The 129,292-nt window shown below is 43.3% G+C and overlaps 4 protein-coding genes across 15 annotated transcripts; 2 read left to right on the top strand and 2 right to left on the bottom strand.

Moving 5' to 3' along the window:
• Nucleotides 1-3,552: 3,552 nt before the first annotated feature.
• On the top strand, nucleotides 3,553-9,310 carry GCM2 (glial cells missing transcription factor 2; the record flags this gene model as incomplete). Its single annotated transcript, XM_079982811.1, has 5 exons — nucleotides 3,553-3,639; nucleotides 4,547-4,799; nucleotides 6,331-6,443; nucleotides 7,614-7,739; nucleotides 8,429-9,310. 5 exons carry the CDS (start codon nucleotides 3,553-3,555, stop codon nucleotides 9,308-9,310), a joined length of 1,461 nt encoding a protein of 486 aa, XP_079838937.1.
• Nucleotides 9,311-16,371: 7,061 nt separating this feature from the next.
• Nucleotides 16,372-50,257, top strand: MAK (male germ cell associated kinase). 8 transcript variants are annotated; one of them, XM_079984977.1, is made up of 15 exons: nucleotides 16,372-16,642; nucleotides 21,618-21,926; nucleotides 22,561-22,615; nucleotides 22,700-22,821; nucleotides 24,360-24,439; nucleotides 27,155-27,287; nucleotides 27,462-27,633; nucleotides 28,241-28,408; nucleotides 29,678-30,010; nucleotides 30,453-30,643; nucleotides 31,807-31,934; nucleotides 32,201-32,329; nucleotides 33,897-33,971; nucleotides 44,753-44,875; nucleotides 46,225-46,317. In XM_079984977.1, exons 2-15 carry the CDS (start codon nucleotides 21,826-21,828, stop codon nucleotides 46,314-46,316), a joined length of 1,902 nt encoding a protein of 633 aa, XP_079841103.1. In that variant the 5' UTR covers nucleotides 16,372-16,642; nucleotides 21,618-21,825; the 3' UTR covers nucleotide 46,317. The 8 variants fall into 8 exon arrangements, with proteins under 8 accessions (XP_079841103.1, XP_079841106.1, XP_079841105.1 ...); XM_079984981.1 differs by lacking the exons at nucleotides 44,753-44,875; nucleotides 46,225-46,317 and adding exons at nucleotides 36,170-36,234; nucleotides 36,368-36,551 and having other exon boundaries at nucleotides 16,374-16,642; XM_079984976.1 differs by lacking the exon at nucleotides 46,225-46,317 and adding an exon at nucleotides 49,914-50,257 and having other exon boundaries at nucleotides 16,375-16,642; nucleotides 33,900-33,971.
• A 3,438-nt stretch (nucleotides 50,258-53,695) lies between these two features.
• On the bottom strand, nucleotides 53,696-60,506 carry LOC307220926 (transmembrane protein 14C-like). Its single transcript, XM_079985123.1, has 6 exons — nucleotides 60,380-60,506; nucleotides 57,900-58,020; nucleotides 57,088-57,164; nucleotides 55,981-56,082; nucleotides 54,531-54,618; nucleotides 53,696-54,341 (listed from the first exon to the last, which is right to left on the bottom strand). The coding sequence occupies exons 3-6, from the start codon at nucleotides 57,161-57,163 to the stop codon at nucleotides 54,284-54,286; spliced, it is 324 nt and encodes a 107-aa protein (XP_079841249.1). The 5' UTR covers nucleotide 57,164; nucleotides 57,900-58,020; nucleotides 60,380-60,506; the 3' UTR covers nucleotides 53,696-54,283.
• Nucleotides 60,507-68,444: 7,938 nt separating this feature from the next.
• GCNT2 (glucosaminyl (N-acetyl) transferase 2 (I blood group)) lies at nucleotides 68,445-125,955 on the bottom strand. 5 transcript variants are annotated; one of them, XM_079985040.1, is made up of 5 exons: nucleotides 115,141-115,201; nucleotides 100,468-100,601; nucleotides 97,409-98,347; nucleotides 72,615-72,707; nucleotides 68,445-70,292 (listed from the first exon to the last, which is right to left on the bottom strand). In XM_079985040.1, exons 2-5 carry the CDS (start codon nucleotides 100,484-100,486, stop codon nucleotides 70,102-70,104), a joined length of 1,242 nt encoding a protein of 413 aa, XP_079841166.1. In that variant the 5' UTR covers nucleotides 100,487-100,601; nucleotides 115,141-115,201; the 3' UTR covers nucleotides 68,445-70,101. The 5 variants fall into 5 exon arrangements, with proteins under 5 accessions (XP_079841166.1, XP_079841167.1, XP_079841168.1 ...); XM_079985041.1 differs by lacking the exons at nucleotides 100,468-100,601; nucleotides 115,141-115,201 and adding an exon at nucleotides 125,863-125,955; XM_079985042.1 differs by lacking the exon at nucleotides 100,468-100,601 and having other exon boundaries at nucleotides 115,141-115,225.
• Nucleotides 125,956-129,292: the final 3,337 nt, after the last annotated feature.

Genomic DNA, 129,292 nt, shown 5'->3' with positions numbered 1-129,292 from the left:
GGATAAGTAATATTTTATGATTAAGCTTCAATAAGAGTATGTTAAACCCCAAAATTTGAGACATTAAATACTGGAAAAATTATATTATATGAATTACATTAAGTTAATAATTTGCTGGTAAAATTTATGTTTAGAAAGCAGGAACAAGAGATGTGAGGAAGTCCAAAGTTGAGAATGAAATGTGGATAATGGAAAATATTATGTTATTATGTATGTTTTTTATTGGTTATGCAAAATTTAATAAATATTATTATATATAAAAAAATGTAATTGTCAATATGGTTCTCGTTCCAGTAATCCGCAAATAAAATAACTGGCATTTTATTGTTTTTATTGGAGAACAAAAATCTATAAAGTTTCGCGTCATATATTTGCCAAACGGTCGAGGGGTGGCGATTTCTTTTATTATTGGCCACAACAAAATACAGTAGATCCTAGCAGTTCATAATTTTAGAACAAACTCTGTCGCAACTATTACACAGAGTTTATTTAGAATGCTTGTTTCGGGAACAAAAATCAAATATATATATAAAAGGCAGAATATACCCCGTGATATATTTTATCTTTTCCCAAGAGGTTTGTGCTAGGCAGAACCAAGTCCGCTGATTGTACGCAGCTGCGTCGTCTGCTTTTGAGAATGCACGGTAGCGGAATCCTGCCCGCGTCCCGCCCCCGCCCCCGCCCCCCCCCGAAGTAGATCCAATTTTCTTCATTGGGACTCACTCCCTAGCAAGTGTGTTTAGGGATCGAGACTGCGGCGGAATAAATGCGTTATTAATTTCAGCCCTGCAGATTTGCTAAAATACCCCAGAAGCTTGTAAAGTTTTTAGGGTATTTTAGCAAATCTGGAGGGCTGAAATTAATAACGCCTACGTTACCTGCCACGTAAGTGTGCATCGGATACGATCGCAGCCAGTGCCCTGCACAATGCTGAGCATCAAACGCTGACTTTATTTAACGTTACAGATAGGTAGCCGTGTTGGTCTGCCATAGTCAAAACAAAATAAAAAAATTCCTTCCAGTAGCACCTTAAAGACCAACTAAGTTAGTTCTTGGTATGAGCTTTCGTGTGCATGCACACTTTAACGTGTCTCCTCAAAGGTAAGACCCACTGAGTTCTATGAGATTTACTCCCAGGTAAATGTGTATTGGATCGTCGTTTTACGTGCCAGAGAGCTGGCTTAAATGTCTTCAGTATGGTATCGGCGAATAAAACCCAAAATCGAAAGTAAAAAAAAGAGAAGGCAGGAAAGTATTCAGTGTGCTCAGGAGTCTAGGCTTTTGTATCTTAGAACAGAGCAGAGATTTGTTTAATTAACTCAAAGATGTGTTAGCTGCCTATCGGTTTAAAAACTGTGAACCAACTAACATCATAGGAAAAATGCAAAATCGTTATGAAACAATACTTTTCGTTGTCAGCGTGCGGAAATGGCTCCCCCCTCTCTCCCTGCCTGCCGCCATCGGTGTGATGGAATTTTGTCACATTGCAGAATTAACATTAGAAGATTAAAGAGAGCTTGCCTGGAGTCGTTGCAAAGGATATCAAACAACAACTTTGCAGAACCTTCCGGTTTTCCACACATGGTGTATGGTCTAATTCATGTTCAAATCCAGGCTGCAGTCCTTTCTCCACTTACCTGACTGGGAGTAAGTCCCATGGAATTCAATAGGACTTACTTCTAAGCAGACATGGTTCGGATTGCACTTGGTCGCTTCCAACTCCAGCTGCCTTCGTTGTAGTTGTTAAGCTCCTTTGTATCTAACCATTTCAGGGACAGTGAATAATAGAATTGTAGAGTTGGAAGGGACCTCAAGGAAGGGACCTCATCTGGGCCAACTCCCTGCAATGCAGGAATCTCAGCTAAAGAATCCCAGACGGAAGGCCAGCCAACCTCGGTTTAAAAACCTCCAATTAATATTTCCTGTAGTTCAGCTTTTGCTCAACCTGGTGCCCTTCAGATGTTTTGGACCGCAACTCCCATCAGCATCCAAAACATCTGGCGTTCTAGTCCAAAACATCTGGAGGGCGCCAGGTTGGCAAGCCTAAGCACTACTTAGATAACTATACACCCTCTTCGAGTCGAGCGCGCAGCTGGGTTAAAATCCACTCAGCGCTGGAAATCCATTCAGAAGTCCTGAATGTTTGTTTAATTAATTTTTGTGTGTGCGGGGCGGAGAATACTGGATTCCTGCGCCTTCAGCTCCGGGGCTGAAGGAGGAGGAGGAGTCGCCCTCCCCCACGTGCTTTTAACACCTCGGAGGACAGCTATGTGGGAGGGTGAAGGTCGGGGACAAAAAAGATCCCCTTCCCGGAGTGAGCAGCAGATCAGAAGCGGAGCTCGAGAGGGTAAGGGCAACAGCGGGCTCATTTCAGCACCACAAGAGACGGACAGCGGCCAAACGCAAAGGCAAGGCGAGGACGCCGCTGCTTAAGGCAGGTTGTGCAACACCCTTGATTCCCTCTCCTTTCCTGTCCTGTCTCTCATCCTCACCTTCATCCCTTTCAGTTTGTTCTCTTTTGCCATCACTGTAGAGCAGCCTTTCTCAACCTGTGGGTCCCCATATGTTGTTGGACTACAACTCCCATCACCCCTAGCTAGCAAGGTCAGAGCTCAGGGATGATGGAAGTTGTAGTCCATCAACATCTGGGGACCCACAGGTTGAGAACCGCTGCGTAGAGACATGGGCACCTTACAAAGGGAGGTGCTGGGGTATTTGTTTATGTCTGCCTTTCCTCCAAGGAGCCCAGGGCTGCTCCCATGATTTGTCACACCAGCTGCAAATAGCAGTCCTGTGAGGTAGGCCAGTCTGATAAATAGAAACTGGCCCAGGGGCACTCAAAGAGCTTCGTGGCTGAGTAGGGATTTGGAGACTGCAGCCCTTTAACCCCCATTCCACAGCAGCTGCTGAGGACTGTTGGGCCATGGGTGAGAATGGTGAACTGGGAGCAGAAATCATCTATATCAACTCCCACATCAACCATGAGCACACTGCCTGGCCTTAGGAACTGCATGATTCTCTTATATTCCCCTCCCCTCCTCTTAGCTGGGGCATGAGGATCACCTTACTCCATAGATGCCTGCTCAACCACTTGGATATGTGGGACATTTTTCAAGTGCTGCATAATGTTCATTCCTCACTTGCAAGGATTTCCATCGTTCAGTTTGGCAGCACCCCCCCCCCCATTGTCCTTAGACAAGCACCTTCTCTACCACTGCTAAACTCTTCTTTATTTAAGCAAGTCTACCCAGATGTCTAAATATGATGTGTATTTTAATAGGATGTTTTAGTTTGTAGTGGGTTTTTTTAACTGCTGGTTTTATTTTGAAAAAAGAAGGCTAATTTTAACATCTGCCTTTAATGCACATTTTATATGTTAGGTAAACAGCTTAGAGGTTTTGACGATTAAGCAAAATAAATTTTGTTAAATAAAAAATAAAGTAAATATAAAGTAATTCTGGCCTTCTTTACAGCTTAAGGTTAACCTTTATCTTCAGATTAATCTTTACCTTTTGCTGTATCTTTTTTTTGTTATATTATTCACCTAGATCCATGGTTAACATGTCAAAGGACTCAGACTACACCTGCTCCTATGGGATGAAGTTAACCTGGGATATCAATGATCCCAAGTTACCACAGGTACAGTTCAAGGAGGGAGGTTTGGAAGAAACCTACTCGAATGAATTTGTGGGCTAGTTTTCTAAGGCTGCAAAACACACTTGAAAGTCAGCCTTACTGAGCTCACTGGGGCTTTTTCTTGAGTTGGTGTGTATAGGATGGCCCTGTACATGCCAACAAAGCACACCCCCAACTACACTGTATCTATGTAGGATGCTCCTGCAACAGCAAACAAGCAATAATGGTATGATGGCTGATCTATAGGCAATTGCTAGGAGTGGTGCAGAGGTGTTTCTGTTCTTGTTCTCCCTCTTACTTTGTAGATCCAGCTGGATATTTGCTCCAGAAGAAGAGAAGAGGAGCAAAGCACCCCTGAAAATTAAAAACAGGAGAGGACTACAAAATGATATTGTATATGTGTGTGCTTGTGACAGTAGAGTTATATTACCTGCTCATTTCTATTTAAAATATTCTCCACCGAAGCACATTTTTTTTTGGGGGGGGGGGGAAATACATAGCCTGAATAATAAAGCCCATAGAGGAGAATTGCATTGTTCATCACCAATAAAGTCACAATGAAACTGCATTAACTGCTTGAGCCTGTGACATTTGCACAATTACAAGCCCACAATTATAAATCTAACTGATTTCAATGGAATGTGCAGACTTGCAGCATTAATCTGGGATCTAAGTGTGGAGCTGAACTGGACACGGTTTTGGGAAGTTGCTGTCATGGTTGATCTTCACATGTGCATTTGAGCCTCTGCTTGCATTATTTTGTTAATACATTGTGTGTGTGTGTGTGTGTGTGTGTGTGTGTGTGTGTAAAAATGATAAAGGCCCAGACTGGTTTTCACCTTAATGAGAAGCTTTGCTAATATAGCCTCCATCCGTTCCTCTTTCTCTCATCCCTTTGCCGCTGATGCAGGAGCCCAAGCACTTTGATTCCTTCCAGGAGTGGCCTGATGGCTATTTGCGGCTCATCTACTCCAACGAGGATAAAAACGCACAGCGCCACCTCAGCGGGTGGGCCATGCGCAACACCAACAACCACAACTGCCAGATCCTCAAGAAGTCCTGCCTTGGTGTAGTGGCATGTGCCGGGGACTGCACCCTGTTGGATGGGACCAAGCTGCAGCTCCGGCCTGCCATATGCGACAAGGCTCGCCAAAAGCAGCAAAGTGAGAGAATTGTGATGGGGGAAGCCACCCAAAGACTGTTGCATCTTGCTCTGATTTGGGAGCCATAGGGGACCTTTGTGGAGTTTACAGCAGAGAGTTCAGTCAAATGGCATCCTCAGGGAGGTACACCTGGCATCCATGCTATAACATTATCGATGCCGGGTTAAAGTCTTCTTATTTGCAGAGGCATTTTAGATGGTGGCATTTTTAGCTGGTTGGACGGCTTCATTCCTCTTAATTTTATTGTGCTGGTTTTTGTTACAACATTTCTGCCATTTTAAATTTCTTTGTGTATCGCTTTGGAATCTGTTTTTGGATGAAAGGTGGTTTATGTAAAAAGTCAAGGAAAATCTGTCCAGGAGATTTCAAGCCTCAACACAGCTCTGTTAAATATTTTCTCAGTGTTTTTAAAAGTACAGTCGTGCGTTGGAAGTCGACCGGAATCCATTCTGGAAGTCCATTCGACTTCCAAAAAGTTTGGAAGCCAAAGCACAGCTTCTGATTTGCTGCAGGAAGCTCCTGCAACCAATCAGAAACCCCGTAAGCCCCGTCGGATGTCCAGCTTCCCAAAAAAGTTCAAAAACCGGAACACTCACTTCCGGTTTTCGATCATTCAGGAGCCAAAACATTTGGCAACTAAGCTGTTGGACATCCAAGGTGCAACTGTAGAGTCCTCTTAGAGAATATTGTTTTGGCACTCATGGGATGATGTTTTGAAGTGATCCTGTAACTGCAAACCATTTTTCTATTTAAAAATTACCCTGGAATTTCCATCACTTTCCAAGGAATGTATCTGAGAAATCCAAGGAAGACCCAACAGTAATCTTGAATCTGTGAGTAACAACCAACAGGAATCAAATATCTGCTTTCAATACCATCCCTACAAAAACTGCAGGCATAACTGTTCCAGGTGTAACTTTTCTTTCTGCATTGTACTTATAGGATCACTTTTGTCTCATGGATGTCAAAAATCATGTTGTAAGCATCCTGCAAATGCCAAAGATATCTGAGCCAGCTCTAGGAGTCCTACCTTTCATTCTGGCAACTGTGAGCACTCGCAATTAATAGGGTTTCAAACATCTTTAAACCAAAGTCCCCGTTGTTGTTATTATACACCACCCTACTAATGTATTTCTGTGCAAAGTAAATTTACGATCTTGTCATTCCACCCTGCCTGTAGGACTTCCCCTTCTGGGTTGTTGGGGGAAAGTAGACAAAATTGCTGGAGTGGCAAGTGTTGACACACAAACCAATGGAAAGCTCCTGGAATGCTACAGAGGGGAAGAGTTGGTGGTGGGTTCAGTTTTGGAGAGTACATAAAATGTGGAAGGCTATCAGATTCATAAATTATTTTAAGTTACAAGCAACATCAGTTCTGAAGAGGTTTGTACTTAGAGGTTCTAAGTTAATAATTCCACCATTTATCAAATCTGCTTCAAAAATAATTCTGCCTGGAGATTTTACTACAGAATGATTGAATCTGACTTGCCTTCTGTTCATCACTTTAACCTATTATCCCTCTGTCTCACAGAAAAACTTTGTCCAAACTGCAATTCAGCTCTTGAATTAATTCCTTGCCGGGGGCACAGCGGCTACCCAGTAACTAACTTCTGGAGACATGAAGGCAAGGCAATATTTTTCCAGGTAAAATATAAATAGTGCTTTTGGATTTTGAGCAGCTTGTGTTTTTTCCCTCTTCAGTGATTTGGAATTTGTGGATGGAAAATCCATGATCATATTTGTCCACCACATGGAAGAAATTCAAACTGGAATTGCTTGTGATAATCACCTGTACTCACCCTTTTCAATTTTTTAGTGCTTTTGAATGAAATTAATCATGTTGCACTAACTGAGGGTCTGCAGCAATAGCCTGGCATTGATAAGATGGCAGGCCGTGTAACTTCTGGGTCTTTGATATATTGAATATTGACATAATTCCAAAGCCATTGATTTAGAGTCCAAAAACCTGGTGGCCGGAATCCAATTAATTATTTGAACAATTTACGCCCCAAGGACTTTGAAGCTAAATTGTAGCCCCAAGGTTTCATGGCAACCTTTTTATGAAATGGAAGGACATTTCAAAGAGTTTGTCATCATATGGCACGATGGGTATGCCTCAACCCTTTGGCATGTCCAAAGCAGCTCTCTGGATCTTTTCCTATGTTTGATCCAGCATTCACTACTTATTTCATTTGTTTATTCATTCTCAATATTTATAGACTACTTTTTACCATGAATGGTCTCAAAGCAGTTTACAAATCAATCAATAGAAGAATGCACTAATCAAATAATTTGGTGTTTAAATCAATAGAAGCCATATAGGCCTAATACAACTTACTTAAAATGCCTGCTGGGATGCAAAGCTCTTCCTCAGGTACCTGCGGCTCAACAGAGGGGTGTCTGATCTCAGCTTGGTACTACAGAGTTAGACCTGAATGCACAAGTCCTGGTGAAAATAAGCTGTCCATCTGAGCCAGGGGAGACTACCAACACTCACTTTAATCAGTTTCTCTGGTTCGTTTCAATGAGGCTTGCACAACAAAAGTTGACTTCATTTCTTATAAATGATACAAACTTCAATCCACAGACGTTAGCAAAACTCAAGATAGATTAAAAAAGCAATTTCTTGTTACAAGGTCAGACTTATAAATCTTCCTGACCATGGCTTTCGACAGAAGAAAATGACCTTCATACCATATTAAACTGGTTATAAGATCACTCCAAATTAACTAGTTTGTGGATGGGTTGAAATGTCTCTATGCTCGTATGTTTCCTGTAACTAAGAACATTGTTCACGTGTCTGTATTTCTCCAGGCCAAGGGAATACATGACCACCCTAGACCAGAGAGTAAATCAGAAACAGAGATCAGAAGAAGTGCCCTTAAAAAGCACACACCACCTTCTCATTCATCTCAGAAAAAAAGGCTTCTGGATTTTCAGGTAACTATAAGGTTGCAGAACCACAGAGAGCTTTGTGGCACCTTAAAGACTAACAAATTTATCCAGGTATAAGCGTTTGTGAGTTGCAGTGCGTGGGGATAGACAGGCAGCTACCTAGCCACTATGTCCATCTGCTTCACTCCTCACCTTTGGCAAAGCAGGGAAGTGGTGTGTGTGTGTGTGTCCAGTGCTAGCAAGAGCAGCAATATCTGTTGTAGGGGCTGGAGAGTTGTCTAATTTGTGGGGGGTGAGGAGCAACGCTAGTGTGGAGGCAGTGATGCTGGAACATCACATAATAATTTATGAAGTAGGAGGTGCAGATAGCCCACTTCAAAATCAGTACAATTTCACTTTAATCCCATCAGTGGGTTGCTGCTGCATACACCCACAGCAAAAGACCTATCTGGAAATGCCCTAAGCTTGAAATAAACCAATAAATAAACCCATAAAATTAAAATTATCCAACAAATGTTTATGGTGATTCCAAGATGTGTACAGAACATCAGCACTAGATCCAGGTGTTTCTGATGTCAAATAGCCATTTGAAGCCATCTCTGATGCTTCATTTGAAAAACCTGAGCAAAATTAATTTGAACCACAACTGGCAACAACTGAAATAGCCATTCGCCATATTTCATTAGTGCATGCAGCCATTTCTCCTGAAGTCTTTTTATTTATCTTCTCATCAGACAGGAATGTGTTTTGAGAACAGCAGTCACTTTCATTATATTCATCATCGGGGATGTGAAGAAGGATCAGAAAAAATCAACATAATTACAGATACCGGCTTGCCACTCCTAGCTCAGCCTCACCATTTATTTCAAAATATAGAACCTTACAACATTACCTACGATGCAGCCAGCTTTCAAGAGGATGTGTTATCACCACTTCAGAAGCGTCCGAGCCCCAAAATCTATACATCTAAACCAACTTGTGGCTATGAATGCTCATTTCCTGGTTACATCAATTCCAGTCTGTATACATTTCACAAAGATCCAATGGATATTCCAGGGGATGCTGACTATGTTGTGTTGAATGGGCTTCAGTACCATGTAAATTCACTAAATGCCCATGAAAAGAACTTTGATGGCACCCATAAACATCATGGACTAAAACAAGCCATAGCTGAAACTAACTACGGAGAAAGGTTTGGCGATGAATCGAGTCAAGTCAATGTTAATCATCCCCATTACTGTGAAGAATATGCTTGCAGATATAGCAGTCATTCCTCTTTGGAAGGCCCGCCTTTGAAAACTGTTATAACCACAACTACCAAGATGTCCCTTGAAGCCTACAAGCCTCCTGTGAAGTACGATGACAGTTTATATGATCCAAAAGATCTTATGAGTTGTTCCTTGGCAGAAAGCATTTCAGGGAATGTCTGTCGAGAGATAAGCCTTCAAGACGACTGGGGAATGGGCAAACCAAATGAGATTGGTGAGCATTTTCTGACAATTGATAAGGAGGAGCATATAGCATCAGTGAATAAATGCCAGGATAGTACTGATGCAGGAAAAGTTTATACTGGATATGAAGGACAAACATTCCAATTTGAGAATACTGAATACTAAGCCTCATGTGTGGCAAGATTTGTGTACACACACACAGAGAGAGAGAGAGAGAGAGAGAGAGAAGATAAGGATTTATTTATTTTTAACCAATAGATTATAAAATATTTTGTGGGAAATCTGTTGGTTTTGGGAGATCTGATCAACACTGTGGCTCATGTTATTCATTCTAAACATAACATTAAAGTCACAATGTAGAAACCACACAGCAGTTAAGTCATGGCTAGGTTAAAGGGTGATGCAATGTCAGTCATACCAGAGGTCCACTGAAATCTGAAAATGACTTCGTTGGATATCATCTAAAGATTTGGAAGAATTTAAGCTGTTGGCATATACAATACATACAGTGCCAGAATTATATAGGCTCAAAATGCTGTTGTAAACTTTGATATTTTAATCAAAATCACTCCATTGTGAGTATTGTGAGTGCAGATCACTGAGAACATCAGCTGTGCATGCTCAGTGGAAACACATGGATACTGCATGAGTGAACAGTGAACCTCTATTCTTTTTAATCTGTCATGCACACGATAAATTATCAGTATGTGTGTGCCCTTTGTAATGATATTATTTCACATTAGCTCCTTGTGTGGTTATGGTTAGGTTTTAAGGATGGGGAACCTATATGGCTCTTCAGATGTTGCTGGACTTTAAATTCCATCATCCCCAACCAGCAGGGACAATGGTCTGTGTTTATGGGAGACAAAGTCCAACAAAATCTGGAGGACCACATGCTCCACAACCCTGTTGAAAGCACCTATTCAGTCTTTATGGCAGCATAAAATGCTATCAAAATGTGACTCTTTAAAGGCTGAAAAACCATCAACCAACAAGTAATAAACAAAATCACCTTCAAAAAATCAATTTATTAAGCTATTATGTCAAACATTAATTTGAAGACATAAGATGGAAATCAAACAATTTTATTTTATTTAGTTATTGCATTTTTATACAGCCCTTCATCCCAATACATGATGATATTTTATGAACTTGAATCAGTTTTATTTAAGTTTTTTTTATCATTTCCAACCCTACAATTTTCTGATTCTAAGCACACATCACTATAATTTTCATGGAACAGAATTTGTGTTCCTGGAGGGCTGAATTTCACTGCAGCAACAATTATTCCAATCAGTTTCGTCAATGAAAGCTACAAAACGAAACCAACTTAAGGAACAGCCCTCATTCACTGCATGGGCCAGAAAGCTCAGTTGGGTAGAGTGTGGTGCTTATAATGCCATGGCTGCAGGTTTAATCCCTTATAGGAAAGCTGCGTGTTCCCACATTGCACAGGGCTGGACTCAGGGTCTCTTCAAACTTTACAATTCTATGATTCGATAATTAAGCAGAATGGAGAAAGGAAGCATGCAAGGCTTGTAATATCCATTTCAATAGCCTGTGGTCCTCCAGATGTTGCTGTACTCTCCCGTCAGCCCCAGCCAATATGGCCAGTGATCTGGGATTACAGGAGTTATAGTCCAACAACATGCAGAGTCTCATAGGTTCCCCAGCACTTTTTAAAAGCACCTTTTCATGAATCAATAAAACAGAAACAGTGATAGTGGATTAGCTCACATGACCATATTTCTCATAAGGAAGCTTGGTTGCAGGAAAACCATTCTTCTTGATCCATACACTACTCATGAATGGGAAGCCAGTTTAGCAGGTGAGATCAAAACAGTAAAATGAATTTGGGCTCATATTTGTGCATCATGAAGTATGGCACAGACAGAGTCTTTCTTTACAGAGTACTTGAAAATATTTGCCTGTTGCTCCTCTATGGTTGTCATTTCCCTACAACAAATACCTTTTACAAGATCTACTGATCCAGAGTGGTTAGCATCTCGGTAGCAAGTCAGACTTGGACTGGAGAGACTGGGGCTCAAAGCCCCACTTGCCATAAAGCTCATTGGGCCTGTTACACCATCCCTGAGCCTATATCACAGGGGCAATTGTAAGGATAACATGGGATTGCACTCATGCACGTGCCACCCTGAGGTCACTGCAGGAAAGGTTGGAATAGAAATGTGAGAAAAATAATACAGTATATTGATCTCATCCGTACCACATTCACCACAGACAGATTCTCAGAGCAGCCTTTGTCCTTCACGTATTCATTGAGAGCTTGTTTTCCTTGCTGTTTATTTCCCCTTCTAATTAATACAGCTAATTGCATTATCAGAATCATTCAGTAGCAGCTGCTATGTAGTTAAGAGGCTCCTAAAATAAAATTTAACATCTTCAATTGTGTCTCGTTTTTATGTGGTAGCCCAAATCAGTTTGAAACAGTTTTTAAAGGACACGGTTTAGTGCTATGGAAGTGGGCACTGGAATGTGGCCTAATGTCCCTTGCTTTGTGGAATCTGCACTGCTATTGCAACCGTTATTTCTCAGCTAGAAGCAATCGTGAAGACAGTAAAGAACTTGGCCTGTGTTGACCATGACATTGCTAGTCCTCCCCAACACTTGCATGTGGCCCTCAGAAGGTTACCCCGAAGGGGAAGTGGCCCTCAGCCTAAAGAAGGCCCCTTCCCTTACCCTTGAGCTAAGAGTGCTAGACTAGGGGAGACCCAGGTTCAAATTCTCCCTCGGACATCAAAGTTCACAAGGCGACCTTGGGCTAGTCACACAGTCTAGCCAATTTGTCATGAGGCTGAAGGGAAGGGGGCAAAATCACATGCAGCTCCTGGAGTTCCTTAGAGGAAATGTAGGATGCGGAATAAATTCAAACTAAACAACATATTTTATTTATTAACTTGGTTGGGGAATATGCCTGAAGTCCATTTCAAAAAGTTATATTCAGTTAAAATAGGAGCCAACTTGGGTGCACCATAACGTGAACACGGCGAAGTGTAAAATGAGTCAGGGAGCAGGTGCGTTTGGATGTTGTCGTTTCCAGCTTCTTTTGTAAAAATGCAAACTGTGTTGCTCTTCATGGATCTTTTAGCTCTTGCCTATTATCTTTCATTTCATTTCCTGGTTCACAGCAAGAGCAAGGCACGCTGCTGCTGTTATGTCTGTGGGGCAAAATGACGTGCAAACTGATCGGCACATGTTGATGCTTTGGGAAACACTGGCAGGTTGTTCTTCTAACGTCAAACTGACCTATTATCTATGAAACCTAAGAACTGCTATCAAAGAACAACATCAAAAAGCAACTGTGTGATAGATAACCCATGAAGAGCAACACAGGCATGTGCAGTAAACATCATCACACAAGCTCAAACACACCAACATCATATTTATTTATTCTTAATGCTAAGCTTGCTAAAGAACTACTGCCCAATGCCTTTGCTACTTAAAGATTAAGCATCAATAATAATTCTTCTTGTCAGAGGCTGACTACTATAGATATGATGGTGGAATACATGATATCGTTAAGTGCATTTAGTATCTTTGAAACTAAGGCATATGGTTGATAGAAATGTATTTATAATTACTGCTGCTGCTTGAAGGGTTCAAAAAGTAGGAGAGAGCCATACAAGTATTTCTTTCACTGTTGTCACTTGCAAGCTGTGACTGGCCAGTGTTTCCCTGTATCATCAGATGTCCTATGTTTCAGTTTTTCCTATTCAGAAGTGCTTTCAAATATGAAAAATGTGACATGTGATGTGGCACAACAAAATGCAAAAAAGGGAAAAGATGCAATAGAAACATGAGAAATGTGAATTTAATTTTAATCTACAATGAGACTGCCTATAGAGATGTTAGTAAAGTTCTGACAAAAAAGAGGTATTAGTTAAAATGTGGTATGTGTGTGAGAGGGGTGGGGGAGAGAGAGGATGGTGGTGGAAGGGAAGGAAAGACCTTTAAAGCTGAAATTCTACACCCACTGAAAATAATGGTTCTTGTCTTGAGTAGCCATATACAGTGGTACCTCGGGTTAAGTACTTAATTCGTTCCGGAGGTCTGTTCTTAACCTGAAAGTGTTCTTAACCTGAAGCAGCACTTTAGCTAATGGGGCCTCCTGCTGCCGCCGCACCACCTGAGCACGATTTCTGTTCTCATCCTGAAGCAAAGTTCTTAACCTGAAGCACTGTTTCTGGGTTAGCGGAGTCTGTAACCTGAAGCGTATGTAACCTGAGGTACCACTGTATTAGGATTGTGCCATAAAAAGGTTACATAGTAGTGACCTCCAAGGGACACAAGCCTGGGCAGTGTGTATGGAGGTACCCAGGCTGCCCAGATGACAAGACTCCCCTTCTCTCAGCCTCACTTATATGGTCAAAAGGAAAGGAGAGCAATACTTTTGGCACCAGTTTGGCCGTGGCAGTTACTGGAAGGAGGCGTACAAGGTGACATCCAACTGTCTTAGGGACTCCACTCAAGATTTGTTTACTCCTTAGCCTTTTCTTCTTCCTGCAAAGGTGAGGCATAAATGCAAAAATGCATAGTTATAAATGCAATAAAGCAAAACATAAGGTGAAACTACACTAGCAGTACTGAATCTGTAGCACAATACAGTTACCTTGAGAAGGTATTGAAGCATAAACACTGAGCCAGCTCTTGGTATCAAATGACTGGACCTATCTAATAATCTGGCTGCAGGGTAAGATAAGACTTTGAAAATGCTTGTTTGCTAGGAATTCTTATCTTGTTGATGTATAGAGCAGTACGTAAAGCTTGCTGTTTTTATCCAGAGATATAAAGCAGTCTGATTTCTGATTGAAATCTTCGTGTATGGTGTTAGTGCTATTTAACCGGCAATGTGTTTATAGCCATTTGAACTCCAAATAGCTAATTTTTAAACTTTTCCTCCTTGTTTAAATTGCTCATTAAACCAGGAATTAAGTGTTACCACATTTAATGTAAACAATAGCAGTAGGGCTCCATGCCTAATTTGCTTTATGGCACTAGTTTTAAGACTTCTTTTGAACATCTTTTCAACGGCAAGATCTATTGTTTTCAACAGTTTATCCTCTGGATTCCAGAAAACTGACTCTGTTACCCTGACTTTCCAGTTGACTTGCTGTAGAATCAATTTGTCTGTCAACATAAGCCTATATCTGCAGCAAAGAAGCTGATCAGGTTTACAGTTGAATGCAAAAAGAAAAGTAAGTCAAGTGATTTTTCACTTCTAATCTGCTGTACAGAGAGGACGCAGGGGTGGCTTCGCTTCGGCCAATGCACGTTACCTGCTTTGTTTTCCCACCCCTGCAGCCCCCCCCCCCAAATTCCTAAACTGTACAAGAAAGCTGCCATCTGCGCAAGCACAACCAACAGCTTGCGTTTTTAAATCAGATGGAAGCTAGTTGGAGGGGAAATGCACCAATAAACGGTTTGTGGCTAATACCGTGTGCACTTGGCTTCAGGTACTCAGAAGTTGGAGTGCACTTGAGCCAGAGCAAAAGAGTAATGTGTACAAGCCTCACACGTCATCCATATAAATACACAGAGTAGCAGTAGACACATCCTTTTGGAATGAAAGTTGAGTCCTGCCGGATCAGGCCAACAGCCAACCTGGTCCATCTTCCTGTCCTCAGTGATCAACCAGATGCCTGTGGGGAAACCACAAACAGCACATGTGCGCTGCAAGAAAGCCCTCCTCACCTGTGGTTTCCAGACCCTCCAAGTGTCCCTATTTTCCAGGGGCAGACCCGGATTTACAGAAGCTGCCCAGGTTTCTGATTTGGTCTCAGAATGTCCCGCTTTTCCTTAAGATGTCCCTATTTTCATCGGAGAAATGTTGCAGGGCATGGTAGGACATCCTTATTTTCACTGGAGAAATGAGTTAACCGACCCTTCAAGCCATCTGAAGGCAGCTCTGTACTGTATAAAGAAGTCTTTTTTTTAAAAAAAAAGTTTTTAGTTTTATGTTTTTATATATGTTGGAAGCTATCCAGAGTGGCAGGGGCAATCTAGTCAAATGGACGGGGTATTCTTATTCTTATTATTACAGTCAAACCTCGGTTGTTGAACGTAATCCATTCTGGAAGGCAGTTTGACTTGCAAAATGTTTGACAACTGAAAACTGAAAGTGGAAGCCTCAATACGGAAGCTGCATAGCACGTTCGGCTTCCGAAAATCGTTTGAAAACCCGAGCAGTTACTTCCATGTTTTCAGAGTTCAGGAGCCAAAACATGCCAAAATGGAGGCGTTTGGGAACCAAGGTTTGACTGTATTATGAAATAGGACGTCCCTATTTTCATCAGAAAAATGTTGGAGGGTATGCGTTTCCAACAACTGACATTCAGAAGCATTGCTGCCTCCCAGGGTGAGGGTCCAGAGAACAGCCATCGTGGCTATCGGAGGGGGACACTAAACAGTGTAGGGCATAGGGGGTGTCATTTTAGGGGTGAAACTTATTTTTTGCACATTTCTTTAGCAAGGGGTTTCTGGGTGTGAGGAATTCAAATCTGCTACGATGTTACTTTAGCAACGGGACATTTTGCTTGGTAAATCTACGTTTGATTTTTTTTAAAAGCACATAAATTGCTCTTGGAAAACCAAATAATTTTAATTTCATTTTCTGAAAATGTCAGGTAATGCTAACTAATAATAAAAATCAAATCAAATCAAAATATAATAAAACTGCAAGTACTTGGCAATCATTTCTATGCAACGTTACACACATTTTACTTAGCAAGAAAAACTAGATCGTATTAACTTAGTCCAAATGTGTTTTCAATTCCCAAGTTCATATTACTGTACAACTTTTTAACACTCCTCATTTTTTGGAATTCGAAAGATGAAATATCTAGCACGACGCTCCTGCGCAAGCGCTCAAAGAACCGCCCCCTCGATTCTACAAGCAGGTGCGCGCACACTTTCTCTCTTCTTGAAGAGGCCACTTTTTTTTTTTATTTAATTCGCCGGCGCGTGCGCGCATAATCAACAAGTCGAACGCGCCCGCGCGACCTTCTCGCCTTTCTACGGCTCAGAGGCTTAAGTGGGAAGCGTCATCGCCGCCGCCGCCGCTGCCACGCGCGCGCAGCTTGCGTCCGCCCCGCCCTCCCGAGTTGCTGGGCCGGCCGTTCTCGAACCGTCACTCAAGTCAGCGCCCAGCCAATCAGGATCAACGACGCGAAGCTCGAGCGCCACCCCGCTACCACCTTTCGTTCCTACGGCCCTCCTCCTCCTCAACTGCTCTTAGGCCCGCCCGCTCCGCCTGCGTGCCTCGAGAGGTGGCGCCGGCGATTCGTGTTGCCTAGGAAACGGGTCGCCGCCGCCGCCGCCGCTTGCTGCTTGACGCTGCCGGCTCTAGACCCCTGGCCGGGTTTAGAGTCGAGGGAGCTGCTGGTGGTTCGGAGGTTGGGATGAGGCGGCCAAGGGAAGAAGGAGGAGGACCCGGAGGGGGCGGCCCCGGAGCCTCCGCAGGCAGCCAGCAGCTCAGCGGTGAGTGAGGCGAAAGGCGGCGGCGGAGGCAGGGAGGGATTAAGGAGGGTGACGAGGCGGGCAGGCAAAGAAAAAAAGCCTTTAACACACACCCCCCCCGCTCTTATTCTGGCCCCGTTTGAAGCATTGCAGGGGGTTGGTCTAGATGACCCCGGTGACCCCCTTCCAACTCTACGATTCCATGATTCTTGTGACTTGGGATTTTACTTCCCAGGCTCCCGTTAACTTGGGGCGGGACTTCAGAGTTTCAGGCGCGATCTAGCCAAAGCTATAAGGGCCTTTAAAATCGCGTCGATTTCAGTGGGAAGCAGCTTAAAATGGGATCTCAAGCATAGGGGCGACTTTGCGCTTTTCGTTTATGTATCTCACTTTTTCCTCCCAGGGGCTCGCATCACTTATTTTATCCACGCAGGGAGGAGTGGGTAAGCCTGAAAGGAGGTGGGCAACCCACTGAGTTTCATAGCTGTATGCGGGTTTGAATCTGGGCCTCCTCCCAGGATCCAATATTACTTTCTTCCACTGTGTTACAGTGGCTCTTAACAGTACTTAATTTGGGTACTTAATGAGACGTGGGTTGATATTTCCAAGAATGACAATCGGAAACGTGCACTACCCAGAAGGAGATCTGATGGATGTAATGGGGAGTTGTAAGATGTAGAATTGTATTGTAGAGTTGGAAGAGAGCATGAGCAACCCCCTGCGATGCAGGAATCTTTCACCCAACATGGGGCTTGAACCCACATCCCTGAGATTAAGAGTCTCATGCTCTATGGACTGAGCTATCCCAACTCAACTATGTATTTCTTTAAAATCTCTGGCTTCCCTATCTACTGGTAAGATTGAAGGGCCACAAGAAGGAAACAAGGTCAGAAGGGGACCATGGTCGGGAAAAGGTTGGGAAACACTGCTCTACAGTATGTCATCAACCCCCACCCCCTCCGGAAAAAAAAGAAACACCTGTGCAGGTTTTGCTTGACCAATCACAGCTGTCACCTTCCTCATACAAAATTACGGTGGATATTTTCTATTCACTTGTGATAACAGGATTGTTGCAAAGTTAGATAGAACTATTGGTGGGAGGCTATGGGCTGAAATTCCATGGCGGGAGGATTGGTTTTGCCTTCAAGAAGCTGATCAAAACAAAGATCAACCACAATCTGCCAAAACTCATTTATAAGCTTTTTCATATGGGAAAATAAATATTTTTAAATTGCTATGAGCTGGAGATTCAGAAATCTAAAATTTCCAATTAGCCTAAGATAATTTTGAACTGTGGCTGCAACCCTAAATATATGTTGAGCTCAATCTGAAGCAGAGAAATTTTACATTGATTCCAATAGGTAGGCTTAATGCTGCACTTGATAGTACTGTATTTTTTTAATGTTACCTCCACTGAAATCACTTATAAACATTTTCAAGTAGATACAATTAAGAGCAGATTATAATAAAGTGGGTGAAATTATTGAATGCATATTGTTTCTAGGTGTGCTGAACAAAACGTAGAAGGGTAGGGACAGCGTCTTCTCTTAACTATGGGGATGATGACAGATATACAAATGCCAAGAAGAGAAGAGTTCAAATAGTGTTCTTTATTCACAGAATGAAGGGTGCAGTTTCCACTTGAATAAAAATATGTGAAACTACCTTGTTTACCACCTTGACTACCACTTGTCACTCTTTAGCAACAGCAGCAGTTTGTCCTGTAAAAGTAAACATGGAAAGGAAACTAAAGCAAAATGAAATCTCTTCAAATATGAGTATGCATTAATTGCCCCTGCCATGCATTTAAACACCATCTGTTTCCTATTTCCATTGGAGCAAGAGTTTTGCCAGTAGCAGCTACCTTTCTGAATTTTCTGTCAATTTTTGTTATTGCATTTGAAACAAAATAATAATGAACTGTACAGTCACTGCTAGCTCTCATGAAGCCAGTGACAAAATTGTTTGCAAGGTGAGCCTGATCTGGATTTTTATTGCTTAGCATTCATGAGGTTTATCTTTTATCTTTATCTGTGACAAGTTTTCTGGAAGGTGATCAGTGTGACCTGCTTTTCGATTAAAAAAATGTGAAGCAATATTCTAAATAAGACACTAATGTCAACTGATATTTTCTTGTTTCTTTATTTCCAGTGCAGGGACCCAATGGTGGAAATGTTCACTATCAGCACTACTATGTTTCTGCTTTCCCCTAGCCCCTTTGTGACGCTGCTGTTGAGTGCAACAGGCTTGCTTTGAGCACAGAAGGGATTTTCCTTCCCACAGCACAAGATCTAAGATTGTTTATGTAATTCTGCACAGTAGCACACCTGTGGTTTTCATTAAAAGTATGGTAGAGTTGAATGTCTTTGCCATACTTGGCTGCTGGGGTAGGCAACTTGTGACCCTCAACCTAATTTCATGGGTCTTCTGCAACCAGTTCATGCCCTCTACAAGTGTTGATGAAGAGTACGCTGTCATTGTCCCAATTAGTGCCTCTTCATTTGCTCAGTCAAGCAAATGAAGTCTAAAGATCCTGAAGTTCCAACTATTTGGGCAAAATCCACATCCTTTCTCATTCTCCCATTTTGCCAATGCTCCTGTTGTTCTTTTCTAAGCTTTCCTATATATGATGTCGTCACAAAGCCCTAAAATAACAATAGGCTTTTGGATCTGGCTGTCATGCCCTGATTTTAAACAGTGAATCTTACTGAAAATAATGGCATTTTGTTGTGTGCTAGTATGTTACATAGTCCTATATTCCCTGACCTGAGGGTGAGCCGCATTGAACTTAGTGGGGTTTATTTCTTATGTAGACAAGTATAGGATTTCAGTAGCAGATTGACAAGCCAATGTCCCTTAGTAGTTCTCTTGGTTCAGAATAATCACTTCAGCAAGTAACTGGAAAGGTGATATAAGCATCTTCTGTTGTTGCTGCTAATGACTTTTAATTACCTGAAGGATGGCACATTTCCACAGATGAATTTTTAGAATGTGTGTGTTTTACTGGCAGTGAGTGTGGTTAGTCAACACTGATTACTTAGGCTTTAGTTCTGCCAGTTGTACTATTTTATTTTTAGAATAGCAGTTTACAGGCAGTGTCATCAACTTTGATGTACTTTTTGCCCACTAAATGTGGCTTCTGTTTTTGAAAAGTTTCTCTAGGAAACAAATGTATGTGCATCAGAGCTTCTGCAGGCTCTCTTTCAGTTGTGATGCTTTCTCTATAAGGTTACGCCTTAACATAAAGATGGCATTTCTGGTAACTATCTTTTTACTGAAATTTGTCTTGAAAGGATGGCAAGTAGTCAATCACTGAATTACTTTGATTCATACATAGCTAGCTATTGCTTTCTGCAATTTTTCTGATCCTGCTAGGCGCCTTTGCATTATGGCAACTTGACCTTTTTCTGTCCTCTGCTTTAATCCTCCCTTGATCCTCCTTGAGGAGATTATTGGCAGCATGTCTTGAACAATGAGGAACAATCTGTTGTTTACAATAGCATTTTTTCTCCATCTCCCTTGGGAAACTCCCAGGGGAATGTGATATACACTTGTCTCCAAGTTCTGCGTAAGAGTCAGAAGTACGCTGTGGGGCCTGCATATAAGGCTCTGTGTGCCTGATCAAATTGTCCTTAAGAATAATGATTTTAAAAATTGTATTAAGAAGTGGGTGGAATGTGCAATCAACAGAAGGACTTCATTTGCTTATTCCTGCACCACCATCCTATTCTCTCCTTACATAATTCCTCTGAAAGCTGTTATGCAATTAAATCATACCAACAGCTGTAAAATGTCCTTCATTTCCATCCTCTAAAACTCGGCTACCCTTTTAATTCCATTTTGACACAATTGTCTCCTTTGTAGCCTTCAAATATAGCTAGGTGACAGCTTCATAGGCTTCCGGTTTTTCACTATATTATTATTATTATTATTATTATTATTATTATTATTATTATTATTTATCAGACAACTATGTGTAAATATCCATTTGGGGGGTTCTATATTTGCTTCATCTGTTTCAGCACCACCAGAGAATCTCTTTTCATACAAGCAGTAGCCTGGTCACTGAAGATCCTCTTGTGTGCTTTCGGAATTTTTCTTCACTGCATTGTTTGGAGAATTCCCTGTAAAAGCATTCACTGTAGCATATGTGCTGCTATAGCAACTCAGTTTGGGAACTACTCTGACATGCCTAATAGAATCGTGTTTGGGAGCTTTCTTTACCTCCACGAGAGCTAGAAACCTGTATTTAATAATGAAATTGTAGAGTATTAGAATTGTAGCTGGTGTTGTGGCAGTCTAGAAATGAAAACTTTGATCACTTTGGTGACATCCTGCACAGTCCTATGGCAGAATTAAGTAAATGATGATGATAGTAAGTTCCACAAAGTTAAGTAGTGTTTACTTTCTAGTAAGTGGGTTTAGGTATGGTCTAAAGCAGTGTTTCCCAACCTTGGGCTTCCAGCTGTTTTTGAACTACAATTCCCATCATCCCTGACCACTGGTCTTGCTAGCTAGGGATGATGGGAGTTGTAGTCCAAAAACAGCTGGAGGCCCAAGGTTGGGAAACACTGGTCTAAAGCAGCAATCCTATACACACTTACCTGGGAGTAAGTTCCATTAAACTCAGTAGGACTTAGAGGACTTAGTTGTGAGTAAACATGAATAGGATTGCCCTGCTAATATCTCAACCTATATGTTGGCTTAAAATAATATGTTGTATAATTAATTAGCAATCATGATTATTAATAGTCAGAACCTGCAGTGTCATTTCACTTGATTCTACTGCAGTATTAGCCCTTCTTGCTCTCTTTTTTTTATTCTAGAGGGAATTTTCCCACTTTGCAGGAAAGCTAGTCTGGCATTCTGCTTGGATTTAGCTCAAATCTACTTTGCATGTTTACTTTTTAAATATAAAATGTTTTAGTTTGCTTGTTGCATGATAGTAACATGCTTTCCCACAGAATACTTAAACAAACTATCTGTTTCTATTAAGGACTCTTATAAGAATGGCAGCATTATTCCCTTCACTACGACGTTATTTCCGGATAGTGTGGTTATAATACTGGAAAAGAAGACTGATGACTTAAGCAAGTACTATGACAGATTACTCGCCCATGTAACAGCAACATTCTCAAAAGTCCCTGCTTGAAAAAGAAGCAGTTTTAGCATTTTAAAGGATTTGGCTAACCCGTTTTTACAAAATGAATCGCTACACAACCATGAAGCAACTTGGGGATGGAACATATGGCAGTGTACTGATGGGGAAGAGCAATGAATCAGGGGAGCTTGTGGCCATCAAAAGGTACGTGCCATTAAATCTTCATGCATGACAGTGCAATGTTACACATGTCTACTCAGAAGTAGGCCCCATTGAGGTCAGTGGGAATTAGTTCCAAGTAGGAAGGAGTCTGCATATGATGTTGGTTGCTGTTAGTGAAACATTGACAAAATATAAATAACAACAAATATGTAAATGACTGAAGCCTCATTCTGGATGCTCTTTAAGCAGTAGTAGAAATCACATGTAATTACCTCCCCCCCCTTGTTGGCTTGTGCTCTGTGAGCCACCTCATTTTTCTCCCACTTTGCCTTCTGAGATGGCTTTTTACCTTTTGCTGGGCTGCTGCTTCTGGCTAGCTGAACTGCAGCATTGGGACCCTTTCTGCGCTGCTTTATTTTAAGTTATGCTGATTGGAATAAGCCGTTAATGGAATGTACCCTGCTCATTCATTTCTTACCTTTTTCAAATTCTGTTCAGTAGCTTGCATTGAAATTGCTGCCAAGACTTTTTAATTTGTTCTGATATTAAATAGAGCAGGTTGTAACTTCTGAATCAGGAAATAATATTTCAGTTCTCTGTATAATCTACTTTCTATCTTCTTTGCGTGTTTCACTTTTTACCTAATAAGCATGGGTTCCTATGACTTTTATTTCAGAATGAAAAGAAAGTTCTACTCTTGGGATGAATGTATGAATCTTAGAGAAGTCAAGGTAATGCTCATATTTACTAAATAACTTTAGGCCTGTGTTGGAACCAATGACATCATCATAATTAGTTTCTCTGATGTATTGCAGTCTCTGAAAAAACTTAATCATGCCAATGTGATAAAGCTGAAAGAAGTTATTCGAGAAAATGACCATCTTTATTTCGTGTTTGAATATATGAAGGAAAATCTCTATCAGCTAATGAAAGACAGGTATGTCCACTTTTAAAACTTTGCTTAGATCTGGTACCCACTGCTCATTGGGTACAACATCCTGTTTGCTTTTTCCCCTAGAACTCTGTTCACAGTTCTCAGTACAGCACAGAAAGGTGATTATTACAATATCATAGGGAAAATGTTCATGTTTCAGGTATCTTAAGCAGGCCAATTTTCCTCTGAGAAGAGCCTTTTTGTTACTCAATTTTAATTGGATGCTTTTCAATTTGTCTTGGAAGGGAGCCTTGTTTATTTGGCACAACAGAAACCGAGAACTTTGTATGTTATCTTTTTGACATCCTTGGCATCCTATCTGTATGTCAGTCTGAAACAAGTTTCTCTTGCAATTTCTGATGGACAAAGAAAACTAATCAGAAGATTTACTTGGTTAGCCAGAAAGTGTTATTTAAGAGTTGTACTCAACATTGCAGTAAGAGAACGTTTTTTCAGCCCAAGGATTTCTCCTTGCACAATAGAATGTTCTGCCCCCTCCTCCTCTTATGTGCCCCCTAAATCTGTTCTGGGGGTTCCTGAACCCTCCAGAGAAGATTTTGGAACAGAGTGGGGTGTGCATGGGGGAGGGAGAAGTCCCATAGTGCTAATCCATGCACTAGTGCACATATTTAATTGAATACTATTATTAGTCAGCAACATGTTGGGGATTATCTAAACCTTGTGTTGCTTTTGTTGAGTTGCATGTCATAAATTGCCATCAAGAAGTCCAGATTAATCAGTTCACCTTTTTATTGCTTTAGCTGGTGTAATATAGATTCTGTTATACTATTTACTATTTATTTAAAGCCATGTTTTGTATTCAGTTGTGCCCTGTGGTCAATATTAAATTAAATGAAATTGAATTTTTAACCCAGCAGCTTTCAAATGAAGTGGTCATCAAAGCCATAGGATCACTTGGGAGGACCAGCAGAGCGGCAAGGTTGCAACTTTCTGCCCTGCTCATCAGACCCATCTGCCAGACATCCATCCATGTGTTTGAAGAGTGCATAAAACACAGTGCGCATAGGTACAAATTGCATGATTTCCAAATTGTTCATGGATATTGACTGCACTGTTCAAGCCTACACATACTGCTTTTTATGCACATTTGCTCTATTCAGATGTTAGTGCATATATGTGGATGTCTGGCAGAAGTGGTATACCTGGACATACCTGGGAGGCGGGATGTAAGCTTGCTCTCATATCACCCCTAGAGAAGATCAGTGAGAAGATTGCTAGAGTTCAGAATTGTTTACATGTAGGAAGAGTTGCAGAAAAGTTTAGAATAATTGTGAACATCGATCATTGCGATTTGATATTTATATTGTTGGGCATCCTTAGAAAAGTTGCAGTGTGAATTCACCGGAAGAAGTAAATGAAAACTGAATACCATTCTGGATGGTTAAATCAAGGCTGTATCGGTTGATTTACTGTATTTATATAAGACTGCCACATTTTAAAATGAGATTTTCTGCTTCATAAGCACAAAAAACTTTAATGTTGCAAAAATCTGCTGACATTGTCAATTTGTTTCCTTTCAGAAATAAGTTGTTCCCTGAGTCTGTCATCAGGAACATTATGTACCAGATATTACAAGGGTTAGCTTTCATCCATAAACACGGTAAGACACTTCACTATCCTTTCTTTATCTGAGTAAAGTAAATGTACAGTGATAAGCATTTGTAACTTGGGGGGAAATGCTTCATGATTTGTTAAAGATTGGTGTATATTACAGTGGTGCCTCGCAAGACGAAATTAATTCGTTCCGCAAGTTTTTTCGTCTTGCGAGTTTTTCGTCTTGCGAAGCACGGTTTCCCATAGAAATGCATTGAAAATCAATCAATGCGTTCCTATGGAAACCGCCTTCAGTCCAGGTCCGGGGACAGTCTGTCCCCCGACCTCTTCTGAAGGCTGGGGGGGGGGGGCAAGGGCTTTTCTTCCCACCCCCAGCATTTTAAAAAACCCCGGGACAGCAGAGGACTTCTCCGCTGTCCCGGGGTTTTTTAAAATACTGGCGGGCGGCAGCGCTGCCGCCCACCAGCATTTTAAGATCGCCCCGGACAGCGGACTTCTCCGCTGTCCCGGGGCGATTTTAAAGCCCCCGGGAAGGCAGGCGGGGGGGAGCAAAGACTTTCGCCCCCCGCCAGCCTTCAGAAGAGGTCCTGGACCTCTTCTGAAGGCCGGCGGGGGGGCAAAAGTCTTTGCTCCCCCCCTGCCTGCCTTCCCGGGAGAGCGGAGAAATGCAGCGCTTTCTCCGCTATCCCGGACGGCTTTTGAAGGCAGGGAAAAGCCGTCCGGGAAAGCGGAGAAAGGCGCTGCGTTTCTCCGCTCTCCCGGGAAGGCAGGCAGGGGGGAGCAAAGACTTTTGCCCCCCGCCGGCCTTCAGAAGAGGTCCTCTTCTGAAGGCCGGTGGGGGGCAAAAGTCTTTGCTCCCCCCCCCCGCCTGCCTTCAAAAGCCGTCCGGGATAGCGGGAAGCGCTTCCCTGCTATCCCGGACCGCTTTTAAAATGCTGGCGGTGGGGAGCAAAGCCTTTCAGCCCCCGCCGGCCTTCCTGGACCTCTTCTGAAGGCCGGAGGGGGGGGAAAGGCTTTGGTCACCACCGCCAGCATTTAAAAGAGGTCCCCGGAGATTTCCCTATGGGCTTTCTTCTTGCGAAGCAAGCCCATAGGGAAATTCGTCTTGCGAAGCGCCTCAAAAAACGGAAAACCCTTTCGTCTAGCGGGTTTTTCGTCTTGCGAGGCATTCGTCTTGCGGGGCACCAATGTATTACTGTTATGCAGTGTCAGTGGATCAAATGGAGAAGGAACCTTCTGATTGATACATAATTCAGACAGTCCTCTGAAACAAAGCTACAGCTGTGTATTTGTCACTACACGATAGTTGGCAATTCCCCACCCACCCAAAGAGTGTTATGTTTAAATCCTTTGTTCTATCTTCAGTTTTCAAGGCAATATTAATTTTACCTCAAGTTGAATCCATCCAACCATTGGACCTCAAGCAGAAGGCCCTGTAGCAATAAAAATAAATATCTAGGCCTGCTCCATGGGTTAGGCCAGTGATGTACTGAGACGGACGCATGGTTGTCATGGTGACTATGAAGCTCCAAGCCAGCCCCAGGACTTCATGGCCACAGTGAAGCTGTTTAGTAGTGGGATCGATGGTACACTAATAAGATCCCTGTTCTGTCACAGGGAAGAAAGTATCAAATCAGGTGCCCAGGTGCACTGGCTTCCCTGAAAGAAAGATTGCAATTTTTTTGGCTGATGCCCCCTTCCAACCCACCAGCCTGTGCTGGTTCTGTACAAAATGCTCAGGTAGACAGAGCTGGTTCAAAGTAGATCCACCCAGGTTTTCTGAATGCATTGCAAGTTAACCCCTTCATCCAAAATGAAATCATGGATGGTGGTAATTTTATTATTGCCTGATGCGTTCATCGGCAGCACCACTTGGGGAGCAGTGGGAGGCAAATTGACATAGTCATTCAAACTGTGATGGTTGAGAGATGGTCCAGATGCAGTCACTTCTCAGCTGGCCTGACCATGCTCCAAACGATATCCCAGGTGCTCTGACTATGCCCCCAAAGCACATACTCCTAAGCACATGATTCAAGTTGACTTTATATTTGGATTCTGCATGGTCTTTGGATAAGCTTGACCCAGTAACAAAGTGCATGTATTTAAAAAGGAGGGCTGGGGAACCTATGGTCCCTAGGATGCTGCTGAACTCTATCAGCTTCAGCTACCCATGGACATTGGTCAGGGACGATGGGTGTTGTAGTCTAGCAACATCTGACAGGTAACAGGTTTCCCATCCCTGCGTTGAAGCAATCTGAACCATTAAAAACTTTATACCAATGTATGATCCAACACAATGTTAACACTGAGTAGTACATATGAGTAGGTAAAAATACGGTTCAATACCTTAAAATAGTAGGAAGCAGTAAAGTGCAAGTATCACAGATAGATTTGCTCTGGCAGTTAAAATGCAGGTGCCACAGGCAGATCTTTCAACACCCCACCACCACCATTTTTGGGACTGCAGGATTTTGCCCTAGTTTGTTTAAAAGCAGGTGGTTCATCATTCTTTAATTAGAATTCTTTAATTAGTTGCCATAATTACTAAATGCCAGCTGCTACAGGTCAGAATGTTCTCTGTATTTAATTTGATAAACAGATTTTTTTTAAAAAAGAAATGGTAAACTAGTTTAGAATTAATTCAAGTTCCATATTTCAGGTAGTTGTTTGATACTGTGGTTGGTCTGTCTGTCTGTCTGTCTGTCTGTCCGTTTGTTTGTTTGTTTGTTTATTATTTCTTTGTCCGTATTCACATTTACAGGATTTTTCCACCGGGATATGAAACCTGAAAACCTTCTCTGTATGGGTCCTGAACTTGTTAAAATAGCTGACTTTGGACTGGCTAGAGAACTTAGATCTCAGCCTCCATATACAGATTATGTTTCTACCAGATGGTAAGTATGGCTGCATTTGTAACCCCACTTTATCTGGGAGTAAACCCCACTGAATTCAACATCACTTGCTTCTGAATAGACATGGTTCGGACTGTGTTGTTATTCAGCATGACCTTCACTTACCTTTTGCATCTCTGCATGAATGTATTCAATTATTTCTCTTCACCATCACAGGTACCGTGCACCTGAGGTTTTACTGCGATCCTCTGTTTATAGTTCTCCTATCGACATATGGGCTGTTGGCAGCATAATGGCTGAACTATACACACTAAGACCACTTTTTCCAGGAACAAGTGAAGTTGACGAAATCTTCAAAATTTGCCAGGTGTTAGGCACTCCAAAGAAGGTAAGCTACTTTGAGAATATGTAATGGCTTGGATGCTAAGTTAAATTAAGCAAGTTCACAAACAGAAAGTTTGTCATCTCTTCTCTGCCCCCACACCTCTCAGGAGGCTCCTGAGCAATGTGAAATAGGGGCGGTGATTTATTATTCCTATTTTTTAACAGTGGTACACTGCTGAAAGGCAGAAAGCCGGGTAACCAGGAGTGTTTTTGTGTAGATGGAATGTGAGCTCCATCTACTTTTGTACTGAAAACAAATTTCTTGGTTCATAATTCTCTAATTTTAAATGTACAGGCAACTCCCCATTTGTGTGTGATCAGCACACATGTCACCACTGACACATGTGCTGTTTTGGCACCACAAGGGGACACAAACTGTGCCTCGGAACACCCACCCACCCTGCGTAAATGGGGAGTTGCCTGTATGTCTTTTACACTAGGCTCCCATTGGTGGATCTCAGATTTCTAATAAAAAAGAAAGTAGATCCCACAAGCCTGAAATCTGCCCACTCCTGGTCTAGAAGAGTTCATCCCCCGCCCCAAGTTTTTTAAAAAATGAAACATCTTCTTATCTGATGTTTCATGACTGCTGTTGTATGCCTTTTTCTCAGAATGATTGGCCAGAAGGATACCAACTTGCCACTGCAATGAATTTTCGCTTCCCTCAATGTGTCTCCCTAAACTTAAAGACTCTCATTCCAAATGCCAGTAATGAGGCAATACAGCTTATGTGTGACATGCTGAACTGGGATCCAAAGAAACGACCTACAGCAAGCCAGGTATGTCATATGCAAAATAGTTTTAAAAAATTATCATGAGTAGTTGGACCACTGCTCCTATCAGCACCAGCTGGCATGGCCAGTAGTTAGGGACTGTGGGAAATAAAGTCAGCAACATCTAATTCCCTATCACAGTTTAAAGTTTAAAGAAAGTAGCACTCCAATAGAAAGTTTGGGGCTTCTAAATTCATTTTTGAAAGTCATGTTACAAACTCTTTCCTTCTATGGAAATCAGATAGTCACCAGTAGGGAGCAGGTCATTCTTAGTGGTGGCTCCATCTTTCTGGACTGATACCATCCAAGAGGCATCTTCATATCCTTCCTTGCTGGCCTTCAAGTAAGATTTAACCTGTAGATCAAAAGGAAAGAGGGGGAGCAATTGACCTCAGGTGGTTGCTCAGTGCTATACCTGGCTTTGGTGTTTTATTCAGTATTGGGTTGGTTTTGCTTCCTATTTTTATGGCATTGTGAACAGTAAAAGTGGGAATAAAACAAAGTTGATAAAATCCATAAAAGGTTCTTTCAAGCGTACAAAGCACATCTCATATGTTACCTTAATAATACCACCCCTGTGAGGTATACCAGTAATGCTATTCCCATGTTGTAAAGGAATTGAGAAATTGTTGCTTTCCCAGGGCCTGTTGAACTTAAGGTTAATATGACATTTGAACTGGGAATGTCCTGCCTGACTGCTACACCAGTTTCTCCGTTTTAAAAGGTAAAGGTAAAGGTACCCCTGCCCGTACAGGCCAGTCTTGACAGACTCTGGGGTTGTGCGCCCATCTCACTTAAGAGGCCAGGGGCCAGCGCTGTCCGGAGACACTTCCGGGTCACGTGGCCAGCGTGACATCGCTGCTCTGGCCAGAGCCAGAGCCAGAGCCGCACACGGAAACGCCGTTTACCTTCCCGCTGGTAAGCGGTCCCTATTTATCTACTTGCACCCGGAGGTGCTTTCGAACTGCTAGGTTGGCAGGCGCTGGGACCGAGCAGCGGGAGCGCACCCCGCCGCAGGGATTCGAACCGCCGACCTTTCGATCGGCAAGCCCTAGGCGCTGAGGCTTTAACCCACAGCGCCACCTGCGTCCTTCTCCGTTTTACATGCAGTTAAAATTCCTCCTTGGCTGTTCTGTCCTGTGCATGATATTGTCCATGCCACAAAACTTGCTTCTATAAGATTTTGCTTAAGGAGAACTGTTTTATCAGCCGTATGCTAGAATGATTGTAGCCATTTACCTGCATTCTAGTTATCAGCATTCTCTCTTTCTTCAGGCATTGAAGTATCCTTACTTTCAAGTGGGCCAAGTTTTAGGACCACCTCCACAATATTTGGATCAGAAACAGTCTCATCCCAAATCAATTCAAGCAGCAGATCCAAAGCTGTCTCTATCCAAGCTGGACCCTGTATCAAAATTAGAACCCGTATCTAAGCCAGAATCTCAGTCTTCACCAGATGCGCTTGATAAGTTTCAGCTGCAGTGTGTATCAAAGAATAGCCAGCAGCCCCTCCAGGCAATTCAGTTGCCACAGAATGCAGCCAATCATCAACCATCAAAGCAGCAGCAGCAATCATTCCTTCCAGCCATCAATAAAAATTCAACACCGGTAAGTTGCTGTCAAGTGGCTATTTACCTATGAACAAGTCAAAAGTACTAAGTAATTACTCTGAAGTCCTGTTTTACATTCGTATTAATTCAATAGGGTTGCATAATCTGCAGCATTCTGTGTAAATTTTGACTTGGTGTTTTATTCTGAAATCCATTCTTTACAAAGCCACTTTCCACTTGTACCCATACCACTCCTTTCCCTCAAGCAACCTACTATAGATTTCTCTGATATCTTTTGTTTTTCTCTCCATGGTGCTTACTTCTTTCCTTACCCTGTAGCATGTACACTCTCTGCATACCAGATTTATTCTAGTTTTGCAGTCAGAACTCCTACAAACCAAGAAATACTTCCAACCAGTTTCCAGTTTAGGATAGTCATGTACAGGTAGCAAGATGTTTCAGAAATAATATAGCCTTTTTTGTGTGTGTAATTGAAACAGAAGCAGATAGCCATAGGACCATCAAATGGCGCAGTAGGCCTGAAAAACTGTCGACGCCGATGGGGGCAGACTATGTTACAGGCGATGGATAGCTGGGACAATTTGGATGACTCCGAATTTGGGATTTCGTATTCTAAGAAGCCTAGCATCACCATGTTAAGTGAAAAGAAAACAAAGGAATCTCTTTTTAGGTGAGGCATTATATTTTGTCCTGTTTTCCCTCCTAGTTTATAATTGGTATGTGTGGGAGCAGGGAAGCAATCTGCAATACTTGCTGTCTGAAGACCAAAAACAGGATGAGTTGTTTCTCTAGAGCAGCCTTTCTCAACCTGTGGGTCCCCAGATGTTCTTGAACTACAACTCCCATCACCCCTAGCTAGCAAGGCCAGAGCTCAGGAATGATGGGAGTTGTAGTCCAACAACATCTGGGGACCCACAGGTTGAGAACCGCTCCTCTAGAGCTTTTGGCCCAGTGGGCCTGATACTTATTCCCCACCCACCCCCACAGGCGAACATTGACAGAGATGGGCTTGTTAATCACTTAACTTGTTAATCATCTGATGTCATGTTGACATCAGGTAACTCATAGGTGGGCAGTCCCATCCACCTTTCAATGTTGACCCACAGGGTGGGCGAGGCAGCACCCAGCATGCTTGAACCCTCTACCCCTTAGCTGATGTCACCCAGCTGGTGGACAGGTGGTTGTAGCTTGGGGAATATGTCCCATTGGGCTAACCTGAGACCACCCCCACCCCCCAGAGCTTTACCACCCCAAGTCTGGAGAGTCTCCTATACAAAAACAGCAAAATACACAAAGGCAGGCTGGACCTATCCACACACATTGCAATCATTGCCTGTGGGGTTAGTGTGGAATTATGGTCAGTGTATCTTTGCATCACAATGAGGGTTGTTTTTTCCCAGAAGTGCTTCATTTTTTAACTGTTCCCACACAGCTTCCTGACATTCTTGCCTAAACTTTTTCAGTACAGTGGTACCTCTGGTTACGTACTTAATTCATTCCGGAGGTCTGTTCTTAACCTGAAACTGTTCTTAACCTGAAACACCACTTTCGCTAATGGGGCCTCCTGCTGCTGCCACACCACTGCGGCACGATTTCTGTTCTCATCCTGAAGCAAAGTTCTTAACCTGAGGTACTATTTCTGGGTTAGTGGAGTCTGTAACCTGAAGTGTATGTAACCTGAGGTACCACTGTATAGGCTCTGCATGGAATCTGCATTCTAGGTCTGCTTCAACTCTGCACTGAATGTGAAAATGCAGCATCCCTAAGATGCTGGAAAACACTGTTGTTTTGGATCAAGAGTTAATTTGTGTCATGGGTTATCTTCACTTTCAGTGTTCCTGGGTGTATGTCCCCCAGATCTGGACAATCAGGAGAAAACAAAGTTCTGAAGAGAAATGACTCTGGAATATCAACGACTTCAGCAAAACAGTACTACTTAAAACAGTCAAGATACCTACCTGGTAAGGAGGCAGTTCTTTAATGCTTTTGATTACATTGGTTGGGTGGTGGAGGTTTTTTGTGCCTTTTCTTCTGTTAGTATACATAGGTCAGAGGAATAAGTGGGCAAAAAGAGGGGGGAATCCAGGAGCTAGAACAAACTTTATTTCAAGAGTCACAGTTTTCAGTGAAAGGTGTTGAAAAGCACATTGTGACTTCAGCGCTCTTGATAGGCTATGCCCTGAATTGGCAACTATATACTAACCGTTATCATTATTATTTTTCTAAGGTGTAAACCCTAAGAATGTCTCCTCAGGAGCAGCCGGTAAAGAAGGGTCCCATGGTAACTGGAATAATTCCTTGTTTTCAAAACCGATGGCACCAATTGGAGGACTGTCTTTCAGCAGAGTCAATGCAGGTAATTAATGTAATGGATAGTTAAAAATCTCTGTGTACCCCCCTGTCTGATGTATTTGATAGATTTTGTAAAATTTATTTACTATGTTATTTTTGTGGTGGTTTTCAGGCAGCGTGTTTTCAGTGTTCTATTTTTAATTCCGCTATCAATGTGCACAGCAGCAAGTATGCAGCCTGAGACGGTCATTGTCCATTTGTATCATCATTGCACCACATAGTGCTGAACATGGCTATGTCAAATGCCTCTTGTCGGAATGTGTTTTGTGGTATTCATCAGCGTCCAGATGCATGTGTGTCTATGAGGGGTTCTCAGTCGAGGAAGGGAATTGGGACATGTATAGGGCAAGTATATGCTAAGTATAATGCTGAAACACAGCCAGGGAGGTTTTCATATTTACCTTGTGCCAATTTACAAGTAAATTGACCTCCATCATTCTTCTGTTAGTTTCAAACAATATTAAAGAAGATCTTTTCAAAAGAAAGCAAATTACTTCAAAATTAAAACTGTAGATCTGACTAATCTCAAAACATTTTAAGTTATTGAAAGCAGCATAACCTAAGTTCTAGTCTATTTCCATGTAGACAACGTTTTTCAGGTTGAGCTTTTTTTTTTAAACAGCAATGATTACAGTTCCATGGCAGCTTATTTCAAACCCTTGCATAATACCCTAAATATCAAGATAATCAGAAATCTCAAATAAGACTGCTTCTTTTGTGTTACAATGACATTGTGTATATTGTGAAATTGGAGGGTCCGGGTTTTCTGGTAAGTAATGTTCTGTTCTTTTCTTCAGACCACTCACTTTATCCGTTTACAGCACATGGAATAAACTCGTATTGCTATGGCCCTATGTGGTGCTAGATTTGCTTTATTTTTCTGGGTTTGTATTAAACCTTTGCATGATCATACAGGGCAGACAAAAATATATATGAAAATATTATAAATATCCTGTCTGGGCTTTAGAGGCAGGTAAATCAGCTTTACTCAGTGTCTTCTTTAACCTATTTGAAGTACTCTTCCGTTAGCAAATAATAGTAATTACTTTTACTGTATTGATGATTATTAGCTGACTGCACATACGAAGGCTGCAGTCCTATGCACACTTATATGAGAATTGGTCTATGGGGCTTAATTCTGAGGAGACATGTATAGGATTGTCCTGTAACCTTTTCGTACAAGAAAAATACACTATGCATTTAAATACAGATTTGTTAGAATTCTGTAGTATTCTCTTTCTAGGATTAATAAAGGTAATTCGGTATTTCAGTATCCTATTCCTTCATTATTCTTATGATCATAACCAATCTCAATTACCTTTTGCTTTGCTTGTTTGATTCTTGGTAATAAATATTCACTGGTCTAGCTCCTGTTTTAGAGATGAATCTTTCAACATTTACGAAACTGATACGGCATCCTAGAGGCTCACTCACACATGCTATATTCCAGATTGCTTTTTTTTTATTTTTGTGTGTGTCTTCCATTAGTTTCATCCATTCATTCTGTTTGCCTAAGGTATTTATTTTCATCCTTTTCTTTTCCTCCATCTGTTTTACTGCCTCCTCTGAAGAAGAAAACTTAATTAAACCAATTGAAAAACTGTCATGCAAAGAAAGAGTGAATGAAAAATTAGAGGACCCAAAAGGTAATTCCTGGCAATTACGTTTGGCAGTGCTTAATCTTTTGCAGGTTTTGGGGTTTTTTTCATATTCAAATCATATTTATTTATTTGCTTTTGAAAAAGCATTAATTGTATCATTTGAGCCGTAGTATTTTAGTTTGACATATGTCATGGCTTTAGCTCAGCATCTCCAATGTGCACAGAGAATCTTGTGTGTGCGGAAGCTTCCTTGTTCACTTTTATGATCAAAGAGATCACAAGAGGCTCTTGGATTTGGAAGAATCCACAGGGCCATCTAGTCAAACATGTTTGCCAAAAAATGAATCAACCGCCATCAATCCATCCAGTCTCTGAACTACTGTGTGTCACAGGCACAGAGAAGATTCTTCAAGGCTAACTAGGTCCAGATAATTCAGGGAAGCAATCTAAGCCAGTCTTGTTGGGCAGCAATAGGAGGTACTTGCACATATTTAGATTATTCCAAGGATATGGAAGACAAGTAGGACCTTTTGAACACTGAGTAGAATCAGGATTTGTTCACTGTCATGAAGGGTGTGTCTTTTCCCTCAGCTGAAAAGGGAGTTATACTTAGAAAAATCTTTATGGAGCAATCCTGTGTGTGTACAATAGGGCATACACTCAGGTACATACACACAGAATTGCTGCCTTACAGTGAAATCATATACATGTATATTTAGAAGTAAATGTAGTTTACCCCTGGTAAATGTGTATAGAATTAGAGATGGTAGTCATGGAGCATAAACAATATTTTCCAAAGTGAACTTTGTCCCCTTTTACTTTGCATCAAGCATTATAGATCAATTACAAACTATAACTGTTGGGATTAGGTTTTTAAAGACCTAAGAAACCGTACATATCTTGTGTGACTCTCCAACACATTTGAGCAAGGGTCTCCGGAGTTATTTGAAAAAGTTTTAATTTACTTCTACTTGCTTTCTCCTTGTTTGTTTGTTATTTACAATGGACTTAGTGTTTTGAAAACTAGGAGTAATGATGCTGATATTGTTTATGTCTCTTTTTATTGTGTTTCTTTCTGTATCCTATTGTGTTTTGTTGTATAAACAAGATGAAAATATGCAAAAGAAAATGCCAATAATAATTTCCTGGGACTAGGGCTGCATTCCAGTGAATATTTGTGACTGAGATGGTGATTCTTTTGTTGAATTTGCAAAGGGTGCAATCCACTACAAATGCATGGGAAATGTGCAAAAGTTTCCTGATTGTGTAAACAGACTCGCTTAAGTATGAGAGGCTTGAAGGAGTCCTCTAATTTCCTGTTGGTTTGTTTAAATTTGCTAGGCACAAATGGGTGCGTAACTTTATGCCATTCATTTTAATACAGTGGTACCTTGGTTAAGAACTTAAATCGTTTTGGAGGTCCGTTCTTAACCTGAAACTGTTCTTAACCCGGGGTACCACTTTAGCTAATGGGGCCTCATGCCGCCGGAGCATGATTTCTGTTCTCATCCTGTTCTCATCCTGAAGCAAACCCGAGGTACTATTTCTGGGTTAGCGGAGTCTGTAACCTGAAGCGTCTGTAACCCGAGGTACCACTGTAATGTGGCAGAGCTGTCTGAATCATGCTTTTAGTGGCATGCTATGTTTCTTTCTGTAGGTTTTCCCATGCCAGAAGGTTGGGGCTGAGGTACTGAAGCACTTACTTTGAGTAGAGAGATTTGTATGTGGATACAAACGTAATAATTACAAAGTGTAGCATACCTGATTCTGGTTCCCATCAGGTTTCCAGTTCCATCACTTTAGTGTGTAATCAGCTGGTGGGTTTCTCTGGCATACTGTGTATCTTTTCAAACATCTGAATGGTTCCAACTGCTGCTTCAAATGATGATTGCTCTTTTTTTCATGAGGGAGGATTTTAAGCAGAGGCTGGATGGCCATCTGTAATGGATGCTTTAGCTGAGATGACCCTCAGGGTCCCTTAAATGTAAAGGGACCCCTGACCATTAGGTCCAGTCATGGCCAACTCTGGGGTTGCGGCGCTCATCTCGCTTTATTGGCCAAGGGAGCCGGCATACAGCTTCCAGGTCATGTGGCCAGCATGACAAGGTTCCTTCCAACTCTACAATTCTGTGATTCTCAGAATATTGCGTAATTTACAGTAGTACGGCTTGCATCCCACTCTGGATCATACCATTGCAGAGAGTACACAGTTCCCTCTGTATCCACTTCCAAACCATCTGTAGGCCTGGGAGGCCATATAAGCATGAGGATGAACACAACCATCTGTGAATGACAGTCCTTGGGAGAGGTAAGGATTCCCCTTTCCTAATCTTTCCGTATTTGTAGGCTTGGATTTAATATTTTCTAATTTTCTTCTTCTTGTTGCAGCTTTTCCTCTTACCTTCACTGACAGTCTTTTTCTCTTTTGTATTTCTAACTAGATTCCAGAGATGGAGGTATTCCATGTTTCATGCATTTCCACATGGGTTGCAAAAGGTTAAGCTGCTTTCTTTTGAACTCTCTGCTTTGCCTTCTGCAGTAAGGATTCAAAGGAGCCAATTGTGATGGGGAACACAATTGAGGTTACCTTAAAAAAAAGTTTCCTAAATAAAACTGGTAAAACAATTTTTCTTGGGTTTTGGTTAATTAGCCATCCTCTTCTCTTTCCCCCCTTCCCAACACTTAGATCTGCAGGGCAACCCGGCAGGCTGTCCACATGTCCCCACTTTCAATTATACCTAATGAAGCGCATATGTTTAAGAATGCAAATCTGCATGCAGTCAATGTTCTGTTGAAAACTTATGCCTTTGATTATAACTCCCTCACCCCAACACAGCCAGGAACACACAGAGCAGAGCTTGTTTTCTTCGGCTCTGGAGGGTAGGACCTGAACCAGTGGCTTCAAGTTACAAGAAAGGAGATTCCAACTAAAGGTCAGAAAGAACTTTCAGACAGAGCTGTTTGACAGTGGAACGGACCCCCACAAGGTGGTGGACGCTCCTTCCTTTGAGGTTTTTAAGCAGTGGTTGGTTGGCCATCTGACAGATATAAGCAGCAATAAAGAATATTGATATAAATTTAGATAAAGCTGATGGACACCCATATTTTCATTGCTTTGATACATTCTGTCAATATTAGCTCATTATTTTCTAGTTACAAAAGAATGCCCAATACTGGAAACAACCCATAGAAATCTGGGTAAATAATATTTGGTAAAAGGCGAAAGATTTATACGATCTGAGGTGAAACCAGAGTAATATTTGGAATGTAGCTCTAACGGGACACCTTACTCGCCATAGAAGGGTAATTAAAGGCACTTCAAAGATAGACACTTGGTGAGACTTGGCTTCCATTCTTTTCCTTTATAAATGAGACAAAATATACTTTTATTCCACCCACAAGAGGAGGGATACTTGAATTGACAGCGCCCAAGGGGACTTCCGGTCAGCGACATCGCTCAATGGCGGGTTTCCCTCGGAGCTCTTGAGGGAAATCTGCTCCGCGGGTTCGGGTCCCGCAGCTACGGCGAAGCGGGGACCCTAAAAAATCACAGGCACGAAGCCTGTGAACCGGAGACTCGGTGGGCACCTTTTGCGCCCCCCTGAAGCCGTGAAAAAGCCTTTTTAAAGGCTTCGGAACGGTAGCGGGTGTGTGGCATGGAGCTGAGAGTCGTTTGTACCCAGCCTGCGGAGTGAAGCCCCGTCGTCATTGACGGAGAGCGCTGACTTCTTCCTGTGATTTGGAACAAAAAGAAACTACTATCCGTGAGTAGGATAAAGATTTAAGGAATAATTGGGACTTAATTTAACGAATTTGGATACCGAGACGGAAAAGTTTTAAAAGGAAGTCTGCCTTTCCGCTCTGCAGCAAGATCAAAGTAAAGAACTGTTAAGCTTTAACTTTGAAGTTTCCTCTTTGATTAAGCCACTCATCGCACAAAAAACTGGGACCTTCTCCCTGCAGGCAGGAGTGGGGGGAAGAAATTGTGCTTAAATTGTCTAAATCCGCCTGCCTTGAAAGAAGGGATTAAAGTTTTACCGCTGTTCCCCGACCCTGGAACGGACTGCCGGAGAAGGGAAGCCGGTTGATGACTGCTAATGTGTTAAAGATACAAAGTTACTTTAAATTACCTTTATAAGATACACTTTCCCTGGAATTATTTGGACTTTAGACTTTGTTTCAATCTGTTGGAGACTGATATTGTGGCTTTTAGTGAAACTTTGAGTGCTTTGGGAATACTTTTCAGTACTTTGGGAATATTTTACACGAAAGAACCTCTTCATTTTAAACTGTAAAGAGAATACCAGCCAGATCGCCCTCTGGAGGAGACTTGATTAACTTCAGCATTAAAGTGGATTTAGTCAGCTGCTGTGAAAAGGGAAATATGAGCATGGGAATGACCTTGACTGTAAGATAGTGGGATGGCAAGTGACCAAGACAAAGGAGAGTCACAGGAAAAAACCTTGAGATCTGGTAAACAATATAGAATTGACTCTTTTATGAAAAGAAGGGCTTCTACATCTGGAGCCTCGGGAGCAGCTGCCATCCCACAAGAAAAGACAAAAGTCATGACTGAGGAGGCATTTTCGAAAGTGCTTGCAAAAATTAATGAGTCTTTGGACCAACTAAAAAAGCAAGGTGTAGAATTAAAAAAGCAAGGTGCTGAAACTAGCAAACAAGTTGCTGAAACAAATAAAACTGTAGCAGAGATCTCAGGAAAAATTGATGCAAACACCAAAAGTATAATTGAACTTGGAAATAAAGTGAATTCTAACACAGAATATATTGGAAAATTACTAGAGGAATCATCCACCATTTGTAAGATAGCAGAGGAGGCTAGAGAAATTGCAACTGCAACTGACGAAAGGTTCCCACTGATCTTCAAGAAGTTGGAGGACCATGATTTGGCACTCTCGATGATTGAGATGCAGAGGAAGGAGAGGAATTTAAGGATCAGGGCAATACCCGAGAGTGAAGGAGACAACCTGGTGGATTATCTAACAAAAAAGTTTTCGGAGTTTTGGCAAAAGGATTTGGAGAAGGAAGAATTTAAGATAGAGAGTGCATTTAGACTTGGCACACGGCAGAAAAGGAATAAAGCAAGAGATTGTCTGATAACGTTAAGATCAAAAGAAGAGAGGGATAAAATTTTGGATCTGCACTATCAAAGAAGTTTGCAAATTGAAAATTCCTCTGTGGAAATTTTTAAAGATATTCCAAAACAGATTTTGGAAGCAAGAAATCAGTACAAAAATTTGGTGGTGCTACTGAAAAGGAATAATATACCATTTAGGTGGGAATATCCTCAAGGTTTATCCTTTAAATACAAGGGAAATAAAAGGAGAATAAAGACGGTGGAAGATAAAGACAAGTTCTTACATCAACACGAAGAGGATCTCTGCAAGGGGGCGAAATCGGGACAAGATCATCCAGGAGGAGGAATTTTGGACAAAGACAATTTACCACACAGTTTGAAACCACCAACAGAAGAAGAAGAACTACTCGGAGCAGTAGGAGGAGAAGACAAATAGAATGACTATGGCTCTGCAGCTTCTAAGTTGGAATTGTAACGGTCTAAACATTCCCCGAAAGAGAAAAAGTGTTTTTCACATATTAAAAAAAGAGCAATTGGACTTGATTTGTTTACAAGAGACCCATGTGATGAGGTCACATAGGAAATTACTTATTAATAAAAGATTGGGACAAGAATTTATTTCATCAGACAAAGTCAAAAAAAGAGGAGTGGTGATATATGCAAAGGAAAAACTGCAACCGAAATTAATATTTAAAGATGAACAAGGAAGATATTTGGCAATTGAAATTCAAGTTCAAGGAGAGAAATTTTTGATTGTGGGAATTTATGCACCAAATGAGGGGAAAGTTGAATTCTTTAAGAAGCTACATGAGATATTGATGGACTATATGGACATAAATTTAATATTGATGGGAGATATGAATGGAGTAGTATCAACTAATATGGACAAATCCCAAAGATAGGTAGTCACAAAAGATGGAAGACTTCCAAAAATCTTTTTTGAAATGACTGACAATATGGATTTGGTTGATATTTGGAGAGCAAAACACCCACTTGAAAGAGAGGGAACCTTTTACTCCGAAGCCAAAATGACATGGACTAGAATTGACCAAATTTGGATCACTGGAGGAATGGCACCCAAGATAAAAAAAATTGAAATCTGCCCAAAAACATGCTCCGACCATAATGCGGTAAAGATGGTGATGGACTTTACAACAACTGGTACCTTTAGATGGAGGATGAATGACACATTATTTAGAGATGAAGTATGTAAAAAGGCCCAGAAAATTTTAAAAGACTATTTTGAAATTAATATGAGAACTAAGGTAGGAAAAAGAATAATCTGGGACGCAAGTAAAGCAGTGATGAGAGGATTCTTGATACAACAGAATACAATTAAAAAGAAAAGCCAGAATTACAAGAAAGAAAATTTTTTGGAAAAGATAAAAGAGGGGGAAAGAAAATTGAGATCAAGTCCAAAATCGCAGGACATTTTGAAAGAAATTAAATTATATCAGACACAATATATGGAGCTGACGAATCAAGAAATAGAATGGAAAATTAAGCAAATGAGACAAAAGACCTTTGAATCAGCTGATAAATGTGGTAAACTGCTGGCTTGGCAAATAAAAAAGAGACAAAAATTGAATACTGTTACAAATTTAGAAGTGGATGGAAAGAACATTTACAAACCAATAGAAACTAGAGACTGCTTCCAGAGATATTTTAGACAACTCTATACACAAGGGCCTCAGAAAGATACCGACATAGAACAGTTCTTGGAAAAAAATGGATTGAGAAAGATCTCACAGGAAAGTAAAAGAATTTTGAATCAGAAAATAACAGACCAAGAAATAGAAGGTGCCATTCAGAATATGGCATTGGGCAAGTCTCCAGGACCGGACGGACTGACTTCTAAATACTATAAGGTGTTGAAAGAGTGGCTGATACAGCCTCTGAAAGAAGTTTGCAACAAAATTTTGGAGGGAAAGAGGGCACCAGATACGTGGAAAGAGGCTTTTATCACACTTATACCGAAGACTGAGACAGAAAAGACTCAACTTAAAAACTACCGTCCTATCTCCTTATTAAATGTGGATTACAAAATTTTTGCTGACATTTTAGCGAAAAGGTTGAAAGTTGTTTTGATGGAGGAGATACATAGGGACCAAGCAGGCTTTCTCCCGAGAAGACACTTATCAGACAATGTAAGGAACTTAGTTGATATTTTGGAACAGTTGGAAGTGAATATTAACACTAAAGCAGTTCTGATATTTGTGGACGCTGAGAAAGCCTTTGATAATATTTCTTGGAGCTTTATGATGAAAAATCTTCAGGGGATGGGGGTAGGCCAAGGGTTTGAAAATGGTATAGGTGCGATATACTCTGAACAAAAGGCAAAATTAATTGTAAATAATGTAGTTACAGAAGAATTTATTATAGAAAAAGAGACACGTCAGGGATGCCCAATCTCTCCATTATTGTTTATATCGGTCCTGGAGGTTTTGCTGAATATGATTAGAAAGGACCAGTTGGTTAAAGGAATACAGGTCGGAGCGAAACAATATAAATTGAGAGCATTTGCAGATGATCTGGTACTTACATTACAAGAGCCTGAATCCAGTACTAAAAGAGTTTTAGAATTAATTCAAGAATTTGGTCAAGTGGCAGGATTTAAACTAAATAAGTCTAAAACGAAGGTTTTGGAGAAAAATTTAACAACATTGGAAAAAGAAATGTTTCAGAATGAGACAGGGTTAACGGTGGTTAAGAAAGTGAAATATTTGGGGATAAACATGACATCTAAAAATCTGTATTTATTTATAGATAATTATGAGAAAACTTGGACGGAAGTAAAAAAAGATTTAGAAATTTGGTCAAATATGAAGCTTTCCTTGTTGGGTCGAATTGCAGTTATAAAAATGAATGCATTGCCTAGAATGTTGTTCTTGTTCCAAACATTACAAATATTGGATAAGATGGATTGTTTCAAGAAGTGGCAGAAAGATATCTCCAAATTTGTCTGGCAGGGCAAGAAGCCTAGAATAAAATTTAAGATATTAACTGATGCGAAAGAAAGGGGCGGATTTGCCCTGCCAGACCTTAAACTGTACTATGAATCAGCAGCTTTCTGTTGGTTGAAAGATTGGCTACTTCTTGAGAATACTGATATATTGGACTTAGAAGGTTTTAATAATTTTTTTGGGTGGCATGCATACTTGTGGTATGACAAGGTTAAAGTTCACAAGGGTTTCAAAAATCATATTGTCAGGAAAGCATTATACAATGTCTGGATTAGATATAAAGATTTGCTGGAAAGTAAAACTCTGAGGTGGTTGTCGCCAATGGAGGCTAAAGCCGTCAAAAAACTTAATATGGAGGTTAATTGGCCGAGATATTGGGAAATTTTGGAGCAAGAGGGGGACAGATTGAAATTGAAAAGTTTTGAGACGCTAAAAGGGAAGGTAAGAGATTGGCTTCATTATTATCAGATAATGGAAGTTTTCAAAACAGACAGGAAAATTGGCTTCCAGGTGGAAAAATCAAAATTAGAAACTGAATTGCTAGAGCCCAGTACTAAGAATTTGTCAAGAATGTATAACCTGCTGTTGAAATGGAACACACAAGATGAAACGGTCAAATCGGTAATGATTAAATGGGCACAGGATATCGGTCATAACATTATGTTTGTTGACTGGGAAAAGTTATGGACCACTGGGATGAAATTTACGGCATGTAATGCCTTGAGAGAAAATATTATGAAAATGATTTATAGGTGGTACATGACCCCAGTCAAACTTGCAAAAATCTATCATTTGCCCGATAATAAATGTTGGAAATGTAAGGAAACGGAAGGAACGTTTTATCATCTTTGGTGGACGTGCCCAAGGATTAAGGTCTTCTGGGAAAAGATTTATAATGAACTGAAAAAGGTACTTAAGTACACTTTTCCTAAGAAACCAGAGGCCTTTCTCCTGGGCATAGTCGGCCAATTGGTGTTAAAGAAAGATAGAACATTTTTTATGTATGCTACAACAGCAGCAAGAATACTCATCGCGAAGTACTGGAAGACACAGGAGTTACCCACCATGGAAGAATGGCAGATGAAGGTGATTGACTACATGAGTCTGGCAGGGATGACGAGCAGAATCCGAGACCAGGGAAGAGAAATGGCGGAAGAGGATTGGAAAAAATTTAAGGACTATTTAAAGAAATATGCAAAAATTAGTGAATGTTAGGTTGATGCCGGATGAGAAAATAGGGGTTGATAGCGGTAATGGATAAGTGAAAAGAAAATGAATGTTATTAAAATTAAATTGAAATAAGGGGGGGATTTGCTAAAAAATCACTGACATGAGAATGCAGAAAAGGGAAGGTATGAGGAAGTCGGGAAAGTAAGGTATAAGAAATTAAGATCTGAAATTATATGTGTTTTATGTTTTATTGTTTTGTACTTGTGTTTTGTTTGTGTTGAAAATTTTGTGGAAACTTTAATAAAAATTAATTTAAAAAAAATAAATAAAGAATTGACAGTGCCCAAGTAAACGTATTGCTTGTGCACTGTGTACTGCATATGAAACTGAATAAGAATGTACCTCTGTATAAGTTACTGTATTTAAATGTGGTTCTTGTATTTACATGAAAACCAATAAAAATCATTTGGATTTTTTTTTTTAAAAAGTGTATAAAATGCTTGACAATTTCTTCGGGGCAGTGCCTTTGGGTTTTGACCTAGGGGTAAAGACCTGCTGCAGCAGAATTAAATAAATAAATGGACGCCTTGCTGGTTATCATTGTTCTTGCCTGTTTATTTAAGATAACTAAAGTCCTACCTAGGACAAGCTACATTTCCATGATATTAGCCAATAGTGTTGTGCTTAACGACTTCCACCCAGTATTTTATTTCTCTGGCTTTCTTCAGGTGCATTTGACCCCTAATACTGGATTGGAAAATTCAACTTTTCTATCAGTGGAGGGTTAATGATAATTCATTCTGAGACAGCATAGATAAATCGGTTCCTCTGGTGCAGATACTATTGTTTCAGAGAGGTCTTGGATGCATACATGGGGCTAGAGAATGACAGTAAAACCAACCGTGTGCATTAATCTCCCTGAAAACGTCTCTGATCAAGAGTACAGTGTTTGGGCAAGATGCACCACTAGAAGTGTGATGCTGGCATTAGGACTCCAGTGGGCTTCATTGGAGACTGAATTTCTTAGAACCAAGACTGTACAGTGGAACCTTAGTTCTCAAACGGCTTAGTTCACGAACAAATCGGCTCCCAAATGCCAAAAACCCGGAAGTACCATAAGTGTTCCAGTTTTGGAACGTTTTTCGGAAGCTGATCGTCCAATGCAGTGCCGCTTGCCTCAAAACTATAGATAGTACTATTTCTTGTCAGTATGATTGTATTTTTAGTTGTATGCACACTGACACTGAAGAATGAACCAGTAAGACCTGGAGAGAAGAAAGCTGGACTTGGTGCACTCACTGATCATTGGGGTTTTTGTGTTGAACAACTTTCTGTCACAGCATTTCTACTGTCTTGTGGTTTGCCTGCACTTTATATAAGACGTAATGCTTGCATCTAATTCTGCTGATAATTCTTTGTACCAGTCTATCTGGGGATGCTTATGACACACAGGAAACTTATCCCTTTCATCTAAGTTTCTAGGCAAGAAGAATATACTAACTTGTATAAAATTACGAACAGTGAACACATTTTTGAATACCTCTAAATGACTAGTACAGTCCTAAAATGATCCTTCAGATCTTTGTTCCTTTCCACAGGAAATCCTGGCTTTGTAGGAGCTGCTTACAATACCACTGGATATATTCCTTCCTTTCACAAAAAGGAGGTTGGTTCAGCTGGTCAAAGGATACAACTAGCACCTCTTGGTCCATCAGCGACTGGTAAGATTGCATTATTGTCTTATCTATAGTGAAACAAACCATCACGTGTTTCTGAAGTCTCTATCTCTTGGGCTTTCTGTAAGGATCTGGGCCAGATCACTATGGCTGTCCTTAAGTTTTTTCTCAAGACTAGACCCATTGAAATTAATGAACACGACTATGCTCCATTAATTTCAGTAGGTCTATTCTGAGTAACACTTAATTAAATACCACCCATAATGTATCATGTCTGAAACATTAGACTGGTCTTGCAAAGGTTTTAATTTTGAGTGTGTGATGAGGTGTGTTTTTGTTTTTTAGTTGTCTTGATTTTATAATTTTATATCTTATTTTGTATCTAAATTGTTTTCTTTGTTGTAAGACACAAATATAACTTTGTTACTGAGTAACGTAAACACCACCCATAACTAACTGAACTGAACTACAGTGATAAAACTGTTCTCAAGCATAAGTTTGCCCATTTTCATATTAAAACTTCACTTCAGCTTGGCATATTTAGTTTTGATTCCTATTGGCAATTATTTAAAGTTCACATCTATCTCATTATGTAGGAGCTAGCAAAAAAAAAAAAAAAAAAAAAGCTTTCTAGTTGTTATTATAGGGTATTGCACCACAAATGACATTTATCTTGTTAACAGTAAATTCCACAACTGCCACTGAGCATTAACATTGGCTTTCTGTTTAAAAATGTGTTTGTTTTTTTGTACAGCAGTTAAAGATTTGGCTCCATATTAAAGTGTGGCTAATAATGTATTACTTTATGGTCTGTGATAAGTCATGCACACCTGAAACCCCTTTGCCATAGAACCATTGATTAATTGGAGAGTATTTTTTAAAGCACCATAAAAGCAAGAATCAGAAGTTCACGAAGTTCCTTGATTAAGTGCCCAGTAATAGATGTGCAGACTACAGCACTTAAGACGAAATGAAACTTCACCCTGGGTTTGCCAAGTCTTCAGCCAGACCCTTTAGCTGTTGATTTTTAAAAGCAGGGTGAAATGCAGGGAATTGGCAGGTGAAACTTTTCATGGTGTGGAGATAAAATGCATCCTTTGCCAATTGCCGTTGATCAAATCACAACCTATAGTGGTGAATTGAACAGTTGGCAACCTGTTACTTCACCTTCCAGGACCGCTTGGCCACTATACCTTTTTAAAGTAATGAATATTCTATAGATACCAGACACACATTTTATGTTATACTCTTCAGAATTACATTCATGATGCCGGTGTATTTTTATTTTGACAAGGGCTTAAGTTTACAAAGGAGTAAGCTGGGAATACTTGGTGCTCCCATGTTTCGGAAGGTGATCTAGAACTGTGTGTGTTTTACTGACTCGCTATTTGCAGGTGGCTCGTTATCTCCACCTGGATATAAGGGCTGTGGAAGTGGCTTTTTAGAGAGAGAAAGCGGACCCAGGGTGTGGGCAGAGCAGTCTTGAGGTAGGAAACTTAGGTACTGCCATAGTGGGTGAAAAGGTTCCACTTCCTTATTCTGCTTGGGCCTTGATAGTTGCAACAAGGAAAAAAAACACCATTTAAAGCCACAAACATCAAAGGTAGAGTGAGAGATGGGTATCCCAACTCGCTACAGATCTAGTGTGTGAGTCACATCGATTTCTGTAGCCCCTATTCCACAAAACGTGCTGTCTGGCTAGTGCCATATCTAGTCATCTTTTAACTGTCTCCACATAATGGATTTGTCTCTAGTCATTTACATACATGGACTAGAAGTTGTTGGAGAAAACTATTCCTTGACTCCGCAACCTTTAGGAATGCAGTTACCAGTGGGAATCCTTGCCCCATAACTAGGGTTGCTGGTTTCCCTCCTGCCCACCAGCTTTTTTTTTCCTGAAAGAGAGATCAGTTCTATAATGGCTCCCTGGTGTTCAGAAATACCAACAGCTACAGTTTCCCCATTAAATCATCATGGTATGGAAAACATGGCGCCCTGAATTTCTGCCCATCGTGCAGCTATTAATTGAACAGAAACTCTGTCAGGAAAAAGCTGGAGATCTTTTTCTGTAACACCCAGAGGGAAAGACTTAACTATTCTATTGTATTCTAGCTTTCTCCTCCCACTTTGTACAGCAAACATGTGTTTTTTTTCTTGTCATGTTCTCACCTTTTTCTCACTTCATTTATTTTGCCTGTCAGAGCTTCCTACTATCTGTGACACAAAGAAAGGTAAAGTTAGGAAGCTGTGTGATAAATAAATTATTTTGAACTGATGGTGATATAATGAGGAGCATGAATAAAGCAGTGTATCCAGCATACCCTATTGATAAAAGTTTATGGGTTTGAATCTCCTGGCTCATGGAAAGCACTTCTGGGCAAATGCTGGCTGAAATGTGCAGAGTGGATCACCTTCATTATATGCAGTTGCACGGGTGCCAACTTGAAAATGATATTGAAGGGCCTGGGTAAGCCCCTCCCTGCATAATTGACAAAAGACAAAAGATTCAACACACACCATTTGAATGGCAATGCCCATCAACTTGGGGGGGCCTGGGCCCCGTAATTTTTTATTTTTTTTTATAATAATATTTATTAAATTTTTGTATAACCAATAAAAAACATACATAATAACAAAATATTTTCCATTATCCACATTTCATTCTCAACTTTGGACTTCCTCACATCTCTTGTTCCTGCTTTCTAAACAGATTTTACCAGCAAATTATTAACTTAATTTAATTCATATAATATAATTTTCCAATATTTAATGTCTCAAATTTTGGGATTTAACATACTCTTATTGAAGCTTAATCATAAAATATTACTTATCCAAAATTTATCTTTTCATCTACCAATTAAATTTAAATTTATATTCTTTATAACTAGTTTGTTGGAGCCGTGTTTTTGCTAATCTTACATCTTTCTTAAGGGCCCCGCAAATATTTGGGGGGGGGGGGGCAAAGGGACATCCCCTCATGGCTCCTATGTGCAGTTGTCTTTCAGTGCCACAAGTGATGAGTGCAAATTGCCACAGAACTTACTTTATTCTTTCACAAGATTTGTATACCACTTGATTATAATCAGTGCTTTTTTCTAGAAAGATAGGTGTCGGTCCGCACCATGAAGTTGTTACAGTAAGTGCCACACTTTGTAACAACAACAAAAAGAGGTGCCGTACTGCGAGTTCCCCCCTGGGGGGGAAGCACTGATTATAATAAAACCTCAAATGCACTTGCTGAATCTGAGCATATCTCTGGCAACATCGCTTTTCTCTCCTATCCCTGGAGTCCCTGCCAATGATAAACTGAGACTTTTCTAATCTTTTGGAGTTGAGTGCCAATGTTTGCACTTCTTAATGAATAAGCAAACAAAGCAATGCTTACCTACCTCAAGCTGAAAGACATCTGAAGGCAGCCCTGTTTAGGGAAGCTTTTAATATCTAAGGACCATTGTATTTTAATATTTTGTTGGAAGCTGCCCAGAGTAGCTGGGGAAACCCAGCCAGATGGGCGGGGTATAAATAATAAATTATTATTATTATCATTATTATGCTGGTCTGTGTGGGTGATATTCAGAAGAACAGGGTGGCAGTTCTCTGCAGTGCAAGTGAATTCAGTCTGGAGTTCTCTATCTTCTGGGAGGCTTTGGTTTAGGGAGGTCCAGAGATTGCTTACCTTGCTCCATGGTTGGGTACCATTCTCAGCAATATCACCTCTCCTGTCTGATATAAATGAGGGTTGCCTAGGGCTGTGCATCTAGTTTTTATTTTATTTCATGCAGTGCTGAACTTCTTTAGGCGGGAAAGGTTAGGCATCATTCCCATACACACTTACTTGGAAGTAATCTCAATTGAATGCAGTTGGACTTGAATAGATCAAACTTCTTGGATAGAGTAAAGAATGGAGAAGCTAAGGAAAACAAGTTTAATAGCCACAGTGAAGAAAACACTCATTAAGATTTTGAGAAGTGCTTTTGTTAGTCCAGTTGGTATGTTTGAAGCATGATTTAAAGTTAGCTTAGAAATGAATCCTATATCTGCATTTATATGTTTTGGTTGTGTGGACAGGTATATGCTTGTTTAATAAGGCGGGTGGGGTAATATGACAGTTTAAAAACTTGTATATGGCAATATTTAGTAAGTTGATGCTATTAAAGGTTTGTTTCCATAGCATTTGAATGAGTTGTGTATGTTTATTCATGCTCTTTATAGATATGTTTTGTAGGTTCATAGGTATTTAGGTGCTTGTGAGTGATAGCAAAAAGTAAATATGTTCTATAATTTAAGGTATTGCTGGATGACAAGGTCCAGAGACATTCCCATTGGTAGCAGTTACGATACAGGCCAGTGTTTGAAATTTGCCAGGTGCCAGGTGCATTTTGCATCTGGCTATTGGCCACTTGCAACCAAGTGAAGATGCCTGGGTGCCAGGATGGTGCCTTATGTCTCCGCCATCTGGAGGTGCATGCCTGGGGATCCTTGGATCTTGACTGTTTTCACACACTAGCAACACATCCTATAGAATTCTATCCATTATATTTTATCTGCACAATCAAAATGAATTTCAGGAACCAAAAAGTTGTATTGAAATATGTGACTTTCAAGCTGTCTGCCTCCAAAAGGGCAACTAGGCATTCTGTTTTGGCAACTGTAACCCTGGTTTAAGGAGCCATTTGGCACCTAGCTTATATATATCTGAGTTTCTAGCACTGATACAGCCAGCCAAACTATCCAAGGATGAAATAGCTTACCTTGAGGCTGCTTTGTTGTCTGTCCTTGTACTGCTGTAGAACTCTGTGGTTTTGGCATAGGTGATTAGTTGTGTGGCTTTGGTAGTGACATATATGCCATTACATCAGCAGAAAGTGAAAATAAACACCTTTCTTTCCCTTCTCTGCTCGTTACCAATGTGTGCTATTACAGCTAGAGTATATTTTCCCCCTTTTGTGTGAATAGTAATATTCAGTATCGTGTACTATAAACTTATTAAAATAAAAAACCAATTACTCTGTTTAACAGAGAGAGAAGTAAAGTTTTACCCACTAGATTCTGGCTTATATTGACTTTTGTGTTTTTTATTCAGAATATGCAGAATATGCTTGGAAAACGAAAGCTGCTCGTTCTCAGTTACCAGGGCCGACATACAACCCAGCAGCGAAAGGCATGAACATTTTAACTCGCCCACCTCCAGTGCAACCCATCCATGGAAGGACCGACTGGGTGGCCAAATATGGCGGGCATCGATAGGAGGGCTTGCTCCCACTATGTATGCTTTACTGTGACTGTTATACACTTCCCTTCATTTACTTCCGGGACGCTTTAAAGCACGTTTCTACTAATAGAATATCAATTCTGGAAAGAACCGAGAGCCTGTATTTTATTACCTCTAGGGGGGAAAAATAATAATAAATACATTTTACTTAGAAAGCGTTCTTCAAAATAGTGTCTCTAAGGTAGGGTTGTTGTTGTTGTTAAATTTTGTTTACATTACAAAGTATTCTATAAAGTATATTGCCAAAACTAATGAGTATTTCAACTCTTTCTAGGTAAGTTTTTATTGGATCCCTCTGATGTTTCCTTTTAAAAATGTTTTTAAATGACATAAAATAGCAAATGCACATGCTTGCCATTGAGCAACTGTGAGTCATTTCTATGCGGAGAACAGCAGATCTGCAAAATGTAGGGTAAAGGGTGACTTTCAAACAGATGTTGCTTCCAGAACATTTACAGATAAAATCAGATTTGAACAATGAAAGTCATAATGGTTGCTGGAGAAGAATCTTCTATTGCATTGTCTAGCTAGCATCAAAGGGTCCAGAACCATTTGACTTTGTTTTGGGTTGCTCTATGTCCTTAACTACCTTTTTGTTTGCAGAGAGTGAATCCATACATCAGGGGTGAGGAAGCTGCAGCCTTTGAGATGTTGCTGGACTCGCAACTTCCATCATCCTGGCCAACAACATCTAGAGGGCCACAGATTTCCCACCTCGGCCATCCGTAGTCAGCGAGCCCACTAAAATAAGTGTTTTACAAAGGTGACACATCCCCAAGAGCCCATTTCAAGTTGTATTACACAGGCATGGGACCCCTCCTTGCATGTGGATCCTGCAGAAGTATTGTGAAGGCTGTAAACCTTGTAAACTATTTAACTAGTGACCAATGTATACAGCTTGTCTCTGGGTCTGACTTACAAGTGAGTAGGGAAGAGATTCATCTGTACAGCATTTTTGCTTTAATCCCCAGACAGTTATGTGCAAAAGTGTACTGGATACATGTATGTGGTGGTTGTTACCTTTGCATGACACTGCAATGAAAGAAGCCTTTCATTGCACAAAGGATGTGTGAACAGGAGCACTGGAACCCTAAGGAGCCAAGGCAGGAAATAGATGGGTATTTTAATTGTAATTACTGACTGAAGACCTTTAATCTTTGTGCTCTGCAAGCAACTTTTATCCCCCACCTTTATGGAACCAGAGTTCTGGTGTTTTGTCACAAAATGTCTGCAGGAAGTCTAGGCCCACTGGGGATTTTTGTGGGGGGTTTTTTTTAACTCTTCACTAATTTTGTTGAATCAGACATTTTGGTTAGTCCCACTTGTAGTGCCTTCGCCTGGTAACCAAAGCTGAACAACTATAGAATTTCCTACCGGTTCCTGAAGCGTGTTTATCATTGAAACCTCATACTTGTAGCATAGAGTTAGCTGCATTATCTGGCCAGGGACACATTATGACCTCCTTTTCCCCTTTTGGATGCCATAAAGTACACAGTGGCCCCAAACCTATGTGCTATTTCAGTATATTTCTGTTTTTAGTAGATTTGCTAATATACTAGACAACAGAGATCCAAACTGTGGAGAGATATATAAGGTCTGCTGCTTTAACTGCTAAATGTTATTACATGTAATGTTGTATTAAACCTGACAATCCAAAGTTTAAAAAGTAGCATGTATTGTACTGTATATTTTTAACTTGTAAAATGTTAGAGTTATTTGCAGGCTAACATGTATTTTTATGTGTTTTTTAATGTACAGTTCTGTTGTAGAGTATTTATTGGTTGATTTGAGGCTTGAATTAGGATTTAAGCTATAACTCACTTGAACACATTTTCATAAGTTGAATAGTTTACTGATGTGTTAAGTGTGTTTTAACATGAAAACCTTGAATTAACTAGTAGCAAAAAGGGGCAAGTGATTATATTAATTCAGTAGTTTACCTAAGCTGCTGCTATGCAGGCAATATTATGTTCCTATGCAGAGTTGCAGGAACATCAGACTAATACCGTACTAGTTCCCTCGTGTTAAGTGGGGTTTCAGTCTCTCCAGGTTTACGCAGTTTCACTGAAATGCTATATTGTAGGTATCCATCTACAGGTTTGTATGTTAGTAAAAAGCAAGGAACTTGCCTTTCTGACTGGGGTGTTTTCAGATGAAAATCATTTTCTTTTATAATAAAGTTAACTTCTCAGATACACAAGACTATAATAGTCTTCCATTAGAACACACACACACGAGAGTCTTAACTTTAGGCCGAAGCTATACATTTACAGAGAACCTGTTCCATCCCTGTAATGAACTATTCTGTTTTGTACCTAGACATAATTCTTATGTATGTTGTCCCCCTAGGTAGGCCTAGGATGAAAACATGAAATTGACCTCAACCCACAGGGTAAATGATGTTATGGAGAGAGGGGGCATTGTGGCAGTGTCCTTTAGAACGTGTGATTTCATGCTTAGTTTCTGGGAAATGGTACAGCAGGGGTGTCAACTTGAATAAAATATTGTGGGGGCCCAGGTAAGCCCCACATAATTGATCACATGACACAATGCACACACACCATGTGAATGGCAAAGCCCATCAGCTTTGGGGAATGTCCCCCTCAAATATTTTTTTTGTGGGGGCCAAAGCCCCCACAGCCCCTAGGAGTTGGCTCCTATGCTAACAGGGGTGCATGACTTCAAAGTTGAGATGTTGGTTGCGGCAGGAAATTTTGAAAACTTAGAAAGTGTCATTGTGATAACTTAATGTCTGGACTGCTTGTGTTTATGGTGTGATTAAAATTGCCTGAATCAGACAAAGGAAGAAGCAGCTCTCCTGCTACTTCAGCAGCAAGGGGTCATGTATTCATGAAGCCATTTAGGACTGTACTTTATCTGCTTTTAGGGTCTTTCTGGACCATTATAAAAACAATGCCCTGCCCCGCTCTGCTTCAGTGGCTGCAATGCAGTGCTATCCTCATGCAGTATTGGGGGGAATGTATTCATTCCATTCAGCTGCTATGGATATATCACAGCACCCACATATTCACTGGATCAGTACCATAATCTCTTTAAAGGCAATTAAAGGTAAAGGTAAAGGTACCCCTGCCCGTACGGGCCAGTCTTGACAGACTCTGGGGTTGTGCGCCCATCTCACTTAAGAGGCCAGGGGCCAGCGCTGTCCGGAGACACTTCCGGGTCACGTGGCCAGCGTGACATCGCTGCTCTGGCGAGCCAGAGTCGCACACGGAAACGCCGTGTACCTTCCCGCTGGTAAGCGGTCCCTATTTATCTACTTGCACCTGGAGGTGCTTTCGAACTGCTAGGTTGGCAGGCGCTGGGACCGAGCAGCGGGAGCGCACCCCGCCGCAGGGATTCGAACCGCCGACCTTTCGATCGGCAAGTCCTAGGCGCTGAGGCTTTAACCCACAGCGCCACCTGTGTCCCGTTTTTTAAAGGCAATTAACCATCAACAATATCTGTGTAAGCATTTAGTATCTTTGCCTGAATAGTATATTTTCAGGTACTGCTGACCAAGGGAAGCCAGCAAGTAAAACGCACCCATACACACAGAGATGCACAAAACAAAATCTGCCTTCCACCCTGAAAGGTACTTAGAACTAATTGTTTTTTATTATTGGATAAATGGTTTATTTACTACTATCTTTAAAAAAAAACAAAACTCAACAGATTTAGCAAACTTTCACCTGATTTTTAAAATATATATTATTTGTAGACACTTAAACAAAATTAGTCACCTTGATGGTAGCCCTGTAAGTACAGATATAAATTTATACTAAGAAGTCCCTCTATGCAGCATCGAAAATTTCAGTTTTTCAAGACAGAGAAGTGAAATATGATACAAGTTAAGGAAATATTTATGATAGATAACACAGCAGCAGCAGTGGTTATCACTGCCACTTTTTCCCCATTCACAATCTTCAAGTACACAGGGCTATGGGAAGAAATGTGTACATTTTTTAATTAAAAAAGTGTGATGTGGAAGCTGTAATTTTGTAGCTATGACACTTTAGAATTGTGCAAAAGGAGCCAATAGAGATAATATGCTGGTCTGCTTCTGTAGTTAAGTATCTTCTCCAGATGCTAGCAATATTTTTAAAAGTCAAAAACTTCAGCTGTTTTTATGTGGCTTGAAAGTTGTCTTCAGGTACTTTATTTGCTTTTTATCTGTTGCATGCTTATGGCTGGAGGGGTTTTTCCATCAGCTGTAGTCCAAGTTTTCCCACCATCAACAGACTGTTTAAATTCAAACACAAACCAACATTTCAGTAAACAGCACAGTACCATAATCTAAATGTTTCACTGTAGTTTACGATAATGACGAGTTATGACTGTGTTAACTATATCTTACAGGCACCCACATTCCATTAAACCAAATAATAGTTCATGGCAGGAAAGATGGAGAAGGAAAATGGAATTTTGTACCTGGCACCAGCAATTAACCCTGCAGGCATGAATTTCCTGGAGTTATAGAACCTCATTCCCATCACACCGGTTAAGGTTCCAGAAGCAACTAATGGGGGGAAATCACAAGAATTGAGGAGGATACATTAGTCCACATTACCTGTAAAGCTTAATGCAAGCCAAAGCTTCATTCAAGTGTTACATTTACATCCTGCATTTTGTTCAGTGGAGCTGAAGGCTGGATGCATAAGGTTCCCAGGTGCTTCCCCCATGCAGACCTAGACCTTTCTAGCCTCTGCCAAATTGTTGCGTCCTGTGCCTTAAGACAAGGGGTGTCCTCTGAGCACACCCAGCTCCAGTGAAGACAAGCGTTGGAAAGTTTAGTTCTTTATTGGCAACTATTACATCAGCTCCTAAAGTGCAGTAATTATACGCACTGCTCCTGCTAAATAGCTAGCCGGGCATCTCCCTCTTTAGACTTGTGCTGCAACCTGGGCCGTTGGAGCAACAGCATGACGCCGCCCCTTCCAGCTTAGTTAATCCCCCTCATCTGATGTAGTGCATGTAAGAAGTTGCCAACTGGCAACTTCTGCACAGCAGCTCCAGCTGCTGCTGCCACTTTAAGCCCCTCTTTGTCCTTGGAGATGGCACAACTCTTTCTCTGCCTGCTTTCCTCCTCCCTCTGACCACCTGGACGACTACTCTTCTCCCAGCCCTGCCTCATGGGTGTCACAGAACCTGACAAATCCCCTTTCCACTGTCCACCCCTTGGACTCCTGCCTGGATCCAGTGGTGGCCAGCCCTCTGCAGGACACTTTAAAAGAGGGTGGGACTGCCAACCTAGGAATCACTTGATACCATAAGACAGGGGTCAGCAACCTTTTCAGGAGGGGGCCAGTCCACTGTCCCTCAGACCTTGTGGGGGGCCGAACTAATTTTTTTTTTTAAAGAACGAATTCCTATGCCCCACAAATAACCTAAAGATGCATTTTAAATAAAAGGACACATTCTACTCATGTAAAAACGCTCTGATTCCCAGACTGCCTGCAGGCCAGATTGAGAAGGCGATTGGACCAGATCTGGCCCCTGGGCCTTAGTTTGCCTACGCATGCCATAAGACATGGTCACGTTTAGACCACAGCCCGAGCCTGCATAAGGAACTTTATAATTCCTTACATCAAACCCCCCAAATTCTGCAGTTTCTGGTTCCACGTTGTGTTTCATTGCTAGAATTTGAATGTAGGCTGCCACTATTATAAAAATGGAGAAAGGACATCAGGCAGCAGTGGTACATGGGGGGAGGCTTGCTGGGCATGCCACATCCCATTTCCTTTGCAGCAAATGGGAATTTTGCAAGTGACAATGGCTGACCGTGAGTTTATGATTTGGGAAGGAAGAGATTGCAGAAGGAGGAATCGCATTGGGTGGGATGTTGTTGTTTTGGTCAAATAAATCTAAATAAAATACTTACTCAGAGAAAGCCAAACATTCTTGGGATCCTGAGACTGCTGGTAAGCACCCACGCCTGCTAAACCACCAAACAAGAGACCAGCAGCGAGAGAAGGAACGCTACCTAGAGTACAAGTACAAGAGGATTGTGGAAGGCCAATGAGTAGTATTGGCCTTAGCAGCAAAACTCCCTTGTTTTTCTTTAGCATTGAAAGGCTTACTAAAGTGAGGGAGGACACAAATGCAAATGAACAGGGGCTGGCCCTTCAGTTTCTGTTTGAATTTTTTACTTCACTGCATGTCACAACAGACAAAATAATAGTACTGTTAAAACTGGAATCCTAAAAGAGAATAAAAACAGCACATAATAAATTAATTTAAAGTGGATCAAGTAGCAACAGGCCCCTTTTCCAGACAAGCTAGCCAACAGCAATTAAAACTCATCTAGCCCCTGAAAGGCTCCTGGAACAGAAAAAATAATTTGTCAAAGAAGAACAGAGGCGGCCTAATGAGGTCCTCTGGGAAGCGAGTTCCATTATTAAATCTACAAACTAGTATTTCTTTTTGAGAAAGGACAATGAAAGGACATTACATCTTGTGGGTGCTGAGTCCATAGTTAATCTTATTTGGAAAAACTCTTAACGAACCGTTAACCAAATGGTCCCAGGGAAGAAAACACATTCTTAATTTTTTAAAGTACAATTAAAAAACACATTACATGCTCATGCTGCTTTTAAAATAATAATTGAAATCATGATTTTAATGTGCTGTGTGAATAAATGATTTTGTCTGCCCTGAATCTCTCAACAGTTGGTGATAATGGGAATGAAGTGAGTTCTGAGTTTTGTGATTTATTTATTTGCTCCCGCAACAAATCAATGTGGACTACGAATCATGGAAGAAAGCAAACTGCAGCATGTTATATTCCAAAATGCTGGCATTGCTATATTGCTGATATCTATCCCTGAATGTTTGTCACAATGAGGACCACGTGCCTTTATTGCCATATACTAAGTGCGTACTAAAAATTATTGTACCAGCAAAGGCTACAAAGCACAAATATCCATGTCACAATGCTGAATGAAGGATGGAGAAAACAGAAAAAGGGTCTGACTTCTTAATACTATACCTGCTTTTGCATAGCCAATTACTCCACCTGAAGCAACCAGTGCTGCGTAACCGTAGCCAAGCCAGTCCGTACTCATTCTGGAACATAAAGATGAAAATGCAATGTTCAAATATTTCTAGCTGAGCTGATGGTGAAGAATGTCATGGCTATTAAAAATGGAGGCTGCAATGCCTAATTCATTCATCAAAACTTACTAAATACATTATATCCGAGCTTTCACACAAAGTAAAAAACGCTTTCGGAGTGGAACATAATGGAATGTTAGCACCCATTTCTGTGTTCATTGCTTCCAGGGAACAAAAGATGCTTGCAACCCCCACTAGCCCAGAAAATCTCAGGCATAAAGTGATGAAATGTGGGGCAGAATACCAGCATGCATTTCTCCCCCACCGTCTTCATGGGGGAATCATAGAGGAACAGAAACATGTATGTGCGGAAAGAGTGGGGGAGTAGTCACACTGCCCAATGACGTTTGTTGTTGTGTCACGCCATGCCGACTTGCGAATGAAATTTAATGTGACCTGCCAGTATGTTGATCCAAAAGCCACAGTTCCAGAATGCAACAGGTACCATGAATGATATATTAGCAAATGAGACAGAAGTGCTAGCCTTATAATCAGGAAAACCAACACAAGATTTCCCAGGTCTAAATGCACTGTAAACATACCCTAATTTAGCATGCATTAGGGTATTGCATGCACAGTCACACAAGAGGCGAGCTTAGGGGCTACAGACCCGTCTTCTTGCAAGGGACAGTGGAAGGTAACTCAGAACAAAAATGACCTCTCTCCTCCCTCTGGCTTTCATCTCACCTGTTTGTTTGCTAGGGGCACGCAGTTCCACTTCCCAAGGTCACGTGGTTCTTTTACAGCAATACGTCCTTATCTTAAAGCTTCTCTCTCCTTTCTTGGAGGTGATGTTGTGCAGAGGAGGCTGAAGGGGGGGGGGGCAAGGGCAACAGGATAAAAAGGTACACATTCCATGCCCTGAAATGTTTGCATATACCTGTTTTACACTTGGATTTCACTTGCAAATTTAAGAACTACCAAGTATCACCATGACATGTCAACAAGGCATGTCAACAAGGCCAGTGCAGTGCAAACATGGCAGCAGGAGCATTGGCTTGGCTCCACCGGTGCATTTGCACTGCACTGATCTCACCACCATCGCTGCTCCTCTCCTCTCCCCCTTTTTGTCCAGGTATGCAGCCAGAGAGAGGTCAGGTAAGTGTTGCATCCCTACCATGCCATTCCCTTTGGTGATGCCTAAATCAGTGAATTGGAGGGTGCCTGGTGGCCTGCTTAGTTCAATTCAGAGGGCTTCCTAGCCTCTGCTTCAAGACCTCCAGGAAGGGAGACTCCACCATTACCTCTTTGCAGTCAGTTCCATTGTAAGACAGGTCTTACCATGTTAGGGAAAGTGACCTTCCCAACACAACACTTTGACACAGCAGAACGCAAATTTGTTGAGGCGAGAGCTCTGCTTCGATGTCCTTGGAAGAAGGTGGGTGGGAATGAAACGGTACCAATGAATGAGTCCCACCACAGGGGAAGTGAAGGTCATGAAACAACAGTAGCTTATCTACCCCTGACTACAGTTCATAAATCTGCAGGTGAAATCCGAGTGCAAAAAAGGACACATCCATCTACAGTGGTACCTTGGGTTACATATGCTTCAGGTTACATATGATTCAGGTTACAGACTCCGCTAACCCGGAAATAGTACCTCGGGTTAAGAACTTTGCTTCAGGAGAAGAACAGAAATCGTGCTCCGGCGGCGCGGCAGCAGCAGAAGGCCCCATTAGCTAAAGTGGTGCTTCAGGTTAAGAACAGTTTCAGGTTAAGAACGGACCTCCGGAACGAATTAAGTACTTAACCCGAGGTACCACTGTATTTTAAATTAAAATTTTATGTCAGGGGAAAGGCACCAGAGGGGACCACCACACAGCAAGAAAGGAGCTAATAATCAGAGTTGGAAGAGACCCCGAGGGTCATCTAATCTAACCCCCTGCAATGCCCAATTTGGGGCTCAAACCCACGATCCTGAGATTTCATGCTTTGCAGACTGAGCTATCTCCTTAATTCATTCTGGGTGGAGTGACCATTCTTCTTGTTGCTCTCTAGAATCCCTGCAGTCGCATTTAAAATCTATGAAGTCTACTCCGGTTCTGGTGATGAGCATGACTGTTCTGTGTTAAGTAATCCAGAAAAAGGCACTCTTGCTTCAGAATGCAAAAAGAACCAGTGGCTTCAAGTTTACAAGAAGAGAGATTCTGACTAAACATCAGGAAAAACTTTCTGACAACAAGAGCTGTTTGACAGTGGAACAGACACCCTCGGGAGGTGGTGGACTCTCCTTCCTTGGAGGTTTTTAAGCAGAGGTTGGGTGGCCATCTTGTCATGGATCCTTTAGCTGAGAATCCTACATTGCCGGGGGCTGGACTAGATGACCCTTGGGGTCCCACTACAATTCTATGATTCTAAGCGCTTTTGTGGGTCAGAACCAGCAAACAGGTGCAAGGACCTCAGCAAAACAGCTGGCATTAGGTAAACCACCAGAACAGGCCTTGAAACAAGTTGTGGCAGGGGGGAAGCTAACCCCTTCCACACCCTGCTGTGCCTGTTGAACATCCACCTGCTGTGCCGCTGTTCAGGGGCTCCGAGTCTCCACCAGCATCTAGAACAGGCATAGGCAAACTCGGCCCTCCAGATGTTTTAGGACTACAACTCCCATCATCCCTAGCTAACGGGACCAGTGGTCAGGGGTGATGGGAGTTGTAGTTCTAAAACATCTGGAGGACCGAGTTTGCCTGATCTGGAGTCTAAAACAATGTAGCACCCAGTAAGGAAACAGTATTCGGGAGAGAGAGCAACTGTATCCCGGCGGCGGCAGAACTGTAACTCACGGCCTTTAGATGGGCTAATAATGAACAGGCCGGGCAATGGGCGGAGACCGGCTGAGTCTAGCAGGCGGCACAACCTTCGCGATAACCGGGTGCTTCCTGCAAGCGAGGGCAGCGTGCCCGATGCAGCAAGGTGCCCCGATGAACCTGAAAAGTAGGGAATCTCTTTCCCCCATATAGGAAGCAAATCCACCACTTGGGCTTGATCGCCCCACATTTGTACCAACCAGGCAGCCATAGACCATTGCAATGGGGCGGAATGTGGGCGGAATCCATAGTTCCTACTCCTCCAACCCCAAATTGTAACTCAGAGGGAAGATGCAGCAAAGGCAAAGGATTCCCCCCCCCCCCTGCTGCAACGGAGCGCCCAGCGCAGCGCCCCGGACTGACCTTCTTCCTCCAAGGGCGCACAGCGTGAGGATTGCCTGGGACGCTCCCCCTCCCCCACGGACGCCGAGCTACTCGGTCTCCCAGAGTTCCCTCCGCTGCGGGAGCGCGCAAGCGTGGACAACCAGCAGCACGCCCGAAGTTTCCGTGCTCGAGAGCGAGGGACGAGCGGCACTTTGCCAGGAGTTCACGAGCCCAGCGCTGTCAGTGCGGCGATTCTCTTGCTTAGCTGCCGTCCCCTGTTGTTGTTTTTTGGAGAGGTGCGTGCGTAACCCCATGAGCATAAGAAGCTGTTTTATACCGAATCCTGGTTCAGATTTGATTCCTGCATTGCAGGGGTTGGACTAGATGACCCTCGGGCTCCCTTCCAGCTCTACAATTCTATGAATCAGACGTTTGGTCCACCTAGTTCAGTACTGTCTACACTGAGCGGCAGTGGCTCGCCAGGTGTGTGTGTGTTGTTGCTTTTTTTTGGGGGGGGGGCAAAATTATTAAGATATATTTTTTTTAGTTTTGCCCAAAGTTATTGAACTTTTTGGGTTGTTGGTTGTGTTTTTTTTTCAAAATCTCCAAAAATAAAATAAAATTGAAGTTTTTAAGCTATTCTTAAATAAATTCTGCAAAATCTACACTTCCAACATGGGCTGCAATGCTTCCAGATTTTCCCAGACTTTTCTGTTTGTTTGTTTTTAAAGTGATTTCTGCCCAGACACTGTTTGTGATGGCCAAATCCCAGTTATGGCAGCCCTATACCTAGTCCTGGGATGTTCTGCATGCAAGGCAGATTACCTACTACTGAGCTATGGCCCTTTCCCATAGGGATGGTATTCAACTATGTCCAAGCAGATGTGCTTGAGGATGAGAGGTGATGGCTCTTTTATATATATATAATTAATTTATAATATAGGAAGCAAACATGCAATCAATTACAATTCCTATTACCAGGAAAAAAGTTATATCTGAGGCCTGATCTTGTGAAACAACCACTAATAATATACAACAGCACTTGTTTGGGGGTTTGTGCAGGCCATCAAAATGTGCTTGTCTAATTCTCTGAGAGAGAGAACTGGCATTGCAGGTCCAGGATACTTTATGGTGAAGTTTGAAATCATTTTAGCAAACGCCCCCACCGTGCACAGTCACCTGCAACTCATTGGCCAATAGGAAGGGCTTTTGAAGCTGGGTTTCATTCTTTCTTTACCTTTGCACACACCATCTGCAGAGACTGCTTTGAATACCAGGGTTTGGTTCTCTATAAATTTCAGTGAAATGTTAAGAGTGTTTCAGATCATATGCAAAGAGCATGCTTTTCACCACAGCCACCTCTAATGAACTGGCGTTTATCTTCTTGGGTTTTAATGGCATTGGAAGGCCAAGGGATGAAGCTTCTCAATTCAAAAGCAATTTCAGTCTCGCCCCACTTATCTTGTTTCCACAAAACAAATTACAACTGCAAACTGAGGACCTTTAACTAAATGCAACTATATATGCATGCGTGGGAATCTCAAACTCTCCTCATAAACTCAGAGCCATGAAAAAACAATCCTTTGTTTGCAGATTATAAAAGGATAGGAGGAAATTGCTTTTCAGTGCCAGAATAAGCTCCTCTGCCTTTAACTCCTTAATATCAAATAATTATTTGAGTAGAGCAAGCTAGAATATTTGGGGTTTTTGAGAGCACAGTCCTAAACTTACCTTTTTAGAAGTAAGCCCCCAATGTGTTCCATGGGACTTGGGCCTAAGTAACTGTATAGAATTGCCACCTAAGACCTGGTTGGCACATAACACTTAGCCAAACCATGACTTAGCATGAACCAGCAAATGTGTGCACTCCCAGAGAGATCACAGCACTCCTCCAGAGATCCTTCTGTTGCCCTGCTATGCAGTAGTAAGCCATGGTTTAGCTTAAAGATGTGAAGGCCTGGGGTGGGGGCGGGGGACAGATTTTAAAAAGAAAAAAACCTCTGGTTTTGTTGCTTTCTGCAAAATCAATGTAGGTGGAAGCAGATGTCAATGAGAGATTGAAGTTATGGCACATCATTGAATGTACAATCCCAGGGACACAGGTGGTGCTGTGGTCTAAACCACCAAGCCTCTTGGGCTTGCCAATTGGAAGGTTGGTTGTTCGAATTCCCATGACGGGGTGAGCTCCTATTGCTTTGTTCCAGCTCCTGCCAACCTAGCAGTTCGAAGGCACACCAGTGCAAATAGATAAATAGGTACCGCTGCGGCGGGAAGGTAACAGCATTTTCATGCACTCTGGTTTCCGTCACGGTGTTTTGTTGCACCAGTAGCATCTTAGTCCTGCTGGCCACGTGACCCGGAAAGCTGTCTGTGGACAAATGCTGGCTCCCTCGGCCTGAAAGTGAGATGAGCACTGCAACCCTATAGTCACCTTTGACTGGACTTAACCATCTAGGAGTCCTTTTCCTTTTACCTTTTTACCTAAGTGTACAATGTCTAAAGGCATTCAATGGAACCTTAACTAACATATTTGCCTTCAGGTGGGTGTAGCTTGAGCATGAGTTATTTATTATCTTGTGAAATATTATACAGGGCACTTATTACTCATGTATGTTCTACAACATAATCAAAATAAAGGCACACCCACCGTTACAAAAACAATGCCTGAAACTTGTAGCTATGGCACTTACAAGTCAAAGAAAAAAAACAGTTCAATGTGCACACATACTTGGTTGGGAAAGTATCTCAATTCCAGAATGTAGTCATCATGGAAGGCTACCATTCAGCAACATGGGAGTTATCTTGGGGTGTCTCACAGGGTTCAATCTTATCCCCCTGTGCCATTTCTCATCTATATCAGTGGTTCCCAATTAGCTAATTACTGAGGACCCCCTATTTTTCAAAAGCCAAGCCACGGACCCCCTACTTTTGAAAATTTTGATAACTCTATGGCAATTACCTCTACAAAGCAATTTTTTGAACAAAATGTGGGGTAGCCCCTAATAAGCAAAGGATTTTAAGTATGCTAAAAACGAACAAAAAGACCATAAAATTTGTGATATTACCATGAAAAAATGACAAAAAATAGGGGTGGGAGGCAAGGGGTGGGGCCGTGGACCCCTAATTGGGAACCACTTATCTATACGAAGCCTCCAGGAGCTGATGGCACCCTGCTCTTTCTCTGTTCCATCTGAATAAGGAGAGGTGGTTGAGGTGTTAGTTAGATCCATGCATGGAGGCAGTGATGGATTGGATGCAGATCCCTTTTGGATGGAGATGATCTGGCCACTGTACTCCATGCTCCAGTTACTTCTAGGTTAGATTATTACTACAACACGCTGTAAAGGGGGCTGCCCTTGAAGATGACTTGGAGACATCAGTTGGTTCAGAAATGCAGCAGCCAAATTAACAGCTAGGGTTCCATTTAGATCTCGTATCACCACTGTTTTAAAACAGCTGCATCGGTTGTCGGTTTGTTCCTGGGCCCGGTTCAAGGTGCTTAAGTTGGTGTTTAAAGCCCTAAATGAATTGGGCCTCAAATATATAGAAGACTGCCTCTTTCCCTACAGCATCCCTCTAGGATGCTGAGACAGGCAAAGGCAGCCCTCTTGGTACTTCCTCCATCCTCAGAGGCTCAGGGTGCTGGTGGCAGCCGCTTGGCAGAAGGCATTCTCGGTGGCAGCTATCACAGAAACACACCCAGGACTCCAAAGCAAAGTGGATCTTTTGTGCTCTGAGGAATCCTTTGGGGCTTCATGGTGTTAGATGGAGAATAAACAAAGGGGCAACGTATTTCGCAGGTGTTGAAAAGATACGGCAGCTCTGCTAGCATAGTTTGAAACATTGTTCACAGGAAAGTTTCACAAAGGTTTTTGCTTTTTGAAAGAGGGCAACCCTAGCTTTTCAAGCAAAGTATCGTAGCCATACAACCTGCAGCTTGTAATAGTGCACGGGCGTTTTGCTTGCAGTCAGCATCTACTTTACCTGTTGTGCCTCTTTGCAGAAAAGATTGGGTGCAAGCTGCATGAAATACCATTAAGGTCGGTGGAGGTTACGATGCTCAGCACCTTTTCAACTGGCTTTTGTCACAGTGGGTTGTTTTGCAGCAGTTATCAGATTTCACAAGATAAATGTCATACCCCGCCTGTCAGCTCTGTGTCCCCATACTTCCTCCAAGATTCCAGGCTGCTGTAAAGGGATACATCACCTTTATATTCACAACAACACTGTGAGGTGGATTAGGCTGAGAAACAGTGACTGCCTCGAGGTTCCCCAGTAAGCCTTTGTGGATAGGGATAGAGCTACCACTAGGCAGAGTGAGGCAAGAGAAAGAGTAGAAAGGCAGCAAATGGATAGTTTTGATTTATGACTATTTTTGCTGCCAGGAAGAGGCATTTGTGTGATTTTCTGCCTTCAAGTTCCAAAGTAACTTGACTAGTCTTATGAGGGGGAGGGGGTACCCTGTCTTGCTGTCTCAGTAAGCAAAATTTCTTGAGTCAGTCCAGTTTGTGGCTCAGTGGGGATCTCCCCAACCCAATCCTTTCACTACCACATTGTCATGAGAGATGAAATGCCTCCTTTGCTTATTTCTATGGCTCAAGCTGTTGTTAGGCACAGCTACTGAGGTAGAATTAGTAGCAGCCCTACTGTTAGCAGCCCTAATCATATATGTGTGAAAGTGTGTGTTGTGTGTACTGTGTGTGGACACTGGTGGGCTGGTTGGATGCAAAGGCATGGTGGGAGGAACCAGGTTGGGAAACCAACCAAGGGAAGAAGGCTTAGAGTCTGGGGAGTGGGATGTGACAACGATGAGTAGTCAGAGAGAGAAGACTGGAAAGAGTAGGTGTCGGAAGCGGAAGGGCTTGGTGAGCTGTGAGAGTCTGTGGCAGAAAGTCAAGAATCAGAAGCTGAAGCTGGCAACTGGGATGAGGAAGGTCAAGAGACAGAGATGAGTCAGGCTGGTGGAGAGTCACAGGTGTCTCCGCTTCCTGACTCCTGCCCATCTCCCAGAATCAGGAGAGGCATGAAAAGGACGAAGAGATTGGCGGCACGCAGGCACAGTCTCCTGGAGAGGAGGTAACATAGACAGCTATGGGGAGGCAGGGACCTTAGTCTTAGCAACTGATTTCATGGAGTAAGATCCACAGGGAATGAACTGCTGTGCTCATTATACCTGACCTTCAGCCAAGTCTGTGGAGATCATGTTTTTGTTAATAAAGAGTTACGTCCAACATTGAATGGTATGATTTTACTCACCGGCACACTCTGGGACAACAGTGCACACAATAATCTGAAGTGGCTTTCCAACAGCTACTTAAGTGGTGGCATGAAATTAACCCTGGTCACATCCAGACCATGCATTGAAAACACAATGTTTTCCCCCAAAGAATCCTGGGAAATGTAGTTTGTTAAGGGTGCTAGGGATGGTAGCTCTGTGAGGGGTAAACTACAGGTCCCTGGATTCTTTGGAGATAGCCTTGTGCTTTAAATGTACGGAGCTGATTTGATCAGTGTATTATTTTAAAGGGAGGGTGTTGTATGAAGCTGTTTTTAATATTATTATTACAAATGAACTCTTCACAAAGTTCAGAACTGTGTCAGGAAAAGGTCAGGGAACTATATAAATATATAAATGCAACTGGATAAATGTAAATGACAACAATAATTTATTATTTATACCCCGCTCATCTGGCTTGGTTTCCTCAGCCACTCTGGGCGGCTTCCAGCAAAACATTAAAATACAATAAATGCAACTGAACAAACATGTAATTAAAGGATTTAAAAGAGTGCAGGGAAGGAAGTTCATGTTTCTTCTAGTAATCCGTTATCATGGAATGCATCTGAATAACTTGTTTTATTAATTTCCATTGCACAAACACACACACAGGTCCCTAGAATGAAGTATACGAAACAGAGGAAAGATTGGTTGTAGAATGATGCCTACCCACTCTGCCTGTATGTATTTGTACCGATTATAGTGATATGTGTGAAGAAAGAGGTCGTTTTAACAGTTCTGAACTGACCATGTAATTCCCCCACCCCACCCCATGAATTCTCATTGCCTGTTTAGGTTGCGATCCTAAGGAAAGGCACCTGTAGCCTTTGCAGGTAGAAGATCAGCCTTGCTGAAGTCAGCGGGACTCCAAAGCTGCAATCCTGAACACACCAACTTGGAAGTAATTTCCATTGAGCAAAGTGCGGCTGGCTCTTGAGTAACCTTCACAGATTCAAGCTGCAATCCTAACCCTGCTCACTAGGAAGAAAGCTTTGCTGAACTGAGAGGGTTTGTAATTCTAACTAAACAGGTTTTATGATTTAGCTGTGCATTGTTATTTTTTCATTTAATTTCCTGCTCACTCACCCAAAAGGCTCATAAAGCAGCTTAGAAATGCCAGTAATAAGACATGCCCTTAAAAACTGTTGATGGAAACTCATGAACTTTTTGCTGTTCAAAAGACAAACGATGCAAAACAATATTGGTGTCTCTGTTTTACACTTCCTTGTTATCAGATATCGTTTTTGCCTAGACAGTACTTATAGGAGCAAACAAGCCAGTGTGGAAAAGACGCAGTTGATAATCCTTTTTGGTTTTTTTAATGGTGAACAACTGCTTGACTTCCAGTTGCAGCTTTGATTTTAATGGGTCTGCTGTGCCTTTTAACAACAGCTTGATGCACACAAATTAGGCAGCAGAATCTGTTTCCACTACTTTTAATTTTATTTTAAGCATGCTATGAAAAGATTCGCCTCTACATATCTGACCTTGAGAAAGTAGCTGCAATGCGTACATCCTCAAGAATGGGGGGGTTGGTTGGTCAAAGGTCAGTTCTGGTTCATATCTTTCTCTGTACCTTTTATTTAAAAGGATGACAGGAACACCTGGGAGTATCTCATTTGTATAATGTGCATTTCAACATTCATTCTATAGCCTAGCAACACTGCTTAGTGTTGAAACTTCTTATCTGTTGCAGAGCTTTGCAAGCCAATGAACTAAGGACTTGGCTGTGGACTAACAGAGAAAGGACTTTGAAGCAAAGAACCCTCTCTGGGCTCAGAAAGAGAAGACTACTTGTAACAACTGCTCCTGATGGGGTTATGCTCCCTTGGAAGGAGCAGGCACATAGCTTGGGACTACTTCTGGAACCTCTGCTTGAAGCTCAGGTGGCCTCAGTGGCCACCAGCTTCATCTAGTGGCCCAGCTGCATCCCTATCTTGACAAATAGCCTAACTACTGTTTGTCTATGCACTGATAACCTTGCAAGTATGTTGGTGATAACCTAGTAAAGACAACTCTACTAAATGGCTGTTTTCTGTGACTGAGATTCCACAAGGTACACCCAACATTCCTGATATGCAGCACTTAGCAAACAGCCTGGTCTGCTATTTGTTTGTTTGATCCAGCCCCGAGGGCGGTTCCCTCATTGCGAGAAGTGAGGTGACAGGGAGCCAGGCAGAGTGCCTTCTCGGTAGTGGCGCCTGTGGAACACCCTCCCATCAGATGTCAAGGAAATAAACAACTATCAGACATCTGAAGGCAGCCCTGTTTAGGGAAGTTTTAAATATTTAATGCTGTATTGTTTTTTAACACTCGACTGGGAGCAGCCCAGAGTGACTGGGGAAACTCAGCCAGATGGGCAGGGTATAAATAATAAATTATTATTATTATATGTTTATTAAATTTCTATACAGCCCTTCCTCTGAGGATCGTAACCTCCATGGTAGCCATTTTGTGACAGGCACCCACAGCAGCCAGTCTTTCTCAGCATTCCAAATATGCCCATTGTTCCCAAAGTGTTGACAACCCATCCTACCTCATGTTGTTTTTAAAATATTCAAAATAATCAGAAGATTAGAACCTTTGGATTTTCTGGCATCCACACACTTTCTGTTTGTAGCCCCTATGGCATGGTCAATACCATGCAAATGGTGAATTCCTTGTCCTCAAAGTTGTTACTACAGCTGGCCCAAGCTTCTGCCACCAATTCATACAGTGGTCTGCATTTTAAAGCAATTTGGTAGAAATTAGCAGGTAACACTTTTCATAGCATGGAGACACTGAGTTATACCTGCAACTTGTCACTTTGGTGAGGGTTGCTTTTAAAAATTAACAAGAAACCAATCAACTTTATTATTATTATTTTTTTACAGTGAGTAGCCTCCAATCCTTGGTATGTGCAAATGTGCTTCCTTAGTAGGAAAACATACGATTCAGTTAAAAATGCAGCAGTCAATGGATCATATCTGAGACAGGTTATGTTTCACAGCAAGAGCTTAACTAAAATTGTATCACAAGTTGAAGGGCTGTTTTCAAAGTGGATATTTTATTAACAAATCCATCAACCCCAAATGTTAGCACACCTTTTTCAAGCATTCAGAAAAGCTGGTGGACATTGGGATGGATAAAACATTTTGTGCAAGATTCCAACCACCACTCCCTTCTGCATTTTTATGGGGAGAAGTTTGGAATCATGCACAAAATGTGTGTGTGTGTGTGTGTGATCTTATAATCTTAACATCTGGAGAGAGAAATGTCTCTGGGCTATTTAGCTTTCTCCCCAATGCTTTTAAGCACTTCTTAATCACCTTTTCTGTCTTCTCTCTAAATCCCAGAAGTTGGGAGATTTAGATTGTGGGCAGAAATGTTTTCAGAAGTGGAAATGACTTCTGCTTAACCAGAGGTGAAACTAGACTTTATTTCACCCGAGTCAAAGTCCCAGTTTGCATCCCACCTCCCATGTGCATTTGTGTACACACACACACAGGCTGGGATTCTCAATGGTGCCCCCTGGAGGCTTCACCTGGGACAAAAAAAACCTGGCTAGATACAGCTCTGGCTTAACTTTATCAGAATGTGTGCAGTAGTGCTTAGGCTCATTTCCTCTGAAGAAAGCAGTCTCATTTCTCCCAAGCAACAGTTCCTTGCCACAAAGAGAGTTGGGCCTAATGAACTAGGTCCTGGACACCACTGATAGCCCCTTTCTTTTTTATTTCTGGGATCAATTAACAGTCAAGCCGAATGTGGCAAGTGTAAACAGGCAACTGGTCCAATAGAAACATTTCCCCTCCCATCTCTGAGTTTCTATTTCACTCTCCTACTTAACCCTCTGGGGCTGTGATTCAGACTTCCCACACTACCCTGCCATACATGCAATACTTCCTGGGTTAAAGAGGGGAAATAAAAATCAGTTAACATTTGTGGGGTTGGGTGTGGGGTTCTCCTTCTACTGAGAGAACCCTGGAGGTCCAGGAACCAGGTTTCTAAATTGTTGGCAGAGGTCAATTCAGTATCAAGGACAATGCTTGTGTGTAGGACAGCAGAAGCTGGCACAAGTTGCCCAGCTAACGAGTTGAAAGCTGAAGCTGAAGCGATGTAGTCAGTTTTAATCCACTGACCTGAACCATCACTTAGAGAGACCTGACTGTAACAAAGGGCAAGCTCTAACATGACCAGCTTGAAATCCGAAGTCACTGTCTTTTTCTTCAGTTCCCAAAGTATTAATAAATAATACCTGAGTGTTTTTTTTCTGGGCAGGGCGAATAACCCTTTTCCAAAATCTTTAAAATATCAAGGAAGTTCAGCTAATATATTGATTGCCCTGAAATCTTGTTTCAGCCTTAGTGCAAAGGTATTTAAAGTGTTATAAAAACGGCTCGTATTGAGTATCCTGAAGAAGCACAGCTTCAAGGTGCAATGAATGGTCCATCCAAAATGCTGGCTTTCCATGATTGTTTCTGTTCATCAACTTAAAAGGTATCTTTTCCTATAGGTACCAACTTGGTTCCACCGGTATCTCACTCTGATTGAGTGTTCTCTCCCGAACACTCAACTCCAGGCATTCCACGGTTGGTGGGTATGTTTCCAGTTCAAACTTGTTAGCAAAAAGGCTTTTGGATTTTAGCAACCACTTCAGATCACCAGTTCCATAGATACAAATGGCTCTGACATAACGACCTGCCAAGGAATAGGGGAAGAACAAAATAATCACAGACAAAAACTTTTCTTCTTTTTTTGTGGACAAGACAGGAAGGGCCTGGAATGCATGCCTGTGCCCAAGACCTTAAGTTGGTCAGACCGCTCCTGTGTCCAGTTCTGGCTGACACAATTTAAGGAGGATATTGACAGGCTGGAATGTGTGCAGAGGAGGGCAACCAAGATGATTAAGGGTGTGGAAACCACAAGCCTTATGAGGAAAGGTTGAGGGAGTTGGATATGTTTAGCCTGGAAAAGAGGAGACTGAAAGGAGATATGATAGCCATCTTCAGTATCTAAAGGGCTGTCACATGAAAGATGGAGCAAGCTTGTTTTCTCATCATCTGGAGGCAGCGGCGTAGCGTGGGTTGTCAGCACCCGGGGCAAGGCAAGTAATTTGCGCCCCTAACCCCTAACCTGCCGTCGCTGCCAGCTTCTTCTTGCTGCTGCCTGGGCTGGTCGGGTGTGGTTCTCTCCCGCGCTGAGCTGGGTGGCCCCTGCACTGTCCCTCCCCCAGATAGTCCCTCCCTCGCTCTCTCTCCGCTCCGCACTGCAACGCACGCCTGGCACCCTCCCCCTCCACAGTGGGCGGCGACCCGGCAGCTCGGATCGGATTCGCACAGCCAGCACTGTGAGAGAGAGTGAGTGAGCCAGGTAGGGGCAGAGAGCTGCGAGTGCGCCCCCCCAAATGTTGCGCCCGGTGCGGCTGGCACCCCCTGCACCCCCCACGCTATGCCACTGTCTGGAGGCTAGGACCCGAACCGATGGCTTCAAGTTACAAGGAAGGAAATTCCAACTAAATACAGTGGTACCTCGGGTTATATACGCTTCAGGTTACAGACTCCGCTAACGCAGAAATAGTACCTCGGGTTATGAACTTAGCTTCAGGATGAGAACAGAAATTGTGCTCCGGCGGTGCGGCAGCAGCAGGAGGCCCCATTAGCTAAAGTGGTGCTTCAGATTAAGAACAGTTTCAGGTTAAGAACAGACCTCCGGAATGAATTAAGTTCTTTACCCAAGGTACCACTGTATCAGGAAGAACTTTCTGACAGTAAGAGTTGTTTGACAGTGAAACAGAATCCCTGGTGGTGGACTCTCCTTCCTTTTAATGTTTTTAAGCAGAGGCTGGGTGGTCATCAGCCATGTATGATTTAGTTGAGATTCCTGCATTGTAGGGGGTTGAGATAGATGACCCTCGGGGTCCTTTCCAACTCTACAGTTCTATGATTCTGTGTGTGTAATTGTAATTCTATTATTGTATGATTCTATGTGTGTAAATATTTTATGTAATTTCCAGGCATTTTAACATATTACTAAAAAAAGGGGGGGGTGCTAGTGGAGCATTCTCAGTGTATCACCAATGGAAACATTTAATGTGACCACATAGTAAGGAGAGCTGTATTGCAAGAGGGAAATCTCTGCTGTGTAGCAAAACCACATTCCCGTCTTTGTTTTCCTTTCAGATTCAAGGAGATGTGTGCTACATGGCTGGATAAGCAAAGTACACAAAGCTACAGAGAAATAAACAAAAGAGCAATAAAGGAAGCAGAAATAGGAGACTGCCCTGTCTGGAACCAAAGGAAGGCAGTTTGCTTCAGGTGTGACATTCAGGAGGGGTGGAACGACCACACCCTGGATCCCTGTCCCCAAGCAGTCCCCTTCCCTCCACGCTGGCTGGTGGCTCCATCTCTAGCGGCTGCGCAAAATGACAATGCACTACTATTGAGGGAAGGGAGGAGCAGGCAGTTCCCTTTCCAGGAAAATTCTGGCTGCTGCACCCACCTTGTCATTTCCTCTAATCTTGTTCACTATGGCTGCAGTTCAAAACCATTGTTTTGTGTGCCTTCCCTTCTATTTTTTCCTAGCTCCTCTTCTTTTCTATTCTATTTTGTCAATAGTTTTCTGCTCATTACATCTTTGTTTTCTCCTGTTCTTTACTCCTTCCTTCCTTCTGCCCTCCTCTCGATATGCCACTCTTTCTGCCTCCTACTCTTCCCTTTCCTCCACCTCTGTGCATCTGATTTTTCTTCTCCTTTTCTTTTTCTTCACAGTCCCATCTCCTACGGATTTGTTCCCAGATATAGTCAACTGAGCAAGGGTGTGCTTGTGTACGTGAGACAGCTGAGCAGTCTTATGTAAGTCTACTAAAAACAAAGTCCCATTTTACCCTATTACCTTACTAACTGGATCTTTATCTTTCCAACTTTATGGATGTTAACAATGGTTTTGGAAAAAAAATCAGTGGGGAGAATCAAGCTTCCTGCGGTTGACTGAAACAAAACACCACAACTACGTGTTCTTTACCGTGACATCCTCCATGTTTATTTTCATCATTGCTCCACTTGACAGCTCTTAGGTCACCTTCCCATTTAGCATCTGGCATGGAGCCGGGGACACCTGTTTGTTGAAGAGAGAACACAAGAGACAAAAGAAAGATAAGTCTTATTCTTAAAATGAGGTGGTTCGCTCTAGAAGAAGTGAACACTGTTGTGCCACCCTGTTGGAGATCCTCATTCATCTCAGTTTCCTCAAAGGCAAAGGTTTCTATTTGGAAGCCTCTGGCTTTTGCCCGAGCCAGCTGGTGTTAAAAACAACACACATATCCTGATCTCTAAAAGTTATTTCCAAAATCTCCAGCTGTACAAATAGTTTCTGCATCACAAAGGGAGGTATGGTTTTCCTGTCGACCTGTGAACCCTGCAGTAAAACAAAGTCAAATGTCCATGCACAAGAACAAGCCTGGAGGAAATACTATCTCTGGTCAGTCTGCATGTGCTGCTTATGATACGTCCTGCAAATGCCATGAGGAATGTTTGTGTTCCTGGACCCAATACCAACTTTTGGAAGAAATGCTGTGAGTCAACAGAACTGGTTGCACTGCACACAGGCATGAATGGAGTACCGCAAAGGTGAAATTTGTGGCATCTACTTCATTTTTACTATGGCCCAAAGGTCCACCAATCAGAGCCGGTGCAAAATAGCAGCTGCAGAACAATGCAAAACGGTGCTTTTGGAGCATGGGAGCCTTACCTACTGTAGCCCAAATTCTCCAGGTGTATATATGTATTGAGTTACTGCAGATTAAGGATTCTAAGCACAAACCTCTAAAACTACCCCACAGGGTTGCACTAAGATATGGTAAAAGGGAATCAATGAATATGAATATGTTATGTTATAGGTCAGGCTTCCTCAACCTCGGCCCTCCAGATGGTTTTGGCCTACAACTCCCATGATTCCTAGCTAGCAGGACCAGTGGTCAGGGATGATGGGAATTGTAGTCTCAAAACATCTGGAGGGCCAAGGTTGAGGAAGCCTGTTATAGGTGAACAGCACAGAGGGAAAGATTCGGCAAATGTGTCTTGCTAACAGAAGCCCACATAAGGACTTCTAGTAATGCAGAGCTGCTTACCCCTGTCATGGTGCCCCCAAAATTGATTCAGTAGGTAGGTGGGAGAACCCCCCCCCCCATAAAAAAACAGTGCAGGGGGGAGACAAGAGATGGGGGACCCTTCCACCTGGCAAACTGAAATGTTTGCACTGGTGGAACAATGGCCATAGCAGAGGCAGATTTTGATCATTCAAATTTCAGCAGTGCCCTGTGTGGGCCCAAAATTCAGCACCCTCCACTTCTTATCTTCTGTTCTGCTCAATTCACTACGTTACAGTTGCAATGTCCTGAGGCACCCCCTAGGCTTGGTGCCCAGTGCAGAGGAACCAGTCATGCTGCCCTAAATGCACCGCTAGCCATATAATGATGTTGAATTCCTCCCAGAGAGTTTTGTTTTTTAACTTGCATATTTTACTTCCTGTTGTTAAGCAACTGGGTGTCAGAAAGCCGTGCCTATCTACTACAGATCACACAAACATCTACCAGCAGATTCTGATCTGCTTGTTTACCTATCTCTGGGGTAGAGGGAAAGCACTAATGTAACAGTAGACACAGCGTGCATAATATTATTTACAACGCAATAGTAGCATCAACGCACAACATTCTGCAACAAACCTGCAACAGCAAATTATGCTCAATAAATGTCACTTACGCTCAACTCCATAATTCCACTTCCTTCCTATGGTAGAAGCAGATGGGTTTCTTTCCTGACTGAGAGTGTTGGCTGACCACAATAACAATTCCCAGCGTGTTGCAAGGACACTGCTCAGCAGCTAAGCTTCCAAATACCACAGATATATATACTGAACTGATTCTTAGATGATATACTTAGTTGGCTTCCTTTGTTCCCCAATGAAACTGAATCTCATTAAAAATGGTAAGGAGCTCCAAGGTTCTTGGGGGCAACAAATCCCTACAACAAACCTTAACTGGTGGCATTCTGGTCTTGTGGCATTACTCGCCACAATCAATGGAAAAGGAATAGCCTACTGAGTTTGGAAGACTAGCATTGTGGTGCCAGTTTTCAAGCAAGAGGGATAAAAAAGAATAACCCCAGGTTATTAGCTGGTCTATCAACCTGCTAGGTATCGCAGCAAAGTTGCATGAAGGGCCCCTGAGCGGAGTGTCTCCAGCAAGTCATCCCACCACACTGGGTTTAATGCTAGGCTGAGGAGCCTGTGGCCTCCCAGATGTGGCTGGGTTACAGCTCTCATCATCCCCAATCACTGGCCCTGCAGCTGATGGAAGCTTGGAGTCTAGCAACCAAGATCTGGAAGGCCACAGATTCCTCAAGTCTGCTTTGCTGATGGCAGAGGTGGCCTGGAAGCAGCAGTCACTTTGGCACAGCCTTGGCAAATGTGGGTGCGAAGAGTGGCAGGAGGAAAGGACAGAAATGCTCTTTCTATGTACTTCCTTCAGTCAACTTAGCTTAGGATCAAAGCCTTGTTTTGGATGATTCCACGTTGGCTGTGAGTCCTGGAAGACCTTGCCTCCCTGCCTTGCAGGCCTTTCTCCACCTGGTCTGGGAGGGAGGGGCCCTGACTGACTCCAGCTACAAACGCTAAGGCTGCTGAAGAGGCCAGAGACCATCTTCTTGGCTATCTTACTATGATTTATCTTGGAACTGTTCAATTTGGTTGTGTGCTTTTTGATGTGTTTTATTTATTGTTTCTCTCAACTTTTGTAATTCTGGTTTCTTTTTCATGTTGTAAGCCGCCTTGAGCATGGTTTTAACTATGGAAATGCATCCAAAAAAATGATGTGCGTATGTATATTTATTGTTCATTAGGCTTTTTCTGGAGTTTGTGTATAGGAGACTGCCGGAGGCCAAGAAAAATATGGGAACCTTATTTTGTATCAAAGTCACTGCAGATAAACTAATAGCAGCAGCAGTCCAATTGAATTTTTTTTTTGGGGGGGGGTTCAGGTGAGTACTACTTACCACTATAATCCTTAGGCCAGCTTCTTTGGAAATCTCATGATGGTGAAACCAATTTTATGCTATCTTTTATGCACTTCTGGCATCCAAACACTTTGATCCCCCCCACCCCAAGGTTATGCCTAAGATCCTTTCTTCCTTTTCTTTGGCTCATTTGCCCCCCCAGGAAATGGATGAAAGGGCATGTAAATATCTGGACATTTCGTTGTTGTTCAGGTTTCACTCCTGAAGATTGTGAAATAGCTGGGAGCAATGGAAAGGGCGAAACAGAAGCTCTCAAGAGGGCTGACCTGTCTTTCCAGCCAGTGTAGCTTTCACAAGATCCAAGGAGTTGGGTTTTCTTTTCTTTTTTTGCCAAAGGGTATAATTTGAAAGATAGTTGAAACATTACATTACCCCAGGTGACAAGTATGAGCATTTTGGAAGGCTCCTAACAAAGGAGTGCCCTCAGGGGAGGTTTAAAGGTCAGGAAAAGTAGCTCGGGAAGAAAAGGGCTGGGCTCTTAGAAAATGAATTACACAACAAGTAGCAAGTACTGTTGCGATACATCAAAGCTGTTGTGTGCTTTAGCCAGGGTGGTTGTGCTACTTTACCAGGCTGCTCATCATGGGCATTCCTAGAGGGATTGGTTGGCTGGTCATAGAATCATAGAGCTGCAGAGTTGGAAGGGATCATGTGGGTCATCTCGTCGAACCCCCTGCAATGCAGATTTTTTTTTGCCCAAGATAGGGCTCAAACCCACGACCCTGAGATTAGGAGTCTCATGTTCTGCAGACTGCCAGGGATGGGGACTGATGGTCCCCCGGATGCTCCTGGGCCCCCTACTCCCACCATCTTTGACCATTGGCTGCACTGAAGGGCTACAGCTTCCCCATCTCTGCTTTGTGCTGATGCTCAGCTTCTCTGCCTCTCCAAGGTCCTGTTTCCAAAGGGATAGTGGTGTTGCTCCACTGCAGCAAAAAATGACAAATTTGTAATAGCACAAGCCTTTGTGTGCCAGAGTCCAGTTTGTCAAGTGTTGCTGGACTAAAGCTCCTACAGCCCTTGACCATTGGCCATGCTAGCTGGGTCTCATGGGAGAAGGAATTTAATAACATCAGAAAAGCAACATGTTCCATGCCACGAAACCACGGAACAACCTGATTTGTGAGGTCCCAAGGTTTACAGAACGTTCATAGCAGACCTTCTAGTCCAACCAACAGATTTATGGGATAATTCTGCAATCTGCGCCTTTCTAAAGCTTCAGCACCCAGTACAGCAATCATCCAGTTCCACCATGAAGGCCATTGTTGATATTCTTCAGCAATGCACAGTGTTAAATGGTGGAACTCACTCCCACAGCGGGCAGTGAAGGCCACCAACTTGGTTGACTTAGAAAATCAGACAAATTCATGGAGGGTAAGACTTATCAGTGGCTACTAGCCATGATGATCACATTGCACCTCCACTTTCAGAAGCACTATACCACTGAATATCAGTTGCTGGGGGCTGAGGGCAAGGAGGGTAAGTCCTGTGCTCAGGCTCTGCTTATGTGCTTCCCACAAGCATTTAGTTGACCACTACAAGAACAGAACCAGTTCGGCCATTGTCCTGATCCAGTAGAGGTTCTTATGTTCTTATGTTCCAAGATCATCAGCTGGCCAGAGCACCTACAGAAGTTTCTTGGCAAAATACAGTATTTCTTTTGCAGGAATCTCCTGTACTGAGTTATATCCAAGACATACACAGAGTAGACCCACTAAAATGAATGGATTTAAATCACATGCAATTAACTTAAGACTATTGATTTCATTAGGTCAGCTATGAGTGTGGACGAGTCAGATATATCCCTTTGAGTTATCAGAAATGCATTAAGACACTGCCATCTAATAACCTTCTTTATGTACTGGAGGTGGGTCCCCCTCTTTCAAGTTCTATTATATTTCTTTGGAAAATAGTTTGCGAATTCAAATTGCGCGCGCGCACACACACACACACACACACACGTGAACAAAGCTTCTGCTTTCTTTTGGGAAGCAACATTAATAAGAGAAACCAGAGATCTGAAAGGAAGAAAAGGCAAGGGCACTGAGAATTCCCTCTGTGCCAAATGTTCCTGTGTCTAGGATGCATGGACAATAATAGCAACCACCCTGCTCCACGGGCCCAATTCACCTGCCTGGGCTTGTTTAAGGAGGCAACTAACTAGCTATTACCATACCTTCAGGGAGCTGGTATGGCCACTGTGTAGCACCCAACCAAAAGAGCAAAGGTGGCAGGCTGTCAGATGGAGAAAACATCTTTCTTAGAGGAAAAACGAAAACTGGGAGGGAGTGGGAGTGGGCTACAATAAGACTGATTCAATAAATAAGAAAAGGGGGGGAATTGGGGGGCGGGGGCGGGAATGAGGGTCTGTAGAAAATGGTGGAATGACCAAGCCACATTTGCATCTTCTTGTTGCATCTCACGACACATTTTATGTCTAAAGCTTACCCACTATATAACCTACAAGTGGGGGGGGGAGTGTATATATTACTGGGGTTTGGACTAGATGACCCTCGTGATCATCCCTTCCAACTCTACAATTCTATGATTCTATAAGTCAAATGAAAGTGTGGTTTACTATCTGGTTCAGTACCCAAAGATAACACTCTATTGAGAATGCAGCATGAAGCCATCATAGAGGCATGGCAGGCACTGCAAATGAAGCTAGGAAGCCTCTGAGTGGAGTTTCCCTTTGAAGCAAGATTTGGGAGAGTGCCTCACATTCTGTGTGACACCCCAAATCACTGCAGCTACTGCAATGAAATGCATCACAAACCAGAAGACCATAACGGATGTATACTGCACACATTCTTCTGACCACATGAGGTAACCAAGGAGACAACATTGAAAATATTCTGACGTTAAAATATGTTAAGCCTAACACAATATCAGGTTTATTTGTTTATCTTTTCCATAATCAACATGCTACTGTTTCACCCTTCCCTGTGGAGCCCAAGTTTGCATGCCTGCTCTGAGCCCTAGGTCCTGCCATCAAGCACATATACCAGTATTGTGTATCATTTCTCAATTTCATCTCTTAACGCAATGTTTCATAGAGTTTTGTCAGTTGCTACGAACATCACAGCCAATTCATTTGCTACAAACTTGTCATGGAATTAAGGTTTTCAATTGCCAAAAGGAACGGATTCACTTTTTCAATGATAAAATCACATGAACCACATATTTTGGTTTTGTGTGAAAATAGTATGAAAAAGTGATTCCTTTTGTTTGCCCTGAACCCTCCAACTCTTAGCTTCATTTGATGCAACCCAAGTTATCGCATCATGAAAGATGGAGAAAATAAGTTTGTCTGCTTTCTCCACATTCCGCATAATTTTACACATCTCTGTCATGCCACCCTCTCCTTACTCATGGTTTTCTCCTCCTAAGCTTAACCTTTCCTCTGAAGGAGATGCACCAGGGAAGCCCAAAAATGTAAAATGTGGAGGCAACAGCTCATTGCCATTGTAAGTTACCCAGCAACTGGTTTTGAGAGGCATGGAGGCTCTAACATTTAGGTGGCAATACCTAACTCAATGAAGCTTACTTCTAAATAGATAGGCATATCGCTGCACTGTTAGTTTTCATGTTAACAGCCACTTGCAGGCATTCCCGACATACCTGTGGTGCTGCTAATCACAGCCAGCTCAGATCCCATAAGTGCATATGGAAAGCTGTGTGTGTGGTTGCCCCAGACATGCATCATTTTACACCTACTTACATTCACTTTCATTTTCCTTTTTCTCACCTGCAGGCTTAGATTTGGAGAGATTCTTTTGGAGCTCTTTACCTCCTTGAGTTTTCATCTTGGCTACCTCACTAAGGTAAAGGTAAAGGTACCCCTGCCCGTACGGGCCAGTCTTGACAGACTCTGGGGTTGTGCGCCCATCTCACTTAAGAGGCCAGGGGCCAGCGCTGTCCGGAGACACTTCCGGGTCACGTGGCCAGCGTGACATCGCTGCTCTGGCGAGCCAGAGCCGCACACGGAAACGCCGTTTACCTTCCCGCTGGTAAGCGGTCCCTATTTATCTACTTGCACCCGGAGGTGCTTTCGAACTGCTAGGTTGGCAGGCGCTGGGACCGAGCAGCGGGAGCGCACCCCGCCGCAGGGATTCGAACCGCCGACCTTTCGATCGGCAAGTCCTAGGCGCTGAGGCTTTAACCCACAGCGCCACCTGCGTCCCTACCTCACTGCTTACCCTGGCTACCTCACTGCTTACCCTCAATTCCAGATCATGCACAAATAAATTACATTAAATAGCCCCAGGACAAGATTATAGGGCAACTTCACTACTTCCTTCTTTCTGATACATCTGTCCATCTATAAGAAAGAGGCATTGTACTCTGATCCTGCATCTGCCAAGCTAAATAAGTTCCACTAAAGTCTGCTGGGTATACGCTGTTATTATTACAGAGCTCAATAATCTTGTGTCGTGTGTAATCAACCCTTAACAGCCGAGCCTGTATCCAGGCAATCATTCCCTGCACCACTGGGAACAATGTGATTTATTGTTGAACTGGAAAAGGTGGGAAATGTGTCCTTGAAAAATAAAAGCAAGGTGGAAAGCTGTCCAGGGTTTTGCTCTGTGGTTTGGACAGCTCACAGTTGGAGTTTTGAGAGATGCAGTGAATTATTTCCCACGCTAAAGAGGCTCCATCTGGAAACGTGCCTTGGGAGACCAGAAACCACCCAAATCAGAAACTGCCAGATGCCATTAACGTACCTGGTATCCTGTTGAGCGTCACCCAGTAATGTTCATCCGGACTATAGGTGTCCTTGGACCATTCCAGCAAATCGAGGGCCCGTTTGTCCTGGAAAAGGAACTCCACAAACGGCCTGGTGAGGGCAATGTAGGCAGAGCCAAAGTAAATTGTCAGATTGTGGGGCGCAGGTGATTTGAGGGTAGCAGTCCTTTTCATGTAAGAGGACTCTCTGTCTATGTGCTCCTTGTAAACGTACTTGGTCCTTACGGTGATCGGCTCAGGAGGGAGGATGCCGGGGGTGATGTTCTTCCCTTTGAAGTTTTTCAGGTGGCGGACGACTTCCCTATTGGTTTTCAACGGGAAGTCTTGGCCGCACATGTTGAGCACATACTTCCAGCGGACCTCGGAGCGCAGCAAGTCCTTCATGCAGTTCAGGTCGGCCTGGAGACGCGAGATCCCCGCGTAAATGACCGGCTCGGCTTTGGACGCGAGGAAGGCGTTGGGGAAGCAGCCCACCAGCCTCTCCACGCTCTGCTTGTAGTCGCCGGACACCTTCTCGTCCACGTGGACGCAGTACAAGTTCTGGGGCGCGTAAAGCGCGCGGAAGACTCTTTCGAACGTGGCGAACTCTTTGTGGAGGGTGATGACGTAGGCGAGCGGGAAGGCGACCTCTTCCTCCGAGAGGGCTCGCGTGACGTAGTGGCTGCCCTCCACGTACTCGGCGCAGCCGGGCGACTGCCCGAAGGGCGTGCGCAGGTGGTTGCCCCACACGAACGCCTTCTCCTCAGCGGCCAGGGCGCCGCAAGCCCCGCGGAGGAAGTCGCCTTCTCTCCCAGGCTGGGGCTGCTGCCCCCGCGGCCGCCGGGCTTCCTCCTTGGGACCCGGAGGGTCGGGCTGGCCGCGGAGGAAAAGCAGCAACGCCGTCAGGCTGCTGAGGGCGAGGGCTACCAGAAGGTAGGAGAGCCTGCGAGGCAGCATTGTGGCGCGCGACGCCCAAGCCGCCAGGCGCGGCGCGGCCGCCTCAGGAAGGAGCTCCCGCCGGCTGCAGCCCTGCTGCGCGCGAGGCATGCGGCTCCTCAGCTGGGCGCCGCCGCGCTGCATGGGGCTTCTTCCCACATGCCCACGGCTAGCGAGGTCGCCAAGGCAGGGCTTTTGTGTTCGCTCAGTCTGTTGCTAAGCAAGCCGCCGGGCTGCCTCTTCCTAGCGGCCGCAATGGAAGCAGGCTGAGCGTTCCCTCAAGAGCGCAGAGGCGCGAGAGCTGCTCCTTTGCCGCCTCTTCTTTGTGCGCGCTCCTCGCCGGCTCTTCTTTGGCAGCCCTTTGGTTCAGCGGCTCGGCCCCGCCTTCGGGGAACGGGCTTCTTCTTCGCTCCCGGCCGTGTGATTGGCTGCTGGCGCCGCGGCTTCCCCGCCCACCTGTCGGTTTGGGGCCCGAATCCTCCGGGCGCGTGTGGAGCAGGTTTGGGGCGCCCGACCCGCTTAGCATGTGAAAGGGAAACCCTCAGGCGAACATATTGGGAAACAAAGAGCTGAACAGCAACCCAGGGTCTTCTTTCCACTGAGCAAGCCACGTTTACACGAATATATTTTTTATATTTTTTATTTTTTCTTATAAATTTTATTGAATACAAAAAAAGAATATCAAATAAGAAAAGAAATACGAAACAAATTTCATACATATACACATAAACATAGTTATTTATACATCTATAAAGTAATATTCAGAAAGAAAGATGGGGAGGGAAAAAAGAATAAACGAAGAAAGAAAAAAGGAAGAAAAGAAGAAAAGAAGAAAGAAAAAATTAAAATGGAAATTTAGAAAATAGAAGTGTTCACCATAAACAACAGTTTCAGATCTATACATCATACGGCTATATATTTCCATCTTGCAAGATATCAGCCTTAATTAAAATGTTTTAAAAGACTTCCACCGTTTACGCCACACGTCTTTTATACTTCAGTCACCAAAACCTCTGTTCTTCATATCCACGTTTACACGAATATAAATGAATAAAAGAGTCTTGTGGCACCTTGAAGACTAACAGATGACAGTCATGGACCAGTCATGAGATGCACCAGGTGTTTTATCTTCAGTTGGCAGGCCTATGTACCATGGAAGGCACCAAATTTTGCCATATGGCGTTGGACATCCCTCCGTCTTCTGCAGAAATGCACTGAAACTGGCTACTTCTCTGCAAGTTGTTGAATGGGTACTTGTATATGAAGTGTCGAGGGCTTTGTCACCCTGAGCAACAAGGGTGGTTCTGGTATAACAGTATGGGAGGGGAGTGAAGATCTCCCCAGAGACTAAGACAGCTTGTTCCCCCCTCCCCATCAAACTTGGCTCACATGCACACACACAGACACAAGCAGCATGAATCAAGAGTTTAGGGACATGAGGGACCAGTGGCGTAGCAGTGGCTGCTGGCTCCCGGGGCGGGGCAAGTGTGGTGCTCCCCTGGTAGACTGGGCAGCCCAGTGGTGCTGCCACCGCCTCTCCTCCTATCCTGCCCCCAGGTCAGGCCTGGTGGATGCTCCTTCATTGGAGTTTTTAAAGCAGAGCCTAGATGGTCCCCTATTATGAATTTCTTGTATCAGCAGGTTATTGGAACAGGGTTTCCCAAACGGGGGTCACCAGCTGTTTTTGGACTACAACTCCCATCATCCCTAGCTAGCAAGACCAGTGGTCAGGGTTGGTGGGAATTGTAGTCCAAAACAGCTGGAGACCCAAGCTTGGAAACCCTGGACTAGAGGATGATCAAGGTACCGTACTTTCCCAGTTTTTTATAATAATGGGTTTCCCATCATAGCCCACTGTATTTTGAAAGAAATGTCAATATCTATCAATAACCTATTGAAAATATAGATTAAATAAGATAGCTTAGTAATAAAAAGGATATATCTTCACTTTGACTTGTGCCTCAAATGCATAATCAAAATTCTAAAGTGATTTTTTTTTTTTAGTGTTGTCCTTCCAGTACACACTAGTATAAAACACAGGTCTTAAGGCTGAAATCTTACAGATATGAATAGCCAGCATAGGAAATTAACACCCCATGTACAGGCTTTGAGGATTGTGAAAGACTAGAGCTATTTTTATTGGATTTACTGTTAACATGAGCTATACATACTTCCTGGTTAGGACAGAACCTAGTTATCCAAAGTCCAAATTTACCTAAGGTGGGGAAGAAAACTAATAAAACCAGTGTGTGACATGTACTCAGCTTGCAAAATGATTTTTCTTAAATACAGATGTCTTTTTATTTATATGTTACTATTTGAACGTTAGTATATAATGTATATAATAAAATGTAGGGAAACACGAACAGAGGAAATTCTCCAGCGTTAACAATGACTCCTTCTAGGTCAGAGGTATCTAATGTGGTGCCCATCAGATGTTGCGTCAGTACAACTTGCATTTTCCCTGATCATTGACCGTATTGACTGGGGTTGATGGAACTTTGTGGCAAAAGAAATCCAAACTTCACATTTATGCCTATGGGGCTTGAACAGGCATTGACAAGCTAAGAAAGAGATGGACAGCTGAATTAAAGTATGGAGTACCGTAACTTTGGGGGGGGGGGTGTATTCTCTGTGTTAGGATTGAAGAGGAAATGATTTGAAAATAAAACTGTTGGTACAAATCTGGGGTGTGGCTACACCTGGAATGATGTGTTCAGTTCTGGTTGCCAGACCTCAAAAATAATGTTGTGAGCTGGGTGTGTGTGTGTGTGTGTGTGTGTGGTTAGTCTAGTCTGCATGATGCCTGAGGCCTTTCTAGTTCCTGGGGTAAAATCCAGCGGGGGTTAAATCTAATAGAGGGTTCCATTGTTGAACTAGCCAGGTAAGCTTCTTAGTGAGATAATGGCTTAAATAGTGTTTTTAGCATAACAGAGGAAGTGGCTCTGTGCCAGAGGGCAGGTGGGTGGGGGGTCCCTCCATCACCTGGCTGGTAGTGAGAAAAACAAAAGTCAGAGGTAGGGGTGTGTGTGTGTGTGTGTGTGTGTGTGAGAGAGAGAGAGAGAGAGAGAGAGAGAGAGATGGGTTATAAACAGGCAGAAGTGAGAGAATGAGAGCCATGATTGATTTCTGCTTGAATCCAAGGCTGTGACTATGGGAGAAGCAAGATCTCTTGAGGTGTTAACGCTGTGGGTCCCCCCAAATTAGCCCCAGGTTGTATATATGTGTAAATAATCCTTATATAATTAAGACGCCATAGCATCTGCTGCCCTTCCAAGGAAACTGAACCCTGGGTGAGCACCTGGAAACGCTGGAATATCTCATTTGCCCAGGACTCAGCTAGACTGGTAAAGAAAAAGCAATTCATATGCTTTGTATGTGCAGTATAACATTGTGCCCACAGATGGCAACGTGGAATCCCACTTTTCCTCTACCTGTTTTCCCTGTTTAAGTTTACAACTCTTTAAACTGAAATGCTTCTTTGCTGCATCTAGATCCAGCTCCAGAGATTGGGGTGGTGTTTTACAATATTATAGAGTGCTCAAGACTGTGAACCTGCATTCTCATTCTCCTTGTGAAGCAGGAGACAGGGCTCTATAAGGATCTGATACGAGGCCCATAGCCGGTGTGTGTGGCCCTAGACTCCTGTAGCCTTTAACCCAGCAGTGGACGGTAACAGATGGCTCCAAGTGCTGGATTGTGTAACTATTAGCTTGGTTCAGGTTTCCTCTTCCTGCTTTTCATGAACCTAACAGGTCAGCCTTGGTGGGGTTTTTTCAACATCATTTGGGGAAGCAAACCAGTTTCTGGGTGTGCTGCAGACTTAATTCTTATTGATTGTACACCTTTGTGTTAAAAGGCAGAATTTGGCTGTGCTCTGAGGAGAGGTTTTTGCTTATTTATTTCCATGTTCAGGCTTTTGAATGATGAAGGAACGAGCTGGCCAAGCACTAGAAGCTAGTGGCAATTTCAAAATTTTGCAACAATTGAAAAATTGTGTAAATAGGAGGAGAGGGGAAGGAGGGGGAGGGAGGGAGAGAGAGAACACACACACACACACACACACACACACACACGTGTGAAAGTAAGTAGCAGCACCAGAAAAAAAAAATTGTTGCAGGAGGAGCAGGTTATATTTCTCGGTGGGTACGAAAGAAAAATAACAGCAGATGTTAATGACAGGAGTTCAGAAATGGGGAGGCGAGAGAGGAAGTGAGCTCCTTTGGCAGCGGTGGCAGTGGGGGTGGGGGAATGGGACAATTGCCCCACCTGCCCCCTCTAGTCCCATCTATGGTGAGGATTTATAAAATCCCTGCTATCTCAAATCACAACAGCATTCTCACACACCATCCGGAGGGAGTTTCCATTGGTTCTGCACTTCAAAAAAAAAATTACAATTGTTCTGGTATGCATATACAGTGGTACCTCGGGTTAAGTACCGTATTTAATTCGTTCTGGAGGTCCGTTCGGAACCTGAAACTGTTCTTAACCTGAAGCACCACTTTAGCTAATGGGGCCTCCCACTGCCGCCGTGCCGCCGGAGCACGATTTCTGTTCTCATCCTGAAGCAAAGTTCTTAACCTGGAGCACTATTTCTGGGTTAGTGGAGTCTGTAACCTGAAGCGTATGTTACCTGAGGTACTACTGTATTGCTAAAAGTGCCACAGGTGCCGGCACAAACTGGCTGCCATGGGCAGCAAAGTAAGAAGTGCTAGTATGCTGCAGTGGACTCTTTGTCTCTCTCTCACACAAAAACCCTGGTTTGGCATCACAGAATGGAACCATGCAGGCAGAGTACAGTGGTACCTCAGGTTACGTACTTAATTCGTTCCAGAGGTCCGTTCTTAACCTGAAACTGTTCTTAACCTGAAGCACCACTTTAGCTAATGGGGCCTCCTTCCGCCGCGCCACCACAGCACGATTTCTGTTCTCATCCTGAAGCAAAGTTCTTAACCTGAGGTAATATTTCTGGGTTAGCTGAGTCTGTAACCTGAAGTGTATGTAACCTGAAGCATATGTAACTCAGTGTACCACTGTAGTTGAGTAGATTCATGCAAAGAAAACCCCGCCATGCACTGGAGGAGGAAGAGGAGTGCGGGGGGAGCGCACCGCCCCTGGCAGCACAATCCCAATGTTGCATCCCCCACCTGCGCTAACCGCCACTCCCCGAGGGCGCATGCCACATCCCTGTGGGTGGCACTCCACACCTACAGGACGCATGTCACACCACTGTGGCGGCGTAGCACACCCCTGGGACACGTGCCAGCCCCATCCCCGCCTGCTCTCCACTCCCACCCACCCCCGGTGCTGGAGCATAAAGCTCTGCCACTGCCGCCATGTTTGAAACAAGGGTATGCAGCCCTCCATGCCCTTTCTATCCAGCCTTGGAAATGCTCTCCTTGGGGCACACATGTCTGCTCCCCAAGCCACACTGCTCCCCAGTCCTCTTTGCCTAGTTTGAATTGTGATAGTGCCTCTTGCTAGCCTTTAGAGGTGTGTACATATGTAGGAGGGACAAGGGTGGCACTGTGGGTTAAACCACAGAGCCTAGTACTCGCCAATCAGAAGGTTGGTGGTTCGAATCCCCACGACGGGGTGAGCTCCCATTGCTCAGTCCCTGCTCCTGTCAACCTAGCAGTTCGAAAGCACGTCAAAGTGCAAGTAGATGAATAGGTACCGCTCCAGCGGGAAGGTAAACAGCGTTTCCGTGCACTGCTCTGGTTCATCAGAAGCGGCTTAGTCATGCTGGCCACATGACCCGGAAGCTGTACACCGGCTCCCTAGGCCAATAAAGTGAGATGAGCGCCACAACCCCAGAGTCGGTCACGACTGGACCTAATGGTCAGGGGTCCCTTTACCTTTACCTTTACACGTGTAGGAACCTCTGACTTTTATGTGACTGGAATTTAATCTATTGTACAAAGGTAAGAGTCACACCCATTGCTCTGCCCACTTTTTGCTTCTGGCTCCATGCAGTTTTCTCTCTGGCTCTGCTCACCCCTGGCATTCCCTCCAAGCCCACCCCATGTTCCCTGTGAGAGAATGTGGCCCTAGAGCCGAAGAAGCAAAGCCTTATATTTGGGAAGGGGTGAACCAGGTAGCAGGTGGCAGAGGTCTCCCACATTGCAAGAATTTATTTATATGCATATATCCTGATTTTCCACTCTTGAAAACACACACACACACACACACACACACAAATCAAAGCAGTGCTCAAGGCAGCTCACAATATTCTTATTGGCAGCTCAGAAAGAAAAGAAAAATTCATAAGATGCAATATTAAAATATTATAACAGCAATCACAATATACCAATATCCATGTGACCAGTATAATAAAAACTGAGATTTTAAAAACCTGAGAGAATTTTAAAAACCTGAAACATAAAAAGGGCCATAATGATGCTCCATACAAGCCTCTCTGGGGAGATTATTGCTCAGCAAGGATGCCGCTGGTGAAAACAAAATGAATGCACAATATTTCAGCATAAACACAACTGCACTCCTGCACACTCCAGGGAGTATACGTATGTCCCATTGAATACAATGGGGCTCACTTTCCTCCCTAAGAAAGCATCCTTGGCATCCCCTCAACAACTTCAGAACTTAATGTAGTGGAATGGGGACCAATGACACTTTTTTTGGAGAAAGCCTTAAGGTGATAGAAATATTCGCTGATATGCCACTACTTCATCTGAAAGTTCATTGTTTTAAATGCCATTAAAATTTGTGTTAATATTTGGCATATCTACATTGCAAATTTAAACTGGTCTGAAAGTGAATTAGTGGGTTCTGAAAATGACTTATATTGCTTGATAAGTGTGTTTATAAACCATGAACTCGTTCAAAGAGCTATCACGGTGGTATGCACTAAAATCATTAAAATGTCACAAAATTATAAAATAAAATGCGGAAGAAATTACTAACACTGAAGCAAATTCATTCTCCAAAAACACCTAGTGAAACAGAAGCATTTCCAGGAGGGGATGAAATATCAAAGTTGTTGATTCTGTGTCCCACCCCCCCAAAAAAACCCCCTCATTTTCATACAATTGCAATTCAGTTTCAAGCCTAGAGTCACGATTACTGCAGAGAACTGAAGTTCTTGTAAATCTGTAGCATAGGCACAGCCTAATGCTGTTACAGTGCAATTTTTAAGGCAGAGAATTATGGTATCTTGCATCTCCTATCCGAAATTACCCTTTTGGCTACCCAACCCTTGTACTGAATCCGGAAGTTGAAAAATAAAAGGACTCTGGCAGCAATACTGTATTGCTTGTCTGGCAAGCCTGTAAGTCTGTGACAAGTCAACCTTTCAGTCATCGTTTTATTTCAAAGCCAAATATATAACTAAGATTGATTTGATTTGTCCAAACATTCTGAACATTCACACCCATATGATTCATCAATTCATTCATTCAGCCTTCATTGGCATAATTTAGACAATAAAATCATAAATGAGAAAGAAAAAGTAATCTATAAAACATATGATTCATAAAGGAGGTGGCAATAACTTAAAGGAGGGTTGATTGTGTTGCTCTACGTTATGTTTAACTTAAATATTAAACTTCTTAATTCTACCCCAAAAGCTGAATAAATAATATTTACCGGTAATCCTAATGCTTCTCTCCCTCCCGGTACGCTCTCCGGAATCCCTCTGGAGCCCTCCCTCTCCCTCTGGCTCCGATGGCAGTTCCCTGACATCCACCTCCTCCCCAGGACCCCCTCCACCCCCGGTGCAATTTTCTGATTCAACCTCGTCTCTTCCCTCGCCCGACAATGCGGGGAATCCCCTGAAGGAGCTGTCACCATCCTCTGAGGATCCAAAACCGTCTTTCCACCCGCTCAGATCTCTTCCCGCAGGGGGGACCTCCCAGTCTGATTCTTCTCCCTCTGACACCTCCCCTCCCTCCTCTTCGGAGGCAGGAAAACCCACAAAGTCCCCTTCGTCGTCTGTGGTTCCAAATTCTTCCTCCCAGAATCTTCCTAGTGGTTTTGGCTTATCCGGGAACAAACTGTGGAATTCCTCCACCAGATAGCTGTCATTGATTGATTCAGCAGGGACCCACGTGTTTTCTGACCCGAGTTCTCCCTCCCAAGCTACCAAGTACTCCACCTGGCGACCTCACCACCTTGAATCGAGTATTTCCGTGGCTTGGTTGCGGTGTTCCCTCTCCTCTACCAGCGGGTGGGTGGTGACTCCTCCCTCCCACCCCAGAAATTCCCGCCCCTCCCTGTACGGTGAAAGTAGGGACCTATGGAACACCGGATGTATCTTCATGCTGTCAGGCAACTTGAGTTTGAATGCCACTGGGTTCACCTGCTGTGTTACCTCAAAAGGCCCCAGCCGCCTCGGCTGCAACTTCTTGCACCCTCCCTTTAGGGGTAACCCTTGGGTTGACAACCACACCCCGTCTCCCACCCGTATGGCCTCCCCCTCCCGATGGTGCTTGTCCGCCTACCTCTTGTAAACTTCCTTGGCCCGCTCCAAGTTCATCTTGAGTTGCTGGTGCAAGGCCTCCATTTCTTCTACAAACTGCTCAGCCGCGGGTACACTCCATCCTTCCTCCCCCCTCCCCGGGAAGGCCCTGGGGTGACACCCATAATTGGCCATGAACGGGCTCATTCCCGTGGACACATGTTCAGCGTTATTGTACGCAAATTCAGCCAATGCTAGTTTCTCTACCCAATCATTCTGTCTCTCGCTGACGTAGCAGCGTAGGTATTGCTGGAGTATACCATTCGCTCTTTCTGCTTGTCCGTTGGTTTCTGGGTGCCTCGCCGTCGAGCCCATCTCGACCTGCAGCAAGCTCATGAGCTTCCTCCAGAACCTGGAAGTAAATTGTTTCCCACGATCTGAGATTACCCTCGAGGGAGCCCCATGCAGCCTGAAAATGTGATCCACAAACAACCTGGCTGTCTCCTCTGCCGTCACCGCATGTGAGCAAGCTATGAAATGGCACATTTTTGTCAGTAGATTGACTATTACCATGACTGCTGTCTTCCCCCTTGACTTGGGCAACTCTGTCATAAAATCAATGGACACCACCTCCCAGGGCCTTTCCGGTGTAGGTAAGGGTTCCAGTAACCCTGCGGGGGCAGCCCTCTCCCCCTTTGCCGTCTGGCATTGGTCGCACCCCCGTACATATTCCCGTACGTCTTCCCTCACCTTTGGCCACCAGAACTGCCTGGTGACGAGCAGCATGGTCTTGTGCTGTCCAAAGTGCCCAGCTGTTGGGTTGTCATGGAGTTGTTTTAGTACCTTCCCCCTCAAGGTCTCCCCCGGTACATACAGTGCCCCCTTATAGTACAGTAGCCCTTCCTTTTCCTCAAACCCTCCATGGTCTTCCCTTCCGTCCCAGAGATCCCTGATTTTCGCTTGAGTGAACGCGTCGTCTCTAGTAAGCCCTGCCAGTTCTCGTTTCCCAACCAACGCTCCCCCCCACACCCATCGGTCCTCGGGAAACACGTGTCGGACCTCCGGTGGTCCCTCTCCCTCCATGTACTCCGGTTTCCGGGAGAGAGCATCTGCTCTTACATTTTCCTCTCCCGGAACGTATCTGATCTCGAAGGAAAACTTGGAGAACTCCTGGGCCCATCGAATCTGTCTCTGGTTGAGCACTCGCGCGGTCTGCCAGTATTCCAAGTTCTTGTGGTCAGTACAAACCTGAATCTTGTGTTGCGCCCCTATCAACAGATGTCTCCATTGCCGAAAAGCCGCATAGATCGCAAGCAGTTCTTGGTCGTACACTGTATAGTTTTGCTCTGACTTGCTCAGCTTCCTTGAGAAAAAGGCACACAGCCTCCAGTCCTGCTTGGCCCCGGGCTGCAAAAGGACCGCTCCAACGGCTCGGTAGGACGCGTCCGTCTCCAGTCTCATGGGTTTCTCCAGATCAACGTGCAGGAGCTGTTCTTCCGAAGCGAACACCTTCTTCAGTCTTTTAAAGGATTGCTGGGCACTTTCTGTCCATGCGAACTTCTTTTTCCTACTTAGACAATCTGTGATGGGCGCTGTCAAGTGAGCGAAGTTCTTTATGAACTTCCTGTAGAAGTTGCTGAACCCTAAGAACCTCTGCACATCCTTCCGGGTTTTGAGGGCTTTCCATCCCAGCACTGCCTTCACCTTGCCTGGGTCCATAGCTAGGCCCTTGTCTGACAACTTGTACCCCAGGAACTCTACCTCTCTGGCGTGAAATTGGCATTTTTCCAGCTTGACCCACAACTGATGCTTCTGCAGTCTCTGTAGCACTTCCCTGACATCGCTGACGTGTTGCTTCTCATTGTCCGAATAGATTAAGACGTCATCCAAAAAGGCTACGCAATTCTTGTACAGCAGGGGCCCCAACACGTGGTGCATGAATCCTTGAAAGCAGGCGGACCCCGATTGTAATCCAAATGGCATGACTAAGTACTCAAAAGCCCTCAGGGGGGTAACATGGTAGTTTTCCATTTGTCCCCCTCCCTTATCCTAATCAAATTGTATGTTCCCCTGAGGTCCAGTTTGGTAAAAAAAAATTTCCCGTGCCTCACTCGTGTTAAAATGTCGTCAATCCGCTTCCGGGTTGGCGCCTCCGGCAATGGCTAAGCTCCTCCAATCGGGAGGAACTTACTCCGTGAAAAACAGGGTCTGACCGCCACGGCGAAGGCGGAGACCCACTGAAATCACAGGTGGAAGAAGCCTGTGAACCTGGGATTCGGCTGGCACCTTTTGCGCCTCCCCTACTCGCGGGGAAACCCTGTTTAGGGGATCCGGAGCGACATGGGGTGAGCGGCGCGGTGCTCTGAATCGACTGCTTCTTTCATGGAGTGAAGCTGCATTGCTGTTGCTGGAGAGCACTGACTTTTTCCTGTGGACAATTGGATTTTAAACAACTACCCGTGAGTAGAACGGAAAATTGGATTTTTAAGTACCTTAATTTGGCATCGAAGCGGGAAGGTCATAAACAGGAAGTCCGCCTTCTGCTTTTGTAAATAGACTGAAGCAAAGACGTTACAAGCTAAAGTCTTTGAAAGCTTTTGATAAAGGATTAAATCTCCATCGGTTAAAAATACGAAACCCCCCTTGGAAGCAGGTGAAGAGGGGGGAAATTTTGATCCTAGCAAGCCTGCAGGAGTGAGGGGAAAATCAAATTACCACAGCTCTGAACCTGGAACGGCTGCCAGATGACACTTGGGGAAAGTTTACTGACAGAACGGATTTGACAGCTAGCTAGAATAAGAGCAAGATACTGTTTCCATTGTCCTCTTCTGCATTTAAAATGGAGAAAAAGTAACTGAAAATTGAAACTATGATTATTGCCTGAGTTGTGCTTGAAAGAACTGATACAAGTGGAGACTGTTTCCCTCTAGAGGGAGCCTTTGAAATTGTTACAGGAGTGTAACTGGGAGGTCTCCAGCTGCAAGATAAAGATTCTGAGAACCAGAGATTGACCTTGGACTATTCAAAATGTTGATAGGAGAAGTTATTTTGACTGCATTATGCAAGACAAACTATTTGCTGGAAGAGATTCATAAAAAGATGGATGACATGACTTTTAAAATGGATAATTTGGAACAGAAAGTGACTAATATGAGACAAAAAGTGAGCACCAACACAGAAATAATCCAGGACCTGGCACAGGAACCTACCTTGGCAGAACAAATGGTGGAGGAAAAGGAGAAAGTCGTTGTTTTTGAACCTAAAATAACACAAGTGGGATCCTTAGTTCTACAGAAGCAAATTGAGGACTATAAATTGAGGCCTTTTATGATTGAATCTAGAAAAAGCCAGATTTTGAGGATTGGATCCCGGCTTGGACTGAAGAAGGAAAGTTGGAAAGATCTCTCTATCCAGGGATTAATTGACTTTTGGGACTTGGACTTGGATTTGAAGGAGATTGAAGTTTTGGGGGCCTTTGGATTTGGAGGAATCTTGAAACACTGTATAGACCCTAGCTTCAACTATGGAAATTTGGTTGAACTGTCCAGAAGGAATAAAAGTAATGTTAGGATGGAGTTCTCTCGAGACCTGCTCTCAAGCATTAAAGAATATGATCTGCAGAAGGGACACGGAAAAAAGTTAAGAGCCTCGGACATAAGATCTCCAGGTTGATGGACTATATGGAATTGACGGAAAGGACTGGCAGAATCCGAAACCAGGGAGAGGAGTTGATGGAAGAAGACTGGAAAACTTAAAGTTTATATATAGAAATATCGCAAAACTAATGAGTGATAGAAAAATGATGGATTGATATTTTATGGATTTAGCAGAAATGTTATAAGGAGTTAAACACATACAAGCATTTTAGTTTTAATGTTAAAATAAGGTTAAAAAAAGAAAAAAAATGGTGAAAGGAGGGAAAGTAAAGTTACATTATATTGAGATAAATTACAGAACAAAAATTGGAAAAGATGGAAAGGATTTGCTGAAACAGATAATCGAATTAGAATACAAAAAAGGGAGGTGTGAGGAGGTCAAGGAAATAAGCGAATGAAAAATAAGTTGGGAAGATTAGTTGTGTTTTTTTGTTTTTTTGTCCCTTTTTTCCCTCTTGTTGTGATGTGTTGTTTTGTTTTTGTTTGGTGCTATTGTTTTTACTTTTGCTTTTTGTAACCCTTGAAAATTTTAATAAATATTATTTTTTTAAAAAAATGCAGATCTGAGTCTTTCCAGTGCTGCCACGGTGCAAAAACATGGATCTGAGTATTAGATCCTTATAGAATAATAGAACTGTAGAGTTGGAAGGGACCACATGGATCTTCTAGTCCAGCCCCCTGCAATGCAGAACTCTTTTGCCCAAAATGGGGCTCGAACCCACAATCCTAAGATTAAGAGTCTCATGCTCTACCAAGTGAGCTAGCCAGCCATCCCACTCACTTGTGGATTGGAATATTTTTTACAAGGGATCTCTTCAAAGTCGTCATCCGATAACAGGCCACGTCTGTGTCCACAGTTGTATTCTGTTATTTGTTGGTGGCTTTATTGCTATGCTAGGTGAGAATCAAGGAGATCCATGAGGATCTGTGCCTTGGCTCAGTGGTGTTGTGGTGCTGGCAGGCACTGGATCTGTTTCTCTTTCTACTCTGCAGTCTACCAATGTAAGCTTTAATCTGATGGTAGTTTGGGGGAGTTATGTAAAACCAAGAGGATCCGTTTTTATTCTGCTGGGTTCGACTTTTACCCAGGGCCACGGAAAAGCAAAAAGTGTATGTGTGCTTTCTCTGCATGTGCAGATTGACAAGGTGGAGAAGGGTGGTGCCCACAATACTTTCTCAAATTTCCAAATGGGTCCAAAGACATTAGTGACTCCACATGGCAAGACAGACACTTCTACTGACATGCTTCTTCTGTCCAATGCATTTGGAGGCTGGGGGCCAGGGGGAGAGAAGCTGTGCTTGCTCCATATGATGAGAAAAATGCAGAGAGTCCTGTTTTAATGGGGCACCCCTATACGTTACCTGGAGGTAGATTATGAAAGACATGAAAACACCCCCTCCAAATCAAAGAGGAAATGTTGATTACTGAGTGCAATAGGGAAGAAGCTATGGGTGGCATTTTGGATTTTGCAAATGTAAGGAAGCAAGACGAAGATGGTATCTGTAATGTCCAAAGGTTGTACAAAGAGTCACATAACAACGATAAGAGTGGTGGCGCTGTACCTTCAGCTGAGGATGCCACCATGTTGCAATCAGTTATCAAATCAGGAATGGGCTGTTACCGCCAATACAGCTCCAGATCAAGTCGTTGAGTTGGATCCAGCTAAATAGTTGAGGTAGTGGGAGCCAATGCAACAAGTCCTGCTAGTGCAACAGGGTTTCCCCCCTTCTCCCCAGTACCCCTGAGATCCCCAGATTGGCTCTAGGGGGGCTGGGAGAGCCCATAGAACAGGGAGGAAGAGAGAGGAGATGGTTCCATTAGGCAAGGATAAATGAAATCGAATTAGATTTACTCCATTAGATTTACTCCACCTAAAAATTCCCCAAAAGGCTTGTGTGACCTTTATACTTCTATTTGTCTATTCCATGAAACTTCTACTTGTCTATGCCAGGTGTTCAACCAGACAACACCTTTCATGGCTATCCCTCTTACTTTACCAAGGGCGCTTCCAGATATCACTACTTTCAGGTGGGAATCAATCAATCAATCAATCAATGAATCCAGGTTGCACCATTACAGTCAGTTGGAGGTCTTGTGTAACAACCCAGTTCCTGAAAAGATTGGACTACACACACACACACACACACACACACACACAAACACACACACACAGAGGAAAATGCACTGGAAAGTGTGCTTTGATGCAACACAAATCAGGGTGAATGCTTATTAAATAGCCAGCTTCATCTAATCTCTCTGCAAACACATCAGGATGCATAATCAATAAACATTTCCCAAATTCCCATTTGCTTTTCTTTCTTTTCTAATCAATTGTTGTTTCAAAGTTGTTGCTTCAGTTTTCAATTTAGTACAATTCCAGGCTGTATCTCTAATAGCTACATTGGAGAGAGTGAGTTGTTGCACATTCTCACAGCCCCATCCCTGTTTCCTCACAACTTTACACAATCTCTTAATTCACATGCCTCCTTTTCTTCTGTTCCACACCTCTTAACAGCCTGAGCCCACAATTTCTTCTCTAGGGTCACTTCCAGACTGTCACTGTTTTGTGGGTGGGATGAAAATGCATACCTGTAAATGCAGGTTGCCCAGTTAAAGTAGATTAGGTGCTCCTGAACAGCAAACCCTCTCTTTCTCTCTCCTGCCCCGTAGACTGTTTGTGGTTAAGAAAGTGACAGGAAAATGCCCTGGTGGAAAGTGTGGGACGGGTAGGCAAACTAAGGCCCGGGGGCTGGATGCGGCCCAATCGCCTTCTAAATCCAGCCCGTGGACAGTCTGGGAATCAGTATATTTTTACATGAGTAGGATGTGTCTTTTATTTAAAATGCATCTCTGGGTTATTTGTGGGGCATAGGAATTCATTCATTTGTTCCCCAAAAATATAATCCGGCCCACCACATGGTCTGAGGGACAGTGGACCGGCCCACGGCTGAAAAAGGTTGCTGAACCCTGGTGTGGGATAACAACTTCTTGAAGTGGCATCCCTTAACCTCTTTGCAAACAAATCAAACTGAATCCTCAATAAACAGCTGGTGTCATGTGACCTCCCTGCAAACTTTGCACAAACAAATCAGACTGAATGCTCCATAAACAAACACCACAAGCCCTTTCCTCTTACCATCCTGATACCCATCTCTTCCCCATCTATTGCATTTCCCTAGATTGAAGAAGTTAAGCATGATACGGGCTGCAGGGAACTCAGCTTGCAAAATGATTTTTCTTAAATACAGGTGTCTTTTTATTTATATGTTACTATTTGAACGCTAGTATATAATGTATATAATAAAATGTAGGGAAACACAAACAGAGGAAATTTTCCAGTGTTAACAATGACTCCTTCTAGGTCAGAGGTATCTAATGTGGTGCCCATCAGATGTTGCGTCAGTACAACTTGCATCTTCCCTGATCATTGACCGTATTGACTGGGGTTGATGGAACTTTGTGGCAAAAGAAATCCAAACTTCACATTTATGCCTATGGGGCTTGAACAGGCATTGACCAGCTAAGAAAGAGATGGACAGCTGAATTAAAGTATGGCGTAACTTGGGGGGGGGGGGAGTTGTATTCTGTGTGTTAGGATTGAAGAGGAAATGATTTGAAAATAAAACTGTTGGTACAAATCTGGGGTGTGGCTACACCTGGAATGATGTGTTCAGTTCTGGTTGCCAAACCTCAAAAATAAATTGTGAGCTGGGGGTGGGGTGTGTGGTTAGTCTAGTCTGCATGATGCCTGAGGCCTTTCTAGTTCCTGGGGTAAAATCCAGCGAAATGACCATGCAGTAAGACTGGGACTCCCTCCATGCAGACTGAAGGTGTAAATATTAAAGCTATGACAGTCTCCGTCATGTCTCAATTCACCCTGGGTGAGTGCCTGGAACCCCATAAACTCTTGCCAGCGCTCGGCAGGGGGGGGGCACCGGACGTTTGTAACACTATTATTATTACCACTGTTATTATCAACAACAGAACAACTTTTTGAAGGAAAAGGAGCATACCTGGCAGCCTGTTGAGCGTCACCCAGAAATGTTCGTCTGGACTGTAGGTATCTTTAGACCATTCAAGGAGATCAAGAGACCTCGGGTCGTTGAGGATGAAGTCTGCAAATTCCCTTGAAAGTGCAATGTAAGCAGTGCCGAAATAGATGGTCAGGTTGTGCGGAGGTGGCGATTTCCGCAGAAAAGTCCCCAGCATGAAGGAAAAGATGCTGTAAACCTGTTCTCGGTAGATGTATTTTGTCCTCTTGAGAATATGATGTGGAGGCAACACCCCAGGGGTGATGTTCTGCCCTTTGAACCCTTTCAGGTACCGAACTATCTCCTTGTTGGTTCTCAAGGGGAAATCTTGCCCACAAGCGTTGAGAAGGTATTTCCAGGGCACTTTGGATTTTACAAGATCCTTCATGCAGTTCAGATCAGCCTGGAGCCTCGATACCCCAGCATAAACCACCAGCTCCAATTTTGAAGCAAGAAAAGCATTAGGGAAACAGCCTAGCAATTGCTCCACCTTTCTCTTAAATGCACGGGTGGCCTTCTTGTCCACGTGGACACAGTAGACATTTTGGGGCATATATATGGCCCTAAAGAGCCTCTCAAAAGTATCAAACTCTTTGTGCAGGGTTATCACGTAGGCTAAAGGAAAGGCAGCTTCTTCTGCAGAGAGGGGTCTGGTAATGTAGTGGCTTTGGGTCACGTAATCACTGCAGTTGGGTTCCCCAAAGGATGTCTTCAGCATCTTCTGGGGTGAGAAGTGCTTTTTTCCTTCAGTAATAGCTTTGCAAGTTTCTGCTAAGAATGAGGTGGCCGACTGGTTGAATCTCCTTGGGATGTTTTCATCCGATAGTCTTGAGGTGTAGAATAGGATGGAGAGGAAAACCGCAAAGATGAAAAGAGTCAGAATGGGACGCATTTGTGAATTCATGGCCATTGCTGAAAATGCTGGGTAAAACAAAGAAGATGCACAGCATTAAAGTTGGTGGTTTTAAAAATATGAAAAAAGGAGAAATGGGTCCCCAAATTTATGTTTGGTCTAAAGGTGCAGTAAAAGATTAAATATTACTGATACCATACATTTAAAGCATAGTTAAAGGATGTAAATCACACACAGAGAGAAAACAATAATGGGAATTGTAGTTTACCCCTCACATAGCTATAATTCCCATCACCCTCAACAAACTACAGTTCCCATTATTGTTTTTTTTTGGGGGGGGAGGGAGTCATGTGCTTTAAATGTATGGTGTATACACATTCATAGACTTACAGTGCAATCCTAACCTGTGTTCTCAGAAGTAAGTCCCACTGAATTCAGTGGGGCTTCTCCCAGGCAAGGTGAGACTGCCTCAACTCTGGCTAAAGAAACCACAAATGCCACCTGGGTGGTTACTTAGATGGGCTATCAACACCTTTTGTCATCGGCTTCACTTATCCCTGGCTAGCTACCTGCTCCTAAACTGAATGCAACATCACTTGGCTTAGTTTTAACAAACCAGACTTTCCTTACTTCGTGAATTTATGAGTTTGCTCAAATTCTAGCTCTTTGCTGACTCTAGAGATTATGGCGAGTCTGCCCGGCTCCCAAAGGGGAGATATACAGATATACGTAACAAGATATACAGTTTGTTCTGGAAAATCAAGCCCTGATACAGTCCTCTCTATTTCCCCTCAATTCTTTGTACTGACCCCCACCATCAACAGAGTAGCTGATCCAGCAGTTTGCACACTTGCTTCTTTAGCTGCAAACCTGAGCACAGAGCGTATATTTCAACCTGCTTTTTACAAACGTTCCACTGAGTCTTGTCACTGATTCCCCACTGAGTCACCAAAAGAGCCATACATAGCTGAGTAAGTCACTTCTTACACCAAGAATCCAAAGCTGCAGCACAGGACAAGGGCACATGAAGGCGGGGGTGGGGGGAGATTCTCATGGGTCCATGCTGTTGTATTTGAGTGAATGGGTGGCATGCATGCAGGGCTGGTTTTAGGACCTGTCAGGGAACTGCCATTGGAGCCAGAGGGAGAGGGAGGGCTCCAGAGGGATTCCGGAGAGCATACCGGGAGGGAGAGAAGCAGCCCATCTTCTGGGGAAGGAAATCAGCGTAACACTAGGGGAGAAGGGGGGCAGATGGGGGAATCGGCAAGGTGGCTCCATGATGCCTCGCCGGAGACCAGCGGGGAGAGCACGGGTCCTCCGCTGCCCACACCCTCCCTGCGCAGAAGGCTTCCGTGCAGGGAGAGTAAGCGGAGACTAGGCGTCAAAGAGCTTCTTTGCTGGAAGAAGTTCAAGAAACGCCCACTGACGGATTCTGCCAGCGATTGAGACAGCCATGGGTGAGTGGCTGTCCGGACAGAAAGGGTTCACCCAGGTAGCTCAGCCAAGCGTGGCGCCGATTTATGAACGAGCAACCCAATAGAACCATTACAGGACCAATTGACCCTAAATTTCCCTGGGGTGCCAGGCTTGCGTGGGCGCGCACACACACACATGCTGTGTAGGCTATCTACTTAAATATCTAGTCAACAGTTGAAACAAATAATACAAACAGTTAATCTGATCCTGGCCTGAATTTTTTAAAAAAATAATAAATCATGTCTGCAAATCATGCATCCCAGTCATGAACTGGAAAGCAAATACATTTGTAAAAAAGAGGCTCTACAAAAGTTGAAACATTGAAGAAAGGTGTCGAAACCTTTCCTTGCCTGAGGTGATATTTGGTCTAGGACATGGGTAGGCAAACTAAGGCCTGGGGGCCAGATCCAGCCCAATCGCCTTCTAAATCCGGCCCACGGACTGTCCAGGAATCAGCGTGTTTTTACATGAGTAGAATGTGTCTTTTTATTTAAAATGCATCTCTGGGTTATTTGTGGGGCACAGGAATTCGTTCACCCCCCCCCCAAATAGTCCAGCCCCCTACAAGGTCTGAGGGACAGTGGACCAGCCCCCTGCTGAAAAAGTTTGCTGACCCCTGGTCTAGGACCAGCCTGTCAACACTTGTTGGTTGTTTGTTTGTATGAAAGTGAGTCTGTGGAATTGGAAAAGATGGTCAGAAGTAAGCACTTACCACCCGGAGAGCCAGTCATGGAGCAGAGTGACCAGCAGAAAAGGACCCTTGAGCAGGCCTAGCCCCTTTCAGGTATTTGGTGAGGGGAGAGTAAGTTATTTGTCAACAGAGTAGTGGTGGTAGGAATGCTGCATCCCAAACTGGAACAGAAAGCAAGAGGGAGGGAGGGAGGGAGGGAGCGTAGAAGAGCACGGTGGAGAGAAAAACAGGAGATCAAGCTAGAGGAGCTGGAAGAACCAGCTAATGGGACAGAACTGGAATCTTTGCCTGCTCTCTTCCCCTCAAGCACCCTCTTGGTGGTTAGTATGGTTCTAACCAACCTGAAGAGATGAGCTCCAACCAGCCCACTCACCCACACACATTCAAGATCTCTGTTTCTTTCACATGCCCTTAAACCAAAGGCTCCAGTATGCACAGGTTGGAAATTAAAATGAATCTATGTGAGAAAGGAGATATGCAAATGGATAGGACTTGAAATTCTGGAAGCAGAGCAGCGGCATCCTTATCTAAGTGGAATCTCCCAAACCCAGGAGAATGCAATCTTATCAGAGTACAAATTACTCAGCAGTAGAAGAGATGGCCAGGAAGCATGGGTGGGACACCAAAACAAAGAAGTGCCTTAGAATGGAGATTTTATCTGGCGAGTATGAGGTGAATGGTCAGGGGTCCCTTTACCTTTTTGAGGTGGCAAAATGCATTGCAGAGCCCAAATGTCTTGAGCAGAAGTTGCTATTTCCAAAGCCACTTGTTTGCAACTAATTTCACTTCATCTTTATTTGTAACAAATATTTTTATACAAGATGTTCACAGGAAAGGAAGTGTGGGATTGGCCTGCCATGCTGCAGTCCTGTGCACGCTGACTTGGAAGTAAAGCCAATTGAACACAGTGAGTAAGCACACACAGCATTATGCCATTACGGCAGCTTCATTTTTTTTTTTAATTAAAATTTTTATTACATTTTCAGTTTACAGAAAAGAAAAAGAAGGACAAACCAGAAAAAAGAAAGAAAGAAAAACAATCCAACTTTCAAAATACATTTTTAGGTTACTAACTGGACTTCCCCACATCTCCCTCACCCTGCGTTCTTTACAATAAACATATCAGCAAATTATTACCTTGTTTCATATCTTATTTATATCTTTCAGAGTGTTTTACTTCTAAATTTAAAATACCTTTTGTCAAATATTTATACCTTAAGATAATACATAAAATAACTTTAAATTTCAACTTTTTCTTACTTATAACTTAACTTTCTATTTTCCTAATCTAATTGCAGGAGCTAAAATTTCCAAGTCATGCAGATTCTTAACATTCATACAACTTATAATGTTTTTGTAAATAGTCCTTAAATTTCTTCCAGTCCTCTTCCATTGTCTCTTCTCCCAGATCTCGGATTCTGCCAGTCATTTCCGCCAGTTCCATATAGTCCATCAACTGCGTCTGCCACTCTTCCAGCGTGGGAAGGTCTTGTATCTTCCAATATTTTGCAATGAGTATTCTTGCTGCTGTAGTTGCATACATAAAAAAAGTTCTATCCTTCTTTAACACCTTTTGGTCCACAATGCCCAGGAGGAAGGCCTCTGGTTTCTTAGGGAAGGTGTATCTAAACACCTTTTTTTAACTCATTATAGATCATTTCCCAGAAGGCCTTCACTTTTGGACAAGTCCACCAAAGATGAAAGAATGTCCCTTCAGCCTCCTTACATTTCCAACATTTATTATCAGACCGATGATATATTTTTGCAAGTTTGACTGGGGTCATGTACCACCTATATATCATTTTCATAATATTTTCCTTCAGGGCATTACATGCCGTGAATTTCATTCCAGTGGTCCATAACCTTTCCCAGTCTTCTAACATAATGTTGTACCCAATATCCTGAGCCCATTTTATCATGGCTGATTTGACTATCTCATCCTGGGTGTTCCATTTAAGCAGCAAGTTATACATTCTCGAAAGTGCCTTGGTCTTAGGTTCTAACAGTTCTGTCTCTAATTTCGATTTTTCCACCTGGAATCCTTTTTTTTTGTCTGACTTAAAAACCTCTTGAATTTGAGCATAATGAAACCAGTCTTGCACCCTATTCTTTAATTTTTCAAAGCTCTGCAGCCTCCAATTATCTCCATTTTTTTCTATTATTTCCCAGTATTTCGGCCATCCGGCCTCCATATTGGGTTTTTTTCGAACCTTGGCCTCCGCTGGTGATAACCACCTCGGGGTCTTACCTTCCAATAAGTCTTTGTATTTTGTCCAGACCATAAATATAGCTTTCCTGACAATATGGTTTTTAAACATTTTATGAACCTTTACCTTATCGTACCACAAATATGCATGCCATCCAAAAACATTATTATACCCTTCCAGATCTAGGACATCAGTGTTCTCAAGGAGTAACCAATCTTTCATCCAGCAGAAAGCCGCAGCTTCATAATATAACCTTAAATCTGGCAGGGCAAACCCCCCCCTCTCTTTTGCATCCGTTAATATTTTAAATTTTATTCGGGGCTTTTTGCCCTGCCAGACAAACCTAGAAATATCTTTCTGCCACTTCCCAAAACACTCCACTCTGTCCACGATCTGTAGGGTCTGAAACAAAAATAACATCTTCGGCAATACATTCATCTTTATAGCTGCAATTCGACCCAACAAGGAAAGTTTCAATCTTGACCAGATCTCTAAATCTTTCTTAATTTCTGACCAGCATTTTTCATAATTATCTTTAAATAGATTCAAATTTTTGGCAGACAAGTTTACCCCTAGGTATTTTACCTTTTTAACAACATTTAACTCTGTCTCTTTCTGAAACCCATCTATTTCCAAAGGTGTCAGATTTTTCTCCAAAACCTTGGTTTTTTGCTTGTTCAGTTTGAACCCCGCTACCCGACCAAATTCATAAATTAATTCTAACACTCTCTTCGTACTAGATTCTGGCTCCTGTAGTGTTAAAACCAAATCATCTGCAAAAGCTTTCAATTTAAATTGTTTCACTCCGACCTGTATTCCTTGTACCAACCGGTCTTCCCTAATCATGTTCAAAAGCACCTCCAGAACAGAAATAAATAACAGAGGGGATAGGGGGCAACCTTGTCGTGTTCCTTTTTCAATATTAAATTCTTCTGTCACCACATTGTTTACTATCAGTTTAGCTTTCTGCTCTGAATAAATTGCCTCTATTCCATTTTCAAACCCCCGTCCCACTCCCATCCCTTCCAAATTTTTCTTCATAAACCTCCAAGAAATGTTATCAAAGGCCTTCTCCGCATCAACAAAAATTAACACTGATTTTGTATTAATGTTGGTTTGCAAAAGTTCCAAAATATCAATAATATTCCTAGTATTATCAGACAAATGTCTTCCTGGGAGAAAGCCTGCCTGGTCCTTGTGAATTACTTCATTTAATACTTTTTTAAATCTACTTGCCAAAATATCTGCAAAAATTTTGTAATCCACATTTAGGAGTGAGATGGGACGGTAGTTCTTAAGTTGAGTCTTTTCAGTTTCCACTTTAGGGATCAATGTGATGAAGGCTTCTTTCCACGATTCCGGTGCCTTCTTCCCCTCCAAAATCTGATTGCATACCTCCATTAATGGTTGTATCAAATAATCTTTCAATATCTTATAATACTTGGAGGTAAGCCCATCCGGACCTGGAGATTTGCCTAGTTGCATATTCTGGATGGCACCCTCTATTTCTTGTTGTGTTATTTTATGATTCAGGATTGTTCTCTTTTCCTGGGCAAGTTTTGATAAACCATTTGTTTTCAAAAATTGGTCTATCTCCTTCTCCTCTTGTGGCCCTTGAGTATAGAGCTTTTTGAAATATCTCTGGAAACACTTCCTAATTTCTTCGGGTTTCTGGATATCTTTCCCTTCAATCTCTAGATTGGTGACTGTATTCAATTTTTGTCTCTTTTTCAATTGCCATGCATTACGGCAGCTTCAGACATGCACATACACATATGAAAACTTACAGCTTCTGGAATTAAGTGGTGACTGTATTCAATTTTTGTCTCTTTTTCAATTGCCATGCATTACGGCAGCTTCAGACATGCACATACACATATGAAAACTTACAGCTTCTGGAATTAAGTGTGCACCTGCCCTGTCTCCTTTTTCCCACCATGCTGACAACATTTCATTCCCTTAAGTCGCATCAATGGCAATTAATGTACTATCATTATTTTTTCATTTTGTTATCATCCCATTAGTGTTGCTGTAGCATGTTGATAAAAATACTACACTGCAGCAACTACAGAGTGTTAATATACCACTTACCGGTATATTCTTAGGTTGTGTACACCAATGGTAATGCTCTTATTTAATTCATGAGTTGTGTAAGATTCCCAGGTTTTTGACTGCCTATCTAATATCTGATTATTATTATTTTTTTAAATATATTTTATTAAGGGTTTTCTTGTTTTACAGTGTAAGTGTAATGCCTCGTTTTTTTTTCTTCCCCGTGTAACATTTTTACAAATCCATTTCATTTGTTGAGGCATTAGGGGGAGAAGAAAAAAGAAAAGGAAAAAAAAAGAAGAAAGGAGGGTGGAAGGAGGGGAGATGGATGGGGGTGAAGTGGGGTAGCGGTGTTTCTATTATGCTTAATGTATGTAGTTTGGTGTCAGCGTGCTTGTGTTGTTCACTTGTGTTCCTTTGGTGGTGAGGGAGGTTGGGGTTGGCCTAGGATGTGATTGTTTGTTTGTGATTGGCTGTGGTGATCTTTGTTTTCGTGTGTGAGTGAGGTGGGTGGGTGTTTTGGATCAAGTTAGCCATATTGATTTGTATGCTGTTGGTGGATTATTGTCATTGTCCTGTTGGGCTGTGTATGTGATAAAGGGGAGCCATACCGGGGTGAAGGTGTCTTCTTCTGTTTGTCCCCGTGTCAGTTTCAGTTTGTTAGTTAATTTTTCTAGTAGGGCTGTTTTCCATACTATTTGGTACCATTGGTCCATGCTTACTCCTGACAGGTCTCTCCAGTGTCTGGTTATGGTGTTTCTGGCTGCTGAAAGTAGGTGGGTTATGAGTTCTTTGTGGAGTAAATGGGCATTGTTGTCTTGGAAGATGTTTAGTAGGGCCAATTCTGGGGTGAAGTCTAATACTTGCTTTGTTATTTTACATATTTCTTGCATGGCTGTTGTCCAGAATAGTTGGATTTTGGGACACTCCCACCACATGTGGAGGTATGTGCCTGTGGAGATGCACCCTCTCCAGCATTTTGGTGAGGTTCCTGGGTGTATTAGCGCTAGTTTCCTTGGTGTTAGGTACCACCTGTAGGTGAGTTTCAGTGTGAGTTCTTTTCTTTTCGTTGATATGGATTTAAAGGGGGGTTTAGACCACATTCTGGTCCATTGAGTGGGGTTAATCTCATAGCCTATGTCATTCCCCCATTGTTTTTTGATTACGTCTAGGGGATTTGCGGGATTTTGGAGTAGTATTTTGTATATTGCGGATACCGTCCCTTTACCATTTCCCTTTGTTGTTAGGAGGAGGTTTTCAAAGGTTGTCAGGGGCCTAGTTGCTGCTGATTTTACTGTTGGGTTGTTTAAGAGGGCATGTAGTTGGTGTTGTGTTAACCAGGGCATTTGGGTGTCTTCTAGTTTGTCTTGTATTTCTTGTGTTGACAAGGGTTTGTTATTTTTATAAAAGTCTATTAGGCGATATAAGCCTTTGGTTCGCCAGGCTTTTATCTGGAGGTTTTGTGCTGCATGGTGGAATAATGGGTGGTACGCCAGGGGGATTAGTGGGGATGGGGTTGGGGATAGTTTGCCTATTTGTGTTTTCCATGCTTTGAGCATGGTCTGTGTGTACCTGTTAAGTGTTGTGGGAATTTTCTTTAGTTTGTTTGGGAGGAGTGGGTATGTTGTGGTGCAGGTGTTTTCAATTGTGTCCCTCTCTAGGTGTACCCATTGTTTTGTCTCATCTTCTAGTATGTATGGAATTATATGACGTATTTGGTTGGCAATGTAATATGCTTCTATGTTGGGGATTCCCCATCCTCCTTCTGAGGTGGGGAGGTGCAGGTATTTGGGGCTTATTCTTGGTTTTTTATGTGAGAAGATGAAAGAGTGTAGTTTTCTCTGCCAACTGCGGAGTTGGGTTGAGGGGATCCAGATTGGGAGGGTTTGGAATAGGTAGGTTAGTTTTGGGAGTGTGATCATTTTGATCATGGCTATTTTGTCTGAGAGAGTGAAATTCGTGTTATTCCATCTCTTTAGGTCTTTGTTAATTTGCCGCCACAGGGGCTTGTAGTTGTGGAGGTACAATTTGTTGAGGTTTCTGGTTATTTGTACCCCTAGGTATCTGAACTTGGTGTGGCAGAGTTTTATTTTGGTGACCTTCGTGAGCTCTTTTTGGGTGTGAGGAGGGGTGTTGAAGCACATAGCTTCTGACTTTGTAAAATTTACCTGTAGGCCCGACACCATTGCAAATTTGTTGAGTTCTCTGATTAGGGAGGTTGCTGTGCTTATGGGGTCTGGTGTTGTCACCATTAGGTCATCTGCAAAGAGCCCTAATTTATAGGTTCTGCCTTTTATTTCCACTCCCTTGATGTCTGTGGCTGCTCGGATGCGGATTGCTAAGGGTTCCAGAGCCAGGATAAATAAGAAGGGAGACAGTGGGCATCCTTGTTTCGTGCCTCTTTGGATAGCTATAGTATTAGAATCCATATTGTTAATTCTGCATTTTGCTGAGGCTTGGGAGTATATTTGAGGATTTGTAGGAAGTTGGGGCCAAATTTCACGTTAGTTAGTACTGCTAATATGTATTTCCACTCTAAGCAATCAAAGGCTTTGAGGATGTCTAGGGACATAATTGTCAATGGGAGTTTCGTTGCCTTGCTGTGTTCGATCAGGTTCAGTAGTTTCCTGATGGGGTCTGTTATATTGTGGCCAGGGACAAAGCCAGTCTGGTCTGGGGCTATTAACTTGTGTAGGAAGATTTTTAGGCGGTTGGCCAAGATTGATGTGAATATCTTGTAGTCTTGGTTTATTAATGAGATTGGGCGGTATGATTCTACTTTGAGGCTGTCTTTTAGTGGTTTTGGGATGGAGACTATTTTGGAGTGGGTCCAGGTTTTGGGGATGGGGCCCCCTTTTATGATGTCGTTGAATAGGCGGGTCATGTAGGGCATCAAGGGTTCTTTGAATTTCCTATAGAATTCTGCTGTGAAGCCGTCTGGGCCTGGGGCTTTGTGTGGTTTCAGGTTTTTGAGGACCACATCTATTTCCTCTGGAGTGATAGGGCTGTCCATGAATTCCTGTTCCTCATCAGTTAGGGTAGGCATGGTCAGTCCTGCTAGAAATGTTCTGATTTCCGTCTCTGGTGGGTTATGGGAGGTGTATAGGTTGGAGTAGAATTCTGCAAATTCTGAGGTTATTTCTTCAGGGGAGGATGTTATGTTGCCGTCTTTTTTGGTGATGCAGTGTATTCTTGTTTTGAGTGCTTTTTTCCTACATCTATTTGCTAGTAATCTGGAGTTTTTCCCTCCATATTCATAGAAACGTTGTTTAGAATATAGAATGCTGATCATTGTTTTGTTAATTTCTAGGGAGTCTAGTTCTCTCCTTTTTTGTTCTATAAGTTTGAGGAGTTTTTTAGATCCTGTTTGTTTGTAGCGTGTTGAGAGGGCTGTGATGTCTTGTTCTATTTTGCTAATTTTTGAGGAGGTTTGTTTTTTAAGGAATGTTTTCTCTTTTATGCAAGCTCCTCTGGTGACCGCTTTCATTGTGTCCCATAGGAGGGGGGTTGTTATATTGTCTACATCGTTTTCCTTGAAGTAGTTTTGGAGGGTTTTTGTGAGACTCTCTCTAATTTGTTTGTTTGTAGTTAGGATGGGACTGAAGGACCATGATGGGGTGGTTTGTGTTCCTTCTCCTATTTTAACGATGACTTCTACTGGGGCGTGATCTGTGATTTTAATGTTACCGATGTTTGTTGATTCCACTGAGGGGATCAGACCCTGTGTGAGTAGAATGCTGTCCAGTCTGGACACTGTATCATGACGTCCCGATTGGAATGTATGGCTGATGTCTCCCGGGTTTTGCTCACTCCAAATGTCGTAGAGACCCCTGTTTTTTAGCATTTTTAGTAACTTGTAAGAGTTCCTAGTTGTTGGGGGTTTCCTTCGGAGGAAGGTTGCCCATGGGGTTGTAGGGTGGATATCTTTCAGGGATATACCTTTCATATTTAGATTGAGGTCCCCTCCTAGGATTGCTTCCCCTTCAGAGAAGGAGAGGAATTTGTTTAGTGTCTTCTGGAAGAATTCTAATTGTTTCGCGTTTGGGGCATATATGGAGCCAATTGTCAGTTTGATTTTACCATCTAGTGTCCCTTTAGCGAAAATGAATCTGCCTTTTTTGTCCCTGAGGACTGTTGTGGCAGTGAAGTTCAGGTCTCTACTGAGTATTATGGCTACACCGCGAGCTTTCCCTGAGCCTCGTGCGACCCACTGCTGACTGAAGCGGGGGTCGCTCAGGAGTTTGCTGCCTTTGGGTGGGTTGTGTATTTCTTGTAGGAAGGTGATGTGTGGTTTCATGGTGTTTATGTATGAGGTGATGCGTTTTCTTTTGATGGGGTTTCCCAGCCCCCTCACGTTTAATGTAATTGCTTTTAGGTTAGCCATCTTGCTTATCTATTATGTGGGGCGATTCCCTGCCAACCCGTTCGGGTTGTCTTGTGTCTCTCTCTTCGTGTTGTTTAAAGAACCAGTGGGGTTGCGCTGACCTAGGGTGTGGTGGGTGGGGGGCTAATGGGATTAGAGTAAGATTTGGGTTAAAGAGTAGGGGGTAAGTTGTAGAGAGTTTCCTATATGTAGTCATATAGGTGTTTGTTTGGGGTATTTTGGGCCATCTGGCATTTAGCCGGTTGGTCCTAGGTCTCAGCTGGTGTGGAAGGCCGTGTTCAAGGACAGGCCGTCCCCCCTGTTGTTTGCGAGGGGGGGAGATCAGTGAGACAGTGTGAAGTGACTTTGTAACGTCGCTGTCAAGTATAAAGTTCATGAGCAATGTTGCCAATGTTATGAGCAACATTGTTGGTGTGTTGGTGTGTGGGTGTGGGTGCTGGTACGCTCTGGTGCCACCATAGTGCTGGTTGGGTATCAGATTTTAGCCTGATTGTGGGTTGTGTTATTGAGGTTGGAGGAGTTGTTTTTCCTTAGTATGGAGTATGGGAATGTTAAAGGTGTGGGTGGTGGGGAATGTGGTTGAGGTCGTCTGGGCTGGTGTTGGGGTGGGGATTTCTGTGGGGGTGTGGGGCTGGGGGGATGTTGATGGTGTTAAGTAAATCTATGTTTGGGGGGGGGGGAGAGGGGGAACGGGGGGGGGGGAATCACCAGTCCTTCAGTTTGTGGCTTCATTCAGCTGCGGTTGTTGTTGTTGTAGGGTTGTCCATCTGCGATGAATTGGTTTGGTTAATCTTGGTCTGGTTTCTTGTGTCGTATGGCCGGCGGGGTGGTTCTGAGCATGATGCTTGTCTGTATTGGTTTGCGTTGTTGTGCCGCTTCTGTTGTTTCCTTTTCTTCTTCTCTACCGTCGTCCAGTTGTTTGCTGTTGTTTCCTCGTGGTTGGGGCTGTCACTTGGTGGGTTTGTCGGTTGCCATTCCGGTGGGAGGTCAAGTTCAAGGTTCTTTAGTAGTTGTAGGGCCTCAGATATGTTGGTGTTGTGTTGTATTATTTGTTACAATGAGGCGGAAGGGGAAGCCCCATCGGTATTTGATCCCGGCTTGTTGGAGACGCTGGGTGAATGGGCGCAGGCTTTTCCTCTGGTTTAGGGTATCCTGGGATAGGTCCTGTAGGGCCAGAATGGGGGTTTCTCCATATCGAAGGTTGGTTGAGTTTCTGAGGTTGTTCCATACCTCTTCCTTCTTTTTGTAGCGCGTGAAGCATACAATGATGTCTCTTGGGGGGGCGCTGGGTTTTGGCATGGGTTTTAGGGCTCTGTGAGCCCTCTCCAAGTCATCTGCCTCAAGTTTCAGGCCTGGGATTGTGTTTTTCAGCCAGCGTATAATTAGGTCTGCTGGGCTTTTCTCCTCTGTTTTTTCAGGAAAGTTGCGGAAGCGGATGTTACAGCGTCTATTGCGATCTTCAAGGTCGGCTTGCTTAATTTTCATCTCTCTGTGTTCTGCTTCCATTTGGTTTACCAGTTCGTCCAGTTTCTTGTTCACACGTGCGTTCTCCTCCCGGTATTGCTCTATTATTCTTTCTTGCATTTGGTTCTTGTTCTCTAGAGCTTCCACTTTGGAGGTTAGATTGTTGATTAGTGCCTGCATGGGAGCCATTGTGGCTTTCAGTGTTTCTTCTAATCGTGCTTCTAATCTTGCTTCCATTTCCCTCAGATCTCGTTTCGTTACTGGGTGGTCGTCATCTTGAAGGGGAGTTACGGTATTGGCATTGTTTGCCATCTCCCTGGTTGGTGTCATCTCAGTCTCCCTAATGGTTTTGGTTTGAGGTTGGCTTGGCATCCTCTTGGAGTAGGGCGTGTGGTGGTTAGGAGTTGTGGCAGTGGTGATTCCTGGGTATTGTTGGGTTGCTGGGCTGATCAGGCGTTGCCGGTGGCTTTTACAGAGCGTTTGGATTAGGTGGTCATTTGTGTCACTTCTAGCCTGTGTTTTAAGAACTTGTCTAGAGTTTCTGTGGTTGCCTCAGCGATGCCGCCAAAAGGGGGGGGGAGGTAAGTAGAGATGGGTAGACTAACGGACAGACAGTTCATATAAGGGGGAGGGGTTAGCAGGTAGAGATGCAAGAGATTAGAGGGGTGGGGCCAGGGAAAATATGTGTTTAGGAGGGGGTTGTATATACCCAAAAAGGGTATTGGGGTCCGGTTAAGGTGGAGGTTGGGGTTGGGGGTGCGCTCAGAAACAGAGACAGACAAATAGGCTATATGTAAAGGGTGGAGGGAGAAAAAGGAAGAAGAAGAAAGAAAGAAGAAGGGGGGAGACGGGGGGGGGGGAGAGGGGAGATTGGAGTAAAAGAGAAGAGAGAGAGAGAGAGAAAAAGAGAGTTGAAAGAGAGAGGAGAGATAGTACAGTAATATCGGCGGTATTAGATTGCCGCAGTAGTTTTAGCTATAGTATGAGGGGGGCAAAGTAGGATATGGTGATATGAATGTATGTATGTGTTTCCTTTAGGGGAAGGGGGGGGGATGGAGAGAGGGAGGAGGAAGAGAAAAGGAGAGGAGGAGGGGGAAGGGTGGGAAAAGGAGGGAGAAGAAAAGAGAGGGGGAGAGAAGGGAGGGGGAGGGAGGGTGAGCTGTGGCAATGGTATGGGGGGGGAAGTCTTATTTTAAAAAAGGGGGTGGGGGGAAAGGGCTCCCCCCTCAAAAACAAGCTGACGAACAGGCTAAAAAGGGGGTGTTGATTTTAAAAGATAAAGGGGATAGAGAACAAAATTGGGGATGGAGAAAGGTGGGATAAAAGGAAAAAATAAAGGGGGTGAAGGGAGGGAGAGAGGAGAGAAAAAAGGGAGAGAAAAATAAACGGGGGGGGGGAGTATCAATAGCAATAGCAGTGATATGGAGGAAATTTTTGTTTAAAAAGAGAGTGGTGGTCGTGGATGGGGGTGAAAGATCCCCCCCTCAAGAACAAGCTAACAAATAGAATAGAAATAGAAATAGAATAGAGGGGGGGGGATTGTGTTTTTTTTTAATATATATAAAAAAAGAAACCTATTTCCCCCTAATTATTATTATTATTTTCTGTTTGAAAAAAGTAAGGGTGGCTGCTGCAGCAGTGGCCCCTCTTTTAAAAAGAAAAATGATCAAAGTAGGAATATGGGGGGGGGGGGAATAAAAAAAAGGACTTTTTTTTAAACAAAAAAAAAGGGAGAGGGGGAGGAAGGGGTTAAAAAAGGATATATATATTTTTTTAAAAAAGGGGGGGGGAAGAGGGTAGTTTCTTCCTTTCTGCGATCTCCTTTGTCATGCGGTTTTCCTCTGTTTTCCGGAGGGGTAGGCTCCCGTCGGCTCAGCCACGTGTTTTTTCGGAGCCTGTTTTTTCGGAGCCGTGCTCACCTACCTCTCCTCTTCTTTCCCGTCGGCAGAGATGGGGGGCAGCAGCGGTAAAGTTGGGGCTCTTTTTTCTTTCTTTCCTTTTCTCCTTCTTTCCCCCTTTTCTCTTCTTTTTCTCCCTCTCTGCGTTGGCTGCACTGTCCTCCTGGTTTTGGAGCTCCTCTTAGCTGTTGGGGAGTGGTGGTCGGGTGCCTTTCCGGGTGCCTTTCCGGCTCAATCTCAGTCCTGGGGGGGTGTTTTGGCTCCTTTGATGGACCCCTGGGCACCCCCAATTCCTCTCTGCTGGCAGTGCTGGCGGCAGCAGTCCTGGGAGTCCGGGAGTCGGCCAGACAGAGCCATTTACTCTGGCTGGCTTCAGGAGCTCTTTTCTGCTGTTGCAGCCGCCATGCTGCCTCGCCGGAAGTCCGTGTTTTAGTGTTCTCTAATATCTGATTATATATTGTGAAACCAGTTTTTCCCACACTCCCATGGAGAATAGAGAAATCATATTTCCCAAAAGAAGGGCAGTTCTCTTCAGCTTTATTGGTTGCTTGTTTCCTCCCCTCCCCTCCCCTTCTAAAACAGTGCCCCACATTCTCTTCCTCTGACACAACTCAGAAATACTCTCCCTATTTACCCTCCCTCCTGGCTATATCCATTTGAAAAGGAGTTTTTTAAAAATGGTTTCTTTGGTTGTGCAGGTTCTGCCTGAACATTATTATTTGCATCTGAGCTCTTTTGGTGACCAAGCTACGCTTATAGATGCTATGATCATGAAGTTGTTCCTTGGGCCATATCCAATGCTACAGCTTTGCTGGCGCAACAGACTTCTGTGTGCTCAAAGGAGCTCCCTCTCCAGCCCCCCCTGCATGCTCTCAGATCACTTCTGCAGGGTTGGGGGGGACCCTCCAGAGCAGAATTTGGGGGGCACACGGGGAGAGGAAAAGGAACATAGCTGATGCAGCATGAGATAGTTCCTTATTTGCATGGAAGTTCAAAGCAACAGAAAACGTTACAAAGAATTATTTATTTATCCCTAACGCCATTGATGGGAGGGACGCAGGTGGTGCTGTGGGTTAAACCACAGAGCCTAGGACTTGCCGATCAGAAGGTTGGCAGTTCGAATCCCTGTGATGGGGTGAGCTCCTGTTACTCGGTCCCTGCTCCTGCCAACCTAGCAGTTCGAAAGCACGTCAAAGTGCAAGTAGATAAATAGGTACCGCTTACCAGCGGGAAGGTAAACAGTGTTTCCGTGCGCTGCTCTGGTTCACCAGAAGCGGCTTAGTCATGCTGGCCACATGACCCGGAAGCTGTACAGCACATGACCCGGAAGCCACAGCATCTGCCCTGTGCTGGTCATATATGTCATTCATGCCCATTGTAAAGATTGCCCTGCAGTCAGTTTGCCCCTTTATTAGGTATCTGGATCAGTATTGTATACTATTTTACATGACATCATGTTTCCTATTCAATCCTCATGGATAAGTAAGATAATGGACTATGCAGAACTGGCAAAACGAACAGCAAAATTTAGAGAATCTAATGGGTGTTTTATGGAAGAATGGGTGACTTTTTTGGACTATTTACTGCAGGGAATATTACAATATGGGGAACATGCAAGCAGGATTTGAGTTATGAGCAACAGAAGTAATTAGATTATAATACTGTGGTTATGATTTGAAGATAGGGTACAGCAGAAGGAGAGAAACAACAACTCCATGGGAAAAAGGGGTGGGAAGTCGACAAAAACAAGAGAAAAGCTGAAATTGTGTTTTGACTGCATATGTTAAAAACGTTGAAACTTAATAAAATATAATTAGAAATAATCATAATCATGATTGGACTGTTACGTTTTGGTTCAAGAGCTAGATTCATGCATATTTGTGAGGTGCACAGAATCCTAGCATTTGATCCTAGAATTGGAAGGAATTTTAGAGGTCTTCCTGACCAACTCCCCCCCCCCCCGCAAGGATCAATGGCTAAAGATGAATCCCCGACAGCTGGTCTCCCAGCTTCTGCTTAAATGCTTCTAGCAAAGGAGTGCTCACCATGTCCTGAAGTAGTTTGTTCTATAGCTGAAACACTCTCTTAAGTCAGTAACCAGACAAGATCCTCTTTGCCACTGTGTATTTCTTATAATCTGAATTTTACAGGGGCAATGCTTGTCCATGCATTTAAATTCTGCTATGCACACAACATTTCTGGAGGAAATACCCCCTCCCCCATAAAGATTATATCCCCTCTTTATTTGCTCTTAGTTTCAATGCACTCTCCCTCTGGAGAGCAATGCCCACTCACTGATGGGAATTTATTTCCATGCAATCAACTTCAGCTCTGAGTATTTTATCCTGCAACTGTTGGCTAAGGGTCCTCAAATGAGGCAACAAGGAAAAGAATGGAAGAAAAATAGTAGCCTGCCTGATGACAAGACAAAAAGCTCCAAAGACTCTGGATTATTATTATTTTTTAAGCAACAATTTTCCAAACCAGTGGGAGGGAAATATAGCTTGAAGTATCATCTTAGCTCATTAAAACATAAGCAAAATGTCCAGATATCAGCATTCAATATATATTTCTAGCAAAAAAAAGCAAATGATGGGTTCACTGCCATCTTACACCTCTCCAAGGGCAGATGGCCCAGCCAGTTAATTATCTAGCAAGTGGCAGAATATCAAATCGCCCATAAACTTACATCAGCCATCCAGCATTTTTGCTTGGAGATTCTTAAGGCCAACTCAGGTTTCGAACAAGCTCCATAGCCAACTCAGGTTTCGAACAAGCTCCATAATTCCCCTCCTCTCCTGCCCTGCCAGTTTGCTGAACTGCATTCTCTGTCTCTCCCTCTCCCTCTCCCTCTCCCTCTCCCTCTCTCTCTTTCTCTGTTTGAATGCAGCTGGCTTTGTTGCAACAGAGATGTGAGCTAAGCAAATAACAAAATAAAAAAGTAAAAAAGCACTTGTATAAACAAGCGCCATCTGATGCCACTGTGCTAAGCAGACTGAGTCATCCATCATATATACATACACATCAACTGGAGTTTTCAAGGCAGTAGGGGAAATGCAGTATAATTAAAACAATTATAACCAGGAGCTGAAGCTGTTCTCATCCAACAAACCTAAGAATATGGCATGAAGTGGAATCAGCTGGACCATGGCATTTGACATATGCCAAACGGAGAACATGTTTTATGATGATATTTTATATAAGGGTTTTGTAGTAGGGATGCATACCAGGGTTGTGTCACTGAGTAAAGTTGTTTTCCCAGCAATAGACAGCACTGCAATTAGGCCACCAGGTGCCCATGTTGCTGTTTCCTCCTGCACCTCACAAGTTTTTTCTGCTCAGCATCCATTTTGGACTTTTCTCTTGTCAGAAATACTGTGAGTCCAAACATGGTACATTATGGGAACTGCTCGCTAGGGCAAATAAATTTTCTGTGTCAGAAAGCTCCAGCTGTGTCAGAGCTTCAGTACAGCCAGACCACACAAAGGGGTAGTGAAGGTGAGGCATCTAATCATAAGCCTGCATTCTTATCAAGCTTATATTTTGATCAGGGCCTGTATCTTAAAATGAGCTTAAAGATTTTCAAATGTTCATGCCAGGCAGAAGAGCAGCTGCCTAAGAACCTTGGCAAAATGTTTTTCCTCCTAGATAAGGGGGCCCCCTGATTTATAGCAGAAAACAATTCTCAAAGTCAAAGGGAATTACAGGCTGACAGCCAAGGTTACACTGACCCTACATATTACAGAAGATAAAAAAAGAGATAAACATAATTAAGAGTGGGTAAATAGTAAAATAAAACCATGTGCCTCCCATTAAACTTGAGCCATATTTTCCTAAGGTTCAAAGGTCAAGAGCAATGGAAAAGCATCTAGCTTTTTTTTTAAAAAAAAATATTTTTATTAAATTTTCACATTTTATCAAGACAAACATACACACACGTAAACAAAGACAACACGTATAAAGTTTCATAACCTTACTTTCCTAACCCCAGTTCTTGACCTCCCCCCACCCCCCTTCATACATCCTAGTTCAGTTAAATTAACTCAGCAAATTCATATCTCTCATCCTTTGCATATTATTATTGTATATATATATATATATATATTTAAAAAACCATTTACTTGGCCAGATTTTACTTATCCAATTTTCTTATAAATATTAAAGCCTTTTCTAAGGTCGACTCGAGTTCCTTCCACGAATTTCCCTTTAATCTTAAAAATAGGTCATAATAATCAAACACAAAAGTCATAAAGATTTAAAAACAAGTTCTCCTCCCCCCCCCCAGCCCCGGTTTCTGTCCCTTCCAAATGTCCCCACATCCACAACAACAGTTTTTAGCCTGGGTTCCTCACATCTGAGGCCTTTAAGTCCTTGTCAGTCTCTCTTTGCCGATCTTGTTGGTAGCCCTTCTCATTGGTCCTCAAGTTTCGGGGAAGTTCCAGCTCGGTCTCATCAGAATTTCTTCCATCCAAAGTACTTGACACCAGCTGCTGCAGAAGATCAACCAATCCATACTCAAATAGGAAGCCCCAGTCATATTTCTTATTTCTTTTAAGTTCAAATATTCCAGATGTTCCAGGGGCTTCCTCCCTCCTCTTTCGCATCTTTCGCAGATTTGTAGTCCAAGGGTCTTCTTCTTTGTATTCTAACAATGTAGGCTTGTGGTTGGTAGTCTCCATCTGTACTAGCCCTTGCTCACTCTCCCCCTGTTCCAAAGCTATCTCTTCTGATTCAGCTGCAGATTTTTCCCCAGTCAAGTCCATTGTGCCTTCAGCAGAGTCATTTATTTTAGAGTTCAAGGTTATGAGTTGTTTACTCATGACCGTAGTCTGCTCCTCCAGTTTTCCCACAAGAAAAAACATTCTTTCTAACTCTGCCTGTAATTTTCCATCTGCAGCCATTGCAATGTTTCAATGTTTCCCCTAGGGGGATTCTAGTTACTTAATAGTCTTTTCCAATAGTCCTTTACTTTGTTATTTCCCTACTTTGTTTCCAACCACTTTAGTTCAAATGTAACAAATTCAGTCCAAAAAGTGTTAAATAATAAAGTTTTTAACTTTCGCTGCCCGTTTGACAGCTCCTTTGACAGCTGTCAAACTCCTCGTTCCTTTTTCTCCAGCTCACATAAAGGACACCCCCGGGTCTGGGGAGGTTCAAACAAAAACTTCTAAAAATCCACTCTTACTCTCCAGCACACATCTTCTTCTGTCAAATTCGTGCAAATATTATCTTTTACAAAACACCAAAGAAAGAACTCTCCACCTTAGTTCTCCGATCTTTGCTTTAAATTTTCTGTAGGCAGGGGGGGTGCGGACTTCCCTTTAGCACATCCCCCGATCGTGCCGAATTCAAGGATAAAGTTTTTAGAGTCCAAATTCCAATCTACTCACGGATTAGTTAAAGTCCGAATTTCAGGGAAGAAAGTCAGCGGTCTCCGGCCATGGCTCGCGGCTTCGCTCCACTGCAGTAGCGGTCTACTCACAGCACCACGCCACTCCCCGTACCCTCTCCGCAGCCTTTAAAAAGGCTCTTCGTGGGTCGGGGGGGCGCTTTAGGTGCCCGCCGAGTCACCAGGTCCGCAGGCTTCCGCGCCTGCGGTTTCTAAGGGTCCCCGCGTCGCCGTCGCGGTGAGACCCGTCTGCAATGGAGCCGATTCCCTCCGGAGCTCGGAGGGAATCCGCCATTAATCGGATCGCGCTAACCCGGAAGTGGAAAAGCATCTAGCTGGCAGAAAGGAAGAGAATATTTTGGGAAGTCTTTTTCTAAAGTTGTTTCTTTCTTAAACTGAGATCCTTTTAAGATTTCTTTTCCTTTTAAAAGGTTATTTATGTTATGTATTAAATATATTGGCTTAAATGTAATTATGCAAAGGAATTAGAAGCTAAGAAATGTTAAATCCTTATGCTAGATTCTTATTGTATATAGTTGGAAGAGATCACAGGGGCCATCAGCCACCAGCCCAGCCCCCCTGCCAAGCAGGAAACATCATTAGAGCACTGGTTGTCAGGCCTTTGTTTTAAAGACCTTCAAGAGAAGGAGATCTTTCAATGATGATCCTTGACATCTGTTTAAGATAAAAATTTAAGATTAACCATCTGTTTTGGAGGGCAATAGGGCGAGGTGAGCTGGTAATTAAGGTTCCTTGTTGAGACACATGTAAGATATATTCTACTTATTTGTCATTTATAGATAGAAGAATATATAGCTTTTTGTTTCCCATAAAAGGACAAGAGGAAATGGGTGTATCTTTTGTGATTGGTTCTAGCAAACAGCCAATAGGAATTTCAACCAGGCTGATTAGACAGAGGCAGCCACAGGAGGAGCAAGGGGGCTGGATTAAGGAAATATAAGTGCTGGCCAGAATGGCAAGAGGCCAGGCCAGAGCTTGGTAACCATATACCACTGTGCCTCATATTTATTTGTCTGACAAATAAATTATTATTTAATTTCTCTATTGCTGCGTTGAATATTTCATTCCAGCTAAGCGTTAACCACAAGCAGGGTGCTACAAAGGTGCTCAATTATTCTTTGCAAAACAACATAATATCACATGGAAATCAAAGAACTGCACTTTAGTTCCCTACTCTAGGTGGTTTCTTCGTCTTCTTTGATTTTTCTGCTTTTGAATAATGCCTCCCTGCTTGGCAGACAGGAGTCATAGAAGACTCTGCAGCATATGCTAGGCTCTAGCTTGTCCTCATTTCGGAGGGGTGTGAAGAAAACACTCTCCTGCAAGAAAGAATGAGTAGCAGCTAACATGAGAAAGAAAGCTAGTCTATTGCAAACATAGCAAAAATCTCTTCCCCATTGAACCATCAAACCCTGTGATCAAAAGAAGGATGTTTTCAATCTCTTGATCCTTGCAGGCTTTTGGGGGGCTAAATCTGTTCAAGAAATGGATTAATCATTTGATGGGCAGACCTTCCTGTAATTCCATTGAAGTCAACTAAACTGGGATCATCTTATTAAAAGCAAACAAAGGAAAATAACTCTCCCGAACTTGTTAGCATCAAGTAACAAATCTTCTCATGGGCAAGGTGTAAATTGGGGGAACACAATATCTTAAGAACTCTGCTAGTTATGGCTTGCATTTGTGTTAAAGAACTGCAGCAGTTGCTTTTGGAGCTTTCCAAATTATAGGTTGAGATCTGCTGTAGCACCTGCTATTATGTTGCCTAGCACTCTCTAAGATCGTTCTCTGGCTGTTTCCTTCCACTGACGGTCAGCAATGTGAGCAGAACCATGGGAGTCAAAGGCACCCAGTGTATCAGGTGACCATAGGAGGCTTGAAATAGACTGTTCAGTCCCCAGGGCATAGAAGATCTTGAATAAGAAAAGGGAGAAATTGTGTGGGATAAATTCAGAACATGCCAAGTTTTGCATTGCACAGAGTTCTTTGTCATACATACATACAGAAAAGAATTTAATGTTCAGTGATACCTCAGTTGTCAAATGTAATCCATTCTGGAAGACTGTTCAACTTCTGAAACATTTAACAACCGAGGTGTGGCTTCTGTTTGGTTGCAATAGCTTCTTGCACTCAGCGGAAGCTGTGTTAGACGTTCAAGTTCCAAGGAACGTTCGAAAATGGAAGCATTTACTTCTGGGTTTTTGGCGTTCGAGAACTGAAACGTTCGACAATGTGGGTGTTCGGGAACCGAGGTTCCACTGTACTGTACTACAAACATTTGCATGTGCCCACATTAGCAGAAGTTGGATATCTATCTTTCTGCATCTATATCTATAGCTACATCAGTTGTCAGTTTGGAATGTCTTGTTTTCTATGGAAGGACTAGAGAAAGCTTTCCTTTAAGGAAGAAGTGGTTACATTTGGACACCATGTCTATGCTTTGAGTTTTGATAAAATGTGAAACATTTACATCAGAGGTTTCCAAACTTATTTGGCCTACCACTCCCTTTTCAGAAAATAAATAAATAAATAACTCAGCCCCCCCCCATGGAAATCTACCTTCTTTAAGCAAGCAAACAGAAGGATGCCGTGACAAATTTGCATTCTTTTATGTATCTTTATTTCTATCTACATCCTACAACATTGTGAAGAAATATGTTGTTGTAAATATAACACCTTGAAGCTTGCAATTGTAAAATTATTTCTTAAAATCCATGGGGTGAACCAGAGTGAAGCCTGCTGCTTCAGTCGGATCTGCCCGAGTGTTGGGACGGGGCTGCAGCCTGCCTGCCATTGGACAAATAGGCAGACAAGCTGCAATCCAATTCCCAAGTCTGGGTGAAACTGGGAATTCTGTGATTCTATGATTTGTAGGGCTCGATATCAGTGGCAAAATTTCCAGTGACATTCGTCTATTGCAGCAAAACCTCAGAAAACCTAAGTTTATTTATTTCTATATCCTGTTCTCCTTCTAACGTACTCGGAGCATCAGAAAACATAAATCAAGGAACAGTCATCATCAAATATATATCATACAAATGAGCAGTTCATTAAAAGCAACAAAATGAGCAGCAATTAATTCTTGTAGGACCCTGAATACGAACAAAATTTTTATGGCATAAGCTTTCATGGACCGGAGTCCACTTTCTCAGATGCACCTCTTCTTCTGAACTTTTTCTTTTTTAAATAAGGGAATACCACCTTGTGAACTTTTCAATGCAAGGATATAATTCAAAGCTCTCTCTGTATGAAAAAAAATAAACCAAGCAATTGCAACAGTGAGATAACAGATCATGGTGAATCCAGGAGGAATATATATGATTTACTACCAGCAGATGGTAGTGTTGGCTCATTTTCCCCACGCCTGGTTCAGAAAGGGTAAGCCAGTGTTACTAGAGAAAGAACGAGAAATTGTACAATTAATTTTCAATAAAAATCATGCTGTCATGCTGCACTGTAAAACACACTAACTGTGGGAGGAAGGAGGCATCTCAACCTTCAAAGAAACATGTAACTTCCCAAGTGCGTCTCCACTTGAGAAAAGGGAACTGTAGGGAAACAAATACATACCGGGCTTTTTGACTTTCATTTACCCCAATGGTGGGGAAACCTTTTCAATGCAAGGGCTGCATTGGGGCAACATTATGGGGACAGCATGCTGGTGCTAAGTGAGGCCAGGTGAGAAAATGTACAGTAGGTGACATTTCCAGCTGTACAAAAGGCCAGAGGTTTACACACACGCACACACGCACACACACACGCACACACCCTTCTTTCTCCAGCCTTCTTCTGGGCATAGCTGTCAACCGTCCCTTATTTGGCGGGACAGTCCCTTATCCCAGCGCCATGTCCCGCTGCTGTCCCGGATTGATAAATTCCCTTAAATTTCCCGGGTTTCAAAAGAAGCAGCTCCTCTCCCTCCCTCCTTGCCGGCCAGGGAGGAGGGAGGCTCCAACTGTGTTGGGGGGCGCACCCATGCGCACTCCGGGAGCTTGGCGGTGGTGTGACGTGTCAGACAGAGACCCTCCGCCACCCCCTCTCTTTCGCAAGAGGTGAGCGTGGCTCCCCGCCACGTGACCTCGCCTCTGCCCAGACAGGGTCTCTCTCTTCTCTGCTCCCATCCCCGTCCAGTTTCTGGGCAGCGGGCGACTTGAGCCCTGCCCACTCGGCTGGGGCCTCACACCAGCTCTGCTGCTCTCCCCTTGGCTTCCCGCCTTGCACCGGTGGCTCTGGCGAGCTGGGAAGGTCAGGCGCAATATTGTATAGATTTGCAAAAAAAAAAAAGACAAGCAGCACAAGCGCGGCCGGAGCGGGCAGCAGGTTGCAAAGGGGGGGGGGGAGGTAGGTAGCAAGCTGTTGTCTCCTCTTCTTCCTTCTCTTCCTCCGCTCGGCTCTTCTTCCTCCTTTCTTCTAGGCACGCCATAGGGCTTGCTCAGTGTCTGTGTTTTTTTGGGCAGCGGCAGTTCATTCACGGCCGTCACTCTCCGCGATTGCTTTTGGGGTGGGGGCTGAGGCTTGGAAACACTTCCTCCCCCTGCCCCCAATCACATCTCCCGCCCGGCTTGCTTGTTGCGCTCCTGGCATCTGCCCTTCTCGTCATTCATCACGGTTGAGGGAAAAAGAAAAGCGGAGACTGCGTGGAGGTGGGGATGACTGATATATATTTATGTGCTTTAAAATGAAATGAGAGCAGGCTTCCACGCAAAGGGTTAAACCCGCCGCTTTCCCTCCACACTCAAAGCGCAACTTTGGCAAGGAGGAGTAGCAGAACTGTTGCTATTAGGTGAGCCCAGAATAGCAGCAAATAAAATCTGCTCATACATCAGCGACTGATAAGACTTGTCAACCAGTTCTTCCATAGTCTTCCTAAATTATAAAGCTCTAAAATACAGGCCAAAAGAGAGTAGGTCTGGAAAGAGCGAGGCATACAATGGGCACCACCAGTGAAATGGCCCTGCTCCGTGTAGCTCCTGCCCTGTCATTTGATAGAGTGCCCACTTGCCCTCCTTCTTGACATGGAATGCTCTCTATTGGAGTCTCCAGGTCCAATACAAAGAGCATAAGAAGGAAGAGCAGGGACCTTGAAGTTCCCAACAGCTGTTAATCAACCAAGCAAGCACACAGGTCACCTTTGTCAGAGTCAGGATGCCTACGTCCTGGCCACGCCTACACCCAATCTTGTTTTTGTACAATCTTGTTTGTCCTTAGTAACCAAAATTATATTATCAACATATACAACATATACAAGCAGAAAAGTTGTTTTCCTTCATTTGCAAGGAATTGTACAAAACAAAGTAGCACTAATAAAGAAAAGTTCCAGGGTAGCAACAGAAAGCAAACTTAAAATGCTTTTGCAGTTCATCAGAACTATCCAGCAATATCAAGTTATAGGAAAACTGGTGATTTGGCAACTTCCATGCACATCACGTGTGATGCTAATTATTTCCCCCAAGAGTTAAATGATAACTAATCAAGAGAGCTATGAGATTCAGGTGAGGGTCAGATGGCTTGTCAATCCCAGCAGGTATATAAGAGGACGACCCTGCCTGCAGCTAGGCCAAGAGGGTTTTTGAGCAAGGTGTTATGGGATGAAGGAGAACAATGACTGGGATCCATCTTGGGCAGGATGACTGAAGGCAGGTTGGGAGTTCTGATGCTGCACTGCTGTGGGGGGGACAAGCCCCTCTTGAAATGACCATGCTGTAAGATCTGGACCCCCTCCATGTAGACTGGAGGTGTAAATAGGTGAATAAACCATTTTTTTAAGCTACGACAGCTTCCACCATGTCTGTTTTCCAAAGGAGCACAGACCCTGGGTGAGTGCCATTTCATTCCATTCATTGTGCAAACTGACCATCAGTTACTATCTTGCTTTCTTTTTTACATGTCTTGGAAGTCAGTTCAGAACATGCTCCTCACTTTGCTTTGGCAAGTTAGGCAGAAATAGGCAAATGTATAAAACGACAACCAGCAGAGGTGCTAAGATCTGTATTCCTTGTATGCAGGGGCGCATAGCATGAGGAGCACTGCTGGGGCAATCGCCCTGGGTGTGTCTAGGGGGGCGCTACTCATGCCACAGAGCCTAGGACTTGCCGATCAGAAGGTCGGCGCTTCAAATCCCCGTGACGGGGTGAGCTCCCGTTGCTCGGTCCCAGTTCCTGCCAACCTAGCAGTTCGAAAGCACGTCAAAGTGCAAGTAGATAAATAGGTACTGCTCTGGCGGGAAGGTAAATGGCATTTCTGTGCGCTGCTCTGTTTTGCCAGAAGCAGCTTAGTCATGCTGGCCACTTGGCCCGGAAGCTGTACGCTGGCTCCCTCGGCCAATAAACGAGATGAGCGCCGCAACCCCAGAGTTGGCCACAACTGGACCTAATGGTCAGGGGTCCCTTTACCTTTTACTCATGCCACCCTCCCCAAACTAGCCCTGTGCTCCTTTGCAAGGCTGGGATCTGATCCAATCCCAGTCTCATAAATCTGAGCTGGCTCAGGGAAGGCTGTGTGAGAAGGACTCTGTGTTCCCTTTGAGCAGCTTTGCTTGGCTGGGATCCGATCATTCACACAACTGCTTGCATTGCTGTTTTCTCCTCAGAAAACCTGCCCTTTACTGCTGAATCAGAGCAAATGTAACTTGGATTTCCCTGGGAGGACGTGGCAGAGCAAATGGAAAGCTGCTCAGATCTGTGCATAGGAAGCGTAGGGCATGCAGAATCCGCATGAACCTGCCCTCCCTAGGCACAGAAGTGTGGACAAGCCCTAAGACAGCTTCTGATGTCTTGAGATACAAGCCCAAATCAGCAGGTGAGTAGATTCCACTCTACCTATGGTTACCAGATTTTTTTCAATGAATCCGGGGACACTTTTTTAAAAAAGAATTTTAAAATAAGTTTGTTCTGGGTATAAGCTTCTTCAGACAGCTTATACCCAGAACAAACTTAGTTGGTCTCTAAGGTGCTACTGGACAATTTTGTTATATTTTTAAATACATTTCGATTGCGTCAGAACAACACAGCTACCTACCTGTTTTTAGAAGTTGTTGAGCTTTTTTGCAAAGAAATTGGACATTTTTGAGCTATTTCTGAGCATTTTGTGACCAGTCCGCATTGGGCTGTTTTGGGCCTTGGTCCCCCTTGAGGATTTCCCACCCTAAAGATTTTTGGGGAGTGCTGCTGACCTTGAGCTCACAGTTCCCTCTGGTGTGTGGATGGTGCTAAATGGGCTACATTGAATTTCATACAACTTGAAACAGTCATGGGTTCCCCCAAAGATCCTGGCAAGTGTAGTTTGGCAAGGCTAGTGTGAGTTGCTCGGAGACTCCCATTCCCTTCACAGAGCTACAATTCCTTGGCAAGGAGCTGTATCGGTGTCCCTGCTTCATGTGCCCTTGCCAGAGGAGCCTGCACATCTCACCTGGTCACCCAGAGCAGTGGAAAAGCAGTCCAGAGAGTGTGTGGGCTTCTAGCCACACCATGCCAGAGTAGCAAGGCATGATTTTTGCCCCCCCCCCCGGGCGCTCTTGACAGAACCAACCTGGCCAACCCAGATTCACCTCGGCTCATAAGGCTTGGTTTCCAGACCCAATATCATATTGGCTGACCTTCTCGGCACACATTCCAGCTTGTCCATATCCTTCTTAAACTGTGGTGCCCAGAACTGGACAAAGAACTCCAGGTGTGGCCTGACCAAGGGAGAATAGGGTACTATTATTTCCCTTGATCTGGACACTGTACTTCTGTTGATGCAGCCTAGAATTACATTATCATTTTTTACTGCTGCATCAGCCTGTTGAAGCATATTAAGCTTCTGGTCTACTAATACCCTATATCCTTTTCATAATGCACTGTTGTCAAGCCAACACTTCCTGGGGTTGCCACCCTCGGTGAAATCTGGCGAAATCTCTCCCGCTCCCCCCCTCACTTCCTCGGTGGGTAAAGCAACCCAATCTTGCCTCTCCGAAGCATCTGGTCGCCCCCCCCCCCAATCCCTCTCTTCTCTCCTCCTCACCTAGCCAAGCGCAGTCCATTGCACGTCTCTTCTCTCCTCCTGCTGGTCACACCGCTGGCCCTGTTGGGATTCACAGGAGGCTGTGTAAGTAAGTCTGCAGGCTTCAGCTTGCTAGATTATACAACAGGCTGCTGCAATACTCTCTGTGGAGGTGCTGGGTCAGAATGTGATTGGCTGTCACCAGTTTAAAAGGGAAGCCTGTCCAATAGTAATTGTGGTGGTGTAGAGGAGTGTCTTCTTTTTGCCTCAAGGTGCAGCCAGGTACTCTGTCTGATTATATGAACTGCTTCTGTAGATATTTGTGTATATATATATATATATATATATATAGCTCACAATAATAAATACTGCACTACACTAAAGAACCTGGGATTCTGAGCATTCTGCTAAAAGCGCCGCGAGGAATTCGCGACAGGCCCCACTGACTTGCTCCCACCACAGGGGGCACAGTTCGCCTCCACCTCCCTCCCTCTCTCTTCTCTCTCTCTCTCTCTCTCTCTCTGCCCGTGTGCCACACAGCCAGAGAGGTTGGGCTCTGTGCAGAAGAGCAGTGAGACTGCCCAATGGTGCAGCAGTAGAGGTGCCAAGCACCTTCTTGCTGCTGGTGCTGTGGCCATCACCGAGCGTGCTGTGCCTCTGGCTGCTGCTGGAGCTGCTGCTGCTGCTGCTGGTATTTGGGGGATGCCCAAGAAGAGTGACAGGTGGGTGGGGCGGCTGCTTGGAGGGCAAGAGCAGTGGCCCAGTGTGTGAGGGAAGGGCCTTGTCCTGCACCTCCTCAGCTTGGCTTTCCCATTCTCTGGGAAAAATCAGGGGACATTAATTAAATTCTGGGGACATTCCGGGGATGGATTTTGTCCAGGGACAGATTGGTGAATCTGGGGACTGTGCCCGGGAACCAGGGACATCTGGTAAGCCTAACTCTACCTGCCTCCTGCCGCTGCTGTAAAGGAAAAGCTAAGCCATGCTACTTCCTGGCAACCAAGCAATTATTTTTTAATCATGTTCTTTGTGTTGTTATTTCAGCATACTTGTGAAAAGAATGCCAGTTGATACCTGCCCGTCAAGTACAAACTGTGACACGCACAGTGCCAGTTGCTCTTCCCGTTTTGCAAGGATGCGATTGACAAAAAAAAATTCTCTAGCCTTAAACAGGACTAGACACATGGCTTCCGGAGGCGGCGCGTCCGGCAATGGCTGCTCTCTTCTAACTGCGAAGAGGGAGCTCCGCAGGAACGGGTCGTCCGCTACGGCGCAGCGGAGACCCACATCGGAAAACCACAGGCAGCATAAGCCTGTGGCCGTGGGACTCGGCGGGCACCAGGAGCGCTCCCCGAAACGTTGAAGGGACCTCGTAAGAGGCTCCGGAACGTAGAAGAGGGTGCGGTGCTGTGAGTCAATCGCTCTTTCTGCGGAGTGAAGCCGCGAAGCTGCTGTCGGCGAGCGCTGTCCTCCTTTCCTGGAATCATTCGGCTTGGAACCAACAACTCGTGGGTAAGACAAGAAAAGATAAGGTTTGGGACCAAAATTTTCGCTAATTTGGCTAAAAACGAGAGACGCAACCAGGAAGTCCGTCTCTTGCCACTGCTTAAGATTTAAAGCAAAGGCTTTGACGCTTGGAGCCTTTGAAGAGCTGTCAAAGGACAATCAATTCTTACATCTACTTAAGCTACTTCAGGACTTAACTTCTGAAAGTTTTATTTCAATCTATGAACTGTCTGATACCTCCACTGTTGGATTTACAAATTGATAAAGAATCCCAGGCAGTCGGACTGCCTAGACACTAGAACTGTCAGATTGCAAGTCTTTGATATTTTGTTACTGGAGCCAGTATTAGCTGAGCCTAAACGGAACTGTTGCTTTGAATTGTTACATCTTGCACTTATTGAGACATTGTTATATATTGAGACCAACTCTGCTAAATACAACTGCTGAAGGTTGTTTGGACATTCTTTTTAAAGTATTGAAGTTTGGAAAATTTTAATAACTGATATTTACAAATTTGACTTCTTCCCTACAATACAAGTGGACTCCCCCTAGAGGATCTTTGGATTTACAATTATATGTGACTTTCCTTTTGGTTTCCTTTCCTCCTATGTGGTTGTTTATCTCATGGGCTTGTGGATTCCCATGAGAACATACTCAGTTTGACCTTGACTCGTAGACAGAAGTGGAATGAGTGGCACTGGGAGACAAACAAGAGCGGGTAAAGCGAAAAAGCAAACAACTTTGAATTTACTTTCCCAGCCGCGCAGATCATCGGTCCCTGCTGTTTTGGAACCAGAAGAAAGTGAGCAGCTGTTGGGTGAAGATATGGCAGCAGGTGGAACTGCTTCAGTATTAGACAAAATACTTGAAAAATTGGAAGGCCTAGATAAAAAGGTGGATGAACAAACGGCAAAAATTGACCAGACCAGAGACTCTGTTAACAAGTTAACTGAACAAGTTATTTCGAACGCTCAAGCAATTAGCAATTTATCTGAATCCACTGTAGAAAATCGGAGATTGGCAGAGGAAGCCATTCAGAGAACTGCAGTATTGGAGCAGGAGGTGAGACCACTCCATAAGCAGGTTGGGGAACAACAGGCCTATCTGTCTATGATTGAACTTCGGGCCAGGGAAAACAACCTAAAATTGAGGTTTATACCAGAACTTGAACACGAACAAGGGAACTTAACTGAGTTTTTAACAAAAGAATTTTCCAAGTGGTGGCCTTTGGAGGAGGAAAAGGACTTTAAAATTGTGACTGCTTTCAGACTTGGAAAACTTACAAGGGAGGACAAGCCCAGAGACTGTTTGATTACCCTGAGATCCAAGGAGGAAAGGGATAAAATACTAGGACTACATTACGGAAAGTCACTCGAAATTTTGGACAAAAGAGCAGAGATTTACAAGGATATTCCTAAACAACTTTTGGCTCTTAGATCTACCTACTTTGAATTAGTCAAGCTGTTGAGGAGCAACCTGATTATCTTTAGATGGGAATTTCCACAAGGATTATCTTTTACATTCAGGGGGAAGAAGATTAAAATTAAAACAGCTGAAGACAGAGATAAATTTTTGAATTCGTACGGAGAGGACCTTCAGAAAGGGATTGAAAGACCCTTAGGGGCTGGACCACAGCCTGAACCTACATCTACACCTCTGGGGTCTGTAGACCAGGATAAAAAGATACCACCACTAGAACAATAACAGATTTGACCAGGATGTCTCTGCAACTTCTGAGTTGGAACATAAATGGCGTCAACATCCCGGAGAAAAGGAGAAGGATATTTCATATTTTGAAAAAAGAACAATTGGACGTTATTTGCTTGCAAGAAACACATGTGACCAGGCTACATAGAAAAGTGTTAATAAATAAAAGATTAGGCCAAGAATTTATTTCATCGGACCGAGTAAAGAAAAGAGGTGTGGTGATATATGCAAAAGAGAG

The sequence above is a fragment of the Podarcis cretensis genome (assembly GCF_951804945.1).
Source record: "Podarcis cretensis genome assembly, chromosome: 7".
NCBI lineage: Eukaryota > Metazoa > Chordata > Lepidosauria > Squamata > Lacertidae > Podarcis > Podarcis cretensis.
Note: the sequence above shows the minus strand (reverse complement) of the source record. Positions and strands in the feature narration are given on the sequence as shown.

Bases quoted from the DNA above. Each gene is read 5' to 3' on its own strand.
- MAK (XM_079984975.1), top strand. From the start codon at position 21,826: ATGAATCGCTACACAACCATGAAGCAACTTGGGGATGGAACATATGGC. The intron at 27,288-27,461 runs GTAAGTATGGCT...TCACCATCACAG, and splicing joins GATTATGTTTCTACCAGATG to GTACCGTGCACCTGAGGTTT. The intron at 33,972-44,752 runs GTAATTCCTGGC...TCCTTTCCACAG, and splicing joins AAAATTAGAGGACCCAAAAG to GAAATCCTGGCTTTGTAGGA.
- LOC307220926 (XM_079985123.1), bottom strand. From the start codon at position 57,163: ATGAGTACGGACTGGCTTGGCTACGGTTACGCAGCACTGGTTGCTTCA. The intron at 56,083-57,087 runs GTATAGTATTAA...CTTGTACTCTAG, and splicing joins AATTGGCTATGCAAAAGCAG to GTAGCGTTCCTTCTCTCGCT. The intron at 54,342-54,530 runs GTACAAAATTCC...GAATTTAAACAG, and splicing joins GGGTTAATTGCTGGTGCCAG to TCTGTTGATGGTGGGAAAAC.
- GCNT2 (XM_079985039.1), bottom strand. From the start codon at position 81,466: ATGCAGCGCGGCGGCGCCCAGCTGAGGAGCCGCATGCCTCGCGCGCAG. The intron at 72,708-80,385 runs GTACGTTAATGG...TTCAACAAACAG, and splicing joins GACGCTCAACAGGATACCAG to GTGTCCCCGGCTCCATGCCA. The intron at 70,293-72,614 runs GTAAAGAACACG...ATTCCTTGGCAG, and splicing joins TAAACATGGAGGATGTCACG to GTCGTTATGTCAGAGCCATT.